Source organism: Anomaloglossus baeobatrachus, chromosome 3 (genome assembly GCF_048569485.1).
Source record: "Anomaloglossus baeobatrachus isolate aAnoBae1 chromosome 3, aAnoBae1.hap1, whole genome shotgun sequence".
Taxonomy (NCBI): Eukaryota; Metazoa; Chordata; class Amphibia; order Anura; family Aromobatidae; genus Anomaloglossus; species Anomaloglossus baeobatrachus.
The window spans coordinates 411117219-411261397 of NC_134355.1; the positions used below are offsets into that span (position 1 = coordinate 411117219).

General features: G+C 47.8%; 1 protein-coding gene across 1 annotated transcript; it reads left to right on the plus strand.

Annotated features, from left to right (window-relative positions):
- The first annotated feature begins 4748 nt into the window (after window positions 1–4748).
- LOC142296554 (glutathione S-transferase 3-like) lies at window positions 4749–104127 on the plus strand. The gene is made up of 7 exons (XM_075340310.1): window positions 4749–4857; window positions 62578–62710; window positions 62814–62865; window positions 78313–78445; window positions 78858–78999; window positions 95801–95932; window positions 103716–104127. Exons 2-7 carry the CDS (start codon window positions 62624–62626, stop codon window positions 103857–103859), a joined length of 690 nt encoding a protein of 229 aa, XP_075196425.1. The 5' UTR covers window positions 4749–4857; window positions 62578–62623; the 3' UTR covers window positions 103860–104127.
- The last annotated feature ends 40052 nt before the right edge of the window (window positions 104128–144179 follow it).

The window sequence follows — 144179 nt, forward strand, 5'->3', positions numbered from 1 at the left end:
CAGCTAAAATAACAAAACTTGTGTCACTGTCCAAATATTTCTGGACCTAACTGTATATTCCATATTTTTATATGTATCTCACATGTTCTAATTGGGAATAATATTATGAACTGCACTTCCACTTAAATGATATATGTAATGTGTATTATTTTGCTTTTTTATCTTGCCATCTACATATGTTCTTCCTTCTGTTTAATTAACATTGTATTGTGGTTGACACTGTGCTACCTGCTTCCTTGCATTTCTCCCTCTAATCGGAGTGAGGCGGTGAATCATGCTGCACCTTGTACTTCCGGCGGTGTGCACGCTGGTCTGCAGCCCACGTGACTGTTGCCATGCCATCGCGTCCTGTCACTCGCTTCCCTCCCCTCTAACTTGAGAGCGGGTAGAAGTGACGGATGCCATAGCATAATCGCCAACGTTACCACCTATGTGAGTGCTATAAAGCTCTGCCGCACACACAGCCCTGCCACCCTCACGAAGAAGCCCTAGGCGAAACGGCCGTCAGGGTATTTGTCTCCTGTTTGCTCTCCGCACGGTATTTTGCAGCCAGGCACTTGCCTTTGCTGGCTGTTTGTGTATCCATTCTCTGCTGCTCTATTTGCTTCTCTGGCTGGTATCCTCCTGTACTCTGTTAGGGTAGTACTATTCTATCAGACAATATCATCTATCTTTAATAGTAGCCATCTCACTACCCCTCTATATATTTTTTTAACTCTTTTTGGGCACTATATTTTCCTTTAGTGGGTAAGTGAGTTTTATTATTGGCTCTATTTGAATTCTTGCTCTATTGTCTGTGCTATGCTTAAACCATTACGGCAGTATATCTAACATACATCATGTACTGTACTTGCTTTTATTTATGTTTACATCGACGGGAGAGTGCAATATCTCTGTGTCCCTTGTTTTGGGCCTCTATCTGCATTAAGTTATACCACTGCCTTTTTTCTTTCATTCTGCGGATTATGCAATATTTTCCTATAGGGTCTTTATGCATATAGCACTTTATTTGGCCTTTTAGGAATCCATACATCTGACTATTATCCTTGAAATTGCACATCTTGAGTACATTCAGTTTTTGAAGTAAAAAATAATTATTTTTGACAATACTAATTTGTATTTTGATTCAAAAAATATTTTGTATTTTTGCATCTTTATACTCTGATCACTTTTAGTGAATTATTCTAGAATATATGTCATCTGTATTGTCTGTGATACACACGTGTATAAAATGGAGTAGCTTATGGAAGGATTGTTCTTTGGCTTATCTCCCCTGCTTGTCTCAAAAAAGTTTAAAAAAAAATTTATTTTCTGAAATATTTTTCAATAAATATTTTCTAATTTCTATCATTTTGGCTATCTACTCTAGTTATTTTTTTGGTATTCTTTGATTCTATAGTAGAGTTAGCTGTTTTATATATTTTGGTCATTAATCAGTTTTCTTGTAGGACATTCTTAGTATAAGAAGCTTGTGTCAGTTAATATGATATCAGTTGAGAGACGGATAGAGAGAGACAGACGGTGAGAGCAAGACAGATGGACAGAGAAGGAGACAGAGAGTGGGAGAGAGACAGGGCAACGCCGTTTACTACACCTAGTATTTTATATCTGTATATCTTCCAACAAGTTTTGCTTCTCAGGCCACATATCTTGCCATCCAACTGCTTGCCTTTTGGGAATACCATTTTGCACAGCGCCTGTTGGTTGCCCTGTAGGGTGACCTGCGGAACTCTCTCCCCAGAGCAAGCCTATCAGCGTCGGACTGGCTACCTCGGACTGGCTACCAGTGGAATATCCAGTAATTCCAAGCCTGGAGTCAGTCACCTGCATTGCACTCCTGAGCTCTCACCTGAGCTCCGGAGTGCAGCCTAGACTGAACCGCGAGCGCCGAGTGATTGATTCCCCGGCGATTGCGGTTCAGTTCATGACAGCTGCAGACACGCCGGGCTGATCTCCGGTGCTCTCACCTGAACTCCGGAGATCAGCCCGGCCTGTCTGCAGCTGTCATGAACTGAACCGCAATCGCCAGGGAATCAATCACTCGGCACTCGCGGTTCAGTCCTGCAAACTCTGAGATCAGTCCAGGCTGCTGGTGAGCGCTCAGGAGTGCAATGCAGGTAAATGAATCTAGGCCTGGCATTACTGGAGATTCCTCTGGTAGCCAGTCCGACGCTGAAGTCTATCATGCAATTTGGCACTTCATAGACTCTTCCCTGGGGTTCATATTGTCGGAGCCATCCAGGAGGCTTGGCGCCTTATGAGCTGTTTTAAAGACGCTATGTGGATCTCCAGGAATCGGCTCATCTTGCGGAGGGAGAGGATGTCCATCCAGGGCTGCCGCAGGCTAATCCACAGCCTGCTCAGAGACTATGCTATCTTGGACAGTCTGAATGAGGACACCAAGGATGAGAATGAAATCCCTTTTCCCCTCTCTCCTCTTCCCTCTTCCTCTTCCCTCCGAACCTCGGAACCCGAAGGGGAACTGATGCCAGAATGGACCACAGTTTTCTCTAGTACCTTCCAGATTCATCCAGCTCAGAAAAAAGTATCAGAATTCTTAAAAAGAGTTTTTTGATATCTGCCCTGTATTCATTGAATAAATTTGCAAAACAAAAAGCAAAATAGTGCACACAGGTTGATAAATTTGAAGCTCAACATCAAGGATGTTTGTTTTTTTTTTTTTTTGTTTTGTTTTTTTTTTTACAAAAGTCACATGCTTCAAAACGTCGCTCATTAGTTTTTTTTTGGGCAAAAATAAAATTAGACAGATTTCATACTCTAGTATAGGGGACTGGAGTTTAATTGTGCAAAAACATCTGGATAATCAAAATAGTGCCTACATTATCGAACAAAAAACAAACGAAACCAAGTAAACTTTTTTTTGGGGGGGGGGAATAAAAGAAAAGTTAATTAAATGCTAAGGTGCAAAGAAAAAATAAGTCACTATTGCAGACATTTGTACTTCTTCAAATATAGTTGTAAAGACAATGATGAATCTGGGCCGACAAGTTGCTTTTCGATCTGGTTCACCCGTTTTGCAGTATTGTGCTAGTGAAGCTACAAGTGCATCTAAATAAATTAGAATATCCTCAAAAAGTTAATTTATTTCAGTTACTCAATGCAAAAAGGGAAACTCATATATTAGTCATTACAAACAGGGTGATCTATATCAAGTGTTTATTTCTGTCAATGTTGATGAATATGGCTTACAGCCAATGAAAACCCAAAAGTCATTATCTCAGAAAATTAGAATAATTACCAAAAAACACCTGCAAAGGCTTACTAAGCGTTTACTATGGTCCCTTAGTCTGGTTCAGTAGGCTACACAATCATGGGGAAAACTGCTAACTTGACAAATGTCCAGAAGATAGTCATTGACACACTCCACAAGGAGGGTAAGCCACATATGGTCATTGCTAAAGAAGCTGGCTGTTCAGAGTGCTGCATCCAAGCATATTAATGGGAGGTTGAGTGGAAGGAAAAGTGTGGTAGACAAAGGTGCACAAGCAATTGGGATAACCGCAGCCTTGAAAGGATTGTTAAGAAAAAGGCCATTCAAAAATTTGGGGGAGATTCACAAGGAGTGGACTGCTGCTGGAGTCAGTGCTTGAAGAGCCATCACACACAGACGTATCCAGGACATGGGCTACAACTGTTGCATTCCTTGTGTCAAGCCACTCATGATCAATAGACATCGCCAGAAGCGCCTTACCTGGGCCAAGGAGAAAAAGAACTGGCCTGTTGTTCAGTGGTCCAAGGTGTTGTTTTCAGATGAAAGTAAATTTTGCATTTCATTTGGAAATCAAGGTCCCAGAGTCTGGAGGAAGAGTGGAGAGGCCACAATCCAAGCTGCTTGAGGTCTAGTGTGACATTTTCACAATCAGTGATGGTTTGGGGAGCCATGTCATCTGCTGGTGTAGCTCAACCATGTTTTATCAAGACCAAAGTCAGCGCAGCCGTCTACCAGGACATTTTAGAGCACTTCATGCTTCCCTCTGCTGGCAAGCTTTTTGGAGATGGAAATTTCATTTTCCAGCAAGACTTGGCACCTGTCCACACTGTACAAAGACACCAATATCTGGTTTAATAACCACAGTATCACTGTGCTTGATTGGCCAGCAAACTCGCCTGACCTACACCCCATAGAGAATCTATAGGGTATTCTCAAGAGGAAGATGAGAGACACCAGACCCAACAATGCAGAGGAGCTGAAGGCTGCTATCAAAGAAACCTGGTCTTCCATAACACCTCAGCAGTCCCACAGGCTGATCGCCTCCATGCCACGCTGCATTGATGTAGTAATTCATGCAAAAGGAGCCCCGACCAAGTATTGACGCATTTACTGTATTTACTGTACATTTCAGTAGACGCCAATATTTCTGAGTTTAAAATATTTTTTTTCAGTTCTTTTATAATCTGATTTTCTGAGATAATGACTTTTTGGGGTTTTCACTGGCTGTAAGCCATAATCACCAACCGTAACAGAATTGTTGGATTGACTCTATATAATAGATCCGTTTCCCTTTTAGTATTGAATTACTGAAATAAATTAACTTTTTGAGGATATTCTAATTTATTGAGATGCACTTGTAACTGATACTTATTTGACATCAGGCACAGAAATACTGATTCAGAGGTCCCGGATATATGGAAACCTGACCCCTGCCTCGTTTATGTGTTTCACTCCGTGTATCAGCTCATTCTGCACGTTAATTGCCACATTTTGGCAGTGCTGAGCTGTTCTGAATAGAAAGCTGTGTATGTGGATGAACACTCCCCTTCCCTCCTACTACAAATAACAGATCTTCTGAAGCTGATCCTGGAAGAAGAGCTGACGATTGCTGACTTTACTTCTCTGTGAGTACTTTATTACTAATGTTATGTAGTGTTTCTACTGTAAAATATCACTCTGGGAGTTATCCATTTGTAGGGTGTCCCTATTGTTATTCTGGAATTATTAATTGTAAGTGGAAGCACAATTTTACACCTCCAAGATAAAAGCTTTTTGATCATATCCATGCATTACATTGTGAGTATTGCTCCTAATCCCCCCAAAAAGTAAATGCCCTGGGGTTCAGTCTTGTACATTGTTTATTGTTGACTTATCTGTTACAAATATTTCCCAAACAACAAATATTCATTGTTATGCAACTATACAGAAGAAAACGATTTATCAGTTGGGTGGTACCTCTTGTGGGAACTATAGTGAAGGTCATATGTCACCCAGATTTAAAGGGAACCTGTTGCACCCTAAATGCTATTAACCTGCAGACATGGGGTCACTCTTCAGGTTAGCCACATGGCTGTCAGTCTGAAAGCCTGGGTAATGAGACTAAATGAACTTTATTCCTCCCAGCAGATGTGGCTTGCAGTCATAGAGATGCGGCTTCAGTCACCAATCAGTATACAGTGAGCAGTGGCTGTAACCACCCACCCACCAGCACTTTACTGACAGCCAGCTGAACAGCTGCCAGGAGGAATAAAGTTAATTTCTTCCCAGTAGCCGGGCTTATCAGCTTGGCGGCTGCTTTGCTTTAGAATGCTATTAACCTGCAGATCAATCCCATATCTCTGGGATTGAGCTGAGCTGTAGATAGCCGTTCACCAGCAAGTTCTTTCTGTCTGCTGCCTACATGAAAAAAATAAATAATAATAACACTATATATATATATATATATATATATACATATATAGATATATCTATACATATATAGATATATCTATATATATATAGATATATCTATATATATATATATAGATATATCTATATATATATATAGATATATCTATATATATATATATAGATATATCTATATATATATATATATATATATAGATATATCTATATATATATATCTATATATCTATATATATATATATATATATATATATATATATATATATATATATATATATACCGCGATGGGTGCCCCCGCCGCATGTACTTTTGCAAATCTCTTTTTGGCAGCATTTGAGGAAGACTTTATCTACAGTCCTAAAAATCCATATCTGAAACATATAAAAAAATATGCCAGATACATGGATGATGGCTTCTTTGTATGGGACGGTTCTGCGCAGGATTTTGAAAATTTTGTGTCATATCTAAATAATGATAATTCCTACAACATGTACTTTACACACATTTTTGGGGACCAAAAATTGGATTTTTTAGATGTCACACTCAGTATATCGGATGGTATTATTGACAGACAAGTATATAGAAAACCAACTGCAGTGAACACTCTGCTGCATTTTAATAGTGCGCACCCCTCCCATACAAAGAGAGCCCTTCCATATGGACAATTTTTGCGGCTAAAAAGAGTACACAATAATTCTGAAACCTTTCTGCATCAAGCATCAGACTTGAAAAAACGTCTATTAGAACGAGGATATCCCATATCAGTTATCAATTCTGCCTTCGAAAAATCCTTAAATTATGATCCAAATGATAAAAATAAGAATAAAGAATACAAAAATAAAAGTGGAAATAAGAATAAAAATGTAAATGCCATTTCGAAAAAAACAAAAATCGAAAGTTCAAATAGATGCGTTTTTAATTTTAAATTTAATTCTATGTATGATGCAATAAAATCAAGCATCAAAAAACACTGGCATTTAATTAATAAAGACAAGGATCTCTGTGAAATGACAAACGAGGGTCCTTTGATTTCATATAGGCGATGCAAAAACATAGGAGATGTTCTGATAAATAATCGTATTACTACACCCAAACTAGGTACGTGGTTAGACCGAAATAAAATCAAAGGAAACCATAGGTGCGGCGGCTGCCCCTTTTGTGAATATCATTGTACAGGAGACTTTTTAAAAATTGGTACTGAGCTATTCAAAATAAAAGATCTTATCACATGTAAGTCTAATTATCTGGTATATGTTATTTTTTGCCCCTGTCAAAAATATTATATAGGTAAAACAATTCGGCCTTTATATGTTCGATTTAGGGAGCATTTTAAGTCTATAACCTCCGGGATAGGTTCTCCACGTTTAATTGCCCATATGCAGGAACATCATAGTGGTAATCCACACCTTTTAAAATTTGCAGGCGTAATAAAAATTAATCCCTGTCCCACTGGAGGTGATATGCACCGTTCTTTACTTAGAAAGGAATCAAGATTGATTATAGACTTAAATGCTCTCGGTCCCCTTGGCCTGAATGACAAAAATGATTTGTCAGTGTTCCTATAATGCTGGTTTTTTCCTATAAGCCTGTTTTTTATAGTGTTTTTTGAGATGTCTTTGGTTAAACTATAATGAACACTATATTTAATTTTTTACTCTAACTATACCCATGTATGTTACGATTATTTATAATCCATTTTGGAATTGATATGTAATAAGTTTCTATGTGAATTTGATACATGTGCAGCTGGTATATATGTTTTTAATTTGCACTTCATTCACGCAAGGATGCTGCACCCAATTCACCTGTTATTTAAGGGTGGATGCAGCACCTTTGCATGCACTGGACCCGTAGAAGCAAGGTTACTTGCGAAACGGCTGCCGTCGTCCGACGTGGCACACCCTCATCCTCCCTCACTACCTGTACCCCTGATGTGATCGTGGAATAAAAAGAAAAATATTTTATTCGACCTTTGGAGTGCGACCTTTCATCTCTTCATTGTGGATCATATATATATAAACACACACACACACACACACACACACACAGAGAGGGTGAGACATGTTTTTCCTAGGCTAAGCAAATTTAGAAGAAAAAAAAAAGGTCTGTTTCCCAAAGCGGCTTCGCTGGCGGTTTTGCCATCATTTTTGCAGATGCTCTGCTGCTGATGTCTTTTCTATAAACCAATAAACCATACGATATCTAGCTGAAAAAGATGGTCCGTGAATACATCTTCAAGCGGTTTCCACTATGGAATAGATCTGAAAACCCTATGAGAAAATACTTCAAAGAATGAGCATCCTCATTTCTATAGATCAAAATGAAGAGCAAGCCATCAATATATCTGCCATATCACCAACTTGCTGGAATACAGGTGCTGTCTTCATTATAAATGTAAAATTCTTCCCACAGCTCATTGCCAAAAATGTAGAATATTTGCTTCCTATGGAAACACCTTTGATTTGTACGAAGAAGCTGCTATTAGAATAAAAATAATTAGAAATAAGATTACTGTAATTTTGTAAGTATTGAAAACTTACTGTACTCATCTGAGTATCAAGGGCAAATAGAGCTACTTTATGGAAGATGGCTTTGTAGAGAGAAATTACATCAAATCCCAACCAAAATAGGTCAGAAGTCCAATGTAAGTTCTCAAGGGTATTTAATCACTTGTGTCCCTCAGAAAACCAGGGGTCCTATGGACAAGAGGTTAGAGATGATGGTCCAGGAATACCCTCAGCTTCTCACCCAAGGACATAATGCAAAAATAATTATGCAACTCTATGGAGAAATTACTTTTTGTTCATATGTTCAGTCTTTTGAATCCCTTTTAACCGCTGCAGGTATCTTCCAGGCAACTTCTTAATCCTTCCATTGACTTGTGTTGTAAAGTTTAGTGAGTCTTCAAATACCTGTAGAATAGCCAGATCACTGCATCTTTTTACTCTGAGTGTTTTTGGTGGAGTTTGAAGAGGACCCTTATGAAAAAAATGGGATGTGCACACACTCAAACAAATAAATCTTGTAAAATCACACATACTGCTATGTTGACGTAGATGATAGAAAATAAAATCCTTCATGCAGACTTGTGTACAGGACCATACAAGCAACAGAATAATAAAGTGTACTCTAAATGCAGATAAGGCTGATAATATAAAACCTATTTATATGGTTGCCAGTAAACCAAAAAGGAGGGGGGCAATAATGTTTAGTTCATATGATTAAATGGAGTGCATATTACCAGACTGCGCCCAACGCTCGTTTCGCTATGGCTCTTTCCAAGGCTTTTTCTACAAGACCTTGTCATGTAGAAAAAAACACTATTAACCTGCAAATATGGGGTTTATCTGCAGGTTAAAAGCATTCTGAATCCATACGGTCACCACACTGAGAGCCCCACTGCCGCTAGGAAACAAATTTTATTCCTTCTTGTGGCCTCAGGCTTTCAGTGATAGGGGTTCAGCTGGCGCTGCTTCAATCACCGCTCAGTGCATAGGGAGCAGCAGCTATAACCACTCACCCCCACATTGACCCCTTTAATGCTGAGCTCGCTGTCAGTCAGGGCTGGGGGTGTAGTTAGAGCTGCTGTAATTTATTCCTGGTTGTGGGCATTTTTTATATGACTAGTTGCCTTTATTCCACATCACTGTACCCATTGGGGCTCAAAATCTGCTGTGCTGATTTAATTGAGGAGGTGGCTGAATTCCCAATAATTAATAGCAATATCAACCAGATCTCCACTGACAGAGGCTCATATCAGGGCCTTATAGGTTATAGAGTGATGCAGATCCCATTGGTGGTACCACATTTATTATACATTTATGGCCTATACTGTGGATATGCCCAAAACGTATGTAATAGGAATACCTATATTGGCTCCTTGATTAGTACTTACTATGGATAAGAACATACAAAATACAAAGCTTCTTATAAGAATACAGCTTGGTGTCAACCCTAATTTTAGGTGCAATGTTGTTTACAGATACACTACATCTAAACCTACCTTGCTCTAGACTGCTTGCTAAGCTGCTGTATCTAAGCCTATCATGTGTATGATCTGCTGAAACCTAGGATGTAAGCCTAAATACTTTTCTTATGTGTAAGATGCATTATTCATTACAATCCACTTGCTGGCATACCTTCATTTCTGGGGACTCATCCTGATGTTCCTCTTCTTCAAACTCCATCAACTTTTGAGCGGGCAGCTCCTGGAGGTCAGTTGATGCAGCGTGACCCCTTCTCACAGCTCTTGGGGATGCTGCTCCCACCGACTCACCGCCATCTTCCGTTCGTCCTGTTCCCGGGGCTGGTTCTGCTGAGACCCAACTCCAGCACTGGACCCAGACGTCATTGCAGACGAGGTCCAGAGCCGGTTAGCGGACCATTCTCCACGTGATGTACACTGGCGCTGCCTGCTGTGCTCCCATTGAGCGCTGTTGGCGTCTGCATGCAGTTCCTGGTGTCGTTAAGTGGAACACTTCCTCTTCCATACAGTACTAGAATAACTCTGGCACACCAACAAACAAGAAAGATGTACTGTGCTTGAAAATAGATTTCTTTGCAAAAAGAAAACGTTTTCGGCCTTACTCAAAACAGGTCTAAATAAAGCAAACAAACATAAGATCAATTGAGAAACGTGTAAATCACATAGAACGCATCATAATTCTGATACAGACAACTATACATCAAGTGAACATGTTAATGTACAATATATAATAACCACATTAGAAAGAAAAATAGAAACACATCATATAGTGAAATGAACAAATGTGCCACTGTACCTAGGGTACTAAGTCATGGAGATTTCCAATTCCAATAAGAACAAGCTGTAACGCAGAAGGAAGAGGAAAATGGTAAGTAATAATAATAAATCTTTATTTCTATAGCGCCAACATATTCCGTAGCGCTTTACAATTCAGGAGGTTCATATATCTATATATATAATTGCCTTATTCTGTCTGTCTGTCTATCTTGCTCCAAAATTGTGTCCTTACGGTGACACAAAGCTGATTGGCCGCTGGGCTCGCCATGGCCCCACCCCCCCGCACGGATTGGCCGCTCGCCCAGGCTGCGCCCCCACATGGATTGGCCGGCCGCTCGCCCAGGCTCCGCCCCCCCACAGATTGGCCTCTCGCCCCGGCACCCTGCAGGCATTGGCAACTCGGCCACGCCCCGCCCCCCTCACGCAATGCACGCTAGCTCTGGCCCCGCCCCCCCACGCATTCCCCGAACCGACACGGTCACGGAGCCACGACTACCAGGTGAGTGCTGTACCCCCGGGAGCCCACATCAGCGTACGCCGCCAAACCAGCCGACATACCCTCGCATTGCTGGGGCTGGCCGGCGTATGCTGGTGTGGGCTCCCGTGCAAGCGGGGGACGAGATACGCTGGTAACCATGGTAGCATAGTTACCAGCGCATCAAGGTCCTGCAGCGGCGGAACATACACGCACACACATAACAGCACACACACACATCAGATCACACTCACTCTCACACACACAACAGCACACACACACACATACAGACACATCAGATCACACTCACTCTCACACACACATCACATCGCATCCACACACTCACAACATCCTGGGATATCGCTTGCTTCTCGGCGGCGATACTGTGCTGTGAGCTTCCAGGACCTGCCGGAGGATCACATGGCCAGAAGCATGTGGTATCTCCGGATGTTGTGAGTATGAGCGCGTATGTGCAATATCGTCAATGTGTGTGTGTGTGTGTGAGTGTATGCGATCGGGTGTGTGTGAGTGTATGCGATCGGGTGTGTGTGTGTGTGAGTGTATGCGATTGGGTGTGTGTGAGTGTATGCGATCGGGTGTGTATGAGTGTATGCGATCGGGTGTGTGTGAGTGTATGCGATCGGGTGTGTGTGAGTGTATGCGATCGGATCTGTGAGTGTCGGCAGAGGAGCACGGCGTGCTGGAGGAGGCTGGGAGGAGAGAGGCTGATCCTGGGGAAGGCTGGGATGGGGAGGCTGAAAGAAGAGAGGCTGATGCTGGGGGAGGCTGAGGCTGGGGTAGGCTGGGAGAAGAGAGGCTGATGCTGGGGACCGAAAAGGCTGATGCTGGGAGGAGAGAGGCTGATGTTGGGGGAGGCTGAGGCTGGGGTAGACTGGGAGGAGAGAGGCTGATGCTGGGAAGAGAGAGGCTGATGCTGGGAAGAGAGAGGCTGATGCTGGGAGGAGAGAGGCTGATGCTGGGAGGAGAGAGGCTGATGCTGGGAGGAGAGAGGCTGATGCTAGGGACAGGAAAAGCTGATGCTGGGAAGAGAGAGGCTGATGCTGGGGACAGAAAAGGCTGATGCTGGGAGGAGAGAGGCTGATGCTGGGATGAGAGAGGCTGATGCTGGGGACAGAGAGGCTGATGCTGGGGACAGAGAGGCTGATGCTGGGAGGAGAGAGGCTGATGCTGGGGACAGAGAGGCTGATGCTGGGAGGAGAGAGGCTGATGCTGCAGGCAGAGAGGCTGATGCTGCGGGTAGAGAGGCTGATGCTGGTGCAGCATGGGGGATGGAGCACGATGGGGGGTGCGCAGCATGGGGGATGGAGCACGTTTGGGAGTGCGCAGCATGGCGGATGGAGCACGTTTGGGAGTGCGCAGCATGGCGGATGGAGCACGTTTGGGAGTGCGCAGCATGGCGGATGGAGCACGTTTGGGAGTGCGCAGCATGGCGGATGGACCACGTTTGGGAGTGCGCAGCATGACGGATGGAGCACGTTTGGGAGTGCGCAGCATGGCGGATGGAGCACGTTTGGGAGTGCGCAGCATGGCGGATGGAGCACGTTTGGGAGTGCGCAGCATGGCGGATGGAGCACGTTTGGGAGTGCGCAGCATGGGGGATGCAGCACGATGGGGAGTGCGGAGTATGGCGGATGGCGCACGTTTGGGAGTGCGCAGCATGGCGGATGGACCACGTTTGGGAGTGCGCAGTATGGCGGATGGAGCACGTTTGGGAGTGCGCAGCATGGCGGATGGAGCACGTTTGGGAGTGTGCAGCATGGGAGATGGAGCACGATGGGGGGTGCGCAGCATAGGGGATGGAGCACGATGGGGAGTGCGCTGCATGGGGGATGGAGCACGATGGGGAGTGCGGAGTATGGCGGATGGAGCACGATGGGGAGTGCACACCTCCCCCCAACACACACACACACACACACGCGCGCGCACTGCACAACACACCACACACACACACTGGGAACCACAAACAACTGCCCTACACAGACACCCACACACACAGACAACGCTGCACACACAAATATACGCACATACCGCACAACACACACATTGCACAAAACATACCTCCCCCAAAACACACCACACACACACAAACCGCGCAACACACACACAACGCTACAGACACACAGCGCTCCACAAACAACGCAACACACATACAACACCGCTCTCACCCCCGCCACACCCAGACAACACCCAGAACATGTACAGCCCCTACACAAACACTTGGTAACTACACACAACAACATATATATATATATATATATATATATATATATATATAGAACAAAAATCATACATGAACTACACAATACGTATTTCTAGAATACCCGATGCGTAGAATCGGGCCACCTTCTAGTAAACAAATAACAGTTATAGAAAATACAATAATTAGAGTATGGAAAAAAAGAGACAACCCTGCTCGTGAGAGCTTGCAATCTGCAATTATAATATATAACCACAAACAGTAGTTACCAGCCTAAAGGAATATAGAGTCAGAAGGGGTACCGGAATAGGGAAAAAAGGGGGTGGGGGAAGAGAATGAACATATATAGAAAATAAGAGAGAGAAAGAAGAAAAAGTAAATGAAATAAAAAGAAAAGGAAAAGTCACGTGCTGATGAACGCAGCTCTCTGCTCGCCTCTCACAAAATAATGCTGTCTGTCCGGGTGACATGTACTTCCTGTTTTGCTGGAGCCGCCTCTTCCAGCACCAGAGTCCTGTCATCTCATCCGTCCGTCCCATCGGCTGTGACCACAGGCGTGCCTCTCTCACACACTGGTCTGCACTCACCAGTAAGCAACTCTTCAGCTGCCGCACCTTCCACTTCCTTCTACTATTCTGGGCTGGGCCTTCATTTTCCACCGGACTCCTCCTCAGTGTGGATGTCCCATCTCAGGCCGGATTTTCTCTCCAGCGCCTCCTCGCTTCATGGCTGACACTCTCACAGGCCAGGTACATTTTCTCATGCTTAGGCATCATCCATGACCACGATAGGCTGGACTTACGCACCTCAGGCCACATGTTGCCGCCATCTTGGAATCCACGCTGCAGCCTGCCATTTTACGTCACACAGTTTCGAACACCATCTTCACTGTGTCACTATTCACTACCTTTGAGTCCATACACTGCGCCATCATAGGATGCCGTACTTCTAGCGCTCCATCTTCTGTGCCTGGGTCACATTCTCCCTGACTTAATGATACTTGCATCCTGCCCACTACAGATTTACTGTATAAAAATATATACTGTATATACAGTATATACCACCCTAGCACAAGAATGAAATGACTGCATATATTGGTCAAGCACCATGTCAGCAACACCTATATACAAAAAGTGCACTAGACACCATAAATAATATTAAAATATAATTTATTAAGAAATTCATTAAAATTCTTTACCTATATTATAATAATCGCAAATACACACAAGGTGGCACAGCACAATGTGATACAGAGGATGAATGAACAAAAGTATGCAAATCCACAGTCATTTCATATGAAATAGCAACCAAATGGTATAAATGATGTATTGCCGGATGTGGTGAGTGTTTGTATGCGCGATCTGATGTGTGATCCGATGAGTGTGAGTGTGTCGGCCAGAAGCAGGGGATGCAACATGGAGCATACCTGCTGGGAGCGCCCGCCGAAGATCACAGGAGGACCTGGGAACCACGCAGACGTCCAGGGTCTGGAAAATATTATTCTCCTGGGAAGGAGGTTTGCTTTTTTGGGAAGGTAAACTTACCCCCAACCATGTTTCTCCAAGAATAAGGCCTACCCCGAAAATAAGCCCCAGTGCTTTTTTCGAGGCAAAAAAAAGTATAAAGGCCGCTTTACATGCTGCGACATCGTAGCATTTGCTGGCGATGTCGAGCGCGATAGCACTTGCCCCCGTCGTACGGCCGATTATGTGGTGATCGCTGTCGTAGTGAACATTATCGCTACGGCAGCGTCACAAACACATACCTGCTCTGCGACGTCGCTGTGACCAGCAAACTGCCTCCTTTCTAAGGGGGCGGTTCGTTCAGCGTCACAGCTGCGTCACGGAACCACCGCCCAATAAAAGCGGAGGGGCGGAGATGAGCGGGACGTAACATCCCGCCCACCTACTTCCTTCCGCATTGCCGGTGGAGGCAGGTAAGATGTTCCTCGTTCCTGCGGTGTCACACATAGCGATGTGTGCTGCCGCAGGAACGTAGAAACAACATCGTATATGCAGCAGCAACGATAATTGAGAATAGGGAGGAATGTCACCGATTAGCGATTTTGAATGTTTTTGCAACGATTCAAAATCGCTCATAGGTGTCACACGCAACGACATCGCTAACACGGCCGGATGTGCGTCACAAATTCCGTGACCCCAACGACATCGCTTTAGCGATGTCGTAGCGTGTAAAGCGGCCTTAGAACTGGGTCTTATTTTTGGAAAAACAGTACCACTTTTAATGCCATTTTCTGAGCCTAAGTAATATATATATATATATATATATATATATCTATATATATATCTATATATATAATTGCCTTATTCTGTCTGTCTGTCTGTCATGCTCCAAAATTGTGTCACCGTGACATGTCCTTACGGTGACACAAAGCTGATTGGCCGCTGGGTTCGCCATGGCCCCGCCCCCCCACACGGATTGGCCTCTCGCCCCGGCTGCGCCCCCACACGGATTGGCCAGCCGCTCGCCCAGGCTCTGCCCCCCCCCCACAGATTGGCCTCTCGCCCCGGCACCCTGCAGGCATTGGCAACTCGCCCACGCCACGCCACGCCCCCCTCACGCAATAGACGTTAGCTCTCGCCCCCCCCCCCCCCCCGCATTGCCCGAACTGACACGGTCACGGAGCCACGAATCCCAGGTGAGTACTGTACTCCCCCCCCCTTTCCCCCCTCACCAACGGGAGCCCACATCAGCGTACGCCGCCGCCGTATGCTGGTGTTGGCTCCCGTGCGAGCAGGGGACGTGTTGCGCTGGTAACCATGCTTGCATAGTTACCAGTAAATCAAGGTCCTGCAGCGGCGGGACTTCCACACGCACAAACATAACAGCACACACACACGCATACACACACACATCAGATCGCACTCACTCTCACAAACACCTCACACACACCTCACACACACCTCACACACACCTCACACACACATCGCATCCACACACTCACAGCATCCGGCGATATCGCTTGCTTCTCGGCCTCGATACTGTGCTGTGAGCTTCCAAGACCTGCCGGAGGATCACATGGCCAGAAGCATGTGGTATGTCCGGATGTTGTGACTGTGAGCGCGTATGTGCGATATCGTCAGTGTCTGTGTGTGTGAGTGTATGCGATCGGTTGTGTGTGAGTGTATGCGATCGGTCGGGTGTGTGTGAGTGGATGCGATCGGGTGTGTGTGAGTGGATGCGATCGGGTGTGTGTGAGTGGATGCGATCGGGTGTGTGTGAGTGGATGCGATCGGGTGTGTGAGTGTCGGCAGAGGAGCACGGCGTGCTGGAGGAGGCTGGGAGCAGAGAGGCTGATCATGGGGAAGGCTAGGAACAGGAGGCTGATGCTGAGGGAGGCTGGAAGGAGAGAGGCTGATGCTGGGGGAGGCTGGAAGGACAGAGGCTGATGCTGGTGGAGGCTGATGCTTGGGGAGGCTGATGCTGGAGGAGACTGGGAGCGGAAGGCTGATGCTGAGGGAGGCTGGGAGGGGGAGGCTGGGAGGAAGGAGGCTGGGAGGAGATAGGCTGATCCTGGGGAAGGCTGGGAAAGGGAGGCTGATGCTGAGGGAGGCTGGAAGGAGAGAGGCTGATGCTGGGGGAGGCTGGAAGGAGAGAGGCTGAGGCTGGGAGGAGAGAGGCTGATGCTGGGGAAGGCTGATGCTGAGGGAGGCTGGGAGGGGAAAGCTGATGCTGGGGAAGGCTGGGAGGACGGAGGCTGGGAGGAGAGAGGCTGATCCTGGGGAAGGCTGGGAGAGGGAGGCTGATGCTGGAGGAGGCTGGAAGGAGAGAGGCTGATGCTGGCGGAGGCTGATGCTGGGGGAGGCTGGAAGGAGAGAGTCTGATGCTGGTGGAGGCTGATGCTTTGGGAGGCTGGGAGAGGGAGGCTGATGCTGAGGGAGGCTGGGAGGAGGGAGGCTGGGAGAGGTAGGCTGAGAGAAGAGAGGCTGATGCTGGGGGAGGCTGGGAGAGGGAGGCTGATGCTGGGGGAGGGTGGGAGGAGGGAGGCTGGGAGGAGAGAGGCTGATGCTGGGGAAGGCTGGGAGGAGAGAGGCTGATGCTGGGGACAGAGAGGAGAGGCTGATGCTGAGAGGAGAGAGGCTGATGCTGGGAGGAGAGAGGCTGATGCTGGGAGGAGAGAGGCTGATGCTGGGGGCAGAGAGGCTGATGCTGGGGGCAGAGAAGCTGATGCTGGGGGCAGAGAGGCTGATGCTGGTGCAGCATGGGGGATGGAGCACGATGGGGGGGTGCGCAGCATCGGGGATGGAGCATGATGGGGGGGTGCGCAGCATCGGGGATGGAGCACGATGGGGAGTTCACAGCATGGGGGATGGAGCACGTTTGGGAGTGCGCAGCATGGCGGGTGGAGCACGTTTGGGAGTGCGCAGCATGGGAGATGGAGCACGATGGGGGGTGCGCAGCATAGGGGATGGAGCACGATAGGGAGTGCGCTGCATGGGGGATGGAGCACGATGGGGAGTGCGGAGTATGGCGGATGGAGCACGTTTGGGAGTGCGCAGCATGGCGGATGGAGCACGTTTGGGAGTGCGCAGCATGGCGGATGGAGCACGTTTGGGAGTGCGCAGCATGGGAGATGGAGCACGATGGGGGGTGCGCAGCATAGGGGATGGAGCACGATGAGGAGTGCGCTGCATGGGGGATGGAGCACGATGGGGAGTGCGCTGCATGGGGGATGGAGCACGTTTGGGAGTGCGCACCTCCCCCCAAAACACACACACACACACACACGCGCGCGCGCACTGCACAACACAACACACCACACACCACACACACACACACACTGGGAACCACAAACAACTGCCCTACACAGACACCCACACACACAGACAACGCTGCGCACACACAGCACCCAACACACAAACACCGCGGCACACACAAATATACGCACATACCGCACAACACACACATTGCACAAAACATACCTCCCCCCAAAACACACCACACACACACAAACACACGCAACACACATACAACACCGCTCTCACCCCCCGTCACACCCAGACAACACCCACAACATGTACAGCCCCTACACAAACACTTGGTAACTACACACAACAACATCTATATATATATATATAACAAAAATCATACATGAACTACACAATACGTAAAATCTAGAATACCCGATGCGTAGAATCGGGCCACCTTCTAGTATATATATATATATATATATATATATATATATATATATATAATATATATATATAAAGAGAGAGTAGAACTGATAGCTGACAGTGTATGACAGCGATATGTCTGAAGTATCAAGCAAAAAACAAGTTGCTGTCAATGATCAGGTGTTTAAATATTGCATACTAAAGTACTATGCCAAAATTTCATAAGCCCAATATGTATTTTGACACTGATAGCTGTGAATTGCATTCAGTAATACGCCTGGCACATGCCCATGGAAGAAGCACATTACACTTCCCGAGGGCATCATTTTATAAGTTAAATTAATGTATGATTATACTCCAGGAGGACATTGTTTAATGATTATACTGTGGGGATGTGGTGGCCTTATTCAACCTCTTACCAGCATATGACATACTGGTACTTATGTTAGGTCATTGAGGAACCGAGTCTACATCTTTGCCAGCAGATGATGGTTGTGTGGTTATTCAGCCATCATCTACCTCCAACAGCCGTGACTGGCAATCTGCCCATTGCTGTCAATCTGTGACAGAGGTAATTATAGCACACTAGAAAGTGGCCCGATTCTACGCATCGGGTATTCTAGAATTTACGTATATATATATATAGATGTTGTTGTGTGTAGTTGCCAAGTGTTTGTGTAGGGCGCTGTACATGTTCTGGGTGTGGCGGGGGGTGAGAGTGGTGTTGGTTGTGTGTTGCGTTGTTTGTGGAGCGCTGTGTGTCTGTAGCATTGTGTGTGTGTTGCGCAGTTTGTGTGGGTGTGGGGTGTGTGTGTGTGTTTTGGTGGGAGGTATGTTTTGTGCAATGTGTCTGTTGTGCGGTATGTGCGTATATTTGTGTGTGTTGCGGTGTTTGTGTGTTGGGTGTTGTGTGTGTGCTGCATTGTCTGTGTGTGTGTGTGTCTGTGTAGGGCGGTGTTAGAGGTTCCCAGTGTGTGTGTGGTGTGTTGTGCAGTGCGTGTGTGGCAGTGTGTGTGTGTGTGTGTGTTTTGGGGGGAGGTGTGCACCCCCCATCGTGCTCCATCCCCCATGCTGTGCACCCCCGATCGTGCTCCATCCCCCATACTGCGCACCCCCCATCGTGCTCCATCCCCCATGCTGCGCACCCCCCATCGTGCTCATCCCCCATGCTGCGCACTCCCCATCGTGCTCCATCCCCCATGCTGCGCACTCCCCATCGTGCTCCATCCCCCATGCTGCGCATTCCCCATCGTGCTCCATCCCCCATGCTGCGCACTGCCAAACGTGCTCCATCCCCCATGCTGCGCATTCCCCATCGTGCTCCATCCCCCATGCTGCGCACTCCCAAACGTGCTCCATCCGCCAAGCTGCGCACTCCCCATTGTGCTCCATCCGCCATGCTGCGCACTCCACATTGTGCTCCATCCCCCATGCTGCGCATTCCCCATCGTGCTCCATCCCCCATGCTGCGCACTCCCAAACGTGCTCCATCCCCATGCTGCGCACACCCCATTGTGCTCCATCCCCCATGCTGCGCACTCCCCATCGTGCTCCATCCCCCATGCTGCGCATTCCCCATCGTGCTCCATCCCCCATGCTGCGCACTTCATGCTGCGCACTCCCCATCGTGCTCCATCCCCCATGCTGCGCATTCCCCACCGTGCTCCATCCCCCATGCTGCGCACTCCCCATCGTGCTCCATCCCCCATGCTGCGCACTCCCCATCGTGCTCCATCCCCCATGCTGCGCATTCCCCATCGTGCTCCATCCCCCATGCTGCGCACTCCCCATCGTGCTCTATCCCCCATGCTACGCACTCCCAAACGTGCTCCATCCCCCATGCTGCGCACTCCCCATCGTGCTCTATCCCCCATGCTACGCACTCCCAAACGTGCTCCATCCCCCATGCTGCGCACTCCCCATCGTGCTCCATCCCCCATGCTGTGCAGCCCCCATCGTGCTCCGCAGTCACACATCAGACAGTATACACGCACACATCTGATCGCATACACTCACACACACACCCCACTTCTCCCTGTGCCCACCGGTGGGCGGTCCCAGCAGCTGTGCTGCACGCCATGCTCCTCTGCTGACACTCACAGATCCAATCGCATACATTCACACACACACACTCACACATCAGAACACACTCACACACATCCGATCGCATACACTCACACACACACACTGACGATATCGCACATACGCGCTCACACAATCACAACATCCGGAGATACTACATGCTTCCGGCCATGTGATCCTCCGGCAGGTCCTGGAAGGTCACTATATGCACAGTATCGCCGCCGAGAAGCAAGCGATATCACGGGATGTTGTGAGTGTGTGGATGCGATCTGATGTGTGTGTGAGGTGTGTGTGAGAGTGAGTGTGATCTGTTGTGTGTGTGTGTCTGTTGTTATGTGTGTGCGTGTGTGTGTGGTTCCGCCGCTGCAGGACCTTGATGCGCTCACCTGGGAGCCGTTGTACGCTGGTAACCATGCTACACAATATTACATGGTTACCATCGTTACCCGCCTCCCGGTCGCACGGGAGCCCACACCAGAGTACGCCGGCAACCCCAGCAATGCGAGGGTATGTGTCGGCTGGGTTGGCGGCGTACGCTGATGTGGGCTCCCGGGGGTACAGCACTCACCTGGGAGTCGGGGCTCCGCGTCGTTTTGGGGAATGCGTGCATGGAGCGGGGCCAGAGCGAGCGTGCAATGCGTGAGGGGGGCGGGGCGTGGCCGAGTTGCCAATGCGTGCAGGGGGCCGGGGCGAGAGGCCAATCCGTGTGGGGGGTGGAGCCTGGGCAAGCGGCCATTCCGTGCGGGGGGGCGGAGCTGAGGCGAGGCGAACGGCCAATCCGTGCGGGGGTGGAGCCGAGGCGAGCGGCCAATGAGACGCTTGTCGTGGTAAGGACAGAATTTTGGAGCAAGACAGACAGACAGACAGAATAAGGCAATTACAGTTAGGTCCAGAAATATTTGGACAGTGACACAATTTTCGCGAGTTGGGCTCTGCATGCCACCACATTGGATTTGAAATGAAACCTCTACAACAGAATTCAAGTGCAGATTGTAACGTTTAATTTGAAGGTTTGAACAAAAATATCTGATAGAAATTGTAGGAATTGTACACATTTCTTTACAAACACTCCACATTTTAGGAGGTCAAACGTAATTGGACAAATGAACCAAACCCAAACAAAATATTTTTATTTTCAATATTTTGTTGCGAATCCTTTGGAGGCAATCACTGCCTTAAGTCTGGAACCCATGGACATCACCAAACGCTGGGTTTCCTCCTTCTTAATGCTTTTCCAGGCCTTTACAGCCGCAGCCTTCAGGTCTTGCTTGTTTGTGGGTCTTTCCGTCTTAAGTCTGGATTTGAGCAAGTGAAATGCATGCTCAATTGGGTTAAGATCTGGTGATTGACTTGGCCATTGCAGAATGTTCCACTTTTTTGCACTCATGAACTCCTGGGTAGCTTTGGCTGTATGCTTGGGGTCATTGTCCATCTGTACTATGAAGCGCCATCCGATCAACTTTGCGGCATTTGGCTGAATCTGGGCTGAAAGTATATCCCGGTACACTTCAGAATTCATCCGGCTACTCTTGTCTGCTGTTATGTCATCAATAAACACAAGTGACCCAGTGCCATTGAAAGCCATGCATGCCCATGCCATCATGTTGCCTCCACCATGTTTTACAGAGGATGTGGTGTGCCTTGGATCATGTGCTGTTCCCTTTCTTCTCCAAACTTTTTTCTTCCCATCATTCTGGTACAGGTTGATCTTTGTCTCATCTGTCCATAGAATACTTTTCCAGAACTGAGCTGGCTTCATGAGGTGTTTTTCAGCAAATTTAACTCTGGCCTGTCTATTTTTGGAATTGATGAATGGTTTGCATCTAGATGTGAACCCTTTGTATTTACTTTCATGGAGTCTTCTCTTTACTGTTGACTTAGAGACAGATACACCTACTTCACTGAGAGTGTTCTGGACTTCAGTTGATGTTGTGAACGGGTTCTTCTTCACCAAAGAAAGTATGCGGCGATCATCCACCACTGTTGTCATCCGTGGACGCCCAGGCCTTTTTGAGTTCCCAAGCTCACCTGTCAATTCCTTTTTTCTCAGAATGTACCCGACTGTTGATTTTGCTACTCCAAGCATGTCAGCTATCTCTCTGATGGATTTTTTCTTTTTTTTCAGCCTCAGGATGTTCTGCTTCACCTCAATTGAGAGTTCCTTAGACCGCATGTTGTCTGGGCACAGCAACAGCTTCCAAATGCAAAACCACACACCTGTAATCAACCCCAGACCTTTTAACTACTTCATTGATTACAGGTTAACGAGGGAGACGCCTTCAGAGTTAATTGCAGCCCTTAGGCGGGCTTTGCACGCTGCGACATCAGTAACAATGTGTTACCGATGCTGCAGCGATAGTCCCGCCCCCGTCGCACGTGCAATATCTAGTGAAAGCTGCCGTAGCGATTATTATCACTACGGCAGTTTCACATGCACTCACCTGCCGTGCGACGTCCCTCTGGCCGGCGACTCGCCTCCTTCCTAAGGGGGCAGGTCATGAGGCGTCACAGCGACGTCACACGGCAGGCGGCCAATTGAAGTGGAGGGGCGGAGATGAGCAGGATGTAAACATCCCGCCCACCTCCGTCCTTCTCATTGCAGCCGGCAGCAGGTAAGGTGAAGTTCCTCGCTCCTGCGGCTTCATACACAGCGATGTGTGCTGCCGCAGGAGCGAGGAACAACATCGCACCTGTCGCTCCACCGGCATTATGGAAATGTCGGAGGCTGCAGCGATGATACGATAACGACGCTTTTGCGCTCGTTCATCGTATCAAAAAGGTTTTACACGTTGCGATATCGACTGCGACGCCGGATGTGCGTCACTTTCGAGCTATGATTCCTAAACCCTTTCTCCGATTTGGATGTGAAAACTCTCATATTGCAGCTGGGAGTGTGCACTTTCAGCCCATATTATATATATAATTGTATTTCTGAACATGTTTTTGTAAACAGCTAAAATAACAAAACTTGTGTCACTGTCCAAATATTTCTGGACCTAACTGTACATACAGACAGACACACACACAGCTCTGCTGAATACATACACACACACAGCTCTACTACATACATACAGACAGACACGCACACAGCTCTGCTGCATACATACAGACACACACAGCTCTGCTACATACAGACACACACACACACACAGCTCTGCTACATACATAGACGCACACAGCTCTACTCTATACATACAGACACACACACAGTTCTGCTGCATACATACATAGACACACACAGCTCTACTGCATACATGCATAGACACAGCTCTGCTGCATACATACAGACAGACACACACACAGCTCTACTGCATACATATATACAGAAACACACAACTCTGGTGCATACAGACAGACACACACAACCCTGCTGCATAGACAGACACACACAACTCTGCTGCAGACATACAGACACACACAACTGTGCTGCATACATACATACAGACACACACCACTCTACTGCATACATACAGAAATACAGACACACACAACTCTGCTGCATACATATATACAGACAGACACACACAACTCTGCTGCATACATACAGACACACGCAACTTTGCTGCATACATACAGACAGACCCACACAACTCTGCTACATACAGACAGACCTTCACAACTCTGCTGCATACATAGACACACACAACTCTGCTGCATCCATACAGACACACCCAACTCTGCTGCATACATACACACAATTCTGCTGCATACATACACACACAACTCTGCTGCATAATACAGACACACAACTCTGCTGCATGCATACAGACACACACAACTTTGCTGCATGCATACATACAGACAGATACACACAACTCTACTGCATACATATATACAGACAGACCTACACAACTCTGCTGCATACATACAGACAGACACACACAACTCTGCTGCATACATACAGACAGACACAACTCTGCTGCATACATACAGACAGACACACACAACTGTGGCACAGTGGTTAGCACTGCAGTCTTGCAGCGCTGGGGTCCTGGGTTCAAATCCCACCAAGGACACCATCTGCAAGGAGTTTGCATGTTCTCCCCGTGTTTGCGTGGGTTTCCTCCGGATACTCCGGTTTCCTCCCACACTCCAAAGACATACAGATAGGGACTTTAGATTGTGAGCCCCAATGGGGACAGTGTTCCTGATGTATGTAAAGCGCTACGGAATATATTAGCGCTATATAAAAATAAAGATTTGATTTTTTTATTTTAACTCTGCTGCATACATACAGACAGACACACACAACTCTGCTGCATAATACAGACACACAACTCTGCTGCATACATACAGACACACACACTACTTTGCTGCATACATACAGACAGACACAACTCTGCTGCATACATACAGACACACACGACTCTTCTGCATACATACAGACACACACAACTCTGCTGCGTACATACAGACACACACAACTCTGCTGCATACAGACACACACGCACAGCTCTACTGCATACATATAGACACACACACGGCTCTTGGAGGCCCACACATGCGGCTCTTGGGGGCCCACACACGCAGCTCCGGGGGGCCAGCACATACGGCTTCGGGGGCCAGCACATATGGCTCCAGGGGGGAGCAGGGCATACACCTATGGGGGGAAGCCCATACAGTTGACTGGGGCCCATAAACCGGGTGGCTGGGAAAGAACATACAGGTCAAGTGGGGGGGAGGGTTGTAGCACATACCGCTCGGTCACGGAGGAGAGGGGGCCCACACAGCGCCGGAGGGAAGCGCTGTGCTGAGGGTCGCTGGCTGGCACTGCACCTCTTTCATCTGTGGGACTGAGCAGGACGCCATACATACAGACACACAATTCTTCTGCATACATACAGACACACACAACTCTGCTGCATACATACAGACACACACAACTTTGCTGCATACATACAGACACACACACAACTCTTCTGCATACATACAGACACACACAACTCTGCGGCATAATACAGACACACAACTCTGCTGCATACATACAGACACACACAACTCTTCTGCATACATACAGACACACACAACTCTGCTGCATACATACAGACACACAACTTTTCTGCATACATACAGACAAACAACTCTGCTGCATACATACAGACACACACGACTCTTCTGCATACATACAGACACACACAACTCTTCTGCATACATACAGACACACACAACTCTGCTGCATAATACAGACATACACAACTCTGCTGCATACATATAGACACACAAAACTCTGCTGCATACATACAGACACACACAATTCTGCTGCATAATACAGACATACACAGCTCTGCTGCATACATACAGACACACACAACTCTTCTGCATACATACAGACACACACAACTTTGATGCATACATATAGACACACACAACTGCTGCATACATACATACAGACACACACAACTCTGCTGCATACATACAGACACACACAACTCTGCTGCATACATACAGACACACACAACTCTGCTGCATACATACAGACACACACAACTCTTCTGCATACATACAGACACACACAACTCTGCTGCACTGCACCTCTTTCATCTGTGGGACTGAGCAGGACGCCGCACGGTAGCTCCGCCCACAGATGAAGCTCAAACCAGGAGGACGCTGCAAACGCTGTGGTCTGTGCGCCTTAAAGCAAAGACAGCCACAGTTTCCTGCTGAGGACTGCGGTCCCCGGAAGTCGGCCCGGGGGCAGCAGAACTGAAGGAGAGTGGCCAAAATGCCACCCACCTGACACATGCCGCCCGGGCCGGACAGCCCCCTCCGCCCCCACTTTGCTACGCCACTGGTGTTGGGCTGTGTGGGAGTCGTGGTGTGTGTGGCTTCATTTCCCGCTGGCCATGAATAGTAATGATTGGCTCATGAACACTCTGGGATGCAGCTCTCCCACTAACCATGGATGAATGCAGGGAAGCACATGGCTACTTAAACATTAACACTGCAGTGAATGTTAAGTAGCCGCTCATGAATAGTAATGAGCATCTCATGAATAGTAATGGTTGGCTCGTTAACATTCACAGCAGAGTTAATATTTAAGTGGCTATGTGCTTCCCCTGCATTTATCGTTGGTTAAACAGCTGCGTCTCCTCCTGTTCCTGTCCCTCTATGTGTCTCTGTGGCGCGGGGAAGCCCTGAGATGCCGCAGCTGCATCTCCTACGGTCCTTGTCACTCTGTGTGTCTCTGTGGTGTAGTTGGGTCACTGACCTGCGCTTTGGGACCTCCTGTGGGTCGAGGCTTACTTTGCTCTATCGCGTCGGGTGACGGGAGCTTCCATACCGGTGTCCCTTGTACCTGTCCGCCGTCTGCGTCATGGCGTTGTCAGGGTTTCGGCGAGTGGGCGTGTCCTAATTGAGCGGTCGTCGTTGCTGATTGGGTGTGGGTAGAGTAAGGTGTGGGTGTGTGGGGGATGTGATGCAGGGCCGCTGCTGATTGGGTAAGGTGGAGTGAGGGGTGGGTGTGTGGTGGGGTATTCGGCCTGTTGGAGCTGTGTGTGTGGTTTAGGCGATTTCAGCATATGACGTCATTTCTTGGACAGACAGAGAGACAGAATAGGGCAATTATATTGTATTCACCTTCCCCGAATGCCACACGCCCTCTATCCACTTTAAGCACTTCTTTTTTTAGTCTATGTTTTGGCTGCTGTGGTGATGTCATGTCAACAACTCACATCACTGCTGCAGTCAATCACTGAGCCCAGTGGTTTGGCAGAGGTAAACATCATGAGCAACTGAGCTCAACAGTGATGTGAATTGTCAACATGACGTAATCGCTGCAGCCAAAATAATGAGACCAAAACCATAAGGAAAACATGGTACATGGTACTCGATTTATTCTGCCCAAACCACGGCTATCATAAATCAGAGCGTGGCTGCACAATTGCAGCCATGTATATTTTTCTCAAACGATAGAGTGCTTTACAGAGAATATAGTTTGAGAATCAGGTCAGCTTCTGGTTGACAAGACTCTTCTGTGTGTGTGCTTAGAGAGATCTGTCAATCATCTGGAGTAGCATTTATATTTCCTCTGAAGCGCTCGATTGTCTGCGCACACTGCACAAGTTCCACATTGATTCCTGTGATGGAAGAAGAGGGACGAGACCATTTTAATTGAGGGAAAAACTGTGAGTAACATATGAACAAGTAATGGATGAATTAAACCATAATTATGTAGGTTGAAAAAAAACTTCGGTCCATCAAGTTGAACCTTTCTCCACCAGAAGTGATTGCAGTTATTTATTCAAAATGGTTGGCTACCAAGTATTAAGGTGAGGGTGCTAACAATTTTCCCATTTTTGTAGTTTTGTGTGAAATTATGTCCAATTTGCCTTTTATTCTGTTTGTGTTGTTCCAATACACACAAAGGAAATAAACATGTATAAGAAAATATGTAATTGTAATAATTTTCCTTTCGGAAATACTTCATTTCTGCAACAATTTCAAGGGTGCCAATACTTTCAGCCATGACTGTATAGGGTCCCCTAGTCCCTGCTTCTGGAGCTTCAGTATTAGGATGGTACATTATCAAGTGCCTTTGGAAAGTCCAGAGATATCACATCAGCCACATGACCAATATCCAAATTTGCAGTTAGGTCCTCATGAAAACTTAACATGTTGGCTATATATGACTTCTGTTTCATGAATCCATGCTGGTTATAAGTTATTGTATTATTCTCTGCAATATATCTTTCATGTGATCTCTTATAATGCCCTCAAAAACTTTTCACACTAGTGCTTCCAGATCTACTGTAGCTGCCTTGATCCACCCTCTTACCTTCCTTAAATATCGCTACCACAATAGCCATCCTCCAATCCCATGGCACTGACCCTGTTACAGGGCTGCCACTAGGAATTTCAGGGCCCCTCACTGGCATAATTTTGGGGCCCCCTTGAGACTACACGCCAGCTCCGCCTCCATCCTTGCTTCACCTCCACACCTCACACACAAGCCAATAAATGAAGCGTGAAGGGGCCCCCCTTCTGTTGGGGCCCCGGACTAGAGTCCTGTTTGTCCCCCCTGGTGGCAGCCCTGCCTGTTACAAGAAAGTCTAAGAAGATAAGATACAGTGGTCTGGTTACTGAGCTAAACTCCCTCAATATCTGTGAATGAATGTCATCTGGCATGGAGGATTTGTCAATATTTAATTTGCTCAGACACAACTGTACTTCTTTTGTTAAATTGGTTATATTGGGTAATGATGAACTTTGATTTCTGCCTTGCTAAATGATCCCTGGCACAGTGCATGTTTAATATTTCAGCCTTATGTTTGTCCTCTATAATTCTCTTGCTGTGATCATCCGTTAGAGGCCAATACAATCAGATTTTATCTGTGGCATTAATTAATTTATTACATTTTTGAGATCTATTTTAATATCATTGGTGATTTGTTTTTCAGTAACTTTACTAGCTTGATTTGCTTTTAACATTTCCCATTGAGCTTTTTATACACCTAAAGTGTTATTTCTGATTTCTCAGCTTTTAAGGTTTTGAATGCCCTTTGCCCTTTGTTTTTTCTGTCTTGTTAAATATTGTCTGGCCTTATTTATCTATAACTGCTTAATTTTATTCCTGGACATTTTATCAGAGGGTATAAGCTTTCAGCAGGATTCTGGTATTATACTTTTAATCCTTTCATGGTTGGATAGGAGTTCGTGAGCTATGACATACTGGCTACATCATGGAGATGTCCATGTTATTGCCAGCAGGACTTCGGCTTTCCTGACAGCTGAGACACAGTTCTCACAGCCAGTAGCTGTGCCTGCACCGACCCTGGCTGTTTAACCCCTTAAAAGCTGTGATTAATAGCGATCGCAGCATTAAGGGCCTGGGAGAGGGAGTATGCTCTCTGTGTCATGCACTCAGGACTCCCACAATGTGACCACTGGGGGCATGATCATTGCCATAACAACCCTTAGGTCACACAGCAAGCCTCTGGGATCATGCCATGAGGATGATCTCAGAGGCTTGTGTCCGTGTAAAACTTAATTTACGAGGAGTGTGTCTCCAGAAGCATGAGCTGGACACAATGTATGGGCATTACAATGTACTGGGCACAACAAGGGCTTATTTGCAATTTGTAACTCAGAAACATTCACTGCGTTTGACACCATGGGTCAGTTGTAAATTGAAATTCCCAGAGGCCTGTAATTTCCAAAAATGTGGTCAATTGAGAAGATTTCTGTTGTTCTGGCCCTTAGGCGCTCTGCAAATGGAGTTCACAAACTATTAGGATAATGTGAACTGCAAAAATCAAATGGCACTTTTTACCTCCTTAATGGCTTTTCAGCACCACTCTGGTCCTGTGGTACCATCTTGTGAGTGTAACCACACTGGCCGGAAGTCAGAGGTTAAGTCAGAAGGTCTCATTGCATTTCTATGAGAGCCAGAACGAGGTTCTTAGAGATTTATTGAGTTGTGACCTCTGGTGCGCTCAAGTAAACACTGAAGCTGCCGCAGGTCACAAATAATAAGAGACAGACTGGAACATTGGCGAAAGACGATGAAGCCGCCGAAAAGTGAGTATACGTGGCAAGGAGGAATGCAGGATGCATGTTCAGCGTCCTGCATCTATCTATGCACAGTACACTTTACCCGCACTGTTAATGCTCCAGTAGATTAGTTTCTATGCCATCAATCCATGTGTATGGTCTATAATAATAAGATGTGAATAGATTTGTGAGCTGAAAGGTAAGGTGTTAGGGGTACTTCTCACATAGCGAGATCACTGCTGAGTCACAGGTTTTGTGACCTCATCAGCGATCTCGCTGTGCGTGACACTAAGCAGCGACCTGGCCCCTGCTGTGAAATCGCTGATCGTGACACACTGTTTTGGTTCATTTTTTGCTCATTGGTCTCCCGCTGTGCAGCACACATCGGCGTATTTGATGGCGGGAGACCAACGAGCACTGACTCTGTGTAAGCAGCGTACACTGGAAAGCAGGGTAAATATCGGGTAACTAAGCAAAGTGCTTTGCTTGGTTACCCGATATTTACCCTGGTTACCAGCATACACGCTTACAGGCTGCCAGCGCTGGCTCCCTGCACATGTAGCCAGGGTACACATCAGGTTACTAAGCAAAGCGCTTTGCTTAGTTACCCGATATTTACCCTGGTTACCAGAGTACACCGCTAAGTGCTGGCTCCCTGCACACATAACCAGGGTAAATATCGGGTAACTAAGCAAAGCGCTTTGCTTAGTAACCCGATGTGTACCCTGGCTACGTGTGCAGGGAGCCAGCGCTAAGTGGTGTACGCTGGTAACCAGGGTAAATATCGGGTAACCAAGCAAAGCGCTGTGCTTAGTTACCTGATATTTACCCTGGTTACCAGCGTACACCGCTTAGCGCTGGCTCCCTGCACACGTAACCAGGGTAAATATCGGGTAACTAAGCAAAGCGCTTTGCTTAATAACCCGATGTATACCTTCGATACCAAGCGCAGAGTCGCTGGTGGCAGATGGCTGGTCGCTGGTGAGATCTGCCTGATTGACAGCTCACCAGCGACCATGTAGCGACGCACCAGCGATCCTTACCAGGTCCAAACGTGGTCAGAATCGCTGGTACGTCGTTTAGTGAGACGGTACCCTTAGGGACAATGAAAGGTCTGAATAAAAAATGAAACACCTTTGTTGCTATCTCATTGATATGCTAATCTCTGAGGGTGCTATTGTATTGTATAGTAAGGGTGGCTTTTGCTTAGATGATTGCCATTCTATAGCATTGAGGATTATGGTGAATTGGGTACATATATAAGAGTATTATGATGAATTGTGAGGATTATGTTGAATTGGGAATAGGATATACAGTATGAGTAAAACCGCTGCACAGATGGCTCTTTTGCTGGGGTCAGACACAAAACAAATGAATGAACAAACAGTGGAGCACCTTAGAGAGGTGTATCAAAGTAAACACATATACAGTATATCTCAGTCAATTGAACACTCACTGTGAGCATACGTAACCGGAGGTACACATCAGGAGGGCTCCATATTAAGGCTGGTTGCAAATCGTTCACTTGCAGGAATACAATTCCAGAACTGTGCCTATGTGATCTCCAGTTACAGATGCTCAGAATAAAGTAAATCTGCTTAAACTTGCGCCAACCTAGGTATACCTCCTCGGTGCGGGCTACTGTGTGTCTATCCCAACACAGTAGAGAGAACCCCTGGTCTGTTCGGCACGATGTTGCTGCTGGATGCCTCGGCTGTTGGTGTCCCAAACACAGCAAGGCACCCGACACAGAACACGTAGAGGCAGGAGGGGTGATGTCACCACTGATTACGGCGGCCTCCAAGAGCCAATCCGACGCGTTTCGAAACTACTTGTTTCTTCCTCATGGAATAGCATATGCAAAGTACCTTCACTCCTATTAGCTAGAATATTCTGAATAAGGAGACTTTAGTCTTAAAAAATACCATTATTTTTATTTATGGACTGGTCCTACTATAGATTAATGTAATATCCTGAGAGGAACAAATAATATGTGTTATGTGGCCATAAATTATGGGCAATTTTAAAGGGAACCTAGCAGGTTAAATATGCACCCAGTACCACGAGCAGTTCTGGGTGCATATTGCTAATCCCTGAATAACTGCATATGTGTCACCCAGGGAATGAGGTACTTGGTCCCGGGCAGTGTATCATGAGGGAATGTCACTTTGGTGGCCGTTGCCCGGTCCTGTGCCCTGGATGCTTTTTCATGGGGAGTATTTACAGAGGAGAATAAAGTCATTTGTGTGATGCCACCTGCGGTTAATATTGTGGAATTGCCGCTGCTGAAGTGGTTACTCCCAGGGCTGGTGGTAATAGCGTCTGTGGTGGTAGGCCCTCCGCAGGTAGGGCTGAGCCTGGGAGATGTATGATGGAGTAATAAGGGAGACCACACCGGGGGTTTTAATTATCAGTCTCTACTCACTCGTGGACACTGGTGGCTGGTTCAGGTCCCTGTATTTCCAGTGCCAGTTGATCACTCAGTTGCTCTGTCCCCGGCAATCTCAGTGTGGTTGGGTCCCCATAGAGTGGAGCGTTTTTGGCCCGACTGTCTTTTTGTGGTAGCAGTCTCCTTCTCCGTACAGCGGGCAGTGTGGACCCTGTAAGGAGGTATATGTCCGAACCCTGCTGATGTCCCCGGAACTGTGGGTCAGTGAGGTCCGTGAAGGTCCCCTCACTGTGCAGGTATTTACCAGGCCATCTGAAACTATCGCCTGACCTAGGGCCCTGTTCCCCGTGCGTGCTCTGGTCCCAGTGGTACTCGGGTTTACCTGCCCTGGCGACCACTCTCATGTGCCCCCGGGTCACCGTTACACGACTCAGCTCTCAGGCACGTCTTTCTACCTTACCTTCCTACTCAGACTGCCGTAGACTGACTGCAGCCCCCTCCCACTAGGCTGTCTAGTTCCTTGGTCTGGCTCGGCACTTTAGGTGGCCATCCCCTTGTGTGACTAGGCAGTGCCCCCTGGTGTGGAGTGGTAACTAGGATTTTGGTGTCTGTGGGTGTTACTGGCACTGGTGTTCCAGGTCCCAGGGTGTAGGTCCTGCATCCCTGTGAGGATGCAGTTCCCTGTAGTGCCCTGAGTGGTTCAGGGGCACTACACATAAATAAAGAGATCTTTAGAAAAAGTATTTCTAAAGATATGTTATTGTATGCTAATGAACGTGCGGACTAGTCCCCTGGGCGTTGCTTCCCTTGCTAGTCGGACCCATTAGCATGTATGTACACCCCTGTAGACGTAATAACATGCTAATGAATGCTCAGCATCAGAGGATGATCTCACTCACCTCTCCACTTAGCACGGGCTCCCCTGATGATTTCTATGTGGGGATGAAACGCGTAGGGAGTGACCAGAGGCCTGCTGCTGATATTTAATGATGATTGAGAGATAAACATGAAGGAGGTTTATCAGTGAATATCATGTCCATGAGAATTTTGAAGCCCGCAAGTCATTGGTGAGACCGTTCCAACTATTATAACCATATTATGTAAGACATGGTATATGTCTAATGGCGGTCAGTTACACCAGATATCTACACATTAAATAATATTGGAGGTACAGAGTGGAGGGCGGTTCCCTGTATGTGTGACCTCCAGTGTAGTACTGTGGTGACATATTAGTGACCCAGTCCAGATAGTGTTTTGTGCGCTGTACCCAAACCAGGGTCCATTTGAGCTTGGTGACCATTGTTTTGGGTATTCTTATTTTATACTCACGTTTTTATGATGATACTCATTTTAAAAAGCACCATTAAAAGTTATATTTTATAATTAGTGTGCGGTTGCACAATGTCCACACATCTTGCAATTTAAATATTGTCATTTGGGGGTGTGAGTTAGTATCTTGCTAAAAAAGTCACTCACCTCTCCGCTGCCCGACGATGGATTTTGGCTCAGTGCGCATGACCCCGGAGTTTCGGTCATGCGCACTATGAAGCTGGGTGTACGCGTCCTGGCTTCAAACTGAAGTAGTGCGCATGACCAAAAGCCCGGGTCATGCGCACTGAGCCGAAATCCAGCGTCGGACGCGATAGCAGCGGAGAGGTGAGTGAGATCATCCTCTGATGCTGTGCATTCATTAGCATATTAGCACTCCCACAGGGGCATGCTAACATGCTAATGGGGCCGACTAGCCAGGGGAACTAACGACCAGGGGACTAGACCCTGCGCTCATTAGCATACGGTAAAAAATCTTTAGAAATACTTTTTGTAAAGATGCCTTTATCGATGCTAGTGTATACAGGGACGGTTAGGCATCCAGAACTGCTCGTGGTTCTGGGTGCATATTACACCTGACATGTTCCCTTTAAGGTCCCTATTAGAACAGTCCTATATTGCAATCAACTATCTGTATAGCATCTATATTAAAGGCAGTGATTATAATGAATTCTGGCAAATATATAGAATATCGCACTTTTTTCTGGATCGGTGGCAAAGTAATGGATTGAATATAAATTAATATTGTGTTCCTTTAGGCTATGTGCCCACGGGGACAGTGTCCTGCGGATATATCCGCAGGACATTCCGCAGTTGCTCCCAGGAAACAGCACCACAACGTTTGTCTGTTTCCATGCTGCAGAATGTCCTGCGGATATGGTGCGGGTATTCTGCATTGAGGATACAGTACCATGGCTTCGGCACTGCATCCTCAATGCAGAACAAGTGCTGCAGTGATCGGGGGAGTTCATACTTACCTCCATCATGCAGCACCTCTCTTTCCGGCAGCCGGGTCACTCTCTCAGTGTCTGCAGGAGAAGGTGGGTAGGCCTGAACTAGCTCTGGCTGTCACATGAGCTCAGCCCACCTCTTCCTTCCTGTACCTGCGCTCCTGTACACCGGACGGAGAAAGTGACTCTGGTGAGGCAGGTAAGTATATGGGACCCTGCGGAGAAATCCGCAACAATAATTGACATGCTGCAGATTTTTCCGCACGAAAATCCGCACGATTTCCGCTGCGGAAAAATCCGCAGCGTGGGCACAGCATTTCCCTAATGCCATAGAAATGGCTGGGGAGTAGCTGTGCTGCAGATTTCTGGAAAATCCGCTGCTTTTCCGCGAGAAATCCGCAGCAAAATCCGCGCATTTTCCGCAGCGTGGGCACATAGCCTTGGGATAGTGGAAGAGGTACCCCCATTCATTGAGTATTTGTGCCATGCTAGTGGGTGTAAGTGTAGAATAAAGGACCCACTTGAATTTAATTTTTTTTGTCTCAAAGTATCAGGCTATTGTATGTCTGCTGATGAGTTTTATTGAAGACAACGAAACACATTGGGACTTGTTTCCGAGACATTTTTTTTGTCATAATATATTGAGACGTATGGTTTACATGTGTGATTTGTTTAAATTAGTCCCTGATTTCCAGGGAATCATCATAGGGCTCAGCTGATATAGGGTCTTATCAATGTTCAATAAATGTTAAGCTTTAATATTATCCCATACAGTGAGATTACGGAAGGTGAGTATAATACAGGGGTCAGTCAGGGCACTTAGATAAAAGCAAAACTCCAGAGATTCAATAAAATAAAAAAGGCTGGAGTGGTGCTTTTGTTAAAAAAAAAAAAAAACCATAAAAACAACAAACTTTAGTTTCCTATGCTCTTGTGTTAAACTGTAATATTCTTACACCCTCCCCCAGCCGCCCTGCAGTAGCTACTGTGCCTCCAGTATTTAAGGTATCATCTCCTTATGGGAGGTGCCTGAGCAACGTAGTCTATCCTTCGAGACGCATTGCTAGTTCTCAGGATCTTTCCCATTTGCTGAAGTCTTATGCTGTGTGTTCTGACCCGTATCTGTACCCTAGTTTCCGCTGTACCTGCTGCACATGTCTGTACCAGCTGTGCCTGCTGTACCTGCTGTACCATCCATGCATGCTGTACTAGCCGAACCCGCTACACCTGACAGTACCTACTATTCATGCTGCATCTATTACAACTGTCATATCAGCTATATCTGCTGCACCTGTCTACACCAGCCATCCGGTTAGCACCTGACCACATCACAAACCCCCTGGAGTAGCCCATCCTCACTATCAGAGGCTTTGGTGAATACTCGGTCGTTGCTTAATTACACCCCTCCAGGTTGAGCTGATTCTGCAGCCTAGTGGTTCAACTTCCACTCGCACCAGCGAGCATTACAGTTAGCCCAATCTCATGCTCGGACAAGGGACTATCTGATGCACTGCACAACACAGGCACAACAGGAATGGAAAGGGAGAGGACGGTCCTGATGATAGGCAGCAGGGGTACTAGGGACACGTAATGATGCTATCGTGTGTCTGAACCCTGAGCTCCCTATATGAGTTCTTTCCATCATTGCCATCTCATACCTAGTCCCCATCTATCCCTACACTCACCCTGTATAGTGCCAAGTCCGGTGAGTACGCTAGACTTCACTACTTACTGCAATAACACACAGGGGAAGGAGGACAGACAGAGAACTAGAAAACAGAGTATCCAATGAAACCTCACTGCTGCAGCCAAACACCAGGACTGCAGACAACTCTGCTCCAGTAGTAGAACACCAGCAGCTACTTGAGATTTCCTTCCTCCAAAGAAGTCAGTACAGAATGAATTTATTACCAGTATCAGGTGATGGATCATGAGTCTATTTAAAGAGTAAGGGAGTGGCACAAACTGGCTGCAACTGAGATGAATTAACCAGGAGCAACCAGCAAGAAAAGTGTCTTTAACCCTTGCTGCAAATACATTTAAAATCTTGAATCTCACAAGTTCATATGAAGCTCAAAATCCAAAGCTGTTACAAGTCTCCTAAGCATCGTAGATACTTGTGACGCCTAGGCCATGGATCCTGATGTTTTCAGCACTGTCTAGCTTGTAGGCCTTGAGCAAGAGATAGTCCATTAACGATAGCAAGACTTGATCCTGAGCCATCTGCGGTCGGTGGATGCCTATCCGCATGCTTTATTACTGACGTCCCCACTTGCCCCTGTGCTGGCTGTAGTCCCTACTCTGTCAGCTAATTAAGTTCCAATCTCCGGTCCTCGTTTGTCTGCTCCTTCATGGTTTGACGACAACACCAAGCAATGCATGGGATTTATAAATCAGCGCTACTTGCACTTTGAACTTTTGTCCCATCAGTTCATCTTGGACCATTTCAAAGTGGCCTTTATGATGTCGCACCTGACTGGTGAGGCCCTTGCTTGGATTAATCCATTATGGGAGAGAAATTATCCTGTCATCCTGAATCTGCAAACCCTTCTAGGGCCGTTGCACAAGATATTTGATGAACCAGGTTGAGTGTCCACAGCAGCATCTTCACTCCTTAGACTCCACCATGGAAGTCTTACCATAGGCCAATGTGCGATCTGTTTTTGTACCCTGTCCTCTGAACTAGGCTGGAATAATGAGGCACTAGTGGCTGAATTCTGGGAAGGACTGTATTGAAGAATCAAGGACGAACTTGCTGGCCATGATGTGCCTTCTTCCTTGAATGACCTGGTATCTCTGGCTATTCTCTTCGATCTCAGGTTCCAAGAACATTCCAGAGAGGCAAAGCAAGAGAGGAGATCCTGCACCTGGCTCCTACATTCCACAGACCTATCATGCCGTGACCCGCAGTCCCAAGTGCTTCCTCTGAGCCCATGGAGGTGTGAATCTGGCAAAGCTCCGCCAAGAGGACCGTCGCAATGGAGAGGTGTGATTCTACTGCAGAAGTCCAACTCACCTGATCCATTTTCATTTTAGAAAGCCAGGAAGCTTCAAAGCCTAGGGACCATATGAGAGGCTACACTAGGTGAGAGCAAGTCATTTCTGTCCTTATCGATATCCTGTCCGTATCTTGTGAGAGCACCAAATTTAATGAGTCAGCCTATCCGGACTCCGGTTCCAACAAGACTACTATACAACAGGCCATTGTGGATTGCTATTAAATTCCCATCCAACGACTTCAAGCTCCCATAGCTGTGTCATCTATGGTTGTAAAAACCTCTTTCTGGAACTATTCTGTTCATTTCCAAGCAAGTGGAGCTTCGGGTGGGAATGCTGCACTCGGAGAAGATCACCTTCTACATGCTTCCAGGGTTGACACACGCACACCTGCTGTGGCTGCTGTAGCTTCAGATGCATGAGCCTGTCTTGGACTGGAGATCCATAGAAGTGCTCAGATGGGGTCAGTCCTGTTATAAAAAATGTCTTGTTCCAGTTCTCGATCTGCCCAACAACCAGTAATGCCCACAAATCTTCCGGGTCTGCCATCCGCCTTCTATGCCTAGGGGGATGTCTTTAACAAGAAGGAAGAGTCAAATATTCATGCAACGGTTCTTTATTATAGTAACAGAGCAACTAATCTTGGATAAGACCAACGTTTTGGCCTTGTGGCCTTTCTCAAGGTCTCTAAGTAAAGGTTGACTGGAGGAATTTGTCAATCGGGATGAAACAGCTTGCAGGCTCCAAAGCTGAAGAGATAAGTGGTTATCTGGACAAAGTCACAAGGAGCCTGCTCCAACAATTCTTAATTGGTGACTGAGAATTGTTGGTGATCAAGATTGCTCTGGAGGAGTGGCAATACTAGTTGTCATCTACACCATCACAAAAACTTGGTTCAGAGATTGAATTTGCTCCAAGTCTGATGGTCGCTGTTCTTCACTTGCTTTGAATTTGTTCTCCTTTTCTGGCCGGCCAAAAGCAAACGTCAGAGCGGATGTACTCTCAAGGTCCTTTTTGTCGGTCAACCAGTAGGAGGAGTCTCAACACATTATTGAGCTCTAAAATGTTCACGGTAGCTCTGGTAAGTGTGTTTCGAGTACCTCCCTAAAAGACGTTCACCGCAGAAGCTAACAGAAAGTGAATTCTACAGAGGTGTCATTCTTCTAAGTTGTCATGTCATGCTGCTCAGAAGAAGACTACTCTTCTTATCTTACGGCACTATTGGTGGCCAACTCTTCGCTAGGACATCGTGGACTGTCCCATGTGTGCCGGCAATAAAACTCCTAAGCAGCTCCCTGCTGGTTGACTACTACCTCTACCTGTGCTGTCTGCTCCTTGGCAACACATATCAATGGTCTTAATCAGGGATCCGTTGGCATCCTTTTGTTGCTCCTTCTTCTGGGTAGTAGTAGACAGGTTCTCTAAAATGGCCCACTCACTTTGCTGTCTGGTTTTCCACATATTGTGTTTAATGGAAGCATCCAATTCAAGCCTCAGTTTTGAAGGGCTACCTGTAAGCTGCTGGATGTCACTTTGGACTTTTCATTGGCCTATCATAAGCCGTCCAAGTGGAGCATGCCAACCAGATCCTGATGAACTTTCAGTGGCAGTTTGTCAACAAACACCATAGTGATTGGAAATGTAAGAAAAAAAAGAGGGGGGGGGGATAAAAATATGATCATCTGTCCAACATGGATTTTAATATGGAATAATATGGAGTATATTTTTACCTGTAGGACACGGATTCCCCCTCCTATTTTACTTAGATTTACGGTTTCCGTCAGTTCATGGTTCAGGAGCTGGGCTACAAATTCAATTCACTACCATGAATGGGAGATTCTGAACAACACTCGTGAACATATTTCCTTTTTTCTTTTTACCACAGTGATTGGGTAAAGCTTCTACCATGGGTGGAGTTCTCCTACAGTAATCACATGAGTAAATCCTCCACTACCTCTCCATTCTTTATAGTTTATGGAAAGCAGCCCAAATTCCTTTTCTCTGTGGCTCTCACCTTCGGCAACCCTGCAGCTAATGCTCTCATGAGGAATTTCTTCGAAAACTTGGTGGAAGCCAAGACCTGTCAGAAGTAGAACCTCTGCTCTAGAAGATCCTTCAGTGAGGGGCCATGCTGTAAAGGTAAACACTACTGGTCCTCTGACAGTGGTAGTCAGTGTAACTAATTAGCAGACAAGTCGGCATGTGTAAATAAAGCACAGCATTATGGCATCACACTAAGGCCTTTCATCCATCCAGACTCTCTCCAGACCTGAGAAAGTTCCCTGGGACTAATGCCATTGCAGTCATACACAAACATTCCATTATGGGTTCATGTTTGCACTTCATATAATCATGTTTAGTATTTAGGTTATGCGCCTTGTGTCTTGTACAAGAATCAATGTCTCTATACAAGTAAGTTATGATACATGTTGCACTGATGGTGGTTTACCTGCTATAACATTTCATGAACATGCATGTTTTTTTAGATCACATTTTGCAATGACCTCTTTGTGCATTTCTGTACCATTCTGTAAGATATTTGCAATACATATGACATGTTGTACTATATTGCCTGTATTTATCATCTCTGCCATGTCATCTCTTTGCCCAATATGGTTCTGGTATTAAAATCCTGAATTTTTAATTTTAATCGTGTTGTTGATCCAAATTAAAAATTAATGGTTTAATTTAAGTGCTTTGAACTCAATTCTTTATAGGTTTATATTATTGTTCTGAGTTTGTACTTTTTATATATTCCATTATCATTTCAGTGCTAATATTTTGTTATGCACTTGTATGATATAATATAGATACTATTGTTCCTTTTTGGAACTATTTAGCTATTAGCGACTCAAATATTAAAGTCTGCTATTTTATAAATCTCTATATGCAGCTAGATTACTATATTCAAGATAATATATTTTTTAAATTGTGTTTTCTCATAATAAAAGTATACATTTAAATCACCCTCTTTTTGATCATTTAAAAAATGAAGACCTTAAAAAAATGTAAATGTTGAATATCGATGCATCCATAAAAGTCTGATTGATCAAAATTTTAAGCAGTATAACATAAGAATTTGAAACTCCAGAATTGCCTTTTTTTCAAGTACAGGACTACCCCGGAAAAGTCCAATAAAAGGCAATCAAAATATGCCAACAAAAGTACAGCTCAGTATGAAAAAAAACAACAAACAAGCCACCTTCCATCTTCATTGCCATTAAATTAAAGTTTCAGATTTTAGAAAATGGCAACTAAGTAATTACAAAACCCTGTTTTTATAAAGCCGTAATTATACTGATCTGGTGAATCGTATTTGTTGGGTAATTTTTACCACACATTGAATGTTGGAAAAACCAACCCCATGGTGGTGGCCTAGCTATGGATGAGTAGAGTAGAGATGTTCACTGCGCTGCTCCTGCCTCAGGACTTGCTTCAAACCCAACCGAAAGCGTTATTTTCACCCTAAGCTCTTCCAATGTCGGCAAGAAGGAGCAGGATCACCTCACCGACCAAGGCCACCCTCCTTTGAGCTCTAAAACCAGGATTTCCTGACTTAGGAGATCCCCACTCCTACAGCTTCCAAATAGGTGCTGGTTCATGCGGCTCAGCTCTCTAACTTTCTGGCACCTGAGAAGGAGAAAAGTCTCAGGGGAATGTATTTTTCTCAACTATCTCCTTCAGGACAAACACATTTAACGCCGGTGGAGAGGGAACAGGAAGTCCCTGGTTCTCCAGCACACATGTAGGCTACATACAGTAGACTGCAGGAGACAAGCCCTCTCTCCATAAGATGTCTCTCAACATCAGGGTTCGTTCTTAATGATATGGATGAGTCCTGGTGCTCTGCTCACCTATATCAGATGTCAGTTTCCCCAAATCAGTCCCAAGACAACGTGGACCTTTCACACTCTGGGAGAGTTGTCAGCACTCTTAAAAGCGGCTCTTTCCCCATTCTATGTCCTTTACTGCTTTCCCCTGGACATCCTGAAGGGAGTTTGTGTGCCGCCCCCGCGACAACCGAGGGGCTGCTCGGACCCAGGTCCGCAGTGGCTCGAGGGGTCTCCGGATCCAAGGCGGGGTCACACGGCTACCTCGGAAATAAAGGGGGAAATGTGTTTTGGGTGGTGAATGGGATAATGCTCGTGACGCCACCCACGGTGTGTGGTAATGTGAGAATGTGAGAGACCACCGCTGTTGTTGGGGAGCCCAGTAATGATGTTGAAGCAGCAGGATGTTTAACCCCTCCGGGAGAAGGGGCCTGGTGTCCCGAGGCCCGGTGATGGTATGGAGTGGGGAACCCGTCGGGGGTGAAGGGATACCGGGTACTCACACAGTCCAAAGTCACTGATGCTGACACCAGGTAAACCAAACTCTTGAATGCTCTGTTTCCCTTGGTGGAGCACGCTGGGTCCGTGCCCCTTTGGTGTTGCTGGTTGGTCTGAAGCCTTGTCCCTTGGCACTGTGTGTAACTTGGTGGATCCCTTTCGCCTAAGACTACTCTGGTCCCGCTCACCTGCGTGGCTAGCAAGGTGAGCCTGCTCTCAGGGTTCACGCTTGGGATTTTCTGGACGATTTTGGTAAGTCCTATCCCCCTTGTGGCGCTTGTACCCCGATTCTGGAGTGGGTGGGGAACTGTTCCTGAAGACTCCGTTCCCATCGGTTGAATTACTGGGCTTTGTGAAGCTACTTTCCATCCAAGGGTCCGCGTACCACGTCGTGCCCTGACCCCTGCCCGGTTGTAGCACAAGGCAGCCGGCCTGCTATCTGTAGCAGCACCGTACCCCCTGTCACTACTCCCTGCTACCGGGGTTCCAGCTCCTTCTGGCCAGGCCAACGTCTGGCACCTGGGACGGGTACAGGAGCCCAGCTCCACAGCGTGACCTGCACTGTCACCGCTGTCTCACTGCTCAACTCTACTCCTCTCAACTACTGACATCTCTGCCCTCCCTCTTCCATCCCCCATCTGGGTGGCCCTATTCCCCTCAGACTGCCCAATGGGTGGTTGTTGGGTGTGGTACAGAGTGTTCCTCAGGATTTATGTACACCTGTTGGTAGCAACATCAAATTGACAGGACCCGTAACCAAGGAGGAGCAGGTACCATGCAGAAGGGCAGATTCCACGGTACCCTTGTGACGACCTGATAGGCCAGGGCGTCACATTCCCCCTTGGTTAAACGTAGCTCGTCCACGAACTACAAAACACCAAGCATTTATTTTTTTTTTAAAGGAAGAAAAAGGGGTTAACATAAACATTTATTTAACAGATTCATCCCACATTAGGGAGGCACTTTCTTGAACCGTTACTAACATTATGAGTTTGCCTGCCAACAGGGGACGCCACCGGTTTTAGTGGCAGCGGGGACCCAACCTTCCACGTTGCGGTCCCTCCCTGCGACAGTCCAGTCCCAATGTTCCGGATCCCAATAACCCCCTCCCAACCAACCTGGTTCCCCTGGAAACTTAGATGGGTCTTTGGGCCGGGTTAAGGTCCCAGGGTGTGCCAGACGACTCTAGTTGGCACAACAGGTGCAGTCTTTTTACAAGACACAAGTTTGTGTTGGTCACGCCAGTCCTGTGACCATGGTCCATTTTTAACTATAAAAACGTGGAAGTCTTTGCAAAAACACAATAAGAGTCCCTGTACCGTAGACAACTGCTGTGAATCTAGGAGAAAATCAGGTTACTTTCCCATGCAATTAGCTTTCATTAATTCTCTCCTTTTCTAACATTTTTCTATATGAAAAATAACAAACTGTGGAAAATAACAAACGGAAAACACAGATACCTAACAATGTTACGGTATCACATTTTTTTGCCCTGAGCAACCTGGCAGCTGTTGCCCGCTGCGCCGCGCCCACTGGGACCCCCTGGTGCCACCTGCCAGCATGCACCTCTCAAGGACCCGATGGCCTCTCCCCTGGAACAAAGAGCGGGGAGAGGTTCAACAAAGGTGGCGCAACTACTTGCAGGAACTTTTTGACTACCACCTTCCATCGGGGACCCTGGTGTTGGCCTCCCGACAGCCTCCTCATCTGAACACTGAGGATGTTCAACAAAAGTGGTAATCTGGTAACTTTAGATGTACAGGCTCAGGCCTTGGATCCCTGACAGGCTCTGGCCTTGAAGGTACTACTCCGGCCCCAACAGCCGTCGGGATGCCGCGCGGTAATGGAACCAGAAAATTGGAAGGTTCCACTCCCGCTGCTGGAAGTAGTGGACCCGACTGCTCCGCAGCCGGGGTTGCAGGGTCCGGGTGCTCCACCTCTAAAGACGGGCCCAGTGATGCGGCCGGGTCTGATCTGGCCGGGAACCGCTGACATGACTGGGACGACAGGAGACTTCGAGGCTGCTGCTGGAGCTTCATATGAAAATGCTGCAGGTTCAGCTGCCGGGATGGGTGATGGCTGCTCGGCGTCCGCCGAGGAAGGGTAGGTGACTGTGGAGTGGTTGCCGCAAGCAGGGGCGGACCGGATCCCTCAGCCGCCATGGCTGGATTAAGGTAACCATCAGGGACTGGGTAACCCTTTCTTCACGTGGGATTTCAATCTCACGGGCTCGCACCACTACCGCCAGACTCCTCATCTCTTCCCTCCAGTGATTCAGTATGAACAGGAACTGCGTCCGCATTCTCCTGCACAGCTGCTCGGTCTCTTCTTCAATCCAAGTCCCGGTCCCGGTAACAGCACGTTCCGGTGACCAGCTACGCTCTGCCATCTTGCCTCTGCATTGTCCAGGAAAAGTATGGCAGAGTCCTGGCGTCCCTGCTTCTTTTCCTGCATTCAGGCACGCCCCCTCGGTTTTCTCCCAGCACTCTTTTGCACGCTGTGGCCCTCTGGGAACTTCCAGTTCCTGTTTCAGGCTGAAGATGAAGGGCGGGGCCTTGGCTTCGCACCTATTTCCAAGAAGATGGCGTTTTTGGTGCAAAAACTGCGGAAAAATGGCGGACGTCGCGGGAAATTGGATTTTGGATTGCGATCTTCACTTCTGAAGGCGCACATCATCCAGGTTAGTTGGCCCTGCTCGCATCCTGTTCGTGACGCCAAGTTTTTTCCGTGTGATGGGCTGCTCGGACCCGGATCCGCAGTGGCTCGAGGGGTCTCCGGATCCGAGGCGGGGTCGTGCAGCTACCTCGGAAATAAAAAGGGGGAATGAGTGGTGAATGGGATAATGTTCGTGACGCCACCCACAGTGTGTGGTAATGTGAGAGACCACCGCTACTGTTGGGGAGCCCGGTGACTATGTTGAAGCAGCAGGGTGTTTAACCCCTCCGTGGGTAGGGGCCTGGTGTCCCGGGGCCCAGTGATGGGATGGAGTGGGGAACCCGTCGGGGGTGAAGGGATACCGGGTACTCACACAGTCCAAAGTCACTGACGCTGACACCAGGTAAACCAAACTCTTGAATGCTCTGTTTCTCTTGGTTGAGCACGCTGGGTCTGTGCCCCTTTGGTGTTGCTGGTTGGTCTGAAGCCTTGTCCCTTGGCACTGTGTGTAACTTGGTGGTTCCCTTTCGCCTAAGACTACTCTGGTCCCGCTCACCTGCGTGGCTAGCAAGGTAAGCCTGCTCTCAGGGTTCACGCTTGGGATTTTCTGGACGATTTTGGGAAGTCTTATCCCCCTCATGGCGCTAGTACCCCGATTTTGGAGCGGGTGGGGAACGGTTCCTGAAGACTCCGTTCCCGTCGAGTGAATTACTGGGCTTCGTGAAGCTACTTTCCAGCCAAGGATCCGTGTACCACGTCGTGCCCTGGCCCCTGCCCGGTTGTAGCACAAGGCAGCCCTTGCAGAGAGTCACATTTGTGATCCACATCAGGTGGAGTCAGTTTGGAAGGACCTCAGAGCCTATAAACTGATCATTCCTACAAAAGAAGCCATAGAGACTTGTATTTGCAAGCAGGAGTCCACATATAGGGGTGTTATGATCCGGAACCATGGAAGACCACCACAAATCTTTGGCAAAAAGGTGACAAGAGCATTGGCGACTAATCTGGCCGCCATCCCCTTACTAACCAACACAACTAGAAGTAGGCGAGGGGTGAACTAACATCCTGTGCACCGCGAACCCAGCCGGAGAACTAACTATCCTAAAGGTAGGAAAGATGAATAACTCTCTGCCTCAGAAAATAGACAAGAATAGCAAGCCCCCACATTCAAAGACTGTGGTGATATAGGAAAAACACAATACACAGGTAGATGACAGGATTAGCAAAAGGTGAGGCCCCCGCTGACTAAAATAGGAAAAGGACAGGAAAGGGATTGATGGTGGCCAGAGAAAAACCCTGCAAAATACCAACTTCCTGATAGTACAAAAAAGGCCCTCAGATCGCTCGATCTGAACTCCGTCCTATACCAGGTGCCCTTGTCATACCAATGAACAGAAAACAAGAATTATAACAAATTCAACAAGCCACAAACACATGGACCCAAAGGAGCTATACTCCACACAGAACTGCAGGGAGTTCCTCAACAATCGACTGAGGGGGAAAATCCCTGGAAGGAAATAAACTGAAACCAACCACAACAAATGACAAACCCAGATAAGCAAAGAACCAGACAATAAATAAAGAGCAAGAACTTATCTGGAGAGGATGTGGTGTAGAGCAGGAGTAAGCAGGCTAGAGATACAAAGAACAACTGACATCCGGCAACAGCCTGCAATCAGACCAGGACTTAAATAAGCAGAGAGTTAGGAAAGGAAACACCCACTGCACAACACACCTGATCTCTGTCCAAACCCTTCCTGGCCACCAGAGGGAGCCTCCCAGCAGCCAAGACATAACTAACATTCACAACATAGGGGCTCCTTTCCACTTGCCTACCGCTTCCGATGCGAGAGCATCGGAAGCGATATGCTAATGACCATCTGCTGCGGTGTCAGCCGAGGGTCATGCGACTGTGATGCGATCTTGTGATCGCATCACAGGAACGGAGAAGATGGAGGGCGCCGGATCCATTTTATCCCCATTGATTTGTATTAGCGCCGGATTGTGCCTGATGGCCTTGTGTGCATCCGGCTTTTGACGGATCTGGCATAATTGCTCAATGCGGCGGACGGATGGAATGTCTCATTGAACGTTTTTTATCTCTGAAAAAAAACGTATCGCGCCGGATCTGGCGTGATACGGCGTGATTTACAATGGAAGCCTATGGATGCCGGATCTGGCACGATGCGGCAAAAAACGGATGTGGACGTCGGATCCGTTTTTAAACTGAGCATGCTCCAATTTATTGTAAAAAACGGATCCAGCAAAAAAAATGGATGAAACGGATGCAAAAACGGATGCGCCGGATCAGTTTTTTGACGGATCAGGTATATTGGAACCGTCAAAAAAAAGCATCCGGCGCATCCGTTTTTGCATATTCTGCGCCGGATCCGTTGCATCAGGCACACTCCGGATTGTGCCTGATGCCAAAAAACTGATGTGTGAACATAGCCTAAGGGGTACTTTGCACACTACGACATCGCAGGTGCGATGTCGGTGGGGTAAAATTGAAAGTGACGCACATACAGCATCGCAGGCGACATCATAGTGTGTAAAGCCTAAATGATACGATTAACGAGTGCAAAAGCGTCGTAATCATATCATCGGTGTAGCGTCGGCGTAATCCATAATTACGCTGACGCGATGGTCCGATGTTGTTCCTCGCTCCAGCAGCAGCACACATCGCTGTGTGTGAAGCCGCAGGAGCGAGGAACATCTACCGGCGTCACCGCGGCTCCCATAGGATATGCGGAAGGGAGAAGGTGGGCGAGATGTTTACATCCCGCCCCTCCGCTCCTATTGGCCGCCTGCCGTGTGACGTCGCAGTGACGCCGTACGACCCGCCCCCTTAATAAGGAGGCGGGTCGCCGGCCAGAGCGACGTCCCAGGACAGGTGAGTCCATGTGAAGCTGCCGTAGCGATAATGTTCGTGTGCCTGATGCAACGGATCCGGCGCAGAATATGCAAAAACTGATGTGCCTGATCCTTTTTGACGGTTCCAATATACCTGATCCGTCAAAAAACTGATCCGGCGCATCCGTTTTTGCATCCTTTTCGTCCATTTTTTTTGCTGGATCCGTTTTTTTCAATACATTGGAGCATGCTCAGTTTACAAAAACGGATACGGCGGCCCCATCCGTTTTTTACCGCATTTCGCCGGCTTCCATAGGCTTCCACTGTAAAACATGCCGTATCGTGCCGGATCCGGCGCGATGCGTTTTTTTTGCCGGACAAAAAAACGTTACAAGATACGTTCCCTCCGGCCGCCGCTTTAGGCAGTTATGACGGATCCGGCAAAAGCCGGATGCAACGCAAGGCCATCAGGCACAATCCGGCGCTAATACAAATCAATGGGGATAAAACGGATCCGGCGCCGGATCCGTTTTACCCGTTTTTTTCCGGATTGTGCTGATGGAAAAAAACTGATGTGTGAAATTAGCCTACAGAGATTATGTTCCGCCTCCACCAGACTGATTTTCTGCCTCTAATATTTTTCTCTAGTTATTTGCCACGTGATTTAGACCAGATGGGTTAGCCAGGGGGTGCTGACTGCTCCAAATATGGACCTGTTCATACAAGCTAGTTCTGATAAATGTTATTGCCGGTGACATATTATTGTAGTTGAAAGACTCAAGTTTATCTTTGGTCTATCTTTCCCAATTTGATACATATAGGCTAAGGTCTGCGGTTGGGTCCTGGGGATACTGACTCTCTGTAGAAAACCTGTTTCCACTTAGGGGATCTACACTCTGATGGACAGATGTGGAATATTTTATACTTTTAATTACTTTTGTCTAAAGGGTTAAAAAAAAAAATCAGTTTGTCCAAAAAAAGTGGTGCACGTTTTGCGCCATTTTCTGAAACCCATAGCGTTCTAGCCGGGTGTAAGAGGAAGTGACTCATAGCTTATTGAGTCATCACATGACCTTGTGCTACCATGGCAACCACTGGCTCCATGTGATCACATCACGTGACTTCCAATGGCGGCCAGTGAGCTTACTGTGTCGGGAATGTACATCGGGTTGTCACAGTTTGGCAGCACGTTGTAAAGGGTTAACAGGTGCGGGTGGCTCGCAGATCCACTCATGCCTGGGAGGCACATGTCAGCTGTTCAAATCAGCTGACATGTGCGGGGATCTCTTACGGTGGCGGGGATTACCTTGACACAATCCCAGTACATCATGTGTCGTGAAGAGGTTAAGAGCTGCACTGGTGGTGTGAGAGAATGGTCAGCCATGTTGTACTGAGCGGCCATGTTGTGCTCAGCAAGCATCAGACAACTCTGGGAGACTAACTTTGCAGCTAATGAGATGCATAAGTGAAAGTTCCCCCCAGAGTGGAGCCATAAAATGACCTCAGTGTCATTAGCAAGAATAAAGCAAAGCCATAAAAATGCTAATTGAAACAGCCTAATAAAAGTATGGCATTTTGTGGTAGAAGTTAGTGAATATTCTGAATAGATGTAGAAACCAGGTCACCAAGCCTGTCAATATTGGAAGAGTTATGGGAGAATACTAAAATCTTAGATGTGAATAATGATGTGAGTAGATAGGAACATGGAAATTTAAGGGTTTTTATGGAATTAAAGGGAACCTGTCAGGTGCAATATGCACCCAGAACCACGAGCAGTTGTAGATACATATTCCTAATCCCTGCCTAACAGTTCTAGTTACTAGTTGCATAGATAAAGAGATCTTTAGAAAAAGTATTTCTAAAGAACCTTTATGATGTGCTAATGAGCACAGGGACTAGTCGCAAGGGGGTTAGTTCCTGCGCTCATTCTGCCCTCTTAGCATGTTAGTATGCCCACAGGGGCGTGCTAACATGCTATTCAATGCACATTGCCTAGCGTCATCATTGCCAGTGACGTGCATGCTTGCGTCCGTTGTCACCGCATCAGACGCCTGGTTTAGGGTCAGTGCACATGATCAGAAGTCCCCGGACTTTTGGTCATGCACACTACACAAGTTTGAAGCCGGGACGTGTACACTTGGCTTCATAGTGCGCATGACCGGAAGTTCGGGGACTTCTGATCAAATGCACTGAGATGAGAACCGGAATTGGTCCGGTGACAGCAGAGAGTTAAGCGATCATGCCTCTGACGATGCATATTCATTACAGGACTCCTACAAGAGTGTGCTCACCTACTAAGGGCGCCAACTAGCCAAGGGAAGTAACGCCCTTGCAACTGTGAGGCCCCTGAACTAGTCAGGGTGTCACAGGGTACTGTACTACTTTCTCTTTTGGTGCAGAGCTCAATCCCCCATGGTTCTGGGATCCTAACCTTTGGTATTGCTCCATCAACATTCAAATCCTAACCACACCTCACACCACACCCTGTCAGGCTACCAGTGGGTGGTCTAGCTGGAAAAGGGCCACCCACCTAGGAGTCAGGCAGACTGGTGGGAGGGGCTGAGTCAGAAGAGTGGTAACACTCAGAGAGTGAGGAACTGGAGGGAATTGAAGCTCCCTGGGAGACGTTGGCTAGGTCGCAGACCGTGGTCTGGGAACGGAGGAGTCAGAAACTCGGTCGCAGGGTATTAGAGAAGGGTGCCAGACTTAGTTTCGGAGAACGACCGGCACCAGAACATCTAGTAACCAAACCGGAACCAAGCACGGCAGGGTACTGGACCCTAGATCAGGGAGTAGCTTCATGCAACCTGATAATTAACCTGTGGAGGATAGTCCCTTTATGAACTTTCCCCAAGAGTTCACAGATTGAAGGCATCAACACGAGAGGGATGGGGCTTTCCAGCTTATGCGGCCCACTGAGATCCCAAGTGTCAGCCATCGAGAGCACAGCTCCTCTAACTAACCGTAGGGAGCGGGACCCCGAAAGCTTCAGGCTGAGGGGTCACTCAGAACATTCTAAATTAGTGTATGGAGGCAGGTCCAAAACCATCAGCAATACCCACGGGGACGGATTCCCGGACGAGCTCCCACTAAACCAGCAGCGGCACCCAGAGACTTGGTTTACTTCTGTGTCAGAGTCTGCTTTATGGTCGCACCAACATCCATACGGCCTGAGTGAGTACGCGGCTCTCCCCTGAACCTCCCTGCCAGGCCTGCACCATGCTCCCCTACACCTCCATCATCCAGAGTCCCGGGGCCTCCCCTACCCGTGGAGGGAACGTCATCTGGCTGCCCCACTCCATCTCCCCCGGGTACTACCATCGGCAGCGGCGGTACTCCCCTTACCGCGAACCACAGGAGGCGTCACAAACATTAATCCCCTGTAAATAGCCCTCTTTCACTTTCGGGTGACACCAAGCACCCGGGTCCAGAGATCCTCAAGCCACAGCAACCCCGGATCGAGCAGTCCGACTGCTGCAGGGGTAGTACACCTCAAAAATTTGGCGTCACGAACAGGATTCAGACTGGACCCACTAACCTGGGTGACGTACGCCTTGAAAAATCCAAGCTGCAGTGTCAGAATTCAGTTCCCGACATTTTCCACCATTTTTGGTGCCTAAACGCCATCTTCCCAACCAAAACAGCGCAAAGCTGAAGCTCCGCCCCTTGCCCAGAGAGTGCGGCTGGAACCGGAAATTCCCAGTGTTCCCTGCACTAGAGTGATTGCGGACGAAAACCAAGCGGGAGAGGGAAGAGGTCCATACCGGATGATGGGAGTGCCAGAGCATTACCCCAGCCAGATTAGGTTGATGCAGATGCAACAGGCGCCGCTACGGTCGCATGAGCGGTCGCACCCGGGGCTGAGGTGGTCGCGCCGATCATGCCGATCACCTTACCATATGTGACTGGCGCCGCCTGGTTACCCCAATATGATGGCCGACCTGAAGCCTTACAGGGATTCAGGCGGAAGATCAGTACAGTCCTGGATATGTATGCCCTGACTGGCGAGTGTCTGTGGTACTCAACTGACAGGCGTAGTTCGTCCTCGAGCTACAGGACATCAGAGGTTTATTATTATTTTTTTTTTTTTCAAAACTGCAACAATAGAAAAAGAAACATTTATTTACAAGAGTCATCCCACATTAGGTAGGCTGGGTACTTAAACGTTGCTTAACTTTAGAGTTCGTTATTTCAACAGTGGAACGCTACTGGTTAGGTTAGTAGCAGAGGCTCAACCTCCTTCGTTGCAGCCTCTTGCTGCGACAGTTCAGTCCCAATGTCCCGGATCCCATTAACCCGCCACCCAAACAACCTGACCCGCTGCATACCTATAGTGGGTCCATGACCAGGTTAAGGTCCCAGATGTTGCAAAAGACGATTCTGGTGGGCACAGGAGGTGCAACTATTTACAATACACAAGTCTGTGTTGGTCACAACCAGTCCTATGACCACGGTCCATTTTTACTATAAACATTGGTGCATAAATGTAAAGAAATCCATGCACCGGTGTACACACTATAAAAATCTTCTCGCTAATCAGGTAACTTTTCTCTGTTCATTCAAACCTTGTTGATTAAACACTTATCTTCTAACATTTTCTCTATATGGAAAACCACAAACTTTGTAAAATAATAAAAGAAACACAGATGCCTAGCAACATACATATTACACTACCGCTCACTGGGAGGCTGGTAGTCAACGACTGTCAGAACCCACTTATCAACCATAGCGAGCCACTTCACATCCAGGGCATACCAGCTGCGCTCACTCCATTGCCGAGTGTAGATAACCACCTCTTCTGGCTCAAGGTTACGGCCCGGGTGGTCCCTCGGGAGATGTTGCTCTATATCTCTCTGAGCAACAAATAGTTCTTCAGAGAGGCTCGCTTCCCAGAGGAAACCCCACCCTTTGTTGGGGTTGAACTGCTTTACATGGCCCCTGCGCCACAGCCCTCTGACACTTAAGGTAGCCTTCCTCAAATGCTGCTTTATCTCTGGGCACGGGCAGCCATCTCCTGTTGCCTCTGGTCTTGATTTGTCATCTCCGGTTTCAGCTCTGGCTGGTGTCATTCCCAGTAGGGGGCGTCAGCGTTTGGCCTCTGCTCCCTAACTGGCACTAGCTTGAATTGTGCTCTCGCGGCCCCAACAGCCATTGGTATGCCGCGCAGTGGTGGAACCGGCAGCTCTTCAGGCTCCACCTCCAACATTATGAACAGAGAAACCGACTGCTCCGCAGTCGGGGTTGCAGAGTCCGGGTGCTCCGCCTCTAAGGACGGGCCCAGTGATGCGGCCGATCTGGTCGGACCGGTGTCGGGGTGACCACTGACGTAACCTGGTCGGGTGACGGAACCGGAGGTTCTGCAGCTGTATCTTCACAAACGGGGGCTGAAGGTTCCTCTGCCATGGTGGGAGCAGGCAGCCGAGGACGGGGTTGGTGGCTGCGGAGTGTTTGCCGGGAGCCGGAGCAGTCCGCATCCCTCAGCCGCATTGGCCGAATTAGGGTAATCAACAGGGACTGGATAACCGCTTACCCTCTCTTCACGTGGGATTTAGATCTCACGGGCTCGCACCTCCACCTCCTGGCTCCTCATCTCTTCCCTCCAGTGATCCAATATGAACAGGAACTGCGTCCGTATCCTCCTGCAAAGCTGCTCCGTCTCTTCCTTGATCCAGGTCGCGGTCCCGGGAACAGCACGTTTCGGTGACCAGCTCCGCTCCGCCATCTTTCCTCTGCAGGGTCAAGGAACATTATGGCAGAGTCCCTGCTTCTCTTCCGTTGCTACATGCCGTCACGCCCCCTCGGTTTTCACTCAGCAGCACTCTCTTCAATGCTGTGGCCCTCTGGGAACTTCCAGTTCTGGGCTCACCCTCAGGACAAAGGGCGTGGCTTCTACTTTGCGTGCTTTCGATGGAGAAGACGGTGTTTTGACGCCAAAAGATGGCGAAAGTGGCCGAAATGGCGGGAAATGGGACTTTTGACTCGCGGTTTCAACTTCTAAGGCGCACGTCACCCAGGTAAGTGGGTCCTGCTCGTATCCTGTTTGTGACGCCAGGAATTTGAGTTGTGCCACCCCCGTGCCAGCAGCCGGGCTGCTCGGATCCGGATCTGCAGGGGCTCAAGGGGTCTCCGGACCCGGGGGTCATGCGGCCACTCAAATAAAGGGGGGTATTTACAGGGGATTGTGTTAAAGTTCGTGATGCCACCCGTGGTATGTGGTAATTTGGAGTACCTGGGGCGATGGAGCGGAGCAGCCAGGTGTTAGAACCCTCCACGGGTAGGGGAGAATGGCCAGGGACTCGGTGATAGTGTTTGGGGGTGCCGTGGGGAGCGAAATGGTCACTTTCATACTCACTTAGTCCATTAAGCTGACACCGACAACTGGATAAACCAAAGTTCTGGATACCGCTGCCGCTGAGGGGAGCTAGTTCGGATCCTGTCCCCAACGGTGCTGCTTGGTGATCTGTGACCTGCCTCCTGGCACTAAGTTTACTTCTCTGTTGGTCCCGGTAGTATGGAAGTTGCCGGGTCCCGCTCCCCACTATGGGTAAGTGTGGGAGCTTGCTCAGGGTTCGCGCTTGGGATTTTCTGGACCGTTTTAGTGGAAAGTCCTATCCCCCTCATTGCGCTAGTACCCCGATTTTGGAGCGAGTGGGGAGCGGATCTTGAAGGCTCCGTTCTTGTCGGGTAAATTGTCAGGTTGCCTGAAGCTACTCCCTGACTTAGAGTCCACGTAACCCGTCGTGCCCTGGTCCCATCCCAGTGATGGTGCAAGGCCGCCGGCTGTCCTCCTCGACAGTTCCGTGCACCTTGCCACGATCCCCTGCGACCGGGGGTCCAGCTCCTCTAGGCCCAGACCACCGTCTGCTACCTAGATGGCTTCCTAGGAGCCCGGCTCCTGACCTCCTCTCTTCTTCACTTCCAACACACTTCCTCCCTACTCCTACTACTACTACTACTACTGACACTTCTGACACTTCTGACCTCCCCTAATCAACCCACCAAGTGGGCGACCCTATTCCACTCAGCCCAGTCATCAGCCATTTTTAAATTTTACCTTTAATGATCTCACGACTTATAGTAAATTGAAACTGTCTTGGTTGGGAAGGATGAACACTATTAAATGGACGTCTTGCCTCATTTTCTGTATATTTTTCAAACTCTCCCCATCTCTCCACCCCACAGCTTTATTAGCAAGCTATGTCCTGCCCTAGTCAAGTTTGTCTGGGGTAAGATTAAGACTAGGATAAGCATGCAAACGCTTCCCCTAAATCTTTGAATGGAGAAGGTCCTCCCAATTTCAAACTTTAGTTTCCATCCAGTTACTAAATAATGGGTTGGTCTGGTACAAGGTGGATTGCCTACTCCACTAAAACATCTTCAATGGCTTTCTGAGGTAAATGGTCCTTTGATAGAAGGCTCAACATTTCTAACCAAAGAGACACTTAGAATCTGGTATTCACTCAGGGATATATTATTTCCTGACAGGACCATTAGTCCACTCACAACACTTTTACAGCCCCTCTTTTCATCCTGGATACTTGAGTAGGTATTTTCTTGGCTGTAGGGAAGTGGAAGACACCTGTTTGTTTCAGGAGCTGGTAGGTGGTAAGGTGGTCCTACTGTGTCGCCCAGGGAATGGGGTACTCGGTCCCAGGCAGTGTATAACTGGGGAATGTCACTTTAGTGGCCATTGCCCGGTCCCGTGCCCTGGGTGCTTTTTAATGGGGAGTATTTACAGAGGAGATTAAAGTCATTTTTGTGACGCCACCTGCGGGTTTCAGTTAGGATGGTGGAACCGTGGCTGCTGAGTTGATTATCCCCAGGGCTGGTAGTAATGGCAGCTGTTGTGGTAGTGTGGCGCCCCTGACCTGGTCAGGCACCACTGAGTACTGCACCCCTGCTGGGGACAGTACAAAACAGGTGATCCAGAAGGCTGACCGAGGTGTGACTACACAGGCGCATAGTGATCAGGTCTCACACATTTACCTTTGAGAGGACCCCTGGGGATTCCAGGAGGGGGCGAAGCCTCCACCTCCACCTGAGGGGTGGAGGGGGCGAAGCCTCCATCTCCACTCGAGGGGTGTGGTAGAGAGCCTGGTTGCTAGGTGACGTAGGCAAGAATAGGAGAGGAGGAGCAGTGAGCCAGTTTAGTGTGCAGCTCAGGGAAAGCAGACGTGAGGAGCAGACCCTGGGGCTGTTGCAGTCTAACAGCGTCCGCGCAGTGACTACCGACGGGGGAGAACGGTCACCTGGGAGTGCTGCCCGAAATCCACACACAGCTAAAGAGAGAGCAACGGAGTGGAATGTAAGGAGACTGTCAGGGAGAACCAGGCCCAAACGGGTAGCAGGTCCCAGTGCAGGGATAGATTCACCTTTCCTTTGCCAAACCTGCATGAGGGGGCACTTTACACCCCCAAGACAACACCACAGAGTCCGCAGCCACGTAGCCAAAGTTAGGGCCCATAGCTCACAGGAGGCAAGCAGCCGGAGTGACCTGGTCCAGGCTACAAGCAAACGGGCCAAAAAGAAGGGGAGAGAGGCACCAGCAACTTCCCTGGGCGACCCCAGCAGGGCTTCAAGCAGGGGTTACCCCAAAACACAACGGGCTAAGGAAGGCGAGTTGGTAGCCACCCTCATAAGTCAGCCTGAAGGACACCTGGTTCCAGCCTGGTTCATCCCAGCTACGCCCGGGTTACTCACCCTGCCACCATCAGTGAGTAAAATCCCTGAAAGACATCCTGCTTGTGCGTGTGAGTCATTCTGCGACTTGTAGTTCCACACACCTACACGGGACCCTGGGGCATGCCTCACTCTCAGGAGGCTATTACAACTGACTGCACCTACCATCAGCCCCAGGCACCCCTAACCTGCAGTGGCGGTCCTCACTGACCGCAATTCTGAGAGTGGCGTCACGACAATCAAAATAGAGGATTTCCTACCTGTGACAAAATCCAGCCGAGTGGAGTCCCTGAAGGTAATGCACCGCTGCACCGACACCGAGCCTCGGGGCCCCACACATCTGGCGTCACGAACAGGATAAGGACTAGACCTGTTCAGACAGGTGACCATGTGCCTGGGCGGTCCGCTTGGAAAATTGGAAGCGCCGCCATATTGCCACCATGAAAAGCGCGCTGAAAAACAACAGCAGCCCGCGCTGGGAGAAGTTACCGCCCACGAAGAGGTGTGGCTACCCAGAGATCCCCTGGAGAGTCCTGGCTTCGCAAGTGATGAGCGCGGAGGCGTTCAGAGACGTCGGGAAGGAAAGGGAGCCAGAAGCCTGCTGCTGGAAAAGGCAGAGCAGAAACTGATAAGCCTGCTGTTGGGAGAAGAGTTCAAGGCAGTGAAGGAACTGGCACTGAGGCTGCAAGGAAGAGTCGGAGGCCTGCTGCTGAGAAAAGATCTGCAGAGCGGCGACGACGCGGTGAAGATGGCGTCTGAAGATAGGAGCCCAGAGCCGGGTTCCGCTGCCTGGTGGTCCTGGGAGCTTGCCCAGTTCAGTGACCGACTGGAAGCGAGGATCGTGCAGCAGATCCGAGAGGGACGTGCGGAGCTGCAGGAAATCGCTGAAGCAGTTCAGGCCTATGAGAGGGGAACCGCATGACGAGTGCCAGACCGAGCGGCGACGACTCAGGCCCCGACGATGTTACCGATGGGTGAGTCCTGTGTTGCCCCTGTCAGCGCGAGTGCCCCGACCCTTGCTGCCATGCCCGCGGTCCCTGGAGAGATGCCCGGCGCGGCGACGCTGAATCAGGCCGCAGCCACGCCAGGTGCGGCCCGCCGAGCCCAGGCCGCCGCAACGATGCCCAGCCCGGCCCGCAAAGATCCGGCTGCCGCCGCGACCCTCCTCCACGCCGCAGGTGTGACGCTGACCCAGGCCGCCGCCATGCTAGGCCCGGCCCGCCAAGACCCCACCGCAGCAGCGACGCTCGTCCGCGCCGCAAGTGAGGTGCTGAACCAGGCCGCAGCTACGTCAGGTGCGGCCCGCCAAGGATCGGCTGCAGCTGCGACGCCAATCCAGGCCGCAGAAGCGCCCAGCCCGGCCCGCACAGATCCCATCGCAGCTGCGACGCCAATCCAGGCCGCTGCCACGCTAGGCTCGGCCCGCCAAGACCAGGCCGCTGCCACGCCAGGCTCGGCCCGCCAAGACAAGACTGTACAACTATTTACCCCGGCCTGCAAGGCCAGAGCAGACACCGCTCCCCAGTCTAAGGAAGTCCCTGCTAGGAAGTCCCTGCTGGGGGAGGACCCCGAATACTGGAAGCTGAAGGCTGACCTAGAGGCCCAGTTCCCACAGGAGATGGTGGACCGGTATCTGCTCCCTCCGCACACCCCCAGGAAGACTCCGGCAATATCCACGCCAAAAAGTCCACTGCCCTGGCCGGCTGATGAACACCCATCCCCAGCGCTGCCACAACAGGAGTGCTCAGAAGAACTAAGCGGGAGAGGAGGACAGAAGGCTGAGGAGCTGACCCCGGAGCCATCAGCAGGGGATCCATGCCCAGAGCCAGAGATGTTGCCATATTCCCGCTGGGATGAAGAGAGCCCGACACCCTCCGCTGAGGAAGATTTGTCCAGAAACCTCACCTGGGAGCCTGCAAGCAGTGAAGTAGCAACCCAGCAGAATCCAGCCCGCAAGACATGGCGCCGCAGCAGAACAAAGTTTTCCCCTGCACAGCAATCTCCGAATAGGAAGGATGAAGTAACAGCCAGAGACTTGGAGGAGAAGCAGTCATTAAGGAGAGCTAAATCCCAGGTCAGAGGCCCACTTTGTCGTGGAGTAGTGGAAGACTTTAGTTTAAAATCAGGATATGGCTTTATAGTTGTACCTGGAATGAAAGAAGGCATCTTTGTGAACAGAAGGGATGTTAGAGCCCATTTGCCTAGAGGACATCCAGGAAGAAACTTACAGATGGGAGACTCAGTGGAATTCACCATGCACCAAGGAAAACGCGGATGGTACGCACTGGATGTTACACCATGTCCCAGAAGTCCCTACAGTAATCCTGCAAAAGAAACAGACACAGAAGAAGAGGAAAGAAAAGACAGGGAACCCATTGATGAGACCACTACAGATGATGACAGAGATGGAGAAAGCAACAGGTGCCGCAGCCCTACAGGCCCAAGCCCTGGTGAGGAGGAATCTGTGTAAAGCATGTAAAGTAAAGTAAAGTACAGAAGTTAAAGTTTGAAGTTTCGCAACGTTTACATGTTCAAGAAATGTGCCCACATGAACTAATATGAGAAACCTCTTTTTGCACTTTGAAAAATGAACCATAAGGCTATGAACTGGCTATAGCCACAAACTCTCGCAGTGTAAATAGTTACCCCAGAGGTACCACCACCAGAGCCAGCCTGTTTAGGGGCCTGGCTCGCCTGCAACCAGGGAGCACGCCTGTTTATGGGGCCTGGCTCTCCACCACAAAGAGGGTACCTGGTCAGCACCAACTGTGGAGGCCGCCTCTACATCCTGCCAGAAGTGGCTGAAGGCGCGGCTCCACCAGGCCAGGTATACCCTGAAACCACCAGACCATGAAAGCCGCCTCTACATCCTGCCAGAAGTGGCTGAAGGCGCGGCCAACGAGAGAGGGTTTAGGGTGGGTTAACGGACTTGTGGGTGGAGGGTGGTGATGTATGGTACCTGATGGTTTTAAAACGTTTTACCATGTTTTACTGTTTTATGCATTTTAAAATGTTGTCTTGCAGCCCGAGGACGTGCTGGTGATAACTAAGGGGGAATGTGGCGCCCCTGACCTGGTCAGGCACCACTGAGTACTGCACCCCTGCTGGGGACAGTACAAAACAGGTGATCCAGAAGGCTGACCGAGGTGTGACTACACAGGCGCATAGTGATCAGGTCTCACACATTTACCTTTGAGAGGACCCCTGGGGATCCCAGGAGGGGGCGAAGCCTCCACCTCCACCTGAGGGGTGGAGGGGGCGAAGCCTCCATCTCCACTCGAGGGGTGTGGTAGAGAGCCTGGTTGCTAGGTGACGTAGGCAAGAATAGGAGAGGAGGAGCAGTGAGCCAGTTTAGTGTGCAGCTCAGGGAAAGCAGACGTGAGGAGCAGACCCTGGGGCTGTTGCAGTCTAACAGCGTCCGCGCAGTGACTACCGACGGGGGAGAACGGTCACCTGGGAGTGCTGCCCGAAATCCACACACAGCTAAAGAGAGAGCAACGGAGTGGAAAGTAAGGAGACTGTCAGGGAGAACCAGGCCCAAACGGGTAGCAGGTCCCAGTGCAGGGATAGATTCACCTTTCCTTTGCCAAACCTGCATGAGGGGGCACTTTACACCCCCAAGACAACACCACAGAGTCCGCAGCCACGTAGCCAAAGTTAGGGCCCATAGCTCACAGGAGGCAAGCAGCCGGAGTGACCTGGTCCAGGCTACAAGCAAACGGGCCAAAAAGAAGGGGAGAGAGGCACCAGCAACTTCCCTGGGCGACCCCAGCAGGGCTTCAAGCAGGGGTTACCCCAAAACACAACGGGCTAAGGAAGGCGAGTTGGTAGCCACCCTCATAAGTCAGCCTGAAGGACACCTGGTTCCAGCCTGGTTCATCCCAGCTACGCCCGGGTTACTCACCCTGCCACCATCAGTGAGTAAAATCCCTGAAAGACATCCTGCTTGTGCGTGTGAGTCATTCTGCGACTTGTAGTTCCACACACCTACACGGGACCCTGGGGCATGCCTCACTCTCAGGAGGCTATTACAACTGACTGCACCTACCATCAGCCGCAGGCACCCCTAACCTGCAGTGGCGGTCCTCACTGACCGCAATTCTGAGAGTGGCGTCACGACAATCAAAATAGAGGATTTCCTACCTGTGACAAGATCCAGCCGAGTGGAGTCCCTGAAGGTAATGCACCGCTGCACCGACACCGAGCCTCGGGGCCCCACAGTAGGCCCTCCGCAGGTAGGGCTGAGCCTGGGAGATGTATGATGGAGTAATAAGAGAGGCCACACCGTGGGTTGTAGTTAACAGTCTCTACTCACTCTTGACCCTTGGATGGCTTGTTCAGGTCCCCGTAGTTCCAGTGCCAGTTGATGACTCAGTTGCTCTGTCCCCGGCACCCTCAGTGTGGTTGGGTCCCCATAGCGTGGAGCGATTTGTGGCCTGACTGTCCCATTTTGTGGCAGTCTCCTTGTCCGTATGGCAGGCAGCGTGGACTCTGTAGGGCTGGTCTGTGTCCCGAATCCTGATCCTTGCTTTACTGCTGGTGCCCCCGGAATTGTGGGTCAGTGAGGTCCGTGAAGGTCCCCTCACTGTGCAGGTATTTGCCAGGCCATCTGAAACTGTCGCCTGACCTAGGGCTCTGTGCTCCGTCGGTGCTCTGGTCCCAGCGGTACTCGAGTTTACCTGCCCTGGCGACCACTCCCCTGGGCCACTGTTACTCGACCCAGCTCTAGGCACCTCTTTCCACTTTCACTCACTACTATTGAACTCTGTAGACTGACTGCTGTCCCCTCCCACCAGGTTGCCTAGTCCCTCTGGTCTGGCTCCGCCCTCTAGGTGGCCATCCCCTTGTGTTCGACTAGCTAATTATCATAAATAGCAAGAGAGGTATATACAGATACGGACTAATCACTAAAACATAACTTTTAATAATGTGTTCATTAATAAGTGACAACTCACTGCATAAAAACGTGAACTAAAAATTAAAAATGAACCACGAGGCCTTCAAGCTCAAATTGGGCCCAATTGTGTCTAGGTATTGCTGGCACTGGTGTTCCAGGTCCCAGGGTGTAGGCCCTGCATCCTGGTGAGGATACAGTTCCTAGTAGTGCCCTGAGTGGCTCAGGGGCACTACACTACATCCTATTTGATATACAACTGTCTGATCAGAGAATATAACAGGTAAATTGAGATTTCAATGGTCTAGGTTTTCACCCTGTTACATTGACAAAAGGGTTTCCTTTTTTCTCACAAAGTATTGCTTGCTCTGCCCAGTAAAAGAATTACAAGATCCTTACAAGGTGGTATCATTACCCATCTAAGTTACATGCGATTTTTCCAAAAGTCTTTGTCATATGTTGGCAGTGTGAGCCTGGATGGTCTCCATCCTTCATATTTGCTTCACATTTGGTGGGATTGCGGCTAGATCAAGCTCTTCTGGGATAAAGTGTTCTCAAATTATCACGTGAATCCTCAGATCACGCGCCTCTCTATTTTACCTGTACAGTGATTCCTTGATACTGGAAATCTTCTCAGACTCCCATTATAGTGTATTGGTACACTGAGACGATTCAGATTTACAAGATGAAGGAATTGTCTGGTGAAAGTATTGGTATTTCAGACATGTTTGGGAGGACATGGAGTGTTTGGATTTTACTCCATGATTCGTTGGATTTTCATAGAATATTTTGAGAGATTTTGTGGTAGACCTCCATTTGTGCTGATTGGTTTGTGTGGGAATATGCAAGATGATGATTCTTTTCCCCCTCCTTCCCCTTTCTTTCTTGTTCACCCCCCATTTTTTTCTTCTCTTCTTTGAGGGGGTTTCCTTCTTGAGGTCTCCTCTCTCTCAAGATGTGTTACATGTTCTACATTGCGACACTCATTTGCTATTGATTTAAGGTCTACATTTGCTTGTATAATTTAACAATGATATTTTGCATAATTATATAACAACCAGTTTTTTTTTTCTAAAAATAGATTGAACATAGAAAAAAATAAAACCCCAAGAAACAATAGTTGATTTTCATTTTTTTCAACTTTTCACCCCATTCTTTGAATAATTTTTGTTTACAGTTTTCAGTACATTCTATGTCAAAATTAATGGAGTCATTCAAAAATACAACTTATCCTGCAGAAAAAAAGTCATCAATTATGATGGTGCAAAAATGTTTTTTTTTTTTATCAACTTATTTCATTCAATAACTCTCATTTGAGACCCCCCTCATTTTCCCTTTATGTTAATATTAGGATCTGCTAACAATCTAGTCCAGGTGACTCCTGAGGAGAATGACAATCAAGGAGTGATTCTGATTGACACCAATATTGCATAGTCTATGTATTATTGAATGTTATACAATCTTCTAATATACTTTGTATCAATTCCTCCCATTTTTTGAGATTTCTACTTCTTGTCAGTGAGTAGAAACCATTATTATTTCTCAAGGATACAAATCTGTTATGGTTTCTGAATATTTTTTGTTAGTTTACAGTAATCACTATGTTTAGATTTAGCTTCATACAGAGTTCTTACCGTACTTTGCTAAACGTGACATCAAAAAAGTTTCTTCTGTTTTACCCATGTTCTTTTCTCCTCTTTTTAGGTAAGAAACTTTCTTCTTGTTTAAAGAGACAGCACATACTAGAAAGATGTCGGCAAAACCCAAACTGTACTACTTCAATGGCAGAGGTAAAATGGAGTCCATCCGCTGGCTGCTTGCTGCCGCTGGTGTGGAGGTTTGTATTATAATAAAATATATCAAAGGTTTAACATTTTTAACAATCAAGTAAAATAACTGCTTTACAGGATTTATTCTCAGAAATGCATTTTGCTTTCCAGTTTGAAGAAGAATTTTTGGAGACAAGAGAACAATATGAAGCATTGCTTCAAGGTATAGTTAACTTTTCTACAATTGCTTACCACTCCCGTGGTAGTTGTGTCGCCCTGGGCAAGCCATGGGACACAGGTCACAACACCACCACACCCCACACTCCAGGTAGGCACACCTGCTAACCAGAAATCCTTGTTGCCTTCCTCCAGAGGTTGATGATGCACACCAGGGGGTGGGCCAGGCGGTTGGCTCCGCCCACCAAGGAGCTCACAACACTGGAGGCAGGAAGTAACCAGGCAGTTTAGCCCAGGGCGAGGTTGTGTCAACAAGTGAAGCCCAGGCAGGGCTAGAGTAAACAACAGAGAAAGTGAAAGTAGAGAAGTGGAAAAGGAGGAAAGGAGGAGAAGTGACAGAAGAGAAGGAAAGCCTGAGAGCCCAGCTTGGTGTAGGGCCAGAACAGCAAGGTCAGCAACGGCGGTGACTGTTTGGAGGGGGACAGTTTGGAAGTTCCTGGAAGGACCCCGTTGGCTGTGTGCCCGGTGGTCTGGAGCAGTGTTCCGAAGGACAGTCAGCACCAGGGCAGGGGCCTCTCGGACCCCGGCAAGGCTAGGAGTCGCCAGATTTGCCAAATCCGTCAGTGACGGGGACGCAGATCCCCCAACAACCAAGTCCCGATAGACGGCAACAGCCCGACCATTACCGGGGAGACACCGCCACCGCCAGGGCACAAGTTTCCCCAGGGCCAGCGCCTGCGGGCAAAGTGTAGAGCTCCTCTGGCCCAGATTGCAGTCGGGGAGCGGGTAACCGGAGGGAATCCACCGCTACCATCAGACAACAGAGGTGCAAGGAAGAGAAACGTCACCGTTACCTACCGGGAGTGCAGGTGCAGCCGTCTGTGGGACCGTCCTACCAGCCGTTGGTTTACCGTACAGACTGTGTCCGTGTGTCAGGCTGAGTGAGTACCATAGTGCCGCAAGGCACAGCGCTGCCCCCACGTCCCTGCGCCCTCCAGGCCCTACACTTCACATCTCATCACCGGGCCCCGGGATCACCAACCCCTACCCACGGAGGGGCAACACAACACCTGGCTGCTCCGCATCACCATCCCCGGGACCCCCACACTGAGCAGCGGTGGTGCAATCACCACAACCGTGGGTGGCGTCACGAACTATAATAATCCCTTCACCCAACAAACATTTCCCCTTTCACTCACGGGCGAGGAGTGTCGCTCGAGACACCCCGAGATCCGGCCCACGGCTCGAGCCACCAGGAGCAACTGCCGGACCCGAGCAGAAGGGGGTGAGCGCGGTGTGCTGACACCCTCCTCCCCGCCCGCGACAACTTGGCGTCACGAACAGGATCTTACCGCTCTGCCGTCAGGTAGAGGTGCGCCTTGTTACCGCCGGAGGCATCCGGCGGAAAAATTTCAGAAGCCGCCATCTTTGGCGCGAAAAGTTCCCGCTCGAGCGTCTTCTCGAGCAGTAGAAGCGCGAAGGCCAAAACCCCGCCCCGAGAGAGGAGGGGCCGGAAAGAGCTAAGGGGGACGGAAACAAGATGTCTGCGCCCGACGGAGCCGCTGGAGGAGCGGTGGTCGCAGCCGCAGCAGCACCCGCGGATGGGAATGGGCCTGCCCAGGTCCCGGTCGTACCGGCGGGAGGTGCCGCGGCCCCCGCGCTTGCTCAGGTCATGCCGTTTTCCTTGCCCTATGCGCCCGGAGCTGCCTGGCTACCGCGGTATGACGGGAAACCGGATGCCCTACAGGCCTTCCGGAAAAAGCTTAACCCGTTGCTAGAGCTGTACCCCCTGACTGATAAGCAACGTGCAGCGATAGTGCTAGGCCAGTTAACCGGTGCGGCGGAGCAGGAAGCGGAGACCTGGGCCGAGGGGGACCGGCTCTCTGTAGCCACCATCTTCGAGAAGCTACAGACTGCCTTCGAGACCCGGACTGAAGCGGAGCTGAGGATGCAGTTTTACCAGTGCCGGCAACGAGCTGGGGATAGCATTCGGGACTATGCTCTACGTCTGCAGACCGCCCTCCGCACGCTGAAGCGGGTGAGCTCTATTAATGAGGCGGATAGCAACAAGATGTTAGGGGAGCAATTTGCGCAGGGGATGAGGTCCCCTGAGGATCGTAAACAACTCCGGCTGTGGGCCCTGGAACACCCTGATGTGGACTTTGCTGTGTTAAAGGAGCGGGCCATTAAAGCACTACAGCCCCCAGCTGCAGAAGTTCTGGAAACCGCCCCGTGGCCCGTCGAAACGGCTCCCGTTGTGGCGGCCTCTGCCATACCAACCTCACCAATACCTACAGCCCCGAGCAGTACAGTGGAAGAACTGGCAGCCCAGGTACGTCGCCTGGACGGAGACCTTGCCAAGATCCTTGCTGCGCTACAACCTCTGACCAGATCTCAGCCTCCAGCGCAGATACAGCTTGCTGACAGTCCCGAAGATGTTCCCTGGATGCAGCGGAGAAGCACTAACAACCCGCGGAGCAGACCCCCAATCTGCTACAAGTGCCGTAAGCCGGGCCATTATTACCGACAGTGCCCGTTAAACGAGCAACCCCTGGGGCCCCGGGCCAATCCTCAGGAGTAGAACACTGTGGCCCCCCGGACTGGCGAGACCGATATGTCGGGGCCCGCCCTATCATCCCCGTGGCTGTGGACGGCATACCAGTGATGGCTCTCTTGGACACTGGATCACAGGTAACTACCATACCGTACACGTTGTATCGGCAGTATTGGGCCACAGACGAGCTGGCGCCTCCAGACGATAGTATAAATTTGATTGCCGCTAATGGACTTCCATTGACCCAGGTGGGGTATAAACAAGTGGCTATGACAGTGGGGCAAGCTGAACTGCAACACCAGGGTATGATTGTGATCATGAATGAACCCAGTGATCATAACCCGAAAATAGTGCTGGGAACTAATGTGATGGAACACTGCATGGCTGATGTGTTGAACCTATTGCAACAGCTAGCCGCCACAGCGGCGGGGAGCCGGCAGAGGGCTGTGCAGCGTGAGATCCGCGCCCTGATGTACCGCCAGCATGTAAGCTCAACAGGAGGGGAGATTGGTGGAGTGAGAGTGATGGATGTTGCTCCATTGACTGTGCCCCCTAGGAGTGAGATGATGATCTGGTGTAGGGCAGCAGTAGGGCCTCAGGGGCGTGACTACCCTGCGATGATGGAGCCCATGCCCTCCGAGCACTGGCCCACTGTAGTGGCCGCCCGAGGGGTGGTAGATGTGAAGAAAGGGAGAGTGCCCGTGAGAGTGTTGAACTGTGGGGAGGAAGAAGTCAGGCTCCCCCGGTATGCCACCATCGCCAAGCTGCTCACCCTGGACCCTCACACTATCCAGGAAGCCAGCCCATCCACACTCCCACCTAACCCCAGCACTTCCCCATCCCAGGGGGACACAAAGGAGTGGCACCAACAGCTACATGTAGGCACTGATGATACCCCTACACATCACAGGGCTGGGGTACACAGGGTGGTGCAGGAGTACGAACAGGTTTTCAGTAAGCACCCCCTAGACTTTGGGCGGATCAAGGGGGTTCAACACCACATTCCCACAGGTGAACATCCCCCTATCAAAGAGAGGTATAGACCTATTCCCCCTGCACATTACCAGTGTGCCAAAGATATGTTGAGGAATATGAAGGAGGCAGGGGTTATTCGGGACAGCTGTAGTCCCTGGGCCGCTCCGTTGGTACTGGTCAAGAAGAAGGATGGTACCATGCGGATGTGTGTGGACTACCGGAAGATCAACCAGATAACCCATAAAGATGCCTATCCCTTACCTCGAATTGAAGAGTCTTTGGCTGCACTGAGAACCGCAAACTACTTCTCGACCCTTGACCTCACCAGCGGATACTGGCAAGTGGCCGTGGCCCCAGAGGACCGGGAGAAGACCGCCTTCACCACCCCGATGGGACTCTGCGAATTCAATAGCATGCCGTTTGGGCTGTGCAATGCCCCTGGGACCTTCCAACGGTTGATGGAGTGCTGTCTGGGACATTTAAACTTCGAGACCGTCCTGCTGTATTTGGATGATGTGATTGTTTATTCCCAGACGTATGAAGCCCATCTGGAGCACCTGGCCGAGGTGTTCGCGTCCCTTGCCCAGTACGGGATGAAGTTGAAGCCCTCAAAATGCCACCTGCTGAAACCCAGAGTGCAGTATCTAGGGCATGTGGTGAGTGCGGATGGTGTCGCCCCCGACCCTGAGAAGATTACTGCCATCCAGAGCTGGCCGAGACCAACTACAGTGAGGGAAGTAAGGCAGTTCCTGGGTCTGGTGGGGTACTATCGGCGCTTTATAAAGGGATACACGAAGATGGCTGCCCCCATGCAAGATCTCCTCGTGGGACAGACCAAAGGTGGTAGACCCATTGGAGCCCCACTGTCGTGGGAGGACAAGCATGAGGAGTCCTTTTGCCAGTTGAAGGCGGCCTTGACCAGAGAAGAGGTCCTGGCGTACCCTGACTATGGGAGCCCGTTCATCCTCCACACGGACGCCAGTAATGTGGGGCTAGGAGCGGTCTTATCCCAGGTCCAGGATGGAAAGGAGAAGGTGATTGCCTACGCTAGCCGAAAACTCCGGCCGACCGAAAGGAACCCTGAGAACTATAGCTCCTTCAAGCTTGAGCTATTGGCGTTGGTGTGGGCTATCACGGAGTGGTTCCGCCACTACTTGGCGGCAGCCAAATTCACAGCGTTTACGGACAACAACCCGCTGACTCACCTGAACACGGCCAAGTTGGGCGCGCTGGAGCAGCGGTGGGTAGCCCGGCTAGCCAACTATGATTTCACCATAAAGTACCGAGCTGGTCGTGTCAACATAAATGCTGATGCACTCTCCCGGATGCCCCATCTGTCAGAAGAGGGGTGCGAGGATGACGACCTCGAGGAGATCGAGTTGCCTGCGTTTCACCAGCTGCCTACTGAGAGGGTACAAGTCTGTCAGCAAAGGGTGGATCTGGACCCGCGGCCCAGTCAAGAGTGGCAGGACGCCCAGGACCAAGCGCCGGCTGTCCGCCTTGTCAAGACTCTGGTGGAACAAGGTGCTATGGGAATAGACCCTGCCGCTCCAGCCGAAGCTCAACGCTTGTGGAAAGAACGAAAACGGCTTTACCTAAACCAAGGGAGGCTGTACCGTGAGCTGATCAACCCGAAGACCCATGAGAAGATATGCCAGTTGATCGTTCCTCAAGCTGAGGTCGCTACTGTCCTGCGGGCATACCATGATGGTGCCGGCCACTTCGGGTGGAAGAAGCTGGAGATGCTGCTGAGGGAGCGGTTCTATTGGAGTGGGATGCGTGAATCGGTGGAAGCCTGGTGTCGAGAGTGTGGTCCTTGTACACTGAGGAGAAAGGACGAGACTAGCCAGAGGGCACCGTTACATCCCATAGTCACCCATCAGCCGCTGGAGCTGGTCGCCCTGGACCATGTCAAGCTCACCCCTAGCCGAAGTGGGTACACCTACGCATTGACCATGGTAGACCACTACTCAAGATTCATGGTGGTAGTCCCCGTTAAGGACCTAACTGGTCGAACCGCTGCTCGAGCGTTCCAGGCTTATTTCTGCCGACCCCATGGGTACCCCGAGAAGGTGCTGACTGACCAAGGCCCGGCTTTTGAAGCAGAAGTGTTTCACGAATTCTGCCAGTTGTACGGCTGCAAGAAGATCCGGACCACTCCGTACCACGCCCAAACCAACGGCATGTGCGAGAAAATGAATCACTTGGTCCTGGGGCTCCTCAAGACGCTACCGCTGGAAGAACGGAACATGTGGCCGGAAAAGCTACCTGACTTGGTCGACATGTATAATAATATCCCGTCCAGCTCGACGAAGTGCACCCCAGCGTATCTGATGAGGGCTCGGCCTGGCCGCCTGCCGGTGGATCTGGAGATGGGGTTGGAAGCCCCGGAAGCACTCCCCTCAACGGCAGAGTGGGAAAGTCGGAGGAGGGCACAGTACCGGCAAATCCAGGAGTATGTGGAGAAAAACCTCAGTCGAAGTCGAGAGCAGCAGGAGCACCGGTTCAACCAGAAGGCGCCCGCAGGTCCTTTCCAGCCAGGGGATGTGGTGCTGAAACGGAAGAGGAAAACCCACAAGCTGGATGATCAGTGGGAGCAAGTCCCTTATGTCATACAGCCCACGGAATGGGGAGATGGGAAGACTTACCAGATCAGTCGTGACCAAGGGGACACCCTAGCCACAGTTTACCGGGACCATCTAAAAAAATGCCCCCCAGCGTTAAAAGCAGAGGCTGAAGTACCGGTTCCTCCACCAGTGGAGAAGGCAGCAGAGGTAATCCACACTGTAATGGGTGACTTCCCAGCAGACTGGCCTACACAGAACGGCGCGGTGATTCTTCCAGTGATACTGTTCCCACAACCCGTGGATGAAGAAGTAGTGGAAGCGGTTAACCGTGAGCCAGAACTAGTGCCAGTGCCCAGGGATGAACCTGTACCCAGCTCCCCTACACCTCCGCCTGCCCCACACTGTAGCAGGGAGGAGGAACCGATTGTTCCCTCTACCCCACTGTCTAGTACCACTGACACCGGGCCCCGAAGGTCCACCCGTTCCAACCTAGGTAGACCCCCACTTAGGTACAGGGAGACCGTTCTATGAATGAAAGGGGTCCGCAAATGTAAGAAGTTAGCTGTTTGTTTGTTAAGTTTGAAAGTTTGAAATGATGAAAATGAAAATGACCGAGTACTTTACCTGATTCACCGTGTGATTAGCAACCGGCTGGAGCCGGCACCGTTGTCCCCGTGGGGACCGTTTCAGTTTATTTGCATGGGAACTAGCCATGGACAAGCCCGTGAACTCTGCAGGGCAACCACAAACGTTAAGTGGCTTGTAAATATGTTGGGTACCGTTACCATTTTTGCAATGCCGCCTCCGGAGAGGCAGGTTGGAGGGAGGGCCCTCAGCAGAGCAGGCTAGGGCCCAGCCACCAAAGGAACCGGTGGCCACCCTCTGGAGGGAAGGACAGATCCCGCTCGGGTGACTTGTGCTGGACTGTGGGTCAAGGGGTGCTGCCTGGGTTTTAGGGGCAGCATCAGGGCCAGGTTGCTTGGGTGGGAGAGAGCGGAAACCGTGACCGTACACCGTTGCAACGTTTAAGAAAATGTGCCTCCCGTTTGGGAAGAGTTTTTGATTAAAAATGTTATTGATGTTTGATTAACCCTTGTTATCCCCTTTTACAGAAAAATAAAACCGGTGTAGGACGGCAGCCCGCGGACGGTCTGCATTTTGCTAAGGGGGAATGTGTCGCCCTGGGCAAGCCAGGGGACACAGGTCACAACACCACCACACCCCACACTCCAGGTAGGCACACCTGCTAACCAGAAATCCTTGTTGCCTTCCTCCAGAGGTTGATGATGCACACCAGGGGGTGGGCCAGGCGGTTGGCTCCGCCCACCAAGGAGCTCACAACACTGGAGGCAGGAAGTAACCAGGCAGTTTAGCCCAGGGCGAGGTTGTGTCAACAAGTGAAGCCCAGGCAGGGCTAGAGTAAACAACAGAGAAAGTGAAAGTAGAGAAGTGGAAAAGGAGGAAAGGAGGAGAAGTGACAGAAGAGAAGGAAAGCCTGAGAGCCCAGCTTGGTGTAGGGCCAGAACAGAAAGGTCAGCAACGGCGGTGACTGTTTGGAGGGGGACAGTTTGGAAGTTCCTGGAAGGACCCCGTTGGCTGTGTGCCCGGTGGTCTGGAGCAGTGTTCCGAAGGACAGTCAGCACCAGGGCAGGGGCCTCTCGGACCCCGGCAAGGCTAGGAGTCACCAGATTTGCCAAATCCGTCAGTGACGGGGACGCAGATCCCTCAACAACCAAGTCCCGATAGACGGCAACAGCCCGACCATTACCGGGGAGACACCGCCACCGCCAGGGCACAAGTTTCCCCAGGGCCAGCGCCTGCGGGCAAAGTGTAGAGCTCCTCCGGCCCAGATTGCAGTCGGGGAGCGGGTAACCGGAGGGAATCCACCGCTACCATCAGACAACAGAGGTGCAAGGAAGAGAAACGTCACCGTTACCTACCGGGAGTGCAGGTGCAGCCGTCTGTGGGACCGTCCTACCAGCCGTTGGTTTACCGTACAGACTGTGTCCGTGTGTCAGGCTGAGTGAGTACCATAGTGCCGCAAGGCACAGCGCTGCCCCCACGTCCCTGCGCCCTCCAGGCCCTACACTTCACATCTCATCACCGGGCCCCGGGATCACCAACCCCTACCCACGGAGGGGCAACACAACACCTGGCTGCTCCGCATCACCATCCCCGGGACCCCCACACTGAGCAGCGGTGGTGCAATCACCACAACCGTGGGTGGCGTCACGAACTATAATAATCCCTTCACCCAACAAACATTTCCCCTTTCACTCACGGGCGAGGAGTGTCGCTCGAGACACCCCGGGATCCGGCCCACGGCTCGAGCCACCAGGAGCAACTGCCGGACCCGAGCAGAAGGGGGTGAGCGCGGTGTGCTGACACCCTCCTCCCCGCCCGCGACATAGTCAGCATCTGATAGTAGTAGTTTGTGTTTGTGCTGGCTTTATAATGTCTTCACTGAGTATAGATATTGCTGTTATTTCACAATTAGCAATGCCTTTGGTCAAAGTAATGTTCGACAGTGGACACAAAATCCAACAAGAAACTACACTTATCGACAGTGAAATTATAACACTAAGAAATAAAAGTCAGAGAGCTATGGAGATCACATAATCGCTAGACGAAATATATTGAAATTTCTTGAAAATGCTGTATCCATTTTTTCACGATTTTCACATTATGAACACGTCTATCCATCCATCCATCCTGTGATTTCCATAATTCCATGACTTTTTCTATTTAGTGTTGCAATTTGATTAAAAAAAATAAAAACTCTGTCAATAATAGGGGAAATTGCTGATATTTTATCTAAGCTATGTGGCCTGCATTCCATTCCCATCACACTAGCATGAGGTCTACCATTCTTAGCACAGCTATGACGACTACATAGGGGCACTATGAAACAATATTGACATTTAATGGATTTCACCAAATTTATAGTATTTTTGATTCATTCATTAGCTTTTAAGAGAACCTGTCATTATGATTATGCATGTTAAAGTAACGGTATGGCCATAATGGTGCTGTTATACAGATTCAGTAGATACATTCGGTGAAGAAATACAAATCCTGGTTCTTGTTTAATCAGCATTTGAAGTTTTGGTTTCATAAGCTTTTGTCTCATTGGGGTAGGACTGTGGGGTGGGTCTGGGGGTAGGGTCTTTGGCTTTGCCCCAGTGTCATTCTGTGAGGGCCAGGGAGGACTGGTAGGCCCAGGAGGTGGATCCACTGGACCGAGCACCCCACCTGGAGGGCAGGGTACACGGTATCTGGAGCACTAGCGTGGCAGGTACGGGAAGAACCAGGTCACCAGGGTCATGGAGTCCCATAGGACAGTACAGGAACAGGTGCAGGTATCGGAAGCAAAGACAGGACCAGGTCACTAGGGTCACAGCGTACTTTAAGGCAGTAATACAGGAAACAGGAACAAAAGGACCTGAGAACCTAGCTCACAAAACAAAGCAAAGAAACACAAGCGATGATCAGGCCCCGCCCACATGGAAAGGCCAGTCTTATATACCCAGCACAGCCTCAGGTCATTTCCTGTTGCAGCAGTGCTGGGCCTATAAGACCGCGTGAGTGGGCGCGGCCCGGTCCTATACAGAGGCATCAGTCAGAGTCAGACTCCTGAGACCTGGAACAGGACTCAGGGAAGCAAGGAGTGGTGGTGCGATGGCGAGACTGGATAAGTGAGCACGGAGCGGTGCAATGCAGGTGCGACCGGATCAGTGGGTACGGAGCGGTGCCTGGATAGTGAAACCGGCTCAGTAGGTAAGGAGCGCTGTTGGGACACCGGGAGCGTGACAGTACCCCCCTCTTGACGCCCCCCTCTCCGCGGCCGGGACATGAAGGCGCGCCGAAGAGAGGCAGCAACGTACTTCTGGGACAACCAGGCCCGGGGCTCAGGACCGCAATCCACCCAATCGACCAGGAAGGACTGCGTACCCCGGACCGTCTTCATGGCCACTATGTCCCGTATCGGGGAACCTATGTCAGCGGCAAGGGAGGCAACGGAAAGGGAAGGACAGTCAGAAGCAGGACTGGAATCTTGGATGACCAGATCGAGCGTCTCGGACCGGGTACAGGACAGTGTCTCATTCTCAGTAGCCGGTGGACTCAAAGTCTCAACTCCAGAAGGCGGTGGAATCAAAGTCTTAGATGCCTGGGGCGGTGGAACGTCGTTGGATAGCGTCGTCTCTTCTTCAGGATCCTGCAGCTTGAGGAACAGGCTGCAAGCAGGTTTCGTGGCACAAGGGACTCCAGCGGGTTAGCGCGCCAGAGCGCCAACTAATAACAGGGTCATGGAGTTTCAGCCAGGGCAGGCCCAACAGGAGCTCAGGAGCCATCCTTGGGATCACATAGAAGGAGATGGACTCTGTATGCGAAGTGCCAACCTGGAGGTTCACGGGCTCGGTGGCATACCGGACAGGCTCGTAGAGCGGTTTGCCGTCTACGGAGGCGAACCAGAGGGGCTTCTTCAGCGGAGTGACAGGAACCTGGTATTTGTCTAACGTGGCCTGGTGGATAAAGTTGCCTGCTGCCCCGGAATCGATGTGGCCCTCTGCCGAAAACCGGGTCCCCTCTGTCGTCACCTGAGCCATCTGTTTAACTGGGACTGAAGGGATTCCGGTGGGAAGGGTGGCAGTTCACACCATCCCTTGGACCTGGGGTCTACCAGGTTTCTCAGGGCATGTTCGAAGCATATGTGGCCCATCTCCACAATAGAAGCACAGGCCACGGGCGAGCCGTTCTGGCCGGCGTTGCTTGGCTTGGGTCAGACGGTCCACTTGCATGGGTTCTGGTGACAATTCGCGGAAAGGCAGGGACGAGGGTGCGGTAGGTTTCTGCGGAGGCAAGACGTGGCAAGGTGGTCGCTTCACCCGGACTACCTCCTGGGCACGCTGCAGAAAACTGAGGTCAATCCGGGTGGCCAGGGAAATCAAAGCGTCCAAGGTGCGTGGAACATCACGGCCGGCGAGTTCGTCTTTAATACGACCAGAGGGACCCTCCCAAAAGGCCGCCGTTAAGGCCTCATTGTTCCAGCCCAGCTCCGAAGCGAGCGTGCGGAACTGTATGGCATACTGGCCGACTGTTTGGGTCCCTTGGCGTAGCCGGAGGAGCGTAGAGGTCACTGCGGTAGTTCATCCGGGTTCGTCGAAGGTGCCCCGGAAGGCTCGTAGGAACTCCTGGATATTGGTGGTCCTCGTGCTCCCACAGGGGGTTAATCCAGACCAGGGCTTCACCTTCCAGGTGTGACATCAGGAACGCCACCTTGGCCTGGTCTGAGGCGAACAAGTGCGGGAGCAACTGGAAGTGCAAGGGGCACTGGTTCAGGAAGCCTCGGCATGACTTGGGATCCCCTGCGTAGCGAGGCGGAGCAGCAAGGCGAAGTTGCGAGGCCGTGGAGACAACTGGTTCGGACCTGGAGACTGATTACTGCGTGGACTGAGACAAGGCGGCGGTCTGCAGCGCATATAACCGGTGGTCCACGGACGCCATGAACTTCAGCATCCGGTTCAGGGTTTCGCGCTGTTGCGCCAGCTCCTGGCGCAGCTCAGCCAGCTCTGATTTCTGTGCTTCAGCGGAATCCATGGCCTGATCATACTGTGAGGGCCGGGTAGGACTGGTAGGCCCAGGAGGTGGATCCACTGGACCGAGCACCCCACCTGGAGGGCAGGGTACACGGTAGCTGGAGCACTAGCGTGGCAGGAACGGGAAGAACCAGGTCACCAGGGTCATGGAGTCCCATAGGACAGTACAGGAACAGGTGTGCCCACATGGAAAGCCCAGTCTTATATACCCAGCATAGCCTCAGGTCATTTCCTGTTGCAGCAGTGCTGGGCCTATAAGACCAGGTGAGTGGGCGTGGCCCGGTCCTATACAGAGGCATCAGTCAGAGTCAGACTCCAGAGACCTGGAACAGGACTCAGGGAAGCAACAGCGGGAACGGCAGGCGTGACCGGTGGACGCATGGACTGGACCAGTGAGCAAGGAACGGCGGTGGTGCGATGGCGAAACTAGGTCAGTGAGCACGGAGCGGTGCAATGCAGGTGTGACTGGATCAGTGGGTACCGAGCAGTGCCTGGATGGTGAAACCGGCTCAGTAGGTAAGGAGCGCTGCTGGGACACCGGGAGCGTGACACATTCTATAGCTATCGGGGATTCACCAGATATGAAGGAACTCCTGGTGAGCGCCGCAAAACACAAGGTACACCGGGAGCACGATGCTATGGCAGGCCCCTGATATCAAGGAAGAAGGAGCAGGCTCACCTCCTGACACTTACCTGAGGTTGATCACTATGCTCCTGAACGTCCCTATATGGGTCACTCCCCTTGTCGCCAATCACGTGCCCACGCCCTTGTTGACCCTAAACTCACCCTGGTTAGTGAGGGCCAGTGAGACGCTAGTCCCACTAATACGATAACACAACAAAAGGTTGGAAAGACAAATGGGTGAATAAAAACTCAGCAATGAGAACGCCAAAGGTTCTTCAGCTGGAGCTTTGCAACTGCAACAACACCACAGCTCAGCAAGGAAAAGTTCCTTTCACATGGACTGTTTTAAGTTTCAGCTATAGCTGGAGTGGAGTGAGGAACGGATATTTCTAGCAGAGGGGAATGGCTGCAGCTGAGGTTACAACCTATTAGATCACTGCAGAATAGAAATGAACCTGAACCCCTTCCGTGCCTGATAGAATTAAATATATTCCAACTCAGGGTAAATGGCGAGCGGGCACTACAGTGGAACGACAATCCACAATGCACTGTGACCTTTTGATCCCAGATCGCACTCGTGACACCTGACTCCTCTGCCTGTTTCTAGAGTCTGTATCTTTATCCTTCTCTAAAGTGTTACGCCTGTGGCGTCCTAACTGCGGATGGAATTTGCACAGAGTGATCTCTGGCAGGTGTGATGCCCCTGCGGTAACCGGGTGTCACAAAATAAGGTAACCTCACTGTAACAGCTCGGGTCTTCTTAACTGTGCCAGTCAGTACACACACTAGCACATCAGGACACTTACACTCAAAACCATGGTGGGAGACCCCTTAGAACTAGGTGACAGGGCTGGGCACTGTGAGCTAACAGGCAGCCAACTGGGAAGTGAGGGACCAGACCTGGGGGAGGAGCGAGTGGCCTGGGAAGTGTGGCTACACAGCAGAAGAGAGGAGAGGGAGGAAGGAGTCAAAAGTTGAGGAGAGGAGTGAGAAGTGAGCTGTAGCAAGAAAGAGAGAGCAAAAGGACAGGTGTCAAGACAGACAATGGAATCTTGAGACACAGTGAAAGTAGCAAAGACCACCGCCAAGACCTGAGGAAAAAGATCAGCCACTCAGAGGAGAAGGTAGCTGGTGATCGAGAGATCAAGCTCCAGGGACAGTGGAATCCTGTGGGAGTAGAAATCCAGGGCTCCCAGTACTTTGCACGCACGGGGTGCAGATCCCAGAACAGACCAGGACTTCAAGCCATCCGTTAACTCTGCCAGGCGGGTGGGTTTCCAAGACTCATCTGCCACCACTAACGTCCGAGGCAACAGCAGCAAAGGGAGGACATATTCCCTTAAATAGTCCAAGCTGCCTGCGGCAGGACCCAGACACCAGGCGGACCTCTAAGTGCTCCACGCCAGGGAGGACCCGCACACACACGAGTGGCCCTAGGTCAGCTGGCACAGGGACACAGGACTCCGGGCACCTGGGATCCAGCACATCTCAAGGGTGCGAACCCAGCTGTAATTAAAGCAACTAAACTGCACTCCCCTGTCTGGACTGAGTTATTTCCCTGCGCCTCCACGTTAGCCCCTCACCTACCCCTGGGGAAAAGCCCTACTCATGGAGGGCTCCACCATCCACGCTGCCCTATCCATCATCCCCAGTGGGAACCCGCAGCAGCGGCCCTACCATCCCTGGTCGCACACCGTGAGTGGCGTAGTCGGACTTTTTATTATTTTATTTTTTCATTTTCATTTAAAACTGGTCAACAGTGCCCCTGAATCCGGGACTCCTCGAGCCACGGACTGTCCGGATCCGAGCAGCCCGGCTGCCCCGGGGCGCAACACAGGCTTCAGTAAATTATCACTGGCATACACAGATTGAGATCTCGGCTTATCATCGAGACCTTCAGACCTTTGCTATGGGGTTGCAAGAATTCTATGTATGCCCCTAAAGGCAGCTGTCCTTTTAAATAGAATAGGAAATAATTTATGTTAGCTGTACATGATACGTAGCCAAGCATCTGACAAATCCCATTAGTAAAATGAGTACTTTATCAACATGGGCTGAAATATCACTCTGGCAGGAAGAAGCAAATACTCCAAAAGAAACATAAAAAAGCCAGATTAATAATTGCAAATACACACTGGAACAAAGACCTTATTTTTTTGGAGACATGTCCTGTGATCTGACAAAACAAAAATTGAACTGTTTGGCCATAATGACCATTTGGAGGAAACAGGGAGAAGCTTTGAAGTCTAAGAACAACATCCCAACTGTGAAACACGGGGGTGGCAGCATCATGTTGTGGGGTTGTTTTGCTGAAGGAGGGACTGGTGCACAAAATAGATGACATCATGATAAAACAAGATTATGTGGCAATACTGAAGCAAAATCTCAAGACATCAGCCAGGAACTTAAAGCTTGGGCGGAAATGGGTCTTACAAATGGACAATGACCCAAAGCATACTGCCAAACTTGTTACAAAGTGGCTTGAGGATAACAAAGTCAATGTTTTGGAGTGGCCATCATGAAGCCTTGATCTCAATCATATTGAAAATTTATGGACAAAGCTGAAAATCTGAAAAGGCAGGTGTGACCAAGGCAACCTACAAACATGACTCAGTTACACCAGTTCTGTCAGGAAGAATGGGCCCAAATTCATACCAACTATTCTGAGAAGCTTGTGGAAGGATATCCAAAACGTTTGACCCAAGTCATACAGTTTAAGGATAATGCTACCAAACACTAATGAAATGTATGTAAACGTTTGACTTTGCAGAAAGTAATAAAAATGCCTGAAAACATTCTCTCGCTCTCATTATTCTAGCATTTGGCAAATATAAATAGTTTTGGTAATGTAATCCTAATTGACCTAAAACGGGAAAGGTTTATTCTGATTTCATGTCAGATAGTGAGAAAAACATGCAGATGTGTCTTTTTAGCTCATGTATGTAAACTTCTGTTTCAACTGTGTGTATATATATCATATACTGTATATATATATATATATTAGACTTAAAGGTGATATCGAACTCCTCTATCTTCAGTATAAACATACTGTATATGAAATTGAACATACTGTAACCGTTAAAAACAAAACAAAACATATTTTAAACAAGTTTTGTAATTTTGTTAGATTTGATATTGATGGTTTGTGTGCCACTTTATCTTTTTTAATTTTCAGATGGAGATTTGATGTTTCAACAAGTACCGATGGTGAAAATTGATGGAATGAAGCTTGCCCAGACTAATGCTATTCTCCAGTACATTGCTGCAAAGTATAACCTTTACGGGAAGGACCTGAAGGAAAGAGCTTTGTAGGACTGAATTCTACTATTACATTTTTTTTCTTACCAACTCAGTCCAATCAATCTTAAGTTATGAGGCAATAACTCTGACTCTGGCCTCAATCACATACCAGTAGTCATATAAGACTCTCCGTGCTACTATACAATTCTCCATCATGTTCTATATACAGTATATAGCCATTCCACACTTGATGCACATAGTCATATGATGGAGCAGGCCACAAAAGTACATGGATCCCTCAAAATATCTATGTAAGCCTCCATATAAAGGGCATATGGCGGTGTAGTAAAATCCCCATACACTTCTATGGGTGCTCTATTATTAGTAATCCCTGAGAGTTGTTACAGACTATTATGAATAAGTAAACTTTGCAAATACTAATACTTTGGTGCCTAATATATTTTATTTTCATATCCTTAGAATTGATATGTATGTGGGAGGCACCAGCGATCTTATGGATCCCTTGTTGCGTTATCCGTTTTTCCAGCCAGAACTTAAAGCGGGACAGCTCAATACCATTTTGCAGAAGGCAAAAAATAGATACTTTGCAGCTTATGAGAAGGTAAAGCCTTTATCATTAACCTGAAATAGCCTTAAAGAGGTATTCCCATCTTCAAGATCCTATCCTAATACAGTCATATGAAAAAGTTTGGGCACCCCTATTAATGTTAACCTTTTTTCTTTAGAACAATTTGGGTTTTTGCAACAGCTATTTCAGTTTCATATATCTAATAACTGATGGACTGACTAATATGTCTGCATTGAAATGAGGTTTATTGTGCTAACAGAAAATGTGCAATCCGCATTTAAACAAAATTTGACTGGTGCAAAAGTATAGGCACCTCAACATAAAAGTGACATTAATATTTTGTAGATCCTCCTTTTGGTTTAACAACAAGAAAAATGCTAATGGGAATGTTCAAAATTAATTTACCAGTGCGCAATACAAATCCCTTTAAAAATCAATTTTTATTAGATCATGTTAAAATCGCCAAGGTGAATAATTCAAAGATTCTTACAATATCTTAGATATAAATTGATAAAAAGGGGAGCGACTATGGGTCAGATACAGCCAAACAACATGTAAATTATATAGGCAGATATAATCACAACAAAATAACAAACCAGCACAGAACCCTCTGCACTTAAGTGGCCCTAATATGTCACTGCATCTGGCTCTGCCTATCAACGGAGGGTATGACACTCTAACGTAGCTGGGCACCCCCGTTCCTCGACGGCTGACCCTCACTCCCCCTAATTGACCCTACCAATATAATGATAGATTATGTACCCGGTAGTCAAATGGTTAACATAAGGTATGATACTCCATATACAGTTATACTGGAGGTTTAATGCCTTAGTATCAGTAATCTAGGTACAGGATAAAGCACATCTGCTGCCAAAATTGGCTTACAGCATGTCATTCAAAAGTAAAAGAGAGTAAATGTACTTCCCTCAGGTTGATGCTATATGCATGGCCTCAAGACATGTTGTTTGGCTGTATCTGACCCATAGTCGCTCCCCTTTTTATCAATTTATATCTAAGTTATTGTAAGAATCTTTGGATTATTCACCTGGGCAATTTTAACATGATCTAATAAAAATTGATTTTTAAAAAGATCCTCCTTTTGCAAAAATAACAGCCTCTAGTCGCTTCCTGTAGCTTGTAATGAGTTCCTGGATCCTGGATGAAGGTATATTTGACCATTCCCGTTTACAAAACAATTCCAGTTCAGTTAAGTTTGATGGTCGCCGAGCATGGACAGCACGCTTCAAATCATCCCACAGATTTTCAATGATATTCAGGTCTGGGGACTGGGGTGGCCATTCCAGAACATTGTAATTGTTGCTCTGCATGAATGCCTGAGTAGATTTGGACCGGTGTTTTGGATCATTGTCTTGCTGAAATATCCATCCCCTGCGTAAGTTCAACTTCGTCACTGATTCTTGCACATTATTGTCAAGAATCTGCTGATACTGAGTTGAATCCCTGCGACCCTCAACTTTAACAAGATTCCTGGTGGCGGCATTGGCCACACAGCCCCAAAGCATGATGGAACCTCCACCAAAATTTACTGTGGGTAGCAAGTGCTTTTCTTGGAATACCGTGTTTTTTTGCCTCCATGAATAACACCTTTTTGTATGACCAAACAACTCAATCTTTGTTTCATCAGTCCACAGGATCTTCTTCCAAAATGTAACTGGCTTGTCCAAATGAGCTTTTGCATACCTCAGGCGACTGTTTGTGGCGTGCTTGGAGAAATGGCTTCTTTCACATCACTCTCCCATACTCTCCTTGTGCGATGTGCGCTGTATTGTTGACCTATGCACATTGACACCATCTGCAGCAAGATGAAGCTGTAGGTCTTTGGAGGTGGTCTGTGGATTGTCCTTGACAGTTCTCACCATTCTTCTTCTCTGCCTTTCTGATATTTTTCTTGGCCTGCCACTTCTGGGCGTAACAAGAACTGTACCGGTGTTCTTCCATTTCCTTACTATGTTCCTCACAGTGGAAACTGACAGTTTAAATCTCTGAGATAACTTTTTATGTCCTTCCCCTGAACAACTATGTTGAATAATCTTTGTTTTCAGATCATTTGAGAGTTGTTTTGAGGAGCCCATGATGCCATTCTTCATAGGAGATTCAAATAGGAGAACAACTTGCAAGTGGCCACCTTAAATACCTTTTCTTATGATTGGATACACCTGCCTATGAAGTTCAAAGCTCAATGAGGTTACAAAACCAATTTAGTGCTTTAGTAAGTCAGTAAAAAGTAGTTAGGAGTGTTCAAATCAAGAAATTGATAAGGGTGTCCATACTTTTGCACTAGTCAAATTTTATATCCAACAAAAAACAAGGTTTACGGCCAAAGCATAACAATTTTATTGATCAATCACATAAAATACATAATATTACAGGGTACCAACAGATATAGAGGGGGAGGGACAGAGGAAAAGTTAATAAGTCAATATGGGATAGAAAAAGTCTAATAATACATCCAAAAGTATATAATATAAATATAAAGTGCATAGTGCTCATAATTATACTGGATGAATATAAAGGACAATTTCTTCCCAATTGAAGACCAGGAATATAAGGTGCAAGTGCAGTCACCAGCAGCTAGATTTCAGCAGGGGGAGCATAAAATTTGCTCAAAGTGTAATACAAATGTGATTAAGAATGAAGCATGATTTATAAGAGGTCTATACAGATGCTATAGTGTGCACACGCTGCAAAAAAAACAGGCTGGTAGCTGCTGAGGAAGACAAGCAAAGGAAGATTTCAATTTCCGGTACAATAGATTATAGTAAAGGCTTATAAATAGCACTGCATACCTCTGTCCCGTACCCACGCTTCCAACGTACGTTTCGTCACAACTTCTTCAGGGAGCGTGTGTTGGAAGGATAGGGGGAGGCTTTTAAACACATCGGTGGCCAGTAAACAGCTGAGCACCAGTCAGCTGATAGATCGGGTGAGTCATAGCACGGCGCATGAATCCTCTACAAGTGCCGTAATCAGGGGGAGACGTGGTAGCGGGCAGCGGAGAAAAAGCTTCAGCCGCCGTCATGGAGACGGCGCCTGCGCTCAAAGCTCCTATAGCCGCCGACAAGTCAGCCCACGGCCGTGCTTTGGGGCATGCGCACTGACTCCAAGATTGGACTTAGTGAATTGAATATAGTGGAGCGCGTTACCGCGGTTAATCCCACCTTAATGTAAAAATCAGGAGAACTCGCATGAGAATATAGATAGTATATAAATAGAATAGTATGCATCTAAAAAAGCTCCAATTACTATATGTAGTTACACTCATATATGTAAACGATAAGAACCTACAAAATACAAAAATGGATAAAAAGGGGGGAAACTATATATGACAGAAAAACCATGCTATCGTGTAATTACAGTGATACAGTGAAATAACCATAAAAGTTTATACAATAGTGAATTATATACAAAAATATATGAATATATAATTATATATATCCAACATATACAAATAGCATACATAGAAGTAACAATACAAGCGTATACCAAGGCATACACTGGTGAATTATAGAAAACAATTATATTTATGTGCCACCAAAATTGCACAAAACATTTTTTATATAAATAAGAATAATAAATGTGAATAAAATCTAAAATGGTGAAAATACATATATAGAACCAATATGTTTACACAGGTGAAGGTTACATATAGTGAATTATAGATATGTGTGCATTGCCCATGCACGCATATCCACAAAATCACTAATTATACATAAAATCAGAACATATATGATATATAATCAACCAGGATGACGCAAGAATACGAATCTTCTCCAATTCAACTCAACATCCAACTACCCGAGGAGGAAAAGGTAAATGGCCACAACTATAAAGAGAAAGGGGAAACAATTAAAATCATGAATTAAAAATAAATAACAGCCCTAACCCCTAAAAAAGTCCGAAAATACATAAAGTCATAAATATTTATAAAAATGACGCAAAACCAAAATTCTCATTAAGACCCTTCGGTGCAACTGTGTTCAATCTATAGATCCACCTACTCTCTACTTGTGACAAAACTTTAAACAGATTGCCACCCCTTTGACCGAGAGAAACCTGATCAAAGGCAATAATGGAAAGTTTACTGGCATCACAGTTATGCCATAGTTTAAAATGTCTGGCAATGGTTTTTAATTGTTCATCAAATTTAGAGTTTTTTGCCTTTTCAATATCTCGTACGTGCTCCCTAACACGAAATTTAAGTTCTCTTGTCGTAATCCCCACAAACACCTTCTTGCAGGGGCATGTAGCATGGTACACAACACCTTTAGATGAACACGTTAATCGGTGGAAGATTTTGTAAGTGCGTGTTTGATCACCATTGGTGAATTCACTACTTTTCCTTAAATTCAGACATGCCCTGCATAAACCACAAGGAAAGAAACCTTTTATTTCACCTGATTGGGCAATCCTCTTAGGTTGATAATGGCTCTTCACCAATAGATCCCTGAGGTTGGCACGCCGACGAGCTGTGATCCTAGGTTCAGATTGAAAATTCCTTTTTAATATTGGATCAGTAAACAGTACTCCCCAATGGGTTTGAATGATTTCTCTCAGTCGTGTCCACTGGCTATTAAATTTAGTAATTAGCCTTACCTCATTACTCGGAGCCATAGATTTGTTTGATTGTTTGTATAGTAATTCATTCCGGGAAACTTGTGTTGCTCTTTTCAGGCCATTACGAATATTTCGGTGGCTGTAGCCTCTCTCTCGAAACCGACTATATAAGTCCTTTGATTGCTTGCAAAAATTATCCTCTGTAGAGCAGATTCTTTTTGCTCTCAAGAATTGCCGGATTGGAATTCCTCTAATTGTTCCCTTAGGATGAGAAGATTGGGCATGTAAGAATGTGTTGGTAGACGTGGTTTTCCTGAAGATATCAGTTTCAAGGAAACCTTCAGCTGTAATTCTAACATCAATGTCCAAAAAACTCAACCTGGAACCACATTGCAACGTGAGCTTGATATTGAGTGGATGATCATTTAACCTCAACATCATATCATCCAATTGTTTTTGGGACCCTTCCCAGATGAACCATATATCATCAATATACCGTATCCAATGATGGATACGGTCAACTGGATCAACTGGGTTACTCAAAGATCTCCCTCTCCCAAGCCCCAAGGAACAAATTTGCATATGAGGGCGCACAAGACGCCCCCATTGCAGTCCCCTGGAGCTGGAGGTAGACCTGGTCTTTGAACAAAAAACAATTGTGTCTTAGAATGAAATCCAATAATATCAAGAGCAGTTCAACTAGTCGTGGTTCGATATTGCTATTCCTCATAAACCACATCACAGCCCTTAAACCATCCTCGTGCCTGATGGAAGTGTAAAGGCTTTCCACGTCGGCAGTAACCATCATCATTTCGCCTTGTAACTGTAAGTTATCAAAATGGCTCAATGCCGAGGTGGTGTCCCATATATATGATGGTAGGGTCTGGACTAAAGGTTTGAAATAGAAATCTATTACCTGACAGACCACCTCACAGAGACCACCATTACCCGACAAAATAGGCCTCCCAGGGGGGGTCGGTCTCACACTTACGGATCTTGGGCAATAGATAAAGGGTGGGCAATCTGGGTTTCTTACACAACATGGCTTCAAAAAGTTTTTTTGAAATAATATTTTCCTCATAGACTCTCTCAAGAATCACCAATAAATCCTGTTGGAACTTGGATAATAGATTCTAACTCAGTCTTTTATAACACTTGCCATCAGACAATTGTTTGAAAGCCTGTTTCTCATAAAGCTTGTTGCTCCAGATCACCAGATTGCCCCCCTTATCCGCCGGTTTGAAAAGAACATCAGACCACGACTTCATTTCATTTAGAGCTACTCTCTCTTGGTCATTTAAGTTGGATGATTTGTTCATTCCAAGCTTCTCAATGTCCTGAGAAACTAATTTTACAAAAATATCAACCGCAGGACAAGTATTTAGATTGGGAAAAGTAGAGGATTTACAATAAAGGTGTGTAGGATACTTACTACTGTTATCATCATCTTCCTCATTGGCCAGACTCTCAAGAATTTTTAATGCTTCAATTTCCTTCTCAGTCTCAAATGGAGAAGTATCCAATTCAGATGTCCCTTTTTCAAAATGCCGTTTCAATATTCGTTTTCGGGCAAACAGATGTACGTCCTTTATTATTGTGAATTTATCTATATCACAAGTGGGGGAAAAAAGTTAGTCCCTTCTGCAAAATACTTTCCTGTAGAGATGATAGAGAATGGTCAGACAGGTTAATTACCTTGGGATGATCATCCCTCTTTTTCTTGCCAAAATTATCCATCCTAGTTTGTATACTCCTCTTCACTCCCTGTCGGGTACGGAATGAATGTGAATTCATGTGTTCATTGTCTTGAAGGGAACTACTACTGCTCGCCTCAGAGGACATGGAAGAAAGAGAACTTGTGCGTGGTATCCTAGGATTTTGGTTAGACTTTTTATATTGCCATCGGTATATTCTCCCAGTTTCGTAATCTTTAAGGTCCCTTTGATATTTTTTCAATTTTAAAGAGCTGACATCCTGTTCCAATTTATTTAAACTTTTATCCAATTCTTTATCAACCTCTTCCAATTGTTCACTAGTAAGATTTTTTTCAAGTTCCTTATAAATACTTAATAATTGTTGATCCACCTCTTCAATCAATTTATTCTGTTTTTCATTAATGATCTCAATAAACGATAATGAACATTGAGTCGCCACCTCTTCCCACCTCTTAATAAGAACGTCATCATCAAGGTCAAAGGATGGATAAATTTGCACCCTTAAACATCTAGGGATAATTTTCTGTAATAAATAATTATCTAGAGAGGTTTTAGTCCACCATAAACGGGTCTTCTTAAAAATAAGATTAGAGTAGGATTTTTTGGTTTCTAAAACGTCATTTCGGACTTCCTTAAAAATACCTGAGGCACCATTATTAAAAATAGTACTCGCTTTTGATTGCCAGATTTTCTCCCTGGCTTTTAAATCCATTGTGGAATAAAAAGGATTTTTGAATCTGTTGAAAAAACAGGAATATTTAATAACCACAGAATACCTTTTTAAATAAATTTTTAAATGCCCGAGTAGATTTGGAGCGGTGTTTTGGATCATTGTCTTGCTGAAATATCCATCCCCTGCGTAAGTTCAACTTCGTCACTGATTCTTGCACATTATTCTCAAGAATCTGCTGATACTGAGTTGAATCCCTGCGACCCTCAACTTTAACAAGATTCCTGGTGGCGGCATTGGCCACACAGCCCCAAAGCATGATGGAACCTCCACCAAAATTTACTGTGGGTAGCAAGTGCTTTTCTTGGAATACCGTGTTTTTTTGCCTCCATGCATAATGCCTTTTTGTATGACCAAACAACTCAATCTTTGTTTCATCAGTCCACAGGATCTTCTTCCAAAATGTAACTGGCTTGTCCAAATGAGCTTTTGCATACCTCAGGCGACTGTTTGTGGCGTGCTTGCAGAAACTGATTCTTTCACATCACTCTCCCATACAGCTTCTCCTTGTGCAACGTGCGCTGTATTGTTGACCGATGCACATTGCCACCATCTGCAGCAAGATGAAGCTGCAGGTCTTTGGAGGTGGTCTGTGGATTGTCCTTGACCGTTCTCACCATTCTTCTTCTCTGCCATTCTGATATTTTCTTGGCCTGCCACTTCTGGGCGTAACAAGAACTGTATTAAATACAACAGAATACAGGACTTGATAACCATATTAAGGAGTCACTATGACCGAAGTCACCATACCAATTATGAAAAGAAACTGACTCAGTCAATGATTCATAACCATTATTAATAAAGGCAAATACCAAATAGTTTTGCAAAAAGTACAAAAATATTTATTTTATTTTATTTGTGACCACAACACAAAAGGACATACACAGAAACGTGATTTAAAATCAACACAGCAGAGCAGTGTGATGCAGATGGAGACTCATTTATATATAATGTAAATACATAAAATGTATAATATAAATACAGGTGAACTCTCTACACGGGTAAATATGTACTCTAGAGGAATCCAATGGTTAATTTTCAGTAAAAAAATGCAAGAAAACCTGCAGCAATAAAGGGTTATTTATAGTATCATGATTAACGAGTGTCCATCACCAGACATGTAGACAATCATATAATGATATAAATTTAAGGTAGATACCCAATTGCATATGATGCCACAATAAGTCAGATAATATACAAGAGTATATATCACGATATAAAGAATAACCTACTGGATCGAGCGTGCCACATGAGAAATAAAGCACAAACAGCTGTTATAATGCAACAATTAATCAAAAGAGGTATAGAATTAAGTGCAAATACTAAAATGCCTTACACTTGTGGCAAAAAACAACAATACCATTGGTATTAAGAAGGTGTGAGGCTGCTATAATAGCAGAGCAGCAGCCCAGAGTACCGCTGCTGTGGCAAAAAGCAGCAATGCCATTAGCACCGAAAAGGTATATGGCTGCTATAGTAGCAGAGCAATAGACCAAAGTACTGCTGCAATTGCCAACCGGTAACCTGTGATAATTGTGAGAGAGACTCCTGAAGTAATACCAACCAAAGTGGCGTCCCCATCAGAACACACCGACTCCACCTCGACGCGCGTTTCACAACAGCTTCGTCGGGAGGTGTAGGGGCTGTGTGTCTGGACCCTTAAGAACCCCCAGTGTAGCGCTCACCAGCCTATCGCGGCGCGCGCCGGATCACCGATGCCCGTCCCACACCGCACGTCGGAGTCCAGGGAATCATGATGCACGCCGCAAATCATGAAAGCCATGTGGACGCCAGGTGCAGCGGGGAGAGGCATACGGGAGCCGGCACACGCACAGGCAGGAAGCCGAGATCACCATATCAATGTCAGGCAGGGTGAGGGCAAACAACATACATAGAATTATATCATCCGGACCCAGAGTATAAAACAATTGATATCCAATCAGGGGAACAGCATATTATAACAATAAATGCTAGACAATACATCGAAGTAAAAAGTTCTTGATGATCTTTAATTCCAGACATATTGCCATATATAGTTGTTTCAGTCGCAGCCACTATATATAAATGAGTCTCCATCTGCATCACACCGCTCTGCTGTGTTGATTTTAAATCACGTTTCTGTGTATGTCCTTTTGTGTTGTGGTCACAAATAAAATAAAATAAATATTTTTGTACTTTTTGCAAAACTATTTGGTATTTGCCTTTATTAATAATGGTTATGAATCATTAACTGAGTCAGTTTCTTTTCGTAACAAGAACTGTACCTGTGTTCTTCTATTTCCTTACTATGTTCCTCACAGTGGAAACTGACAGTTTAATTCTCTGAGACAACTTTTTGTATCCTTCCCCTGCACAACTATGTCGAATAATCTTTGTTTTCAGATCATTTGAGAGTTGTTTTGAGGAGCCCATGATGCCACTCTTCATAGGAGATTCAAATAGGAGAACAACTTGCAAGTGGCCACCTTAAATACCTTTTCTCATGATTGGATACACCTGCCTATGAAGTTCAAAGCTCAATGAGCTTACAAAACCAATTTAGTGCTTTAGTAAGTCAGTAAAAAGTAGTTAGGAGTGTTCAAATCAAGAAATGATAAGGGTGTCCATACTTTTGCACTGGTCAAATTTTGTTTAAATGCGGATTGCACATTTTCTGTTAGTACAATAAACCGCATTTCAGTCCAGAAATATTACTCAGTCCATCAGTTATTAGATATATTAAACTGAAATAGCTGTTGCAAAAACCCAAATTGTTATAAAGAAAAAAGGTTAACATTAATAGGGGTGCCCAAACGTTTTCATATGACTGTATGTAGTAGGTGTAATAATAAGAATATTAGCTAATACCTCCAATGAGAAATGTAGTATAGTTTTCCTGTTACACTATGTCTCTTACCTCATGTGCAGGCATAGCAGTAGCTTAGGTATCCATGGTTACAACCACTAGTACCTATTTGCATGGCCGTAAACTTGGATACCTAGGCTATTGTAATGAGGTAAGTGAGGTAAGTGATATAGCTTTTCAGAAGAATTAAACTACATTTCTAATTGGAGGTATTTGCTAATATTCTTATTACACCTACTACAGAATTTTGGAGATGGGAAAACCCCTTTAAATATCATAACTTTCAATATACGGTTTAGAAGGTTGTTGCCGATTAAATTTCTTTTCCACTGATTCTATTAGAAAAGCCAAATTAAACTTTAATCTGCAGAGACAGGGTTAATCAGCATTTTAGTGTAATTTTTAGCAGTGCCCAGACACCATACGGAAAGGGCACCTGGCAGGAGAAAAGGGACTTTATTCCTTCCATGAGCTGATGGCTTTTAGTCATAGAGGCGTGCCGGCGTGGCTACAGTCACTGGTCACATCATTACGAGTAGCAGCTATTAGCACGCCCTGGCACGTTGACTGACAGCTGGCTCTACTGATGCGCTGTAGAGCTGACTGTCAGTCAACGTGCCAGGGTGTGTTTACAGCCGCTGCTCATAGTGCTGTGATATCATATTCCTGGTATAAGACTCACTTGCATTTAATAATCTTTTATAAACCCCCCTCCTCCAGACAGTAATCCTGGAATTAACTGCATAATATATCTCATAATAAGCCCCTCAGCAACCTTCCCCTCCCCCACCTACCCAGACATTAACCCCTTAACGACCATGATCTGATCGGGAGAAATAAATAAGCGATCAGACTGCGGATCGTTATAGCCCCCTAGAAGGACTAGTAAAATTAAAAAAAAAAAAAAGTTTTACAAAAGTTTTGAAAAGTTAAAAAAAATAAAAAACCTAAAAATTCTAATCACCCCCCCCCCATTTGCCGCATTGAAAATTAAAGGGTTAAAAAATAAAATATATACACACATTTGGTATCGCCGCCGCACAGCAAAAGAGAAAGAGAGCGTATCTGCTGTTTACAGCCTTGTAGCTGTGATCAGCAGATACTGCAGAGCAATCGGAATGCTGATCGCAATAGCCCCCTAGGGGGACTAGGAAAAAAATAAAAAAAAAAAAAGTTAAAAAAAAAGTTTTAAAAAATTAAAAAAACAACAAAAAAACCCTAAAAGTTCAAATCACCCCCCATTCGCCCCATTGAAAATTAAACGAAAAATGGAGGTAAGCCAGCACTGCTTATGAGTGGCATGCAACAATGAGAAAGTAAAAAGTGTAATATTCACAAATTCATTCCTACTGTAACAATTCAATGAGATTTTTGGCAAATAATTGATCACTCATAAGCAGTGCTGGCTCCCCTCCATTTCTCATTGAAAATTAAAGGGTTAAAAAATAAAATATATACACACATTTGGTATCGCCGCATTCAGAAACGCCCGATCTATCAAAATATAAAATCAATGAATCTGATCAGTAAACAACGTAGTGGCAAAAAAATTCCAAACGCCAAAATTACGTTTTTGGTTGCCACAAGTTTTGTGCAAAATGCAATAACAGGTGATCAAAACATAGCAAGATATGGAGGAACCTCAAGACCCACCTCTTCCACCAAGCCTACAACCTACAATAGCCCTCCGTCCAGTAGACCACTGCGCAACCAGCTTTGTCCTCACCTATTGTGCCATCACCCATTCCCTGTAGACTGTGAGCCCTCGCGGGCAGGATCCTCTCTCCTCCTATACCAGTCTGTTTTGTACTGTTAATGATTGTTGTACGTATACCCTCTTTCACTTGTAAAGCGCCATGGAATAAATGGCGCTATAATAATAATAATAATAATAGCATCTGCGCAAAAATGATACGGTTAAAAACATCGGTTTGAGACGCAAAAAATAAGCCATCACTGAGCCATAGATCCTAAAAAATGAGAATGCTATGGGTCGCAGAAAATGGCGCAAAACGTACACCACTTTTTTTCGGACAAACTTTTGATTTTTTTAAACTCCTTAGATAAAAGTGAACCTATTCATGTTTGGTGTCTACAAACTCGCACCAACCTGAGGCATCACAGTGACCCATCAATTTTACCATGTAGTGAACACTGTGAATAAAATATCTCAAAAACAATAGCGCAATCACATTTTTTTGCAATTTTTCCACATTTGGAATTTTTTTGCCGTTTTACAGTACACTATATGGTAAAACTCATGGTTTCATTTAAAAGTACAACTCGTTCCACAAAAAACGAGCCCTTACATGACTACATTGACTGAAAAATAAAAAAAAGTTATGTCTCTCGGAAGAATGGCGAAAAAAAAAACGGAAAGCGCAAAATTGGCTGGTTGTGAAGGGGTTAACCATGTCATGATCTGTGCTGCATATAATAAGCACTCACTAATATGAAACTGTTACATGTAGTGCACCTAATTCCAGGATTACTGTACTGGGAGGATGGAGGGCAGCAGGGGGCTTATTATTACATATAGTGCAGATTACACCAGCCTACATGTAATAATCTCATAACAAACCCACCCCACCCCAACAGTAATCTTGACATTCGCTACTACATAAAATATACTATATAAGATATAATAAACCTTCCACAGAGGTTGCGTGTACCCTGCATGCGGCCACGATTCAGCAGTCTGGAGTTGAGTAGTGACTGCAGACTTTTGTCTAACGACTGGACAATTCATTTAAAGGGAACCTGTCAGGTGCAATATGCACCCAGAACCACGATCAGTTCTGGGTGCATATTGCTAATCCCTGCCTAACGGTCCCTGTATCAAGTAGCATAGATAAAGAGATTATTAGAAAAAGTATTTCTAAAGATCCTTTATAATATGCAAATGAGGCCAGCGACTAGTTGCAAGGGCGTTTCTTCCGTTGGTTAGTCGCCCTCTTAGCATGTAAGCACGTCCCTGAGGGAGTGCTAACATGTTAATGAATGCGCAGCGTCAGAGGCATGTTCACTCTCATCTCTGCTGCGACCGCTTGTTTTCGACTCAGTGCACACAATCAGAACGTCCCCGACACTTCCGGTCATGCGCACTACACCAGTTTGAAACTGTGACGCGTGTACACTCGGCTTCATAATACGTATGACTGGAAGTCCGGGACTTCTGATCATGCGCACTGAGCCGAAATCCAGCGTCTGGCACGGTGGCAGCAGAGAGCTGTGAGATCGACTATGCCTTTGACACTGCGCATTCATTAGCATGTTAGCAAGCCCCAGGGGCGTACTTACATGCTAAGGGGGCTGACTAGCGAAGGGAACTAACGTCCTTGCGAGTAGTCGTGGCCTCATTAGCATATGATAAACAAATCTTTAAAAATACCTTTTCTAAAGATCTCTATCTATGCTACTAGATGTTGGGACGGCTAGGCAGGGATTAGCAATATGCACACAGAATTTCTCATAGTTCTGGGTGTATATTGCACCTGACCTGACAGGTTCAGTTTCAGATCATAATTATTCTAGTAATTTATTAACAATATTTACTAAATTTGAAGATTTATTCTGTTCTGAACAGAATGCTATTGTAATGCTAAACCAAATGGATGAGGATTGTAATCTAGAAGAATTGGTGGGGGATCATGATTATCACCCAGTAAAATCTTGTTTACCTTCATTTGACATGTTTCAGAACTCAATAGAAAATGATCTTTTGGCTATTCACTGTGATGTCTCCACCAATGAAAATAAAAAACTATATAATTTAATACAAAAAATCCTAATAATGTAATTCATGAACTAAAAAATAACAACAATATGGTTAGACATAAGTCAAACAAGGCGGAAAGTAGTGTATTGTTGGATACCTCTTTATACAAAAACTACCGTAGTATATGACATTTTGGACAATAATACGATCTACTGAAGATGTTTTTATTATTATTATTATTATTATTTTATTATTATTATAGTGCCATTTATTCCATGGCACTTTACATGTGAAAAGGGGTATGCATAGTATGGACAAGTACAATAATCATAAACAATAAAGTACAAGGCACAGGAGGATAGAGGTCCCTGCCTGCGAGGGCTCACAGTCTACAAGGGATGGGTGAGGATACAGTAGGTGAAGGTAGAGATGGCCATGCGGTGCTATAGCGGAATGAGGGTTACGGTGGGTTGTAGGCTTGTCGGAAGAGGTGGGTCTTCAAGTTCCAATTCACCTGGTGTCTTTTCAAAAACTTTATACAATATTTTAGATGAAGGTTTGAAAATGGGAATTTGAAATAAAAGACATACAACTACACACATTTCTTATAGCCTTCCTTAAACACAAAAACTTATTTCCCCCACCCGTCTGTCCTATTATTTCTGGCACTGGGTCACAACAATTTTATTGTTGCAGACGGAGGGAGCTTCAATGGGTCATGCTTTTCTCCATTGCTTGCAATTTTGTTTGTAGGATGGTGGGAGTAACTGTTTATTTTTTCTATAGACAATCCCCTTGCAAAGGATTTAATTTGGTACAGTCGTTACGTGGACGATATACTAATTGTGTGTTCCTATAACATGGCAACTGTGCCAAGATTTTGCCAACAAGAGGCAAAAAAAAGGCAACATCAAAAAGGCAATAAAAATTCATGTACAAACAGACATCAAAAAATGCAGTGAAGAAATGCAAATAACTAATTTTAATTTACCTAAAGGGTGCTTTACACGTTGCGCCATCGCTAGCTGTCGCTATTGATGTTGTGCGCGATAGCACCCGCCCCCGTCGTATGTGCGACATTTGGTGATCGCTGTCGTAGCGAACATTATCGCTACGGCAGCGTCACATGCACATACCTTTTCAGCGACGTCGCTGTGACCGCCGAACAATCCCTCCTTTAAGGGGGAGGTGCGTTCGGCGTCATAGTGACGTCACTGCAGCGTCACTAAGCGGTCACCCAATAGCAGAGGAGGGGCGGAGATGAGCGGCCAGAATATCCCGCCCACCTCCTTCCTTCCTCATTGCCGGCGGCCGCAGTGACGGTGATGTTCCTTGTTCCTGCGGTGTCACACATAGTGATGTGTGCTGCCACAGGAACGATGAACATCGTACCTGCAGCAGCAACGATATTTGGCATTAGAACGACGTGTCAACGATCAACGATATGGTGAGTGTTTTTGATCATTAACGGTCATTCCTGCGTTTCACACGCTGCGATGTCACTAACGACGCCAGATGTGCGTCACAAACACCGTGACCCCGACGATGTATCGTTAGTGATGTTGCAGCGTGTAAAGCACCCTTAACACCGTATGTGCAGACATACAACAGAAAATCAAAAGCTCGTTGTGGGAACATAAAGGCGGCGTTACACGCTACGATATATCGTGCGATCGCATGAGTGATCGCACCCGCCCCCATCATTTGTGCATCACGGGCAATTCGTTGCCCGTGGCGCACAAAATCGTTAACCCCCGTCACACGTACTTACCTCCCTAACGACGTCGCTGTGGGCAGCGAACATCCTCTTCCTGAAGGGAAGCGACATCACACAGCGGCCCCCCAATAGAAGCGGAGGGGCGGAGATGAGCGGCCGGAACATCCCGCCCACCTCCTTCCTTCCTCATTGCTGGCGGGAAGCAGGTAAGCTATGTTCGTCGTTCCCGGGGTGTCACATGTAGCGATGTGTGCTACCTCAGGAAGGACGAACAACCGGCGCGCAAAAGGAGGAACAACATTATGAAAATGAACGACGTGTCAACGAGCAATGATAAGGTGAGTATTTTTGCTCGTTAACAGTCGTTTGGAGGTGTCACACGGTACGACATCTCTAACGATGCTGGATGTGCACCACGAATTCCGTGACCCCCCCGACATATCGTAGCGTGTAACGCCGCCTTAACACTTGCATGTCGACTTACATTAGTCAGTGATGCACACATGGATAAAACACTGACCAATTATATCTTCATCTTGCAAATCCTTCGACAAACATAACCATTAAATAATATAAACATTTAGTACATTGTTACATCATTGGCAGTCATCTGCAAGTTCGCATGTATTTTAGGATGCAAACTATGGCACTACAGCCACAGCTTAAGGGAATGCAGCGAGTAGTATCCAGTCATCAGGACGGCACTTGTCACAAGCTGTCAGTACCTTACCTGACGTGTTAGGCCAAACATAAGCATAAAGAAAAGTATAATAGTTTCCTTCTAAAATGTTGTTCTTTGAACGCTGCCCTCTCTTGTTACTTTAGGATATTTCATCAGTGTGGGATCTGAATACACTTTGCTGCAATGATATTTAGGATAACTCCACACACTGGAAAAAAAACTTATTCCAGATTTTCATTTGTGGTAAATGTGGATTAATGTCTTCTCTTTGACTTTCAGCCCTTCTGCATTGAAAGTGGTAAAATGTGCAGCAGATCCACTTTGTGTAAATTTAGGCCCCTTTCACATTGCGCTTTTACTTACGTTCAGTGGTCCCGTCGGGGCATCCGTCCGAACCGCCCCTCCCCCACCCTGCAAAACATGTTTTGGACGCATGCACCGACAGGGCCATTGACTATAATGGAGCAGACTCCATTAGCGTGTGCTCTGTCTTGCACCATTTTTGCAACAGTCGACTACTTTCCCGTGACCGCCTGCAAAAAACGTAAATGTGCAAAAATGGTGCAAAACAGAGCACACACTAATGGAGTCTGCTCCATTAGAGTCAATGGCCCTGTCAGCGCATGCGTCCTAAACACGCTTTGTGGGGTGGGGGAGGGGCGGTCGGACGGATGCCCCGATGGGACCACTGAACGTAAGTAAAAAAGCAATCTGAAAGTAGCCTTATCCTTTTTATTTATTTTTTCTGCAACTTTGAGCAGTTTTTATTAGCTTGCATTGTGATATTTACTGTTATCTATTCTGCTTAGATAATCTGTGACTCCTATAGCTGAATCAGTCTATATGTTGCAGGTCTTAAGAGATCATGGAGGGAACTACCTAGTTGGAAATCGATTTACCTGGGCTGATCTACATCTGCTGGAGGCTATCATAACGGTGGAAGAAAAGTGTGCTGATATTCTGATTAATTTTCCTCTCCTTAAGGTGAGTTTATCTGGGTTGTAGATATAATGAAAAGTGTTTGCTTATAATTAAGTATGTGGAAGTTTGTACTTGCACAACCCCTTCTCAATAACCATGTTTCCCCCTTTGACAAAATAACACCAATACTCACCTCCAGAGCCGTCACCATTCTAGCATTGTCGGCACTGCCCCTCCTGGGGCTCGCATGGCGTAATGTCATGCAAGCCCCGGGAGAGGCAGTACCAACATTACTGGAATGGAGCTATAAAGAAGGAAGAGTCTTATTTCAGAAGGAAGTCAGTTAATTCTAACCGCTGCCAGTAATAGCTCAATACAGAGGCTACAGAAGAAAAATAATGCAAAATGTTTAATCAACGGCAATCTATCACTAGTTTTTTGCGCCGTAATCTGGGATCAGTATGATGTAGGAGCAGAGAGTCTGATTCCAGCCATGTGTCACTTACTGGAACTCTTCATGCAGTCTTGATAGAATTCCTGTTTTCTCTGTTTTAGGTGTATCAGTGGTAAGAAAGCTGAGCTGTGTATAACACCACCCACAGCACTGAATGGCAGCTTCCTGTGTAGACTATGCATTATAATCAATAGTGGCCAATCAATAGTGGGGGCGGTGTTTCACAAATTAGCTGGACTGGTTTGCACATGACACCTAGTCTGGCAAAGATACTCTCCTGATGACAACACACTTATTATATTGAAACTACAATACTCAGCTTAATAAGATACACATCACTGGATTTAGGCTCTCTTCATTGAAATGCTGCTGCTCTCTTATTAAATAGCAACAACCTGCTGACAAATTCCCTTTAAAACAAAAATAAATGCATTTAAAAGGGACTTAGCCACAGATTTTTGTTTACATGTGCTTGGACTGCTGCCAAATCCATTGGCATGGCCCAGTGCAATTCCAGACAGATTTGCATATGGCTTCTAGACTAAATTTCTCAAAACTGGCACATCCCGGTCTCTACAGAAACAGTGTTATTTTTAGCAAAGGACAAGCCTGTCCACAGCCAAGCCATTATTTCAACACGGAGTGGGAACCTGTCAATACATTTTTAAGTAAAAGAAATGTTCCCAAAGGTATCTATATCCTTCAGCTGTATTTTTATATGGCATTGGGGTATAAGTAAAACATCAAAGAATTTATCATGAGGGGAATTTTGGAAATAAAGTTTTCTTTAGGCTGTGTTGTTTAACCCCTTCACGACCGGCCGATTTTTCGCTTTCCGTTTTTTTTTTCGCCATTCTTTTTCTGAGAGACGTAACTTTTTTATTTTTCAGTCAATATGGTCATGTGAGGGCTCATTTTTTGCGGAACGAGCTGTACTTTTAAATGAAACCATCAGTTTTACCATATAGTGTACTAGAAAACGCCAAAAAAATTCCAAATGCTGAAAAATTGCAAAAAAAGTGCGATAGCACTATGGTTTTTGAGATATTTTATTCACTGTGTTCACTATATGGTAAAACTGATGTGTGGGTGTGATGCCTCAGGTCAGTGCGAGTTCGTAGACACCAAACATGTATAGGTTTACTTTTATATAAGGGGTTAAAAAGAATCGGAAGTTTGTCCGAAAAAAGTGGCGCACGTTTTACGCCATATTCCGTGACCTGTAGCATTCTCATTTTTTTAGATCTATGGCTCAATGACGGCTTATTTTTTGCGTCTCGAGCTGACGTTTTTAACGGTACCATTTTTGCGCAGATGCTACGTTTTGATCGCCTCTTATTGCATTTTGCGCAAAAGTTGTGGCGACAAAAAAACATCGTTTTGGCGTTTGGAATTTTTTTGCCGCTACGCCGTATACTGATCAGATTAATTGATTTTATATTTTGATAGATCGGGCGTTTCTGAACCCGGCGATACCAAATGTGTGTATATTTTTTATCCCTTTAATTTTCAATGGGGCGAATGGGGGGTGATTTGAACTATTAGGTTTTTTTGTTTTTTTTTAATTTTTTAAAACTTTTTTTTTAACTTTTTTTTTTTTAATTTACTAGTCCCCCTAGGCGGCTATTGCGATCAGCATTCCGATCGCTCTGCAGTATCTGCTGATCACAGCTACAAGGCTGTAAACAGCAGATACGCTCTCTTTCTCTTTTGCTGTGCTGCTGGCACAGCGAAAGTGAAAGCAAGTCAGGTGTAGTACAGGAGTCACATGACCCTGTGCTACCATGACAACTATTGGGAGTCACGTGATCGCGTCACGTGACTTCCGGTATCGGGCGGTAAGGAAATGTTTACCGCGATCGCGCTTATAATGGCGCTGTCACATATTGACAGCGCCATATAAGGGGTTAAAAGGCACGAGCAGATAACGATTCTGCTCGTGCCTAGCAGGCACACATCTCAGCTGTGAAAATCAGCTGAGATGTGTGCCGATCGCAGCATCATGCTGCCGGCAGACCGCGGGCAGTAACATTATGACCGCAAGGATGTAATTTTACGGCCCGCGGTCGTTAAGGGGTTAAAGAGTCTCACAATTATTATAAAATTTGGCGTATTTTAAATGTGCCATCCAAGATTTTTTAATTTTTTTTCTAATGCGCTTAAAAACTTACAGGCAAGTAGTTGCTAACTGTTCTTCCCGACACTGATCTCTGCCAGCTCAGAACAATCTCAGACCCCTCTTGCCTGCGATTCTGCAGCTTTTGGTAACGTCATGTCCACAGAGCAGCTGACTCTATTCCGTTCTGTTAACGGGCGTGACTGTCTGTTATTGCAACTGACATTTGGCTCCCCACTGCCTAACTGTGGAGAGCCGACTCTCAATCAGCATGATGTCAGCAGTCACACCCCATCGACAGAGCAGCCGGGAAGAGAAAGAGCTGCTCTGGGGATGTGAGGTCGAATGAACCAGTAGAATCACATTGGGCAGAACAGGCAGGTAGTTAGAAACTGCCTGCCTGTTAGTTCTTAGGCCCATAAGAAAAGATATTACACTTTTCTTTAAAAAGAATACACTACTTTCTAAGCCACCGCCTACTGGAATGAGTTTGCAATTTTTGTGGGTGACATTTTAAGAAGTTGAAGGCCATAAATGTGGCTGAGATAATCTTTTTTATATATCTAATATATGAAGCTGATGTGTGTGTGTATGTGTATGTGTGTATGTCCGGGATTGGCATCCGCACCGTCGCAGCTACAGCCACAAAACTTTGCACACTCACACTTCTGGACCCCGAGAGCGTCATAGGCTATTTTTCGAGGGGAAATTTTAACCCCGCTCTTAACAGTTATTCGCCAAAAAACCTGCCTCCATTAAAGTTAATGGAGCTGGGAGCCACAGTGCAGCCAGAACTTCAGAAGAATGCGCAGCCACGCCCTTATATGGAATGTTGGCGTGTCACAATGCAGCCAGGGAAAGAGGCAGACAGGGAAAGAGGCAGACATAGACAGGGAAAGAGGCAGACATAGACAGGGAAAAAGGCAGACACAGACAGGGAAAGAAACAGACATAGACAGGGTAAGAGACAGACACAAAGAGACAGACACAGACAAAGAGACAGACTGACAGGGAAAGAGACAGACACAGACAGGTTAAGAGACAGATACAGACAGGTTAAGAGACAGATATAGACAGGTAAAGAGACAAACACAGACAAAGAGACAGACAGACACAGGGAAACAGACAGACAGGGAAAGAGAGGGTAAGAGACAGACAAAGACAGGTAAAGAGACAGACAAAGAGAAAGACACAGGGAAAGAGACAGAGGGAAATAGGGAAAGAGACAGACAGGGAAAGAGAGGGAAAGAGATAGACAGGGAAAGAGACAGACAGGGAAAGTGACAGAGATAGATAGACAGACAAGGAAAGAGATAGATAGACAGACAAGGAAAAGAGATTGAGACAGACAGAGACAGAGAAAGAGACAGAGACAGTCAGAGACAGACAGGGAAAGAGACAGACAAAGAGATAGAGAGACAGAGAGATATATACAGAGGGGGAGACAGACAGAGAATGGGAGAGAAACAGAGAGACAGTTACTATCCCGGGCAGCGCCGGGTGCTATGTTGTGAGGCGAAATTTTAACCCCACGCTTTCCAATTTACCAATCAATTTTGCCCCTATCTACATAATGGGGAAAAAGTGAAACGAAAAGTGTTGGGGGCAAATTGACAGCTGCCAGATGTGAACAAGGGGGACTTAAAGAATGAGAGCGATGGCGCCAAAGAGTATATACCGTACAGATGCTAAGGTGGGGCCCCGACATGGGATACTCACCACACTCGGGGATATGAACACACACACACACACACACACACAATGCGCCACACACTACCACGTGCTTGAACACATATACCACCCTCACCACACATCTCACCACACATACACCATCCTCACCACATAATCGCCCTAAACACACACAAGTCTGGTATTATCCTTCAAAAATAAAAATCTGATTAATAAGCAGCCAAACTACAAGAACAACAAATGTGCCATATAGGAAATACGGCAGCTGTCAGTCACATGACCTGTCTATATGTGTATGTGTGAGCTAATATATACTGTCAGGGGGAGGGCTTTCTGTTGCCTGGAGATTTATCAGGCTGCCAATAGCAACCAATCACAGCTTAGCTTCTATTTTGCTACAGTTAATTAATCTGAGCTCTGATTGGTCAATATAGGCAACAAAGGACATTCTCAGTATAACAAAGCTTGTGTGAGGTCATAGGATGTTAAATCTGTGTGGAATATCTGTGGTGTTGAAATATATGTTGTGAAATGCTTCTGTTAGCTTAGTTTTTGCCTTTTAATAATTACATTTCTATCTATTTGTTTTGTGGTTTTTGTGTACAGAATACATTTTTCTTAATACATTCTATTTTGTTGACAGCAGTTATTAACCCAGGCGAAGCCGGGTAGTACAGCTAGTATATATATATATATATATATATATATATATATATATATATATATATATAGGTATATGTGTCCCACTATGTACAGTCATGGCCAAAAGTTTTGAGAATGACACCAAAATTATATTTTCACATGATCTGTTGCCCTCTGGTTTTTAATTGTGTTTGTCTGATGTTTACATCACATACAGAAATATAATTGCAATCATATTATGAGTACCAAAAGGTTATATTGACAGTTAGAATGAGTTACTGCAGCAAGTCAATATTTGCAGTGTTGACCCTTCTTCTTCAGGACCTCTGCAATTCTCCCTGGCATGCTCTCAATCAACTTCTGGATCAAATCCTGACTGATAGCTGTCCATTCTTGCATAAGCAATGCTTGCATTTTGCCAGAATTTGTCGGTTTTTGTTTGTCCACCCGTCTCTTGATGATTGCCCACAAGTTCTCAATGGGATCAAGATCTGGGGAGTTTCCAGGCCATGGACCCAAAATCTCTATGTTTTGTTCCATGAGCCATTTAGTGATCACCTTTGCTTTATGGCAAGGTGCTCCATCATGCTGGAAAAGGCATTGTTGGGCGCCAAACTGCTCTTGGACAGTTGGGAGAGGTTGCTCTTGGAGGACATTCTGGTACCATTCTTTATTCATGGCTGTGTTTTTAGGCAAGACTGTGAGTGAGCCGATTCCCTTGGATGAGAAGCAACCCCACACATGAATCGTTTCAGGATGCTTAACAGTTGGCATGAGACAAGACTGGTGGTAGCGCTCACCTCTTCTTCTCCTAATAAGCTGTTTTCCAGATGTCCCAAACAATCGAAAAGGGGATTCATCTGAGAAAATGACTTTACCCCAGTCCTCAGCAGTCCACTCCCTATACCTTTTGCGGAATATCAGTCGGTCCCTGATGTTTTTTCTGGAGAGAAGTGGCTTCTTTGCTGCCCTCCTTGAAACCAGGCCTTGCTCAAGCAGTCTCCGCCTCACAGTGCGTGCAGAAGCACTCACACCAGCCTGCTGCCATTGCTGAGCTAGCTCGGCACTGCTGGTAGTCCGATCCCGCAGCTGAAACAGTTTTAAGATACGGTCCTGGCGTTTGCTGGTCCTTCTTGGGCGCCCTGGAGCCTTTTTGGCAACAATGGAAGCTCTCTCCTTGAAGTTCTTGATGATGCGATAGATTGTTAACTGAGGTGTAATCTTTGTAGCTGCGATACTCTTCCCTGTTAGGCCATTTTTGTGCAGAGCAATGATGGCTGCACGTGTTTCTTTAGAGATAACCATGGGTAACTGAAGAGAAACAATGATACCAAGCACCAGCCTCCTTTTAAAGTGTCCAGTGGTGTCATTCTTACTTAATCATGACTGATTGATCGCCAGCCCTGTCCTCATCAACACCCACACCTGTGTTAATGGAACAATCACTAAAACAATGTTAGCTGCTCCTTTTAAGGCAGGAATGCAATGATGTTGAAATGTGTTTTGGGGGTTAAAGTTCATTTTCTTAGCCAATATTGACTTTGCAAGTAATTGCTGTTAAGCTGATCACTCTTTATGACATTCTGGAGTATATGTAAATTGCCATTAGAAAAACTTAAGCAGTAGACTTTGTAAAAATTAATATTTGTAGCATTCTCAAAACTTTTGGCCATGACTGGACTGTGTAATGTCCATGTCTGACCGTACAGGGACATGGCCTGATCATGACACATTTCATGGGTCGCAGAGGATGTAAAAAAGTGCACAGACATTACAGTATGGGATCACAAATAAATCTTTCTTTAAGGTAAAACATCTTTTTTTAAAGTAGGCAGAGAAATGCTTTACCTCAAAAAAAGAATCAATTGTGATCCTCTGCTGTTATGTCTTTATACTCTTTTGTGTCTTCCCATGCACAGGAGATGTGGTATGACCAGACTATGTCCCTGTACGGTGAAAACGAGAGAACTAATGACACTTCCTAACAGACAAATGTGAACAATGCAAAAATTTAATATAGGAATTTGGACATGCATTACTGCTAAGGAAATAAATTAAAAAATTGAGACACAGAGTATTGAAAAGGCAGTTTTATGTGAGCCTAGTAGCCAGCGTCAAGGCATATCTCTTATGCTGGGTCCCTACCTAAATGCCTCTCACTGTGCTGAAAAGCAACAATTTTGTGGTTGGGCAGGAACCTGCTAATAGAAAATTAAAAATTGCCGTATGCTGGTGGAAAGGAGTGCTCAATCAGAAGGCATGACCCTGTATGATCAGACACGGCTATTACACAGGACATAGCAGGAACACAAATATGAGATCATCTTACCACAGGGACATTTTTCAAACACATCTGATCATGGAAATTATTATTATTATTATTTCAAGATCTATTGATTAAAATCAACTGTAACAAGTACTTTTTTTGTGAGATAACCCCTTTAATGGATTTGAAATAAAATGTACAAAAAATTGATGCAGAACCTTTATAAATGTTTCTAAAAAGTAAAGTAACAAAAGACTAGCATCCCAAGGTATTAATTCTCTCTATAGTCTTTACATTGATGCTAAATTATGCAGATTGAGAATTATTGGGAACACTTCAGAAATGTCAGAAATGGAGTATCTATTGTTTTTGCCTTGTGCCTCCTTCGTTTGCGGTCTCCTCCTTTTCTGCTTCCTGTCAGCATTGCCAAGCCCTTTTGTGTTTTGAGGGACACTAAATGAAAAAAACAAACAAAAAACAAATCAAAGATAATTACAATATAGTGAAAGATTTACACAACTATTAAATCTAAATTGTTTCATCTCGTGGCTACTTTCAAGATTTCTGCTTGCTGTGTATGAATGAGAACTTATTTTTTAGAGTCACTGGCTTTTTTTTTTGTTATGCCATTTATTGAATATTGTAGTTATGCGAATTTCATTTATACCATTTATTTTAGGGCTTCAAAACAAGAATAAGTGAAATTCCTACTATCAAAGCTTTCCTGCAGCCTGGAAGTCAGCGGAAACCAGTTGGCGATGAGATATATGTGCAGACAGTGAGAGCTGTTCTGCCGGCAATCACCTTTTTGACAACTAATTAAGAAGGGCCAAGAACTGGAATGTCCTACATTCTGTATACTATAGCTGTATCATAAACCTCCAGCTTTGAATAGAAAGTTGGAATTTGCCACTGTACAAAAATACTTCTGACCATGTAACATAGATATTAGACTTCAGTGTCATGGTTGCAATGTACTGTATATAGAGTGGATATAGAATAAATGCCCAAATCAACAAAATTAAAGTTTTTTGCAACCCCGTCAGCCAATCTCTATGTGATTTTAAGTATAAATATATGTAATAAATACATGCATGACTGTGAGTTGTCATTTGGGCAGAAGTCTCACCAAGAATACATGGCTTACTGCAAAACAGGAACTCATCCAGGGAGACATGAAGACATTCTATTAGAATGCATCAATGCACAGCGGGAGCACTTTATTATTGATATCCTTTACCCTAAGAAAAAGACTGATGGCACATCCTATCTTTATATTGTGAACAGGTGGAAACTGAATTTGAAACAAAGTAACAAAAAGGAGACAGTTGTGACGCGCCCACAGGGGTCTGGGGTATTACTCGTCACCGGGCCGACGTATGGGTTTGGGATGTCACAGCAGCCAGTCCCGGTTCCGTGACCCAGGTGGTGTCAATAAAAGATGGGGGGTTATTTACAGGGGAGTAGAGTTAGTATTTGTGACGCCACCTGTGGTTTGCGGCTAGTATAGGAGCTGCCGCTGCGGGAGTATTCCCCTAGGGCAGAAGATAGTGTGCCGCCCCCGCGTCAGCAGCCGGGCTGCTCTGATCCAGATCCGCGGTGGCTCGAGGGATCTCCGGACCCGGGGCTCGGGGTCGCGCGGCCACTCGGAATAAAAAGGGGGGAATATTTACAAGGGAGGATGTGGAAAGTTTGTGACGCCACCCGTGGTGTGTGATAAGGTGGACTACCACCGCTGTAGTTGGGAGTACCCGGTGGCGATGGTGGGGGCAGCCTGGTGTTTAACCCCTCCATGGGTAGGGGAGAATGCCCCGGGACTCGATGAGGGCTGCGGGGAGGTGCTGTTGGGACGGAAAGGGTCACTTATGTACTCAGTCCAATAACGCTGACATCGACAACTGCAGTAAACCAAAGTTCTTGACACCACTACCGCTTGGAGGGAGCACGCCTGGATCCCGTGCCCGCTGGTGTTGCCTGTTAGCCTGTGACTTTTTCCTTGGCACCTTTTCTTCTAACTGGTCTCTTTAGCATAAAACTAGTCTGGTCCCGCTCACCAGTGTGGCTAACTGGGTGACCTTGCTCTCAGGGTTCACGCTTGGGATTTTCTGGACTATGTAGTGGGAAAGTCCTATCCCCCTCGTTGCGCTAATACCCCGATTTTGGAGCGGGTGGAGAACGGATCTTGAAGGCTCCGTCCTCATTGGGTAAATTGCCAAGACGACTGAAGCTACTTCCTGGCCTAGGGTCCACGTACCCCGTCGTGCCCTGGCCCCTGCCCGGTGATGGCACAAGGCTGCTGGCTGTCCTCCTCGACAGTCCGTGCCCATTGTCACGATTCCCTGCGACCGGGGTCCAGCTCCTACCAGGCCCAGACAAACGTCTGCCACCTAGTAGTACTAAGGAGACCAGCTCCTGACCTTTCCTCTCGAGAGTCACCACTCAACTGCGATGCTCCTGACACTCCTGACCTCCCCCTAACCAACCCCCCCAGTGGGCATCCCTATTCCCTTCAGGTTGTCCATTGGTGTGTCTGGTGGGTGTAGTGCAGAGTGTTCCTAGAATTTTGATTAGCTTGTTCTTGGCAACACCAAAGGTCAGGGACCCGTAACCAAGGAGGAGGTGGATACTGTGCAGAAGGGCAGATTGCGCAATACCCTGTGACGACCTTATAGACCAGGGCGTCACATTCCCCCTTGGTTAAACGTAGCTCGTCCCCGAGCTACAAGACATCAGAGGTTTATTAATTTTTTTTTAACTGTAGAAAAAGGGTAAGAAAAAGGTTATCGTTTTTATTTACACATTCATCACTCATTAGGGAGGCTTATCACTTAAATGTTACTCAACTTTTTTTTTTTTTAAAGAGTTCATCTTTTCAACAATGGGACGCTACCGGTTTCAATGGTAGCAGAGACTCAACCTGCTCCGTTGCAGCCTCTACCCACGACAGTCCAGTCCCAATGTCCCTGATCCCATTAACCCGCCACCCAAACAACCTGACCCGCTGCATACCTATGGTGGGTCCATGACCAGGTTAAGGTCCCGGGCATTGTGCTAGACGACTCTGGTGGGCACAGGAGGTGCAACTATATACAAAACACAAGTTCGTGTTGGTCACGCTAGTCCTGTGACCGTGGTACATTTTTACTAAATATAAAATTTTAACAGAGTCCATGTACCGGGTGTACATATTTTAACAATCTTCTTGCAAATCTGGTAATTTTCACTCTTTTCATTAAAACTGGTTGATTAGGCACTTATTTACTAACATTTTCTATATGGAAAATAACAAACTATGAAAAACAATAAACGAAAGCACCGATACCTAACAATTCTATGGCATCGTTAAACCACTGGCATTTTCAACATTTTTCAAACTACCGGGACCCATAGCCACGCTTTCTTGCGACTACGCACCACCGACGCCAGCACAAATTCTTTTTCGGGCATCACATGCTTGGTCACCTTCAGGGCATACCAGCCTCTCTGCAATGCCGGGTGTAGGTGACCATTTCTTCGTGTTGGAGGTTGCGCTCGGGGTGCCCCCAGGGGAGGTGTGGTGCCAAATCCCACCAGGGCACGAACACCCCAGCTGTGAGGCCTGCTTCTCGGATTAAACCCCACCCTTGCTCGGGGTCAAACCGATCCACGAGACCAAGGCACCGTGGCCCTCTAACTCGTGAAGCAGAGCTCTTCACTTGCTCCTTCTCTGCTCTGTTGCGGGTGGCAAGCTCCCGTCGTCGCCGGTTTCTGGTTGCTATTTCTGCTTGTAACTGCTGGTGATGTCGTTCCCAGTAGGGGGTGTCAGCGTCCGGCCTCCGCTCCCTAGCTGGCTCTGGTTTTATGTGGACTCTTGCGGCCCCAACAGCCGTCAGGATAGCGCGGCAGTGGAACCGGCAAATCTTTAGGTTCCACTTCCGCATCTGCAGATGGAAGTTCCGATTGCTCCGCAGCCGGGGTTGCAGGGTCAGGGTGCTCCGCCTCTGAGGACGGGCCCGATGATGTGGCCAGGTCTGGTCTAGCCGGGGTCCGGATGACCGCTGTCATGACGGGGATGAGGGACAGCACCGTGGTTTCTGCAGCTCGAGCTTTACTTAAAAAGGCACCAAAGGTTTCGCTGCCGGGATTGGCGTGGGCTGCTCGACGTCCGCCGAGGATGGGGTAGGTGACGGTGGAGTGCTCACCGCGAGCGGGGGCAGTCCAGATCCCTCAGCCGCTGTGGCCAGATTTGGGCAATCAATAGGGACTGGGTAACCGCTTACCCGCTCTTCACCTGGGACTTCCATCTCACGGGCTCGCACCGCCATCGCCAAGCTCCTCATCTCTTCCCTCCAATGGTTCAAGATAAACAGGAACTGCGTTCGCATTCTCCTGCACAACTGCTCTGTCTCCTCCTCAATCCAAGTGGTGGTCCCGGGAACAGCATGTTCCGGTGACCAGTCCCGCTCCGCCATCTTGCCTCTGCATCTTCCAGGAATGTTATGGCAGAGTCCTGGCCTCCCTGCTTCTCTTCCGCTGTGGTTAGATTCCGGCATGCCCCCTAGGTTGTTACTCAGTTCTCTATCGCATGCTGTGGCCCTCTGGGAACTTCTGGTTCTGGCTTCACACTCAGGACGAAGGGCGAGGCTTCTGCTTTGCATGCTTTAATGGGGAAGACTGTGTTTTGGCGCGAAAAGATGGCGGAAAATGGCGGCATTGTCGGGAAAAGGAATTTTGACTCGCGGTTTTCGGCTCTAAGGCGCAAGTCACCCAGGTAAGTGGATCCTGCTCGGATCCTGTTCGTGACACCAAAGTTTCTAAGGTGTGCTGCCCCCGCATCAGCAGCCGGGCTGCTCGGATCCGGATCCGCGGTGGCTCGAGGGATCTCCGGACCCGGGGGTCGGGGTCGCGCGGCCACTCGGAATAAAAAGGGGGAAATATTTACAAGGGAGGATGTGGAAAGTTTGTGATGCCACCCGTGGTGTGTGGTAAGGTGGAGTACCACCGCTGAAGTTGGGAGTACCAGGTGGCGATGGTGGGGGCAGCCTGGTGTTTAACCCCTCTACGGGTAGGGGGGAATGCCCCGGGACTAGATGAGGGCTGCAGGGAGGTGCGTTGGGATGGTAAGGGTCACTTATGTACTCACTCAGTCCAATAACGCTGACACCGAGAACTGTGATAAACCAAAGTTCTTGACACCGCTGCCGCTTGAGGGGAGCACGCCTGGATCCCGTGCCTGTTGGTGTTGCCTGTTAGCCTGTGACCTTTTCCTTGGCACCTTTTCTTCTAACTGGTCCTTTTAGCATAAAACTAGTCAGGTCCTGCTCACCCATGTGGCTAACTGGGTGAGCTTGCTCTCAGGGTTCACGCTTGGGATTTTCTGGACTATGTAGTTGGAAAGTCCTATCCTCCTTGTTGCGCTAGTACCCCGATTTTAGAGCGGGTGGAGAACGGATCTTAAAGGCTCCGTCCTCGTCGGGTAAATTGCCAGGACGCCTGAAGCTACTTCCTACCCTAGGGTCCATGTACCCCGTCATGCCCTGGCCCCTGCCCGGTGATGGCACAAGGCCGCTGGCTGTCCTCCTTGACAGTCCATGCCCCTTGTCATGACCCCCTGCGGCCCAGTTCCTGACCTCTCCTCTCAAGAGTCACCGCTCAACTGTGCTGCTCCTGACCCGTAACCAAGGAGGAGGTGGATACTGTGCAGAAGGGCAGATTGCATAATACCTTGTGATGACCTGATAGGCCAGGGTGTCATAACAGCGCAGCTCGGTTGGTACAGCTTTCCACAGGCAGAGCTCAGGCCCCAGGGATGGGGGGAGTAGTAGTCTCCTACAGCTGTCCAGTCAAGGCGCAGGAAGAATTGGACGACACAGGGGTTGCAGTTTAAAGTTCTTTACTCACTGAGAAGTCGCCGCCCTTGGGATGCCGGACTCCGCTGTCATGGGCTCCAGCCAATCCCAGATAGTTCGGAGGTCAGAACCAGTGTTTTGTTCTGGAAGTCCTTCCTACTTGCGCTCTGTTGTGCGAGTCCCTGCCACTTGAAGCTACCCTGGGACCCGAGTCCTTGGATGGGCTCTGTTCCTGTCCCGTATAGCAGGCAGTGCGAGTCCGTTACTGGTGCCACTCTTTTGTCACGACTCCTGGTTCTATATGCTGCTGTGCCCCGGGTCCTTTGTGTGGGCCAGAAGACTTGAAATCCTCTGCCCGGCAGTTTCTGCTGTTAGGATGTGAAGTGTCCACCAGCCTAGGGCTCCGCACCCTGTTCTGTGCGCTCTGTCCTGAGGGAGCTATGGCGCAGCTCTCCACTCAGCGACCGTGTTCTCCCCACGTATTACTTGTTCCCTAGTTGCTGACTAACTGTCACTGACAATGTCTGTGTGTGCGTTTCGCATTACTCCCCAGTGTCTAGCCCCGCCCCTCAGGTTCCTGAACTAGTGGGTAGAAGGTCCACTACATTAGTGATGGCCCCCTTCCAAGTCCCTACTCTATCCCAGTCCCAGTGAGAGGGCAACTAACTGGGTGTTTTGGTGGATTGTGGTGGTTTACTGGCAATAACCTCCTCCGTACCCGGAATGAATACTGCACCTCTGGTGAGGTGCAGTACCCTGTGGCGACTGAAGCATCAGGGGCGCCATAGTTGCACTCTGTAGTGCAAAGATATGTGGATCAATTAATATTATGACGTAACTTCTGACATTCAGCCAGTCAGAAGTTACAGGCACAAGATGGCGTCGCGAGACTAGAGCAGCGCTGAAAAAGTATGAAAGTATAAAAAAGTATGAAAATGTCAGAGCGTGAGTATAATGCTAGGGGCAGGGGGACTTTCATTTAGAGCATCACTCCAGCACTGAAAAAACCCTAATGGAGTGGTACTTTAATGATGCAGATGGAATCCCTGTGTTCTCTCAGATATCATTTTCCGTAGTATCCACCCATTTCAGGCAAGCACAAAAACTCAGTGTGAACAGTGCTCTAAGTAAGGTTATCAAATAGAAGAGGCAGACGTACAGAATAAACAACAACAAGGAGACACTTGCACACTTGGCACAGTGAATATGGGAATATAGATTACATTACTGCTATCAAAAACATGTAAAAATTGAGATACTTAGCATACAAAATTGGCCAGATTTTATGTGAGCCCAACAACCAGCAGCAAGGCAACCTAATTTTTTTGGGTACCTATCAAACTCATAGTTCTTTTTGGGTTAAAAATACCCTACAATTTATGGGAGGACAGGAACCTGCAAATGGCGAATTAATACCACCTGAGGCTGAAGAGCAGTAGTGCTCAATCAGAAGGCATAACCCTGTAATCTAAGAAAAAGACTGATGGCACATCCTATCTTTCTAATGTGAACAGGTGCAAACTGAATATGAAACATAGTAACAAAAGGAGAGAGTTGCACACTGCAGTGCTAAGATATGTGGACCAATGAATATGGGAATATAGGCATGCATTACTGCTTTGAAAAAAACATGTAAAAATTGAGATACTTAGCACGCAAAATTGGCCAGAATTTATGTGAGCCCACAGCCATCAGAAAGGCAACCTCATTTTTGGGTACCTATCAAACTAATATCTCTTTTTGTTCATATTCAGTTTGCACCTGTTCACATTAGAAAGATAAGATGTGCCATCAGCCTTTTTCTTAGATTACAGGATATGTCTTGTAATTGAGCACTCCTGCTCTTCAGCCTCTGGTGATTTTAATTCACGATTTGCAGGTTCTTGTCTGCCCATAAACTGTAGGGGTTTTTTTAACCCAAAAAGAGGCATTAGTTTGACTTTCTATCTGCTCCTCCTTCTCTTCCTCCTCTTCCTCCCATCCACACTGAACAAATGGGATGAAGCTAGTGTGGATAGTTCTGTCTTTAGCGTAGGCAACTATCTCCTGTTCCTCCTACTCCTCATAACACAGCACAACAAATAAACACTTTTTGTCTGCTACTTGGCAAAAACCATGTGCGCTATACTAAATCGAATGCGCTGAATCCAAATCTGAAGTTAGTTTTTTTGTAGCACGTCAGGATATTAAGTTATTCCAATTTTTGTGAAAATTAAAATAAGCAATTAATAAAGATACAGAATCGTTATGTCCCACAGTTTCACAACAGGTATCATTTTTATTGAAAAAGAAGTATAGGTAAATAAACCAAAAAACTTAAAAATCACTTATAGTAGCTTAAGAAATCGCCTTGAACTCAGCAGAGTACTTTTAAAAGTGCTTCAGGCACTTGCTTTTGCGCTTGTGAGTGGTCCTAGTGGCCCGTTGCAAAAACCAGCAGTAATCGCCCATCATGTTGGGGTTAAAGCGACCTGGGTATCTTTTTTCCATAGTAGAAATGTCCTGGTGGAATCTCTCACCATGTTCGTCACTGACATTACCCATATTTGGAGGAAAGAAGTCAAGATGTGAATGTAGGAAATGCATTTTCAATGACATTCGGGCACCATGCATTTCGTATGCTTGAAGCATATTGTCTATTAGTTCAGCATAGTTTTCTGCTCTTTCGTTTCCAAGGAAGTTTTGAACTACTACTATAAATGCATCCCATGCAGTTAGTTCAAGTGGGGTGAGTTCTTTCTTGAAGATTTCATCATGGATTAGTTGGTGGATTTCAGGACCAATAAAGATTCCTGCTTTGAGTTTGGCCTCAGTTTTCAATGCACTAAACTTTTCCTTCAGATACTTAAATCCATTCCCTTGACGATCCATTGCTACTACAAAATTTTTCATTAGTCCTAGTTTAATGTGAAGAGGTGGAAGATAAACTTTAAGTGGATCGACAAGTGATTCGTGTTGAACATTGTGCTTACCAATCTTATGTTCATCTCTATTGGGCCACCGTTTAATTTTATAATGGTTGTTGTCATCTCGACTGTTCCATAGGCACAGAAAGCACATATGCTTAGTGTAACCTAACTGCAAACCAAGGACTAGTGCAACAACTTTGAGGTCAGCACAAATGTTCCATTGATGTTCTGAATATTTAATCAATTTCAGAATGATCTGCATAGAAACATAGGTGTCTTTCATTCCAACCGCATGTGCAATGCCTTCAACAATGCCTGAATAGGCGTATGGCCTTTTCTAAGTATAACTCAAAATCTGGACGTGCTGTGCAAATTCTGAGTTCATATTTGGAATCAGCATGTTCAAATTAGTAAAGAACACATGTTTTACCCTCAGTAGCAAAATCATTGTTGTGCTGTGTAATCACACAATCTGTGCTGAGAAGATGAGATGAGGCTGGGTTGGGTACTTTCTTCCTCCATCATCAGCTGATCCACATACAAAATGTCCTCTTTAATTGTGAGCAGCAAGAGTTTAAGTAGGCATAGAAGTGGGATGGTTAGTTGATTATGGCGTCATCGCCATTCACCAGATTGGTTAATTCCTCAAAGTTTTGTAGAACCTCACAGATGTAAGAAATCTATGCCAATTCGTTGGCTCTTATGTGCGGAGGCTGACCTGAATACCGATGGGCATGTTGTAGTTGGTTGTTAAGTATAGGGATCCCCCAAACAGCAGTATAAATAATCATGCTGGACATGAAATAGTCCAAATTGGTCATTAAGACCATTGCACAGACTCGACTAAACATATGAAAGTAAGAGAACAAGAGTCATAAATGCTGAAAAAATTGGTGTGATTTTATTATTATAATTTTAAAGTGCAACCAGCAAAACAGAAAGGAATAAAAACACAAAGGTATGTGAGGCACATAAACAGGATAGCCAGACAATGATATTGGTAAATGGCCAATTACGTAGACATAGTACACGGGGGTGGTATCTGGGCAGATTACCAAAGGAAGTACCTGATCTTGTCTATTTATCGGGGATGCTGGGACGGGCTTACTTATATGCATGTATATTACTGCACTTGCACTTTATATATACTGCCTTTGATAATCTGCCCAGCTACCACTCCCGTGTACTATGTCTACGTAATTGGCCATTTCCCAATACCATTGTCTGGCTATCCTGTTTATGTGCCTCACACCCCTTTTGTTTTTATTCCTTTCTGTTTTGCTGGTTGCACTTTAAAATTATAATAATAAAATCACACCAATTTTTACGGCATTTATGACTCTTCTCTTACTTTCATATGTTGTAGTTGGTATTCAACTACTGCCCTCTGCTGCTCACAAAGCTTTACCAACATGTGTAAAGTGGAGTTCCAGCATGTGGGCAAGTCACACACCATTCAGTGAGCTGGCACTTGCAAGTGCTGCTGCAATACTGCCAGACTCGTGGCAGCTGTAGCAAACTTGCAGAAATGGAAGCATATGTTGCATTGCTTCACAAGTTGCTCAGGCAAATCTGGGTAGGTTTTTAGTAAACACTGAACAACTAAGTTGAGCACGTGGACTAGGCATGGTAAGAGTGCAAGCTTGCCAAGTTTCAGAGCTGCCATGGGGTTATGGACATTATCTATACCTCCCAACTTTTCAAGAATGGAAAAAGGGACAAAGTATGCGGCGCGCACAGCGCGCCGCGGCAAATTTTGACCACGCCCTAGCCACACCCCTAGCCACACCCATTTGGCAGTAAGGGTCATTCAGCAGATGTCCAGGACTGTTCATTCATATTCATAGCAGTCAGAATTTTTTTGTGTCACTATATGACATGTTGCTTATTTGTGCCTATAAAGCCGTGCATAAATTCTGTTTCTTTTTGTTTCTGTCTGCACCAAACTACAAAATAACTATCTTCTCTGTTTTTTCCATTTTTGCTGCATTTTTTTCTGCCTTTTCTCCATTATTTAATGTGTTTTTGGTTCAGATGTGAAGATGTGAATCTGTGTTTTTAAGTGTTTTTATTGTACAGAGAAGCTTTTTCCTGCATTTTTTTAAGCTCCACATAGAAACCTCCAGAGAAACCCCCCCCCCCCAAAAACCGCAGAATTCAGTGGCGTCTTTTCATGGAATCACATCCACTTTACTTGGACAATTAAACACAGCAGAATAAATGTGCAAAAAAACAGCAGGAAAAAAATGCAGCATTTACACTACATGGGAATATGGGCTAATTGTCCAAGCAAAGTGGATGAGATGTCATGAAATCTCCGCCCCTGGTGCGCCTAAAGTCACTGCTGAACTGTGCGGATTTGGTGTTTCTTTCTTTATAAGCTCCAGGATTCACATCAGCAACAAACATGTATCAAATAAGGGGGACAATGCATAAAAAATACCGCAAACACGCAATAATCAGAGAACATTGTTATTGCACTCGTGGCGCGGACACCTGCAGAAAAAATGCAACATTTACGCTATGTGTGAACACAGCCTCAGTGATTCATTTTTATTACATTTTTTTATGGGTTTTAATAAAGAAAAATAATAAATTGCGCCATTTTTTTCCCGCCATTTACCGATCCCCATAAATAACCTGATCGCTGTGTTGTTCAGGTCATTACGATTACAGGGACACCAAATATGTCCATGTTATTTGCTGATTTGTGATGTTTATTATTTTATAAAAAAGTGTAATAAAATTAAATTATTCTATTTTTTTTATTATTTTTAGTAACTTAGTAGTTACTGAGCTTCGGCCGACTCTACCGCAGGCCCTTCCTCCAACCAGTCCTCTCCAGTGGGTGTCACAGTCCTGGTGGGCAGAGGAACAAGAAGGCAAATGGGGGTATTTACATGAACCCAAGAAAGTTTTTGGGTGGCCTCTGCCAGTCCTGAGGCCTTGGTCCATAAACAACAAGGGTAAGGCTGGGTTAAACTTAGGAAGGGGGGGGGTAGCTACCTATTTACTCCTTTTCATTTTGGTGAATCAGGTGAGGTACATGGTTAATTGGCATTTTGACATTAACAATTAATCAACATTTACAGTTTGTATATATACATACATTACTATATACAAGTACATATGGGCATCAATCACTCCCTGTATCTGAGTGGTGGCTGACCTAGGTTATGGCGTGTAGACCACCTCAGCCCTAAGTTCTCTCCTAGGCCCTGTGGTGTTGTACTATCTACGAGTTCCTCACTCTCCGTGATGAGTACTGTAAGTGGAAACCTACGAGTGCGTGGCATGGGTACAGGTGCGACTCTAGGTGTGTGTGTGTGTATTGGTGCAACGTCAGCAGGCCTCTCTGGTTCTGGCTCTTCCACAGGTTGTGGGAATGTTAGAACGGGAACAATCACTGCTCCATTTTGCATAGGCCAATCTGCTGGGAAGTCACCTAGGATGGTGTGGATCACCTCCTTCCTTTTATCAACACCCAGGAGTGGAGTGGGAACTACTTCTGGGATCCTCTGAAGTTCCGGGCACTTTTTCAAGTGGTCCCTGGAGACTGTAGCCGTTGTTCTTCCTAAAGGCCGCTTTACAAACTGCGATATCGGTACCGATATCGCCATCGTGCGTACCTGCCCCCATCTGTTGTGCGACACGGGCAAATTGCTGCCCGTGTCGCACAACATCGCCCGGACCCGTCACACTACTTACCTTACCTGCGACGTCGCTGTGACAGGCGGTTCGTTCAGTGTCACAGCAACGTCACTGCAGCGTCAATGAACCGCCGCCCAATAGAAGCGGAGGGGCGGAAATGAGCGGGACGAACATCCCGCCCACCTCCTTCCTTCCGCATTGTGGCCGGGAGGCAGGTAAGGAGAGCTTCCTCGTTCCTGCGGTGTTACACGGAGCGATGTGTGCTGCCGCAGGATCGAGGAACAACTTTGTTACTGCTGCAGTAACGATATTTGAGAATGGACCCCCATGTCGCCGATGAGCGATTTTGCACGTCTTTGCGATGATGCAAAATCGCTCATAGGTGTCACACGCAACGGCATCGCTACAGCGGCCGGATGTGTGTCACAAAATCCGTAACCCCAACGAGATCGCTGTAGCGATCTCGTAGCCTGTAAAGCCCGCTTTAGTCTTTGCTATTAAGACAGGTCTTTTGATTATCAAAGTCAGAGGGTTGTATGACATAGGGGATCTTTTCCCACTGGTCGTCCAATTTATGCAGCTTCCTTTTCCTCTTTAGCACCACTTCCCCTTGTGCAACGGGGGCAGCCTTTGCCTGTTTGTTGAAATGTTGCTCTTGCTTTTCACTGCTTTGGTTCAGGTTTCTTTCCACATACTCCTGGATTTGCTTGTACTGCATCTGACGTTTGGAGTCCCAATCAGTGGTTGGGGAGATGGTTTCAGGTACTTCAACATCCATGTCCAAGTCCACCGGCAATCTTCCAGGCCTTGCTCTCATAAGATAAGCAAGCGTAAACTTAGTGGAACTGACAGGAATGTTGCTATACATATCTACGAGAGCGGGCAATCTCTCAGGCCACTGGTTCCGTTCTTCAAGGGGTAGAGTCTTAAGCAGGATGAGGACTAAATGGTTCATCTTCTCACACATCCCATTGGTTTGGGCATGGTAGGGTGTAGTACGTATCTTCCTGCATCTGTACAGGCTGCAGAACTCCTTGAAGATTTCCGCTTCGAAGGCAGGGCCTTGATCCGTGAGGACCCTCTCTGGGTAGCCATGAGGTCTGCAGAAGTGTGCTTGGAAGACCTTTTCTGCAGTTAGATCTTTGACGGGTACCAGAACCATAAATCCTGAGTAGTGGTCTACCATCGTGATCGCATATGTGTATCCGCTCCTGCTTGGTGTGAGTTTGACATGATCTAGAGCAATGAGTTCCAACGGCTGACGGGTGATGATCGGCTGTAATGGGGCTCTCTGGCTGGTACCATCCTTTCTTCTTAGCACACAGGGATCACAATCCCTACACCATGCTTCAATGGATTCTGTCATCCCAGCCCAGTAAAAGCGCTCCCTTAGGCCTGCGACACACATCCGTGCCGCCGGCACGTGTTTGTCATTTTTTACACGTACCGGCGGCACGGAGACACGTTAAGCAATGTTACCCTATTGTAGCAGGCACACACACGTAAAACCACACGGAACGTGTGTCCGTGTGCGTTTGTACGTGTGTGCGTTTTTCAAAGCGCTGACATGTCAGTGTTTTCTCCGGCAGCACGGGTGTCACACAGCCCGCACCCGTACCACACGGGTGTAGTGTGGATGCGATCCCGTGTGACACGCGCCGGAGAAAACACACGTGTCAGTGAAAAAAAAACAAAACATTAACTCACCTTCTCCAGCCTTCCTGTCTCTGCCGCTGCTGTCTCTTGCTGCCGACCGCCGCTCATTATTCTCATTTAATATTCACTTCACTGCCTGGCAGCAGCAGCGGGGAGATGGGAGGGCTGGAGCCGAAGATCAGCACCACGGACAGCAGCGCGGACAGCAGGAAGGACCAGGTGAGTATGTAAATTACCGGTTCTACGTGTGCTATCGCGGATAGCACACGTAGAACACACGTCGCCCGCACGTACCAGAGACACGTACTTACCTGCACGCAACACGCAGGGGACATCTGTGTCTCTCGGCACGTGTGTGATTTTCACGTGAGTGTGGCAGAGGCCTTAGGCTGGAATCAAACTTGCGAGTGTAAAATCGGTCCGATTCTCATGCTAGAAAGTCGGACGATTTCTTCTCACTAGTGATGAGCGAGTACTAAAAAGCTCGGGTGCTCGAAGCGCGGGCCGAGCCTCCCAAGATACTCGTGTACTCGGCCCGAGCAACGAGCCCAATGTTATCCTATGGGAGACCCGAGTATTTTTGTGAAATGACCACCGGCAGCATGTAGAAACCCTAAAAATGGCACAAAAGTCTCCGAAGAGTGCTCAAATGACATGGCAACAGCATGGGGAAGACCCCTTGAAGCATTTATCACTCAAAAGTCACAGCTGTGAACAATTTTGTCCGCGTTTTACGCCATTTTTACGGACTCACCAGAAAACCTTCCAAAATGACACCAAAATGAATTTTCATGGCGGAAATGTTAAGGGCACATACCCAATAGTGAGATAGAGCTAATGTATGTTACTTTTTGAGATCAATACATGAAAGATTTTACGTAAAACATTGTGTGGCACTCCGATGTCCCTGAGAAGAGACGTACATAAAGGCCTCTGAGTCTAATGTGCCCATTTTGAGGAACTGAGTCTTTGTAGTATTTTCCTTTGCCAGGGCAGTCCAAAATTTTGAGGTTCACCAATGACCCTGCATACAGACGTGCATGAGGGCCTGTAAACCTGAAGTGCCCATTGGAAGGAAGTGGGTCTTTTGTAGTATAGCCCTTTGGCAGGGCAGCCAAAAATTGGGAGGCTCCACGTTGTCCCTGGATAGAGACGTGCATGAGGGCCTGTTAACCTGAAGTGCCCATTGGAAGGAAGTGGGTCTATTGTAGTATAGCCCTTAGGCAGGGCAGCCAAAAATTGGGAGGCTCCACGTTGTCCCTGGATAGAGACGTGCATGAGGGCCTGTAAACCTGAAGTGCCCATTGGAAGGAAGTGGGTCTATTGTAGTATAGCCCTTAGGCAGGGCAGCCAAAAATTGGGAGGCTCCACGTTGTCCCTGGATAGAGACGTGCATGAGGGCCTGTAAACCTGAAGTGCCCATTGGAAGGAAGTGGGTCTTTTGTAGTATAGCCCTTTGGCAGGGCAGCCAAAAATTGGGAGGCTCCACGTTGTCCCTGCATAGAGACGTGCATGAGGGCCTCAAAACATTGTTCCCATTGCAAAGGAGCGGGTCTCCTGTCGTTGTAATGTCCATTCTGCAAAGAATGGGCGAAAAAATTTACCACTGGGGGTATACCTGAAACAAAGGCCTAACTCTTGTAACGGTCATCATAGTGGCGCATGAGGAGAAGGAGGAGCAGTCCAGCGATTATCCAAAGTCCAGAAGTGTGTACCCATGGGTGACTGGAGGTACATGGCAAATTCCCGTTACAAACTTTAAATTCCGCTCTCATTTGCTGGTGGTGTGGTGAAGTCTGGCCCAATCCAACCCTTGTTCATCTTGATCAGAGTCAGCCTGTCAGCATTTTCAGTTGAAAGGCGGGTGCGTTTATCTGTAATGATTCCACCTGCGGCACTAAAAACACGCTCTGACAAAACGCTAGCGGCAGGGCAGGCCAGGACTTCCAAGGCGTAGAGAGCCAATTCATGCCACGTGTCCACCTTGGATACCCAATAATTGTAAGGCACAGAGGAATGTCGGAGTACAGTTGTTCGATCTGCAAGGTACTCCTTGAGCATCTGGGCAAACTTAGGATTTCTTGTGGCACTACCCCGCACCTCAGGGGCTGTGGTACGTGAGGGGCTGAGAAAACTGTCCCACATCTTAAAGACTGTTCCCCTACCTCTGGCGGATTGGACTTGTGCCTCTCTCGGCTGTACGCCTTGGTTGTCCACTGATTCCTGACCTATGCCGCTAGCGTTTTGTGAGGGGAATGCTTTGCCTACTTCCGTGACTATGGCCTTCCGGAACTGCTGCATTTTGGTTGACCTCTCCGCCTCGGGAATAAGAGACATAAAGTTCTCCTTGTAGCGTGGGTCTAACAGTGTTACCAACCAGTAATGATTGTCGGCTAAGATGTTCTTAACGTGAGGGTCACGAGACAGGCAGCTTACCATAAAGTCAGCCATGTGCGCCAGACTCTTAACAGCCAGGACTTCAGTAGCCTGACCAACACGTTGACTGAACATGCTGTCCTCCTCCTCCTCCTCCTCCTCCTCCTCATCTACCCTGTCCTCTGGCCAGCCACGCTGAACCGAGGATATGACTGGTGTGCATGTCATATCCTCAATTTGGCCGGAGATTTTCTCCATGTCTTCATCCTCCTCCTCGTCATAGCCCTCCACTGCACGTTGTGATGAGACGAGGCTGGGCTGTGTGTTATCACCCACACCCACTACTGTTTCTTGCTGCAACTCATCGCGCTCCGCCTGCAATGCATCATGTTTGGTTTTGAGCAGAGACCGTTTTAGAAGGCAGAGTAGCGGTATGGTGACGCTAATAATGGCGTCATCACCACTCACCATCTTGGTGGAGTCCTCAAAGTTTTGGAGGATGGAACATAGGTCGGACATCCATCTCCACTCCTCAGGTGTTATGTGTGGAGTTTGACCCATTTCCCGACGGCTTAGGTGATGCAGGTACTCAACAACTGCCCTCTTCTGCTCACATATCCTGACCAACATGTGCAGAGTTGAATTCCAACGCGTGGGGATATCACACACCAGTCTGTGAGCCGGAAGATGCAAACTGCGCTGAAAGCCGGCAAGGCCGGCTGAAGCAGTAGGTGACTTTCGAAAATGTGCAGACAGGCGGCGAACTTTTACCAGCAGATCAGACAGCTCTGGGTATGACTTTAGAAACCGCTGAACCACGAGGTTGAGCACATGAGCCACGCATGGAACATGTGTCAGCTGGCCTCGCCTCAAAGCCGCCACCAGGTTCCGGCCATTGTCACACACGACCTTTCCTGGCTTTAGGTTCAGAGGTGTGAGCCAGTGATCTGCCTGCTGTTTCAGAGCTGTCCACAGCTCTTCTGCATTGTGGGGTTTGTCACCTATGCAGATTAGCTTCAGCACAGCCTGTTGCCGCTTCGCCGAGGCAGTGCTGCAGTGCTTCCAGCTTGGGACTGGTGTGGAGGGTACAGTGGATGAGGATGCGCAGGAGGAGGAGGAGGCTGAAGAGCATGACATTCCGGAGCTGTAGAGTGTGGGTGAAACACTGACTGAGGTAGGGCCTGCAAACCTTGGTGTGGGAAGGGCGTGTTCCGTCCCTCGCTCAGACTGGGTCCCAGCTTCCACAATATTAACCCAGTGTGCCGTCAATGAGATGTAGCGGCCTTGCCCACAAGCACTTGTCCACGTGTCTGTGGTTAGGTGGACTTTGGGTGAAACAGAGTTGTTCAGGGCACGTGTGATGTTTTGTGACACGTGGTTATGCAACGCGGGGACGGCACACCGGGAGAAATAGTGGCGTCTGGGGACCGAGTAACGTGGGACAGCTGCCGCCATCAGGTCGCGGAATGCTTCTGTCTCCACCAGCCTAAAAGGCAACATTTCCAGCGCAAGCAGTCGCGAAATGTTAGCATTTAGAACTGTGGCATGTGGGGTGTTGGCAGTGTATTTGCGCCTGCGTTCAAAGGTTTGCTGAATGGATAACTGAACGCTGCGCTGGGACAAGGACGTGCTTGATGATGGTGTTATTTCTGCGTAGGCAACTGCAGGTGCAGGACCGGAGGAGGCTTGTTCGCAGGCAGCATGGACAGGGGATTGGCTTGCATGCACAACCAGCGAAGACGTAGCAGTGACATTAGCAAGCACTGCTCCTCGACTCTGTTGTACTTCCCACAAAGTCGGGTGCTTGGCTGACATGTGCCTGATCATGCTGGTGGTGGTCAGGCTGCTAGTTTTGGTACCCCTGCTGATGCTGGCACGGCAGGTGTTGCAAATGGCCTTTTTAGAATCATCTGGATCCAACTTAAAAAACTGCCAGACTCGGGAAGACCTAACATTTGTACAGGCACCTTGTGTCGTGTTGTTGTTCCGGGGAACGGTTGCCTGACTTCTGCCTGGAGCCACCACCCTGCTTCTTACTGCCTGTTGGGATGCTACGCCTCCCTCCCCCTGTGCACTGCTGTCCTCGCTCTGCATATCCTCCTGCCAGGTTGGGTCAGTTACTGGATCATCCACCACGTCGTCTTCCTCTTCCGCACCCTGCTCCTCCTCCTGACTTCCTGACAATTGTGTCTCATCATCGTCCACCCCTTGTTGAGACATGTTGCCAACTTCGTGAGAACGTGGCTGCTCAAATATTTGGCCATCTGTACATACGATCTCCTCATGACCCACTTCAACATGAGCTGGCGAGAGGCCAGAATGTGCGAATGGAAACGTGAACAGCTCTTCCGAGTGTCCAAGTGTGGGATCATTAATGTCCGAGGACGTGTACTCAGCCTTGTGGTAGGAAGGAGGATCAGGTTCTGAAATGTGCGGTGCAGTATCACGGCTACTGACACTTGACCGTGTGGAAGACAGAGTGTTTGTGGTGGTGCCAATCTGACTGGAAGCATTATCCGCTATCCAACTAACAACCTGTTGACACTGGTCTTGGTTCAAGAGCGGTGTACTGCTGCGGTCCCCAAGAATTTGGGACAGGACGTGCGAGCGACTAGATGTGGCCCTTTGTTGTGGCAAAATTAGAGCTTGCCCACGACCTCGGCCTCTGCCTGCACCACCATCACGTCCACTTCCTTGTTCCTTGCCAACGCCCTTGCGCATTTTGCAATGCTGTGCTGACGTGTATTCACTAGACTTGGGCGTTATATCAAAGTTTGTGCAAATCGTGCACCTGTACGCTGCCACCGACAGGCACACACGTGCGGTTTTTAAATGCAAGCACGGACGCACTAAGAACCTAACACAGGTTTTAGGAGCAAAAATTAAGAACTCTGACACTATCAGCCACTGCTGACTGACGTGTATTATACACTACACTTGTGCGTTATATAATAGTTTGGTAAAAACGCACACAAGTGGACCTGTACGCTGCCACCGACAGGCACACACGTGCGGTTTTTAAATGCAAGCACGGACGCACTAAGAACCTAACACAGGTTTTAGGAGCAAAAATTAAGAACTCTGACACTATCAGCCACTGCTGACTGACGTGTATTATACACTACACTTGTGCGTTATATAATAGTTTGGTAAAAACGCACACAAGTGCACCTGTACGCTGCCACCGACAGGCACACACGTGCGGTTTTTAAATGCAAGCACGGACGCACTAAGAACCTAACACAGGTTTTAGGAGCAAAAATTAAGAACTCTGACACTATCAGCCACTGCTGACTGACGTGTATTATACACTACACTTGTGCGTTATATAATAGTTTGGTAAAAACGCACGCAAGTGCACCTGTACGCTGCCACCGACAGGCACACACGTGCGGTTTTTAAATGCAAGCACGGACGCACTAAGAACCTAACAGGTTTTAGGAGCGACAATTGCTGAGAAGTCTGACACTATCAGCCACTGCTGACTGACGTGTATTATACACTACACTTGTGCGTTATATAATAGTTTGGTAAAAACGCACACAAGTGCACCTGTACGCTGCCACCGACAGGCACACACGTGCGGTTTTTAAATGCAAGCACGGACGCACTAAGAACCTAACAGGTTTTAGGAGCGACAATTGCTGAGAAGTCTGACACTATCAGGACTGTTTTAGACTGTGTACACCAGCCCCAGATATGATGAAGGCTGGTATACGGTCACCACTAGGAATGGCTATATACCCTGCCTGCCTGCCTGCCTGTATACTGCTACAATAGTCCTGACAAGGACTCTTTTGGTCACTAGCCTGTATTCCAACCTGGCTATACCCTGCCTGTATACAGCAACAATAGTCCTGAGAAGGACTCTGCTACTGTACTCCGACCTGGCTATACCCTGCCTGCCTGTATACAACTAGAATAGTCCTGAGAAGGACTTTTGGTCACACTGTTTGCAGCCCTGCTACGGAAATAGCTATAAAGGGCCGCAAACCTTTCCCTGAAGCAGCGACCCTCTCCCTGCACTGACTGTCTGGATAGCTGTGAGCAGAGCACAGCGCGCCCGCCGGTATAAAGGCTCGGTCACGCTGTGCAGGCCGGTCAATCACTGCAATTCCACAACTAACAGGGCTGTGGCATTGCAGTGGTCTGCCAGCCAATCCCTGCATGAGGGCTGGCTCTCAAAAGAGCGCCAACATGCAGAAATGAAGACCACGAGTACAGCACGAGTATCGCGAGATTACTCGGTCCCCGCCGAGTAGCCCGAGTACAGTGATACTCGTGCGAGTACCGAGTAGTAACAAGCATGCTCGCTCATCACTACTTCTCACATTTCATCAGTGTGCTGTCAGTGTGCAATCAGTTTTTACCCTCAGCAGCTGCTACTCATGTACTGTTATGTACAGGAGCATTTACAGTGTTCTCAGCTACATGCGTGAAATGTATTGAGAAAAACGGATGTCACTAGGATGGTGTGTGTGCCGTCCGTGTGACATCCGGTTTTTTTCATGCACCCATAGACTTGCATTGAAGAGACTCGTGCGAGAAACTCACCAAAACGCAGCATGCTGCGATTTTTTTCTCAGTCCGATTTGGACTGAGACAAAAATAGCAGATGGGAGCTGCCTCATTGATTAACATTGGTCCGAGTGCAATGCGAGATTTTCTCGCATTGCACTCGTGCGAGTTAATCGCAAGTGTGAAGCCGGCCTTAGTAGCATTTCCAGCTTCTTCCAGCCGAAGTGTCAAGCTCTATCATAATAGGCTTCCAGGACCACTGGCACGTATGCTTGAGGTATGACTATCTGGCAGACCCTCTCATGCGTCTTGGGATTGATCAGTCCTCTGCACAACTTGCCTCGCTGCAGATACAACCGGCTCCTCTCTTTCCACAGCCTCTGTGCTTCTGCCGGGGCAATGGGCTCCAACCTGGACTCAGCTTGGGAAATCAGCGTCTTGATCAATTTGACTGCAGGATCTCTATCTTGTGCTTCTTGCCAACCGTGATGAGGTAATAGGTTGAATGCCGCCTCCTGCTGACCACTGTAATGTTTGGTGTTTCCCAAACTGTCAGTTTGATGGAACGCGGGTAGTTCAATCTCTTCCAACTCGTCCTCATCTTACTCCATCATCAGGCAGGTGTGGCATTCTAGACAACGCATCAGCATTGGTGTTCTTACGACTGTCTCTGTACTTTATGGTGAAGTCATAATTCGCCAGTCGGGCTACCCAGCAATGTTCTAGGGCTCCAAGCTTCGCTGTGTCTAGGTGGGTTAAAGGATTGTTGTCCGTATATGCAGTGAACTTTGCAGAAGCCAGGAAATGCTTAAATCTCTCTGTCACAGCCCATACGAGCGCTAGGAATTCCAACTTGAAAGAACTATAATTCTCAGGGATCCTTTCTGTTGGACGGAGCTTCCTACTTGCGTAAGCGATCACCTTTTCCTTGCCATTCTGCATTTGGGATAGGACAGCTCCCAATCCCACGTTGCTGGCATCCATATACAGTATAAACGGGAGACCGTAGTCGGGGTATGCCAGGATCTCTTCTCCGGTCAGGGCTGACTTCATCTGTTGAAAGGAACTTTCTTGCTCCTCACCCCATGTGAATGGAGGACCAGAAGTCTTGCCATGCTTGGTTTGTTTGACCAGGAGATCTTGCATAGGAGCTGCCATTTTGGTATAGCCCTTGATGAAGTGGCGGTAATAGCCCATCAGGCCCAAGAACTGTCGTACCTCCTTGATGGTAGTGGGTCTTGGCCAGTTCTGGATAGCTGTTATCTTCTCTGAATCCGGAGCTACACTTTCTGCACTAACCACATGTCCGAGGTATTGGACTTTAGGCTTCAGCAAGTGGCATTTGGATGGTTTTAACTTCATCCCGTACTTGGAGAGGGCTTCAAAGACTTCTGCAAGATGTTCCACATGATCTTCATACGTTTTTGAATAGACGATGACGTCCTCTAGATATAGCAGTACAGTCTCAAAGTTGCGGTGTCCTAAGCAGCACTCCATCAGTCTCTGGAAGGTTCCTGGCGTGTTGCACAACCCGAAGGGCATGCTGTTGAACTCGCAGAGACCCATCGGGGTGGCGAAGGCGGTCTTCTCACGGTCTTCCTCAGCAACGGACACTTACCAATAGCCACTAGTGAGATCAAGGGTAGAGAAGTAATTTGCAGTTCTCAATGCAGCTAACGATTCCTCAATTTGGGGGAGTGGATGCGCATCCTTTTGGGTGATCTGATTAATTTTTCGGTAGTCCACACACATTGTCATGGTGCCGTCCTTCTTCTTTACCAGGACCAATGGAGCTGCCCAGGGGCTACAACTGTCACGGATAACCCCAGCCTCCTTCATGTTCCTCAACATGTCCTTGGCACACTGATAATGTGCAGGTGGTATTGGCCTATACAGTCATATGAAAAAGTTTGGGCACCCCTATTAATGTTAACCTTTTTTCTTCATAACAATTTGGGTACTGACACGGGAAACCGACCCGGAAACCGTAGCACAAAAGGGGGGTACTCGGACCCTGAAGCCAGGACCAGAACCAACTGGAGCTGGTTAATTAACCGATTGAGGCCAGGCCTAGAGATCCTGTCCCACCCAAAGTCCCTCATAGAAGACAACAGCCCACCGATTAGGGATATGAGGTCATCGCCAGCGCCCATAGATCCCACGGGCCAGCGTCTGTCTATGGGCACGGCTCCTTAGGCCACATCCAGCCGGGAGCGGACTCTTGAGTTTCACACTAGGAAAGTCCACCTTTAACACAGCAGTGCAGGAAAAGGATAGACACCACCAGCCGGGTGGGGGACCAGAACGCAACCGGCCGCGGCACCGGCCACCATCACCTTGGTTTACCAGAGACTTGTGTGTTTTACTAACTAAGAGTACACCAGCACCCCCTGCGGTCGCCATCCCCTGCACGCACCAACCGGGTCCCGGGGCCACCATCCCTGCCCACGGAGGGGTTAACAACTTGCTGCACAACATCTCCCCCGGGTGCCCCGTAACAGCAGCGGTGGTGTCCCACCTCACCACACACCGTGGGTGGCGTCACGAACTTAATACGGCCCAGCCCGTACATATACATCCCCCCATTAATTCGGCGTGTCCGCGAGACCCCTGGGTCCGGAGACCCTCGAGCCACCACCCCTGAAGGCCCGGATCCGAGCAGCGCCGGCTGCTGGCACGGGGGCGGCACATGAGCACCACGGATGCGCGCTGCCGGCCGGTCATTGCATACATATTGAGAACAGTACACATCTTTTTCTTAAATACTTGCAGGGCATCAGGTCGGCCATCATACTGGGGCAGCCAGGCGGCACCAGGCATGTAAGTTAGGGTGATCGGCATAACCTGCGTGACCGCAGGGATCGCAGGGTCTGCCTCTCTTGTGACCGGAGCGGAGCCTGCTGCTTCTCCGTCACCTTGCACTGCCGGGGGAGCCACGGCTCCGCGATCACCATCAGGCGCTAACATTTTTTTGGCATTTCCCCCTTGGTTTTCAACAGCAGTCTCGCGGGACCCACTGTCCTTTGTTGCTTCCTGCTCCCGAGGTCACCGGGTTCCGGCTGCGTTCACACGAAGGTGGGCGGAGCGCCAGACTCGCGCTCTTTTCGGGGATGAAGAAGGGGAGGTTGTCCGTTTTGTCGCCGAAATGGCAGGCAAGCTGGTAGTGGTCCGAAAAATTGCGTTTCACGGGTCAACAGTCCAGGAAAGGCGTACTTCACCCAGGTTAGTGGATGGGGTAAGTATCCTGTTCGTGACACCAAGATGTTGCAGGCAGAGGACAGACCATGGCAGGGGCTGCTCGAGACGCTCGGATCCAGGGTCGTGACGGTGGCTCGAGGGGAAGCTGGACCCGGGCCTCAGCACCCATCCGTCGCCCACAAGTGAAAAGGGGGTTATGATATAGGGGTCAGTGACGCCACCCGTGGTGTGCGGTGATTGTTGGTGACACTGCCGCTGCCGCTGGAGGTGATGCCTGGGACCGATGCAGTGGGGAAGCTGGATGTTATCCCCTCCACAGGTAGGGGAGGTGTTGTCCCGGGGCCCCAATGCACGTGGGATGGTGCTGCGGATCGCAATCTGCAGGGTTGGACCAGATGGTGTTGGTGTACTCACAGTTTTTGAATAACTTCACACAGAGTCCAGATGGTAAACCAAATTGCCAGTGACTGGTGACCTCCGGTGGGTGTGTTTGGATGCCACACCCTGGTACAGCAAACAGGGGTCATCTTCCTCCTGCACTTAGTGTTTGTGTCCTTGTTGTTAACTACTCTGCATGAATCGGGGAAGTCCACTACCGGTGATACTGTGTGTTGGGAGCTGTGGCCCGCGAGAATTGACCCGTGGGATCTTAGCAGGCAATTGCGGAGCCCTGTCCCCCTCATTGGGCTTCTGTCTTGCTCTATCTGGGCCTCCTGTGGGACAAGACCTGAAATCTTGTCCCCGGCTGGTCAATTAGTAAGGTGCTTGAAGCTGTCCTTGCTCTAGGGTCCAGGTACCCTGTCGTGTACGGCCTCCGTACTGGATTCCCGCTGTCGATACCGGTGGGCTACAACCCTGCCCCGATCCACTTAAGGTTTCCAGTGACCGGAGCTCCATCGCCTGTGGCCCTATCTGCCGACTGCCACCTAGTCAGTTTGTCAGTAGTCCGGTAGTCCAGGAGCTCCAACCCCTGACTGCCCTGTCACTTCACACTCCTCTCTACTCCACTGTCAGCACTCAACTGTCTTCTTGTTCCCTCCCATTACACCTCAGAACCCCTAGGTGGGCGTTACCATCCGCTTGGCCCCACCCACTGGTGTGTCCCTATTGTCATGTGGGGTGAATAGGCTTTGCTGGCTGATGTTGTGTACCTAGATGTGGGGTTGTGATGGAGTACCAAGGAGGAGGGAACCCTGCACCTGGAAGAGGGGTGTAGTCATCTTTGACACCCTGATTTTGTCAGGGCGTCACACTGTTTATCATCTAAAGAAATTAGTTTCAGCAGAGCCTGTTGCCACTGTACAGAGGTGCACTGCTTCCAGCTTGTAACTGATATGGATGACAATTCAAAGATCTAGGATGAGGAGGGGCACAGAAACTAGTGTAAGAGGTTGGAGGACACCTTGATGGAACAAGGACCTGCAATCTTAGTTGACAGTAGCATGTGACCCATTCCCAGGTCCAACTCGGTCCTAACCTCCAGAAGGTTCATCCAGTGTGCAGTCAGGGAAATATAGCATCCCTGGCCACAAGCACTTATTCACGTGTCAGTGATTAGGTGGTCCTTCGCAGTAACTGCATTGATCAGGGTATGGGTGATGTTATGAGACACGTGTTTGTGTTAAGGCGGCAACGATGCACCAAGAGAAATAGTGGTGGCTGAGGGCCAAGTACCTGTAACGCCTGCCTGGATCCACAGACTCAGATGGGCTGTAAAGGGGAGGCTAGAGGGAAGCCACCAAGTAGGACCCCCAGAACCCTGAAACCCTTTAACCCCTATACAGGGATTTGGAATTACACAGGACCCTGGAGATCACTACCTGTGGAAGGCTGCAGTCCGATGAGAGTAGTAGTCAGGCAGGGTCAAACCAGGAGTTGCGGAACAGGGACAGAATCGGCAGGCAGTGACGTAGTCAGCAAACGTAGCAGAGGTCAGATCCGGGTCGGGCAGCAAGGTACAAAAACAGTAGGCAGAAGGGTAGTCAAAAACACGCAGAAGTCAACACAGGAATCACCAACAGAATAGGACGTAACAGGAGCCAGGAAAATCAGAACTATATCTGGCAGTGGTCATGTGACAGGAGGGGAAATAAGAAGGGTGTGGTGTCTTCCCATTGGCTGTAGCTGAACGCTGGCAACTTCAGCTGGAAGACACATGCCACCCACAGTCAGCCAGCGGTACTGCAGATCCCAAGCTAACCCAGCCCAGTGGATGATCGGAGCCTGCGCCCACTGGTGCCGCTGGCATCGACTTCTCTCCCATCACCAGCACCATCCACGGCAGGAACACGGCGTCGCCTGGCGATCGGAGCAGAAGTCGCTGGAGCAGACTCCGGCGGTGACGTAACAGTACCCCCCCTCCATGAGGGGCCTCCGGACCCTCAAAACCCGGCTTCCCAGGAAATTGGAGGTGAAACCGTTGGCCCAGACCCCTAGCATGAACATCGCTCGCAGGGACCCATGACCTCTCCTCGGGGCCATAACCCCTCCAATGCACCAAATACTGTACCGCCTGTCTGACAATACGGGAATCAAGTATTCTCTGTACCTCATACTCCAAGTTACCTTCCACCAAAACAGGAGGAGGAGGGTCACTGACTGAATGGTCCATTTTTCCCATTTCATTCTTACATATAGCTATTGAATTTTTCATGTCAGTATTCACACAGCAGTTTCTGCTATTACATGTATTCCCCTTGCATAGTCACTGGTGTGCATACCTTATCTCCATATAGTGATGTTTTTTAGGTTTTTGCACCCAGTTCAGACATAGAATGGAGTTCCAAACGTTATTCCTTATTTGTTAGTAGTTTTTCGTTTGTGAACCTACCCCATTCACACCTATTGCCAATCCACATGATACGTATATATAGCCTGGGTCTCAGCTTCCCATGCACGGTAAGTTTTTTAACTGCATGAGAGGACACACACAAGCTAGGGACCCCAACGTAGAGAAATACTTTGGCGTAGTGTTGGGGCTCTATTGCATTGATCAATTCAGTAGCTAAATTTCTCTTTATTCATATATTCAAGGCAGTAATGCAGGTTCCATTTTTCCCATTTAATTCTTACATATAGCTATTGAATTTTTCATGTCAGTATTCACACAGCAGTTTCTGCTATTACATGTATTCCCCTTGCATACTCACTGGTGTGCATACCTTATCTCCATATAGTGATGTTTTTTAGGTTTTTGCACCCAGTTCAGACATAGAATGGTGTTCCAAACGTTATTCCTTATTTATTTACTGACTGAATGGGGACACGATATAACTTTGAGGAGGGACTTACAGTGCCTACAAGTAGTATTCAACCCCCTGCAGATTTAGCAGGTTTGATAAGATGCAAATAAGTTAGAGCCTGCAAACTTCAAACAAGAGCAGGATTTATTAACAGATGCATAAATCTTACAAACCAACAAGTTATGTTGCTCAGTTAAATTTTAATAAATTTTCAACATAAAAGTGTGGGTCAATTATTATTCAACCCCTAGGTTTAATATTTTGTGGAATAACCCTTGTTTGCAATTACAGCTAATAATCGTCTTTTATAAGACCTGATCAGGCCGGCACAGGTCTCTGGAGTTATCTTGGCCCACTCCTCCATGCAGATCTTCTCCAAGTTATCTAGGTTCTTTGGGTGTCTCATGTGGACTTTAATCTTGAGCTCCTTCCACAAGTTTTCAATTGGGTTAAGGTCAGGAGACTGACTAGGCCACTGCAACACCTTGATTTTTTCCCTCTTGAACCAGGCCTTGATTTTCTTGGCTGTGTGCTTTGGGTCGTTGTCTTGTTGGAAGATTAAATGACGACCCATCTTAAGATCCTTGATGGAGGAGCGGAGGTTCTTGGCCAAAATCTCCAGGTAGGCCGTGCTATCCATCTTCCCATGGATGCGGACCAGATGGCCAGGCCCCTTGGCTGAGAAACAGCCCCACAGCATGATGCTGCCACCACCATGCTTGACTGTAGGGATGGTATTCTTGGGGTCGTATGCAGTGCCATCCAGTCTCCAAACATCACGTGTGTGGTTGGCACCAAAGATCTCGATCTTGGTCTCATCAGACCAGAGAACCTTGAACCAGTCTGTCTCAGAGTCCTCCAAGTGATCATGAGCAAACTGTAGACGAGCCTTGGCATGACGCTTTGAAAGTAAAGGTATCTTACGGGCTCGTCTGGAACGGAGACCATTGCGGTGGAGTACGTTACTTATGGTATTGACTGAAACCAATGTCCCCACTGCCATGAGATCTTCCCGGAGCTCCTTCCTTGTTGTCCTTGGGTTAGCCTTGACTCTTCGGACAAGCCTGGCCTCGGCACGGGTGGAAACTTTCAAAGGCTGTCCAGGCCGTGGAAGGCTAACAGTAGTTCCATAAGCCTTCCACTTCCGGATGATGCTCCCAACTGTGGAGACAGGTAGGCCCAACTCCTTGGAAAGGGTTTTGTACCCCTTGCCAGCCTTGTGACCCTCCACGATCTTGTCTCTGATGGCCTTGGAATGCTCCTTTGTCTTTCCCATGTTGACCAAGTATGAGTGCTGTTCACAAGTTTGGGGGGGTCTTAATTAGTCAGAAAAGGCTGGAAAAAGAGATAATTAATCCAAACATGTGAAGCTCATTGTTCTTTGTGCCTGAAATACTTCTTAATACTTTAGGGGAACCAAACAGAATTCTTGTGGTTTGAGGGGTTGAATAATAAATGACCCTCTGAATAAACTTTTCACAATTTTAAAAAAAAAATAAAAAAAGAAATAACATTCTTTTTTCCTGCAGTGCATTTCACACTTCCTGGCTGATCTACAGTCCAAATGTCACAATGCCAAGTTAATTCCGAATGTGTAAACCTGCTAAATCTGCAGGGGGTTGAATACTACTTGTAGGCACTGTATGGAACACATTCGATATCTTGAAGGATGGGGGGAGTTGCAGGCGGAAAGTTGTGGGATTAATTACCTCGATTATCTCATAAGGTCCAATAAATCTCGGACCCAGCTTAGCAGAAGGGACCTTGAGTTTAATATTCTGTGTGGATAACCATACCTTGTCCCCAACTCCAAGGCTAGGGCCCTTGGAACGTCTCTTATTAGCAGAGGAGGCTTGACCAACCTTTGCCTTCTTCAGGTTCTCTTTCACCTCAGACCAGATAGCCTTTAATTTGACCACAGTTGAGTCAGCCTCAGGAGTATCCACCACAGCGGAAGAAAAAGAACCAAAACGTGGATGCAACCCTAAATTGCAGAAAAAGGGGGTAGTCTTGATGGATTCCTGATACTCATTATTGATAGCGAACTCAGCTAGCGGCAGATATTCCACCCAGTCAGACTGACGGTCAGACACATAACACCGGAGATCTTGTTCAAGGGTTTGATTGGAACGTTCGGTCTGACCATTGGTCTCTGGGTGGTAGGCAGATGAAAAAGATAGCTCTATATGGATCTTTTTACAAAACGCCCTCCAGAATTTCGAGACGAACTGTGTTCCTCAGTCAGAAACAATATTTTCCGGAACCCCGTGTAACCGCACAATATGCCTAATAAACAACTTGCTAAGAGTTTCAGAATTGGGTAATCCGGACAGAGGAAAAAAATGACACTGTTCGCTGAATCTATCCACTACTACCCAGATACAAGTCTTCCCTTCTGAGGGTGGAAGGTCAGTGATGAAGTCCATGGAGAGATGTGTCCAAGGGCTTACTGGAGTAGGTAGGGACTGGAGAAATCCGGCAGGGCGGGTACGGGGTGTCTTGGCTCGAGCACAAGTTTCACAAGCCAGTACATATTCCTTACAATCTTTCGCTACGGTTGGCCACCAAAAATTCCTGGTTACTAATCGGAGGGTATTGCCGATACCAGGGTGACCTGCCAGCACAGAATTGTGGGATTCCTGGAGTACTCGTAGGTGCAGTGAGGGGGCGACAAACAGTTTATGGACAGGGGTGGTTTCAGGAGCTTGGTCTTGGGAATTATGGACCTCTTCTATCAAATCTAAGGAAACCGATGACATAATAATGCCTTTAGCTAAAATATGCACTGGTTCAGAGTCTTCGGACTGAGAGGGACAGAAGCTACGGGAAAGTGCATCAGTTCTGGTGTTCTTGGTACCGGGCCGGAATGTTACCACAAAATCAAATCTGGAGAAGAACAATGCCCACCTAGCTTGCCTAGGATTGAGTCTCTTAGCAGATTCCAGATAAGTGAGGTTCTTATGGTCTGTGATGACTGTGACCTTATGTTTGGCGCCTTCGAGGAAGTGGCGCCATTCCTCGAAGGCCCATTTAATTGCCAACAGCTCACGATTACCAATGTCATAATTTCTCTCTGTGGGAGAAAACTTGCGAGAAAAGAAGGCACAAGGACGAAGCTGAGTGAGAGACGGAGTACCTTGTGATAGCACCGCTCCCACTCCAACCTCGGATGCATCGACTTCCACAATAAACGGACACATAAGGTCAGGCTGAAGCAGAATCGGGTCTGAGGAGAAACATCCTTTTAATATTGAGAAGGCATGGATCACCTCTGGCTTCCAATTAACCACATCAGCCCCCTTTTTAGTCAAATCGATGAGGGGTTTGGCAATTTTGGAAAAATCTCTAATGAATTTGCGATAATAATTAGCGAATCCAAGGAAACGCTGCAAGGCTTTCAGAGACTTGGGTTGCACCCACTCCTTAATCGGTTGAAGCTTAGAGGGATCCATGCGGAAGCCTTCTGCAGACAATATGTAACCCAGGAAATTAACTTCTGCCTCAAAAAAAACCACATTTCTCATATTTAGCAAATAGGGAATTATCCCTGAGTCTCTGGAGTACAGTGCATACATGTTGGACATGTGACGTAGCATCAGGATAATAAATCAGGATATCATCCAGATAGACCACCACATATTGACCACAAATATCTCTGAAAATGTCATTAACAAAGTTCTGGAACACAGCTGGCGCATTACTTAATCCAAAAGGCATTACTAGGTACTCATAGTGTCCCTCTGGAGTATTAAATGCAGTTTTCCACTCATCCCCTTCTCTGATACGGATGAGGTTATATGCACCCCTGAGATCCAGCTTGGTGAACAACCGGGCTCCTATGAGCTGGTTAAACAGATCGGGGATGAGTGGCAGAGGGTACTGATTCTTTACATCAATAGCATTCAGTTCACGGTAGTCAATACAAGGTCTGAGGCCACCATCTTTCTTATCAACAAAAAAGAATCCAGCGCCGACTGGTGACCTGGATGGTCTGATGAACCCTCTCTGCAGACTGTCTGCTATATAATCTTTCATGACCTGACACTCCGGACCAGAAAGATTATACATTTTACCCTTGGGGAGTCGGGAATTGGGAACCAAATCTATGGGACAGTCATAATGTCTGTGCGGAGGTAATTTTTCAGATTCAGATACAGAAAACACATCAGCAAATTCCCTGAATGCATAAGGTATGAAGATAGGTTAAGCTCTAGTCAGGTTCACAGATAAAGACATGCACGTCTCCTGACACTCAGGGCTCCAGCGCACAATCTCAACCTGATGCCAGTCTATGACAGGGTTATGTTTACGCAGCCAAGGCATGCCCAATACCACTGCTGACATCAGATTCTCAAGATCAAAAAATGACACATATTCCACATGCAGAGCACCAACAAGCATGGAGATCTCTGGAGTTACAAAAGTAACCACACCCTGAGTGAGAGGTGTACTATCGATAGCAGATATTCTAATAGGTGCATTTAACCTGAGCAAAGAGTCAAACCCAGCTCTTTTGCTACGGGCTCCAACACACATCCGTTAAAACCATGCACGTGTGATACGGGCCGTTTTTCGGGTCCGTTTTCCGTTTTTTAGGTCCGTTTTTATGGTATGTGTGGCGAGCGTGTGTATCCCGTATGCTAACCGTATGTGCGTGTGGAATGTCCGTGTGTGCGTGAGTGAAATAACTGACATGTGTGTGTGTTGTCTGTGTAAAATGTTCCGTGTGTGTGTGTGATGCACAATGTCGTTGATACATGTCGGCAGACAGCAGACAGAGTTGCGCGATGAGAATGAACTCAAGTGAACTTCACCCGACTTCATTGTCATGCTGCGGCTCTGTCTGTGTGCCGAAGGACTCACCGGTGACCGCTAATCCCCTGACTGAATTGAGCAGCCGTCTCTCATACTTACCGTTCCCCAATCTCCGGCGCGGCGCTGCACGGCTGTTATAAAAACTTCGGCGGCTTTTACTATTTTGAAAAAGCCGGCCGCTCATTAATCAATCTCGTATTCCCTGCTTTACCCGCCCACCGGCGCCTGTGATTGGTTGCAGTCACACACGCCCACGACGCTGAGTGACAGCTGTCTCACTGCACCCAATCACAGCAACCGGTGGGCGTGTCTATACTGTGCAGTAAAATAAATAAATAATTAAAAAAACGGCGTGCGGTCCCCCCCCATTTTAATACCAGCCAGATAAAGCCATACGGCTGAAGGCTAGTATTCTCAGGATGGGGAGCCCCACGTTATGGGGAGCCCCCCAGCCTAACAATATCAGTCAGCAGCCGCCCAGAATTGCCGCATACATTATATGCGACAGTTCTGGGACTGTACCCGGCTCTTCCCGATTTGCCCTGGTGCGTTGGCAAATCGGGGTAATAAGGAGTTATTGGCAGCCCATAGCTGCGAATAAGTCCTAGATTAATCATGTCAGGCGTCTCCCCGAGATACCTTCCATGATTAATCTGTAAGTGACATTTAAAAAACACACACACACCCGAAAAAATAATTTATTAGAAATAAAAAACACTAACAAAGTCCCTCATCACCAATTTATTAACCCCGACAAAGCCCTCCATGTCCGCCGTAATCCACGGACCTCCAGTGTCGCTTCCAGCTCTGCTACATGCAGGTGACAGGAGCTGCAGAATACACCGCCGCTCCTGTCACCTACACGCAACAAATGAGGTGAGTAGCGCGATCAGCTGAGCTGACACTGAGGTTACCCGCGGCCACCGCTGGATCCACCGCTTCTATTGGGCGGCGGTTCAGTGACGCAGCTGTGACATCGCTGTGATGCTGAACAAACCACCCCCTTAGAAAGGAGACGTTTCGCCGGTCACAGCAACGTCGCAGGGCAGGTAAGTAGTGTGACGGGTCTGGGCGATGTTGTGCGCCACGGGCAGCGATTTGCCCATGTCGCACAACCGATGGGGGCAGGTACCCACGCTAGCGATATCGGTACCGATATTGCAGCGTGTAAAGTGGCCTTAAGGCCAGTAGCCAACACAGCTGCAACATTACTGTGATTGTCAGGCAATTCCTGAATGTTTAGTGGCTGAAAAACAGCTGCGAAACACGAGGGTTGGTGACTTGAGCATGGTGCTCGAGCACCAGGGATACTCGATCAAGTATTGAAAAAAAATAAGATGGCCAGCACCAAATGTGCACTACTGCACTAAAAATTCAAAACTGTACTTGTGCCGCCCCCGCGTCACCAGCCTGCCGCCGCTGCTCGGATCCGGATCCGCGGTGGCTTGAGGGATCTCTGGACCCGGAGCTCGGGGTCACGCGGCCACTCGGAATTAAAGGGGGGTTATTTACAGGGGATTGTAGGGACAGTTCGTGACGCCACCCGTGGTGCGTGGTAAGATGGAGTACCACCGCTGCAATGGGGAGTACCCGGTGGCGATGGTGTGGGCAGCCAGATGTTTAACCCCTCCACGGGTAGGGGGAATGCCCCGGGACTCGGTGTAGGTGACAGGGAGGTGCCATTGGGACGGTCAGGGATCACTTTAGTACTCAGTCCAATAACGCTGACACTAACAACCATGGTAAACCAAAGTTCTTGATATCGCCGAAGCAGGGAGGGAGCACGCCTGGATCCCGTGCCCGTTGGTGTTGCCTGTTAGTCTGTGACCTTTTCCTTGGCACCTTGTCCTCTAGTTGGTCCCTATAGTATGAAACTAGTCGGGTCCCGCTCACCAGTATGGCTAACTGGGTGAGCTTGCTCTCAGGGTTCAAAGACCTATCCCCCTCATTGCGCTAGTACCCCGATTTTGGAGCGGATGGAGAACAGATCTTGAAGGCTCCGTCCTCATCGGGTAAATTGTCAAGACACCTGAAGCTTCTTCCTGACCTAGGGTTCATGTACCCCGTTGTGCCCTGGCCCCTGCCCGGTGATGGCAAAAGGCCACCAGTTGTCCTCGACAGTCCGTGCCCCTTGTCACGAACCCCTGTAACCGGGGTCCAGGTCCTACCAGGTCCAGACCAACGTCTACCACCTAGTAGTCTCAAGGAGCCCAGCTCCCGTTCTCTCCTCTAACACTTCACCGCTCCGTGACCTCTCCTCTAGAGAGTCACTCTCCAACTCCTCTCTCCTGACACTCCTGACCCTCCCTAACCAACCCCCCAAGTGGGCGACCCTATTCTACTCAGGCCATCCACTGGTGTGTCTGGTGGGTGTGGTGCAGAGTGTTCCTAGGATTTTAATTAGCTGTTTTTGGCAACACCAATGGTTAGGGTTCCGTAACCAAGGAGGAGGTGGATACTGTGCAGAAGGGCAGATTGCACAATACCCTATGACGACCTGATAGGCCAGGGCGTCACATTCCCCCTTGGTTAAACATAGCTCGTCCCTGAGCTACAGGACATCAGAGGTTTATTTTTATTTTTTTTAACTGTAGAAAAGTAAGAAAAAAGGTTAACATTTTATTCACATGTTCATCCCACGCAGGGGAGGCTTGTCACTTAAACGTTACCAACTTTTTAAGAGTTCATCTCCTCAACAGTGGGATGCTACTGGTTTTAGTGGTAGCGGAGACTCAACCTGCTCTGTTGCAGCCTCTACCAACGACAGTCCAGTCCCAATGTCCCGGATCACATTAATCTGCCACCCAAACAACCTGAACCCCCTGGAAACCTATGGTGGGTCCGTGACCAGGTTAAGGTCCCGAGCGTTGTTTTAGACGACTCTGGTGGGCACAGGAGGTGCAACTATATACAATACACAAGTTTGTGTTGGTCACGCCAGTCCTGTGACCGTGGTCCATGTTTACTATATATAAAAACGTAACGGAGTCCATGTACCGGTGTACACACTTTAGCAATTTTTTTAGAAAATCTGGTCACTTTTACTCTGTTCATTAAACTTTGTTAATTAAGCACTTATTTTACTAACGGTTCTATATGAAAAATAGTAAACTGTGGAAAACAACAAACGAAAACACCGATACCTAATAATTCTATGGCATCGTTTAACCACTGGCATTTTTCAACATTTTTTTTTTAACACTCTTCTCTGTACCTCCGTGGAGGTTGACCAAAGTTAGCACGGGTCGACCTCCTCAACTCTGGACCCTCATCCCCTTCTGGTGGCATGGCAAGACTCTCTACAGGTTCCTCGCCCTCAGTGTTAGGTGTTGCTGGTAAGACCCTACGTGTGCGTGGCAAGGGTACAGGCGCTATTCTAGGTGCTGGAATGGGTGTAGTGTCAGTAAGGCTATGTGCGCACGTGTGCGCTCTGCACCGCACCTAAAAGGTGCGCTTCAGAGCGCAGCTGAAAAGCTCCGTTCTGAAGCGCATGGTGCAGGCAGAGAACGTGCGCTCTGCATGCTGCCTCTCCCTATAGACAGCATGCAAACTGCACGAAAGAAGTGACATGTCACTTCTTAGATCGCAGCGATTCGGGCAGCAGCAGGATGCATGCAGTTACGCTGCGGTGCAGAACGCAGCGTAACTGCATGCAATGCGCACACGTGCGCACATCCCCTAAGCCTCTCCTGTTCTGGTTCTTCCACGGATTATGGAAATGTTAACACAGGGACTATTACTGCTCCATTCTGCATAGGCCAATCTGCCGGAAAATCACCTAGAATGGTACGGATCACTCTTTTTCTTCCTTCCACCACTTGAGGCTGGGGCTGAGGTTCATCTGCCACTCTTAAGGGTTCTGGGCACTGCTTCAGATGGTCCCGGGAAACCGTAGCCGTGGTCCTTCCTTGATCCTTGCTGATTAAGCAGGTCTTCTGGTTATCAAAGTTGGATGGCTGTACTACATATGGCTCCTTCTCCCACTGATCATCCAACTTGTGCAGTTTTCTCTTTCTTTTTAGCACAATCTCGCCGGGAGCGAAGGGGGTTGCTTTTGCTTGTTTGTTAAAGTTTCTTTCTTGCCGTTCCCGGGTTTGATTCAAACTCTCTTCGACGCACTTCTGAATCTGCTTGTACTGGATCTGGCGACGTGAGTCCCAATCTTCTCTGGATGTGTAGGTTTCAGGCAATTCAACCTCCATCTCCAAGTCCACGGGAAGTCTTCCAGGCCGAGCTCTCATTAAGTAAGCTGGGGTACACTTGGAGGATCCCACCGGAATGTTGCTATAGATGTCTACCAAGTCTAGTAGCTTTTCAGGCCACTGGTTCCATTCCTCTAGAGGAAGGGTTTTCAGCAGATTGATCTCCAGGTGGTTCATCTTCTCACACATCCCATTCGTGTGCGCATGATATGGTGTGGTGCGTATCTTCTTGCGCCCATAGAGACTGCAGAACTCCTGGAAGATTTCAGCCTCAAATGCAGGGCCTTGATCCATAAGGACTCGGTCGGGATACCCATGAGGCCTACAGAAGTGTGCCTGGAATGCTTTCGCCGTGGTGCTGGCAGTCAAATCTTTAACGGGCACCACCACCAGGAACCGCGAGTAATAGTTCACCATTGTGAGTGTGTATGTATACCCACTTCTGCAGGGGGTCAACTTGACATGGTCCAGAGCCACGATCGGCTCAAGTGGTGCTCGCTGGCTGGTGCCATCCTGCCTTCTCAAGGCACAAGGGCCGCAATTTCTACACCAGGCTTCTATGGAGTCTCTTATTCCTATCCAGTAGAAGTGACTTCTTAGCAACATCTCCAGCATCTTCCATCAAAAGTGCCCGGCTCCATCATGGTATGCTTCTAGCACCACTGTGACATACGCTCTGGGCACCACAATCTGGCACATCCACTCGTGAGTCTTGGGGTTGATTAAGCTCCTGCATAGCTTGCCTTGGTGAAGGTAGAGCCGACTTCGGTCCTGCCACAATTTCTTGGCCTCCTCTGGGGCGCCTGGTTCAAGACGGGCATCAGCTCTGGCCAACAATGCTTTGACCAACTTGATTGCAGGGTCCTTGTCCTGGGCTTCCTGCCAGCCATGGTGAGGGAATGGGTCACAGGTCATTTCTTGCTGACGGACACCTAGCCGAGGCCGTTCCACAGACGGGGGCTGATGGAACGCTGGCAATTCCACTTCTTCCAGGTCATCTTCCTCCCTCCCATCATCGAACAGGTGGGGCATCCTGGACAACGCATCGGCGTTGGTGTTCTTGCGACCAGCCCTGTACTTTATATCAAAATCATAATTTGCTAACCTTGCAACCCAGCGTTGCTCCAAGGCTCCCAGCTTTGCTGTATCCAGGTGGGTCAACGGATTATTATCTGTGTATACCGTGAACTTGGCAGTGGCAAGGTAATGCTTGAACCTTTCTGTCACAACCCACACGAGTGCCAGGAACTCCAGCTTGAAGGAGTTATAATTCTCCGGGTTCCTCTCTGTGGGTCTCAATTTCCGACTGACATAGGCGATCACCTTCTCCTTGCCCTTCTGCACCTGTGATAGGACGGCCCCGAGTCCTACATTACTGGCATCGGTATACAGCACGAACGGAAGGCCGTAATCGAGATAGGCCAGAATTTCGTCCCCAGTCAGGACAGACTTCATCCGTTCAAAGGAATCTTCTTGTTCCTTACCCCATTGGAACAGAGGCCCTGAGGATTTGCCACGCACTGGTTGACCCACCAGAAGGTCCTGCAAGGGGGCCGCCATCTATGTGTACCGCTTGATGAACCTCTGGTAGTACCTCATTAGGCCCAGGAACTGCCGCACTTCTCGAACGGTGGTGGGCTTTGGCCAATTCTGTATAGCTGTGATTTTCTCGGGGTCCAGTGCCACACCTTCGGCACTCACCACATGCCCTAAGTACTGTACCCTCGGCTTCAGCAGGTGACACTTGGATGGCTTGAGTTTCATCCCGTATTTGGACAGGGCGTCAAACACCTCAGTCAGGTGTTCCAGGTCTGCTTCGTACGTCTTGGAGTAGACGATGACGTCGTCCAGATACAGCAGGACTGTTTCAAAGTTGCAGTGACCCAAGCAGCACTCCATTAAACTCTGGAACGTCCCCAGTGCGTTGCACAGCCCAAATGGCATGCTGTTGAATTCACATAGGCACATCGGAGTAGCAAACGCAGTCTTATCCTGGTCTTCCTCGGCGACAGCCACCTGCCAGTACCCCCTGGTGAATCAAGGGTGGAAAAGTAAGTAGCAGACTTCAAAGCGGCTAATGATTCCTCAATTCGGGGCAAAGGGTAGGCGTCTTTGTGGGTGATTTTGTTAATCTGTCGGTACCATCTTTTTTTCTCACAAGTACCAGGGGGGCAGCCCAGGGACTGCAGCTGTCACGGATCACTCCGGCTTCTTTCATGCTTCTGAGCATGTCCTTGGCACACTGGTAATGGGCAGGTTGTATGGGCCTATACCTTTCTTTGATAGGCGGGTGAGTGCCTGTAGGTATGCGAAGTTGTACCCCTTTAACCCGCCCAAAATCCAATAAGTGTTTGCTAAAAACCTGCTTTATGATGTGCAGGTGTAGAGTCGGTGCCCACGTGTAACTCCTGACACCACTTCTCTACCGGGTCCTGGGAGCTGTTACTAGGCTGGCTTGAGGAACCTGTTGCATGGATGTCATCTGCATTGACTACAAACAGCTTGGCTAGGATGGCATATCTGGGTAGTGTGACCCCTTCCTCTCCACAACTCAACACTCGCACGGGCACTCTCCCTTTTTGGATGTCGACTACCCCTCTGGCCGTGAACACGGTGGGCCAATGCTCTGAAGGTAGGGGCTCTACCACTGCCTGGTAATCCTGTCCCCGGGATCCTACAGCAGCCCTGCACCATATCATCATTTCACTTCGTGGGGGCACTATAAGAGGGGCCACATCCATCACCCGCACACCACCTATCTCACCTCCAGAGAGATTTACCTGTTGCCGCTGCAAGAGGGTGCAGATCTCACCTTGCAGGACTCTCTGCCGCCCTGCTCCTGCAGTCTAGGACAGCTGTTGAAGCAAAAACAGTACTTCTCCCATACAATTCTCAGTGACATTTGTACCTAAAATGATCTTCTGGTTCCGATCACTAGGGTCATTTTGTACCACTATGAGGCCTTGCCTCAGCAATTCTACCCGGCCCACCTTAATGGTCACCTCCTTGAACCCGATTTGAGTCACAGGTAACTGGTTGACGGTATAGATGGTAAGGCTGTCATCTGGTGGGGTAAGTTCATCTTCAAGCCAAAATTTCTTATATAATACAAAGGGAATAGTTGTTACCTGGGAGCCGGTATCGAGAAGTGCAGAGGTCGGAATCCCATCCAAGGTGATGGAAAAAATGGGTCGACCCCTACATACCGCTCCCTCCAGTCTGCTGAGCCTTGGCATTTATTCCTGGAATTGGCCCTTGGCCCCAGGGGTTGCCCATTTAAAGGACAACTCTTAGCGTAGTGACCGGTTTTATTATATTTGTAAAAACAGGTGGTCCATACCGGTCACTGTTCCGTCCTTTGTATGCCGAGGTCCGCTTCCTCATCCAGGGGACATCATCTGGGCAGTCGGCCAGCTGGATTTCTCTTGACGGGATGGTCTTTGACTTGAGCTGCATCGCCTCCAGAATCCTTGAGACGTCGTGGCTCAGTTGTTGTACTTGGGCAGACAGATCACTTGTTCCGCTCCCAGACGTGGTTAAAGGAGCGGGCTCCGGCAATGCCAAGGCAGGGGTCTTTACTTGCATCGGAGACGTCCCAGCTTGCCAGGACGGGAGTGGAGAATCAGGGGTTTCTGGGGGCTGCAGGGCCTTGATTGCCCTTTCTTTCAAAGTGGCAAAGTCCATAGCGGGATGTTCGAGTGCCCACAACCGGAGTTGCTTGCAGTCCTCTACCGACCCTAAACCTTGTAGGAAATGCTCCACCAGCATCTTGTTCCCTTCTGGTTCTCCAATATCATTGGTCAGTCTTAGGGCGGCTTTGCACGTTGCAACATCACACGTGCGATGTCGGTGGGGTCAAATCGAAAGTGACGCACATCCGGCGTCACTTTCGATATCGTAATGTGTAAATCCTAGATGATACGATTAACGAGCGCAAAAGCGGCTCCGACTTTTTCAAAATTACGCTGCAGCGACAGGTACGATGTTGTTCCTTGTTCCTGCGGCAGCACACATCGCTGTATGTAAAGCCGCAGCAGCGAGGAGCATCACCTTACCTGCCGGCGGCGGCTATATGGAAGGAAGAAGGTGGGCGGGATGTTTACATCCTGCTCATCTCCGCCCCTCCACTTTGATTGGCTGCCTGCCGTGTGACGTCGCTCTGACGTTGTACGACCCGCCCCCTTAGGAAGGAGGCGGTCCGCCGGCCTGAGCGACGTCGCAGGACAGGTGAGTACATGTGAAGCTGGCATAGCGAAAATGTTCGCTACGCCAGGAATCACAAGATATCGCTGCTGAGACGGGGGCGGGGACTATCGCGTGCAACATCGGCTTGCGATGTCGCAACGTGCAAAGCCTGCCTTAGGATCCGCAGCGCCGCTTGTAGTTTTAAGGCGTAATCCCTAATGCTATCTTGGGGCTGTTGTTTGCAGCTGTAGAACCGCATCCTCAGCTCTGCTTCGGTGCGGGTCTCAAAGGCAGCTCCCAATCTTCTGAAGATGGCAGGCACTGAGATCCAATCCGCCTCAGTCCAGGTCTCCATTTCTAATTCAGCAGCGCCGGTTAGCTGCCCGAGCACTACAGACACCCGCTGCCATCCGTTTAGGGCATATATGTCAAGCACATTACATATCTTCCTTTTGAGTCCCTGCAGCGTGTCCGGTCGTCCATCATACTGTGGGAGCCAGGTGGCGCCCGGCACATAGGGCAAGGTTATCGGCATGATGGGATCAACCGCCTCGGGTCCTGGC

What these genes read in the sequence shown, in the direction of transcription:
- LOC142296554 (XM_075340310.1), top strand. Translation starts at nt 62,624, where the DNA reads ATGTCGGCAAAACCCAAACTGTACTACTTCAATGGCAGAGGTAAAATG. An exon ending in TTGCTGCCGCTGGTGTGGAG is followed by an intron (nt 62,711 to 62,813) that starts GTTTGTATTATA and finishes TTTGCTTTCCAG; the next exon opens with TTTGAAGAAGAATTTTTGGA. An exon ending in ATATGAAGCATTGCTTCAAG is followed by an intron (nt 62,866 to 78,312) that starts GTATAGTTAACT and finishes TTTAATTTTCAG; the next exon opens with ATGGAGATTTGATGTTTCAA.